The sequence below is a fragment of the Fringilla coelebs genome (assembly GCF_963513975.1).
Source record: "Fringilla coelebs genome assembly, chromosome: 2".
Taxonomy (NCBI): Eukaryota; Metazoa; Chordata; class Aves; order Passeriformes; family Fringillidae; genus Fringilla; species Fringilla coelebs.
The window spans coordinates 28288686-28432864 of NC_140029.1; the positions used below are offsets into that span (position 1 = coordinate 28288686).

The window sequence follows — 144179 nt, forward strand, 5'->3', positions numbered from 1 at the left end:
CAGAGTCTAAGCCAAAAGCAGAATGTCAAAGGCTGAAGCAAACCTTATTGGATTGCAGAATAACTCCTTCTGCCTTCTGTAGATAAATTTTACATTTAGATGCATAGGGGAGACTCCCACTGCAGTCAATAAAATTATGCTCATCCAGCGTTATTTATCACCCACCCAACTGCCCATTCTGTAAGTGCTTTGCTGAAAAATGGAAGTCTTCAGGCAACAAGCATTCCTGATACTGTGCTTAAACTATCTCAGATTCCCACATAGAATCTCTCAGCTTTACCAGCTTCCCTGAAATACTCACCTAATTTATGCTATTCATTCACATTCTATTCCAAATTGAAGTTCTATTTCACTGAGCATACTAAAGCATGGTGCATTTTAAAATAGTAACAGATGGATATGTCTGTAGAGTGTACAGATTTAGATCCCTACTTTAATTATATAATTTAAAAAAAATCGTGTAAGAAGTATCCACCTTTCACTTTGTTTCTTGAAACACGTGCTTATAGTTTATTCTATGAGCCAGCATGCAATATAATATCATTTTGTAGACAGATGCAGCAAGTGTAGAAAAAAAAATTACTGGGAAAATATCCATCCCTTAACTGCTAACTATCTTTATAAATTTAGATTTTTTAATTAATGCTATACAGCACTATTCCTCAAGCAGCACTGCTGCCCCAAAAAAACCAGTTTGTGGATATATCTACATCACAGTGTCCCTGAAGAGAATTTTTGCTGTCTTTATGTATATAGACAAACTCTCCTATCACACTGATAAACAAGGAATTTATTTTTTTTAATTAGCTCTAAGTTCGAAATTTGTTTTCAAAATGTCCTAGACTGGGGGAAAATATGATCTTTTTATTCCTTAATTGCTTTGCTATTCATGAAATTCCTCAAAATGGAATAAGTAAGTGCATGAACTTACCTTGAATTTAGAAACATTATTTGCTTTTGGCATTACGTGTTAGCATTTCAAACAATCACATTTTTTAACCTGTTAACCTACTCTTGATTGTGCTTTGCCTTTCACATCCTTGTGATGCCACCTCTTAATTTAGTAAATGGCACCTTTTTTCCTTTAGTTCTAGTGGCTTTTGCTTCGACACTTGTTTCGCAGCTTAGAAGGCGTGCCTTTTGCAGGCATGCTGCTCCGATCAGCTTACACCTTACAAATATGGGCACAAAGAAGCTTCAGTCTCAGATGCATTTACACTGATGCTTATCTTGGAGCACAGACTCGGCACAAAAAAAAGGTTGTCCGTCATTATCCTAATTATTTGTAGGTGACGACTTATTTAGACTATTTGCAAAGTAAGCTACTATTAAATTTGAACCAAAAGTTAAATATGCTTTAAGGTATTTCTAGCCTTTGAGCAAGCTGAGAAAGCACACCAAAGGCTGCTCGGAAAACATTTCCCTTTTCCTGTGCCGCTGGACAGGCGCTGGCAGTCCCAGCGGAGCGATCAGTGCCGCGTGGGTCGGGCGGCGGGAGGGCGCATTTTCCGCACTCCGGTAGCATCTCTCTGATCTCGCCTTTCCTTTGTGATCGCTGATCCAACAGCCCCGTTTCGCATTGTTTTTCTACCCGCTTTATTAGCGAGTTAATGTGTTTCTTCTCATGAGACCTTTAAGCTTAAAATATTTCTTTAATTAACGGAGCCTAATCTTAAAGAGCCAAAGCCGGCTGCGGCGCTTCCACGCCCCGCGTGAGTGCGGGAATCCCACCGCCCCGGCTCACGGGGATGCGGAGGAAAGGACCGTGCCTTCAACTTGCCAACCGGTCACGGAGAGACCCCGTGTCCCCGGCCGGCCCCCGGAGTCCCGGTGCCGGAACGCTCCGGGGCTCTCGGTGCTCGGCAGGCGGGGGTCACAGACACGAGGCGAGAAAGCTGCCGGCCCCTCGCCCGCGCCCCTCCCACCCTTCCCTGCCGCTTTGAACTTCTCCAGCACAGAGCCCCGAAGGTGCAGCGCGGCCCCAGCACGCCACGCCAGGGGAAGGTGCAGGGCCAGCGCTCCATTCCCGAGCATCTCCCCGTCCCCGCCGGCGCGGAGGAAGATGCCCCGCTGCCGCCGGCCCCACGCATTCCCCCCACGCGGCGAAGATGCAAGGCTGTCCCCAGCCCCTGCCCGTGCGGAGGAAAGCGCGGCAGTACCCCCGCCGCCGGGGTGTCCCCCTCCCGCCGCAGCTCCCGCCTCTCCCGCCGCTGCCTTTCCCGAACAATGAGCCGGGACAGCGCGGCACAGCCCCGGGGCAACCCCGGCATGTCCGCCCGGCCCCCTCCGCCCGCCAGCGAGCGCAGCCTCCCGCCCCGCCGCCGTAGCGCCCGGCTCCGCCCGCGAGGTACCGGGGGCGGGGGCACCCCCATCCCGGGAGGGGCCGGGCGGCGGCGCGGGGGGCGCTCGGCCGTGTGCGGGGGGCGGCTCCCGGGGGCGGGGGCGGTGCCGAGCCGTGCCGTGCCGTGCCGTGCCGAGCCGAGCCAGTCGAGCCGCCCGTGCCGTGCCTGTGCCGTGCCGAGCCGAGCCGCCGCGATCCGGCCGAGGCGCGGTGCCGCCCGCCCCCGGCCGCTGCCCGCGCCCTGCGCTTTGTGCGTGCGGCGGCCAGCAGCATGCGGGGGGAGAGGCTCCGCGTGGGACGCGGCGAGGCGGAGCGCCCGCGCCGCCCCGGCTGCTGCACCTCGGGGGGCAGGGCCCCCAGAGAGCCCTGAGCGCCCGGCGGTACGTGGGGGCGACCCCGGGCGGAGAGCGCTTCTCTCTTTTATTATTATTCTTTTGGGTTTTTGGGGGGTATTGTTTTGTGGTTGGGTTTTTTTGGGTTTTTTTTTTTTGTGTTTCTAGGAGGCGGGTGGTGATGATGAAGGGGAGGATTTCTACTGTGCAGCGTTTGCTGGTAGGAAAGCCCTGTAGGTGAAGCCATATGGGTTCGCAGTGGCATGGCTTAGTGCCTTCTTGGCTTAACAGTTTTCGGGCGGGGAGAGTGCAGGGTGTGTTTTAGGAGGGCTCGACTGCTCAAGAGAGCTAGAATAGATACGTTTAGAGAAGCGGCGCTTTCCAGGAATTTAAATGAGACTCTTTTTTTGTGGTTGCTTTTCGAGGCTGTTCTATTAGTTCTATATTTGCTTTTGCAGATTGCTCTTATCAATAGTTAGGCAGCTGTGGTAGCATATAAAAATCGATGTTCTCAATGGAAAAAAGAAAGTCTCGGCGAATTCACCTCTGCTAAGCAGTGTGGATCACTTCTGTGGTCTGGTTTTATAATTTATCGGGAATGTTATAGTCTCTAATGCTCAACTTCTATTTCTAGTTTATTTTGTTATGGCAATGTGTTTCTTTTGGTACTAGAAAAAAATTTGATTGGGTTACTCATTCAAGTAATTTAGTTGATAACTTGGAGGAAGGTTTAGTCATCTCATTTCGAATGTGGAGGGAAATGCTAAGAGAAAGGCAGGAGGCAGTGGCAAACCTCAAGGTTTAGGTTTTTGCACATTTTTAAATTTGATTTTCCTTTTTCAGTCTTGCAAACTTTCTGAACTTTAACCCTTTTCAATGAAACTTTCCAGGCGTGGCGTCTGCATCCAGGTAATTTTAATACATGTATATGTATGTATGTATCTTTTTCTTGTTTGGAAAACTTAGGTGAAAATAATTCAACTGGTTTGCATAGTGTGGGGCTGTTGGATATGGGGAAAGAACTACCACATTTTTTCCATTTAAAGATGGAGCTCTTGCAGTTTTTTGGTATTTTGGTTTTTTTTAAGGGGGTTTTATTATTTATGTAAATCTGTAGTATGGTTTAGAGGTATTATTCTTTCATGGGCAGTTTCTGATTAAAATACTCTTTAATGGAAATCTTGCCATAGATACCTACTAATTTTGTGTGTATCTTGCTAAGACCAACTGCAGCACTATTGGGAAAATATGTGCTATATTTGCTGAATGAGAAGCTGTGGTAAAGGGTCTGGAGCTGAGGTCCCATGCATGTACTCAAACTGATTTCTGCAGCTGACAACTTTGTGGACACCTCTGCTGTAGCAGGCAGGCTCCTCTTGCCATTTGCTGTGGAAGTGCTGGATTTGAGATCTTGTAAGTGAAGACTTTAAACTATTTGTAGGCAGAAGTCTTCTCTGATTGAGTTTAGGATGTCTAAAACTCCTGGTGTGGTAGTCAGAGAACTATTCTATTCTACACTTCATCTGGGCAGAGGACAGGATTTCCCAGCATTGTCCACACTCACTGCACATTCAGAGTTGGAGGATGTATGTGCAAGGTTACAGAGTTCTACATCTATGGTTTGTTATGTGTTTTCTACCATGGACATGAAAAGAAGGGCCAGACAATAGGGAAAACGTTACAAAAACTTTTTAAAGGGAGCTTAAAGAGATGCTAGGGTTGCATATGTAAATGTCATAGTGGAAAGGCATCGTGGATGAAGTTGTATGTTCACCTGATCTCTTGTTCTTTGGAATCTGCAAAATGATTGTTACATGCTCTCTTAGGTTAAATGCAGATTTGTGCGTAAGGAAAATCAGAAAGCATAATTTGTGCATAATTTAAAATCAAAAAAGCAAAATTTAAAAATAAATGCAATACTACAGATTTGTTTTTTTAAATTGCAGGTTAGTTAAATAAGTCAGAACAGCATCCTGGTGGTAGCATGCTAACAATTGCATTGTGAATTGATGCTGTGTGTGCTGCTTACTGCATAAACTATTGGGGCAAGCTGGCTTTTACATGAGTTGTTGAAATGCTACTGGCCCATCAGAAATAGTATGCAAATCTCTCTGCAGTAATTTTCAGATTGTGATTTGGAAACTTCTCTTTTCTTGCTAGGGAATTGGCTAGCAGTCTGCAGAGAAGTACTTGGGCATATGGCACAGGCTCATTTTCCATGCATTTAGCTACTAATGGCATTAAAATAAGCCAAAATACATTAAATACCTCTCTAATATTAATTATCTTGTTAAGAATTTGCTGAAAATACTATTAAAATCACAGATGTGTACAAGGGTGGTGTGATCAGTGTGAAGGCAAATCCAGGGAATAGGGTCAGTGGGAAATCTGTTGATCTGCAAAGGTTTTCTAAGATGCTGTTGTTGCTACAAAAAAATTGTTTGCTCCTGTGGCATTCTAACTTTGGAACAAAGGCATAGGGACTTGCTTTAAGGAATGGAAAATCTGACTTTACTGCTACTTTTGTAGTGAAGGGATCATTTTTGTTGAGTAAGGCTGTTGGCTTCCTCAGCCTAAAGGTTTACAACCCTTAAATAGCTCTTCCTGACACTAAGCAGTATCCCTTTGATGTGTTTCAAGTGTGTTAGAAAGGCTGGCTGGCAACGTTGGTACTGATGAATGAAAAAGAGAGAAATTTACAACATCAGATAGTTTCTTTAAATTATTTCCCTTGTTAGTTATTACCAAGCATTAAACTGCCACACTTGAATATAATTAATGTAGTAAATGGCTTATTAGGTGCCATCTGAACTTTTGCCTTGTTTAATTATAGAAGCTTAGTGCAGTGGTCTGTGTACAATATTCACCCCAAATAATTGCTTTCAGACTTTTATCTGACTGTGGTTATTTTTGGAGCAGCTGCATACATGGCTTTTCCCTGAACTTTGCACTTCTTAGGCTCTCTGCAGTCCTGACACTACATTTTCATGTGCTTAACTAAAAGCATTTGTGTTTTGATTTTGCTGGTAGTAATTCAGAGCAATTTTTCTGCATGCCATTCATATGTTAATGTGTTTTGAGCTTCCTTAAAATTCTCTAATTCATATTTAGGTATCAATCAATCCATGACACAAATAGGAAAGTTGTAATAATTTTTGTTAATAATTTTTAAATTGTTACTGAAGTTAAAAGCATTTCTTCTAGGGACATTGTATTTCTTGAAAATTATGTTAAAAGTGTGAAAGGAGTGGCATGGGATGAAATCAGCACCACAAAGGATTTACAATAAAGGGTTCAGATTCAGCAAGCCCGTCTTTATCTGCTTAATTATGTATATTAATTTCACAATAAATGCCATCTTCCTCTAGTAGAACTCATGGTGACCTATTTAGAATGCAAGATTATGTGAAAAGCTGAGTATGGCTACCATATTATACCTGTAAAAACCCCTGATACTTGTTACTGGGTTTGTGAACATTTTGTATTTTAGATCCAGTTTGTTCTAAGGTACAACCATAGAAAACTGATTTTCTTGATCTGTAACAAAAAATAATTCTTGTAAAGAATTCTAAAAAAAATAATCTTGTAAAAATAAAAATCTTGTAAAGAAATTCAGATTTCTTTTTATCTGGTCTGAAAATTTTACATAGACTAGTCCTTCAATAGTTGGCCTCAAGGGCAAAGCATGCCAAAATCATTCTGTTTGCTGTATGCATCTCTCAGAGATTGTCTCTTTCCAGAAGGATAAACTCTTGAAGAGTTAAATATCAGGGAGTGGTTCCCAGTGTTCTTGGTGAGGGTCCTTGACCTTGGAGCTCTCACTGGACAGATGCTCTGGCAGACCTTGTTGGTCTGCAGACCTTCAAAGCCCTCTTTGACACCAGTCACTTTGGAGAGGCCAGTTCTTCCATGCTGCTGAAGATGGCCAGAGGCTTGGAGGAGCTGAGGAGGTGGAACAGAGCTTAGCTGAGAGGTGTGGCAGCCTGGATTGCTGCTACATTCCGCTGGAGATGCAGCCCTACAGCTGGTTGTGTGTGTGTTAGCACGCTGTGCTTTCTGGAAGGTGTGCTGAAGAAATCTAAATGTAAATGAAAAGTAAATGTTATTCATTGCATGGCTCTGCCGTTGTCATCAGAGCAGGATTCACTGCGGGTTTTGTGCAGTCCCCTGTTTATTGCATTCAATTGCACCAATGCTGTCCCAGAGCAGGGTGTTACATAGCTGGGGTTGGGAAATAATTGTGAGTGCTCTGAGGTACGATCACAAAATCTTTGTAATAACCAAGTGGCTGTTAACTTTGGAAAGTTTCTTCTTCACATGTGATGTGTGTTTGTCTGGCTGGAAGATATGTGGCCAACCAGATACAGAGGGCTTAACAAGATGGGGAGATTTGTTCTGTCCCCTTCTGAATCCCTTATGTCATTGATGGAGCCAGAGGTCTGGAGGGTGTAAAATTTGATCAAGTCTCTTTATAGCATCCTCAGTTTAAAGTAACTGTGTTAAGTTCTGTATGTAATTTTGGTAGTGGAGTGGTCTTTCTGTCCTGGAAGGACTACTTTGGTCTAGTCACTTTCACATCAGGGTCTCAGCAAAAGCTCTGATCCTGTCTCTGTGAAATACCAAGTCACATCTGCCCCTGATGTTCTGAGTAAATACCTCCTGTGTATAAAAATGTGGTGATGTACTCTACAATCTACAGAAGTCCAAAATGCCCTCAAACTTTGCATAATTGAGTAGTGAAGAATTTGCCATTCTCTTCTGAGGCTGATGCCTAGATGAGAAAACGCTAGTTAAGAGTGATGTTTCAACACAATCTGGAAAATGCAGATATTTTATAATTCGCTGTACAAAGAAGGAGGTGTTTCGCTCTGGACTGACAATGGAATATCGGGCCATTCACCCTTTGGCTGTGTCAGGGAAGGGAGGTCAGTAACAAATGAAAGCTGTTACCATCTGATGGCTGTTCAGTCACCTGTGAAATGTGGTTTCTAATAGACAGGTTTCCACATCATAGGAGCAGCAACCGCAATTAGATGAGCAGGGCCAGCCCCCTTGTCAGAAGCCTCGTTCATCATGCCTCATCTTAGCCTCAAACCAATCCTGCCAGTGAGGTGTTTCCAAACACAGCCCAGGGACCTGGGGTTGCTCTGTCTGCTGGTGGAGAAAGAGCGTGTTCATTGTCGAAGCTGTTGGCCTTTCTCGCCTAGAAAGGCTTAAGCTGTGAAAGCAGAAAAAAGTGGAGCCCACAGAAGCATCCATGAGGTCCTGGCTCCATGTGAACTTTGCAAGTTGCTTGCAAAATGTTCAAAGGCTTTACTTGTTTTAGGATTCCATCCTCTGGAAGCATTATAGAGAGCACCCTGTATCTCCCAGTGAAGCTAGCTAATCATGTCCAGACGTGGTAGTAGTTAGCTGACAAATTGGCTGAGAAGTCAGTGATTAATTTTAACAAATGAGTTTTCTTTGAATGCAAGCTCATGGATGACAATTATAACAGTATGCCTATGATAAAATTAGAGATTTTTATTATTTAAGCCTCAAATCTGCTTGTGTATGATTATTTTTTCCAGTGTCTTAAAACATCTGCCTTTTGTGGGGAGTATCACTGCGGGAAGGGGACAAACACACATAGAAAAGAAGTGTTCTTTCTTTCCCTAAATACCAGTGAAACGTTCAAAGCGATTGCAAAATTCCTTTTTAGTGCTAAGGGGTATTTAATATATGGATCATACATTTTGTAAGGCCTCTGGCGTCTTCAGTGAACCACAGGTTTAATATCCACTCCACTATAAAATAGTGAAAGGTTTTGTATCACCTTTAAGTGAGCTCAGGGTCTAGACCCCAGTGAATCTTAGTTTGTGTTCTGGCTGCAGGCTCCTCTTAAGAGGACACTCTGAACTTGGATGGCAGGAAACAAAGCTGCGAGCAAACATACCTCAGTTGGGTCATATTTTGATGTATTGAGGAAGCTGCTTTTAAAATCAAGCCTGCTCAGGCTAATATATTGTGAGATGTTAGGGGGAAAGCATTAAGAATAAAAGGAGTGTAGGATTTTTTTTTTGAGTAAAGCAGTGTGCACTGTGTGGCTTTTTTTTCTCCCCCTAAAGATTGTGGTGCTAGCCCAGAAATTGCATTATAGCTGCATAGTCAAGAAGCTTTCTTTCTTAAGAACACAAATGAGTCCTATAGGAAAATCAAGCTGTGACTTATTTTTAGGCATTTAACTTGGATCCAGTCTTGCAGATGGATGGAAGTTTGTGATCAAACCACCTTGACTCCACGCTCACATCTTTGTTAGTGCAGCTGAAGGGCACAGAGTATCAAGGGTGGCTTTGCAGCAATGAGTTTGTGTGACTGTAGCAGTGTGGAGTTGACATTTTCTTCATGATATGCCACCTAATTTTTAGAATCTTATAATTCACCTATAAACCACATGTTCTGATATAAAGCATAGTTAAAAGGTCTATTTAGTGGAAAAAGTTTTACTAAGTATAAAAACGATAGCTTTGACAAAACAGAGAAGAATGTGGCATTAACAAAGAGAACTCATTTTTCCTTTTCTTGCTTTTGTTTTTTTAAACATGAATAACTCTCAAGCACCCTTGGATTTAAAAGACATTTAGAGAAGGACGTTTAGAAAAATACAAGTCTCTTTAAACATTGTTTCTTTCATTGTCTTGACAAACCTTGAAAAGTAGTTTCTGTGCCTGCACATTTCAGAAACAGTTCTTAGGGGTTTTATTATGTGCTGAAACATATGTTTATAAAAAAGACTATAACCTGGTGGAAAAAGTGTCTTATAATAATAAACCTGTCGATGGGCCATATGCTGCCATCGGTATGTTTGAAAAAAATAAATTCTTCTACAAGTGTTAAGTAAGTTTACAGCCTGAGTGTTAAGTTAGGGTCAGACTGTGACTCACCCTGTGTGGATTGAGAGGGGGAGGAAAGTGCCTGTGGATCTTCCTCGTGCTCTTTTCATTAGCTCACAGGGCGACAGGCGGGCTGGAGCTGGGAAGAACCCTTCCCAAAGGGCAGTGGAGGCTAGAGCTCTGGGAGAGTCTGCGAGAAGTTCTCCTCCTGGAGCTTTTCCTTGGTGCTCTGCAGGTTTGTGCCAGCCCAGCACAGGGCCATGTATTTTGTAAAACTTGGTTGAGTATTGTGTGGTCTCTGCTGAGAAGAGCACACCTCTGAGTTAGATGATCTGCATTTTAAAGGTGAAAGAGCAGATATTTGAAGTTGGTACAAATAAAAGAGCTCTGATAAATCTCCAACTGGATAAGAAATGTGGGGAAAAACTTCTGTTCTTGCTGTCTATTAGGTAGATAATTCTTATTTATGTGGTGTTTTTGGTGATTATTACCGGTTTAGGTTTTTAATGTAGGGGTTGTGGTCATTGCAAAGTCTTTTGTTTTTGAAGAGCAAAAGTAAGATGCAGAAGGTCAAAGGAAATGTCATTCTTAAAAGGCGCTTTCTGTGCGGGATCAGTGTTTGGTAGATGTAGACACTTTTGAGCCTATTTTGCTTTGGATTCACTCGCGTAGCTCCTGTGAATGGGAGTCACGCATGTGTGCATCTCAAAGAGAATAGGTCTCTTTGTAACACTGTTTCCATGTAGAAACATACTTCACCACCGAGTGTTTTAATAGCCTAATGTTTCCCACCACTAGTCAGCTGTGCACCGCTTGTTTTCCTGGCAAGGTGGCAGGTGATAGTCATTGTCAAAGGAAATATCAAACGCTAAGGAGAATTGTTTAAAGTAGTTGACCATGCTGAAAGCTGTGTCAAGTGATACATGTAGTTGCCATAGTATCTGTTATCAGAATCAAGATTGTGAACGGAACAGTCCCCATCAGGAGTGAATTCCTTACCCATGGTCTCCTCAGGGTTCATCAGGCAAATTAGAAGTTTGCTCGGGGGAGCAAATTTGCTTCGTGAGTGCTGAAATGTTCCCCCTGGGTGTTCCTGTCCAGGGGTCTAATGCCCCATGTTGTGTCAGTGTGTACAAGGCTCCTAGTCCAGAAGAGGGCCTTGGAGATCAGGAGAGTGGAGCAGAGAGGGGCAGTCTGCTGCAGAAGAAGCACCCAGACCCCAGCACAAATTCTGCAATCAGCATGGAAATGGAAATAGTAATCCATGGAGGAAAGGGTTGGGAACTATTGGATGTTCACTGAGAAAATTTTTTGGGTTCATCAGAGAGTAAGGCTAAGTATGGATTGCAGGAGTAGGAAGAGGACAACACTAAGTGAGGGGAGGAAACCATCTGTGTCTGCTGTTTGCTCACCTTTCCAAGAGAAGCACTTTGGTGCTGGCAAGGATGGGAAGCACCCCAGGATCATTCCTCTCCAGCTTGACAGAATGTCTCCCCATGGAATCTGTAAAGTCCAGTCGAGTTCTTACACCCAGCTGGACCTGAGGGAAGGGTCCTGGGCTGCCAGGCTGCCTCCTGAGCACAGCTGATGAGGTGATGGAGGCGCCTGCAGCGGGCCAGGCTGGCTTGCCTGCGGCGCGCACGAGCCAGCGTATTGTGTTAGCAACTGCAGCGCTCCGGGTTTGCACAAACCCACCTTCAGTAATAAAATAGCCTGCAACTAGTCAAAGGCACCAGCGGTAGCCAAGCAAATTTGGAATGTGTAAGCCAGCCATTTTTAAGTTATGGTGGGCCAAAAAAAATTAGGGAACGGTCCAAGAAATGGAGAGCACCTCACTTTTCAGGAACTCTCATATCTTCAAGATGCCTTGGCTGATCTGCCTCAAACTTTCCAGAGGAGCTTTCCTTGGCATGAGACCACGACTGAAATTTCATGTGACTGGTTTTACTTTGTTGAAGTTATGAAGGTTAAAACCAGAGTTTGTTATAAAAAGCTAATCTCTCCATTAGAAATATTTGTGCATATTTAATATTCATTCCATTGTCATTGTTCACTGCTTGTTCAGACTGATTCTATTTTTGCTATTTATTTCAGGGTTGGTTTTTTTGGGAGGAATTTTTTTCCATGGGTAAATTCAGAGCAGTGTAGATTGGAGCCAAAGTGTGCATGGCTGGCTACAGGCACGTGTGGTAAGGCAGAAGCATTAGCCCTGGAGCTGCTGGAGAAGGATTTGCACTTGGAGTCCTACTGCCACCGTACTGTCACTGAGAGATTTTTGGAGTGTCTGGTGTGAGAGATCACTATTTAGTACAGCTTTTCCCTCTCTGCTCGGTAGAAGAGAGGATCTCTGTTGGCCTAGTTATACCCTGACCTCGAGGCAAAAAATGTTTCTGATTGATGGCCAGCTTGGCATTTAGGGTTTCCCTAGTGGCAGGTCCTGCTGTGGAAAGCTGTGAGGGTGGCAATGGCCTAAGATGGGGATCAGTGTTCTCCATGTGTGCTTTTGAGCTCCTCTTCCTTGTGTCTGAAAATCTGTAGGCTGAAATGTCTAGCTTTCAAGACTGCAAGATTTCAGACAGGCGTTAGAAAACAGAGAGAAAATGTTTGTGGGCATGGAAGTGCCTTTTATTTTTCAACTTAGAGGCACCTTAGCAGTGACTTCTGTACCAGGGGTGAGACCTGTTTGTGCAGCAGCCCTTTCCTCTGCTCTGACTGCTGTTTTCTGAATGATGTGAAGACCACAGCATGCTATTGCAGATGCTTGCTATTGCTGGAGGGAGCCAAATGAGCAAAGGTCTCTAAATATGCTGTATTTCAAGACATTGAATTAGTTTGATTGAGCCACTGTGTAGACAGAGCAAGCAGGGCTGGAGCTGATGTCAGGCTGGAACGAGCCCTCACCCTGAGGCAGAGGCTCAGAGTGTTTGAAGTCACTGCTGGTCTGTATTTTTCTTTCTGGGGATGAAGTTATAAAGCTCCAGGAGAGACTTGGCAGAAGTCAGGAGGTGCTGTGCATCACTGTTTGCTAGGGCTGCCTTTTAGGCTGGGTCACTCAGCACCTGCCCAGCTCTGCAGCTGATGGAGCCAGGAGATGCTCTGTGTGTTTGTGCAAGGCCAGGCTTTGTCCTGTTTGCCATCTGTACTGTTACTGGCCAGCAGCTGTAGCAGAGGGGCATGCCTGTTTCTTGCCTAGCACCCCCCACACCCAAAATACAATTGCTCCATTAGTTTACTCTGGGTTAACTCCTGTCAAAGGGTATCTGCATAAAATAGGGATCAGTAGGTTTTCTATTTGCTCAGGCCTTTTATTATTAAGAGCACTGAAAAGACCAACAGAGTCAGCTAAAAATCACTGTGCCTCTATGTAGGCAGCCACTGAGAAGGGTGCAGGTAATGTGATCACAGCTACTTAAACCAGTGATACCAGTCAGTCTGCACAAGCTTCAAGCACGAGAGAAACCCGATGGAAAACTCCTGGACCACGGAATTAAAATAATTAAGTCTTGCAGTTTCTGAAATGTATATTGTTCTTGCAAGGTCATCATGAGATAAATAGGGGCACTAGCACTAGGTAGAGCACACTGTATACGTGGAACTTTGCTTCTGTCTTGTGTGACATCAGGCTCTTTATTTTTGTGAAACAATGACTAGTTGCAGTTGAAAGTGCCCTAAGAATTCTTCAGGTGATGATAGCACCAAAACCAGAGCCACCAGAGGGGAAATGCACAGCAAAATATGTAGATATGAGGATGCATCTTTTGGTTCCTAAGTTAGCTCAGATACATATCACTGCATGGCATTGGAGTGCCTGCACAGTGACTCTCTGCACAATTTCTTCGGTAAGCAGGACCTCGAAGGAGGAGGTCACCCCAAAGAATTTTTATCTTCTTGGTGTTTCTAGAAATAGTATATCTGCACTCTTCAGGCTGCAGAGCTGCAAAGCTTTGAGTTACTACTGGTGCTGCTCCATCCTGTGCTCCCAGATGAAAGTTTCCAAGGAGTGTCATAAACCCGTTGCACAAGCTGAGAGAAGGAACAGAAAACTGCAAAGCCTGTAATACTGCAATATTATAGTATTGTCTACTGCTGCAATAACCCTGCTGTGTTTGGAAGGTCTCAGGCATACCAGCACCGTGGTTAATCAGTCAAGCAGCCAATAGTAATTCATACCCTTGACTGCTGAGAAATTCAGCATGGCTAAGATAGACATCTGATCCAGCTCCAGAAAGTAAAGGCATCTTCCCACAGCAGCTTGCTTTTTGACTGAGCTGCTTTAACCCTGTTTTCTGAATTTTCTTACTTATTTTCTAAAGAATACTTTTCATATTTTTTTTCATTTAGAGTTCCTAAACAAAATGTTATTTGAAATGCAATATTTTTGAAAACAAAATGTTCCCCTCATTTATTTTCTGCCAATCTGAAGTGAGGTCACAAAAGAAGACAGGTGCAGGTCCCACGTAGGCAAAGTATGTACGGAAAATATCAAGTGACTTGGAAACAGGCAGGCTAAATAAGAGTGTCATCAAGAGAAAGAGAAATTGGGTCAAGACTTATAGCAATGTGACTGGTTCGTAGGTCTTGGAGCTCAGAATAGAGGTACTACTTCTGAATTTTGGAAATCAAGGTGATTATAGTGATATGGTGATGCCAGAGGAGACACACTGCTGTAATCTGGAGTTTTCAGTCACTGGCTGAAATGCTGGAGAAATAGCAGCAGTAGAGAAAGTACATAAAGTATTTATTATATTAACAATATTATTTTTCCAAGAAAGACAATGCTTTTAGAGAGCTAATGTCATATACTAATAGTCTATTTTTTTCCCTGATTCTCTGATGCCCAAGCCAAGTGATTTGATTTTAAACTGAAGTGTGCCTGATTTGTACAAGTGTGCCTGGCAGAAAAGTGATGTATTAGAGCTCACATAAACTTGGATTCTTCAGCTCCTGGAAAGGAGACTCTATATGTTACCCACCCACTGAAGGAATATGGGCTCCTCTACACTGTGCCCTTGGGCATGTTCTGCTTAAGTGTCTTGAAAATTCGTGGTTATTCCTCATGCACTTGTCCACGCTCAGTTTGTTTATGGAGACTGTGACATTTACAGTATCTGCAGTCTGGAATACTGCTTTTGCCATAGCTCTTAATGATTATCTCCTTTTACTAAATAAAACCCTAGGAGATCCAGGCAAAGCAATTGCATAGAAGACTTAGCAAATACAAATTGTTAACTGCATGTGGTGATAAAGTTAGAAAACACTTTAAAGAAATCAAACTTGCCTTTAGCCTGATCTGAACCATACAAATTCTTCTTTAATTTCTCTTCCCTCATGGTATAAAAGTCTGCTCCTTCTTTCATAAGAAATGATTCAGACCTGAGGGACACTTGTAATTTGGAAGTAATTAGTAAATAAGTCAGATAAATATTATCCATTGAGATTTGTGAAAGCACATTGCATAGGATTCTTAAAGAGCTGTATCAAATCTGAACAATTAAAGTTTAAAAAAATTATCTCTAGTCAGTATGATAAGTCCATTTCATCATAAATTAATTTACTGTTAATAGTTTCTGCTGCTTTTGGAGCAATCTGAAAGGGTTTGGAAATCTAAAAAAGTAGCTAAAATAGAATAAAATCTGTAATAGCACAGCATATTTAGACAAAATTTTGACAGTATCCAGATTCTGAGATCTTGCTTGTCTGCAAATGTTGTCAGTGGGGGTCTGGGTCCAGAGCTGAACCTTAGATCTGTGGGTGTGAGTACTCACTCCTCACTCCCCATCTAACTTCAAACAATATTTCTCTTGGTTCTTGTCGGGCATGACATATTGTCTGCCTTCTTGTTAAAGAAAAGCTCAGTGGTAATCATTTTCTTATGCTGAAGTAAAAAAAAACAGATTATGTGGCTGTTTCTGTTCTCAGCTTTGGGCTCTTTAAGTAGAAAAGCAGAATGTGAGGTACAAGAAATGCTTGAAGAAATGTGGTTGTAAGTAGACCTGCCAACACCTGCTCCTAAATTCCTCTTAAAATCTTTGTATACGTCTACCTGAATATAGCACTACCTCTACCCTCCAGAATTGTGAGGTGCTATAGAATTCTCCTGTAGCTTTGCTTCAATGCACTAGTGGGTAATGGGAACTCACAGAGTTCTGCCATTACTCCCTGGGAATAACCTGGTGTCTCTCGTGACCCTCCAGGTACGTCGAATTTATTATCAGGTTTCACATTTGGAGGGTTTATATAATAAAAGTCACTACAGTTACTGGAAGTACTGTGAAATTATGCAATGCATTAAAATGGATTAAAACATTTCTGTTCCCATATAGATTCCCTTCTGCTTTATTGGAATGGTAAATGTGATTTAATCAATTCACCAAACCAGGTTTGGTGATTGATAGTTTACTCTGGTGGCAGGTGTCCTGCCTGATTGCCAGCACCTTGCTGCACTGCTGCATGTCCAAATACTGATTCGTAAGAATTTTACTCTTTTCCTAGAGCAGAGCAAGCACAACAGACTGTTTTGCATAGATACTAAAAATTTTGGAAGAGTTTGGAGCAGCTTGAACACAGCTGAACACCAGAACAAGAGTCTTCTCACTGCTTGACATCATTTATAATTGCTACTAATATATCTATTTGCATTTTTATACTTGTCCTTAGGATGAACTTCAGTGCATTTTTCTCCAACATTTAAAAAGACCTAACAACCCAGTTTGATGAAAGGAGGAAAATTTTGCTTTGCTTGCAGTCATCCTGTGTAGTATGATCTATATCTGCTATAGTAGTTTGAACTGTTAGTAAAACATCTCTACTAACATGCTGACTTGAAGTATAGATGTAAATCAGAAAATGGAAGCAAAAATCCTGAAAATTTTAGAAATGTTAAGCATTAGATCAGACTAACCTTTTCCCCCATTTTTTAATTATCTGAATGGGATTGAAGGAAGGCTAAACTCCATTAGCAGAATATATTTGACAGGATTGGGTGCTGCTGAGGAATCAATCTATGTTAAAACAAGGATTTCTTTTTCACAAGCCTCCTTTCATGTTGGTAGAGAAAACCTTCTAGTGATTGATTTAGGGCAGTGAATTTGCTTTACTTTATTACTTACCTTATGCCTTTAGCACTTCAAAGCTGCAGGCAAGGGTTGGGGTTGTGTTATCCTCGGCAACGGTCAAAATCACATAAATGTTTCATCTCCACCATTGCAAACCTGTTCCCCAATTCTCCCAGTGGTTGGTTTGAGTGCTGCCAGTAGGTTTCCGAAATGGTGAATGGTGCCATGGTGAGGGAGAACTCCTGCTTCCTGGGAAGGGCGCTGGGCGAGAGGATGCACTTCACTGGCACCATCTCAGCAGATGCATCTACATCTTCTAAACAGAGTGTGCAAAAGGTGTTTGCATGTCTTGGCTGCTTAAAGGCAGTGTTAGAAGGAAGGCTTTTTAATGAAATTTTTAATGAAATTTCAAAGGCCTTCTTGATGGCTGAAAATCAAGAAATGCATAGCCAGTATTTGAAATACTAAGAAATATTTTAATGAAAATTTTGATTATGCCACCTGTTGAACAATCAAAGGAAGGGAATCTATTGCATATATACTGGTTAGCTTCAGGTTTTAAAGTCAGTATTAAAATTGAGACTTTACTCTAGAGATAAAGGCACCAAAAAATATTTATCAAGTATCTCGGAAACCAAAAAATATCTGCCAAGTATCTCGGAAAGTAAAGTATTTACTGTTTCACAGACTCTGTAGTAGCCTGTAGGTTTCAAAATACAAGGCTTTAGGTTTTGTTGTGTTTATGATGGTGAAAATTACCATCAAATGGTAATTCCACAGTTATATCCAGTGAGGATGGTCTCAATCTTGTCCCATCCTTCTAACTTTTATAACAAAAACAACTAATGTAAATAATCTTGGGAACTAGCCAGCTCTGTCTTGCCTCTGTGTCTCATTGTTTTAATGGTGTCAGAGCTTTCAGAGCACCTCATCCTTTTTGTGCTGCCTTCCATCTTGTAAGAGTCAGTTGTACTTGTAGGGAGTGAATGGCAAGTGCTGGGGGAAAAGGCATCTTGTGTGCTGCACATGGGCACCAGTGATTGACAAAAGGGGGTGAAGCACCCAGCCAGCAGCCTTGGTTTGTCACTATTGCTCATGCTAGTTTCATGCTGGTAGTTGTTGGAGATCCTGTTTCTCTGTTAAGTTTCCAGACAGATAGGATTCATGTTCCAGTGGTTCATGTCAGGTTAGAAACAGCTGTATCCCCCACAGAAGAGATTTCTGTTGATCTAGTCATAGTTTAAACTAATTTTGCCCACAACCATGCATAAAACAGTGCCAGAATGGAGAGAGAAAGAAAGAGGTGGGGGGGGAAATACTAATACCACTTCATTTTGTTTTAGGAAGCCAACCAAAATACCCCAGCTAGTGTAGGTTGGCTTATTATCAGCATAATCATGTTAAGTATTAAAATATACAAAAATGAGGGGAAAATGGTTTCAGTCCAGGAAATTTCATTTTTAGATTGTAATGTAACAAAGGGCTGAACTGACTTCATCCTTCAGTTTGGCAAGCCTTCTTCCAGGGTGAAATTTTTCACTGAAGCTTTTAGACCAAGGCAAATAATCACATAGAAGGCATGCTGTTTGTATGTATATATATGAATATACAGAAGTGAGATGTCAACAATGATAATTTTCTAAATATCCTCCTACAATTATTTTCCTAACATAAACAAAGGGGAACTGGCACTGAGATAGAGCTGAGAAATAGGGAACAATTTGTTTAACACTGTTCTATATTAGAGTTTTTAAACAAGGGCTGAGTTGCTTGCTTTCTGCAACAAATGTAAAAGACAAACTACAGTCCAATAAAGAAGTTGGTAATTAAAAGGAAAGCGAAACGGGTCCTACAGTGTTAGAAAAGTACAGTAAGAACATACTTGGCAGATGAAAAATACACTGCTACACAGAGATATGGATTATTAGGATATCTCAGAAGTGTTGCTTTAGAATGAAAAATCAAAATTCTCCAATCACTTCTGCCTGGAAGAGTTAGTGAATTTGGTCAAGTTTTTGTGATGGGATTGAAATAGGTCTTTTGTAACTGTACTCTCTGTTCATGTGTGTGTTATTATAAATGTTTCCTTCTTTAAGGAAGCAATTCAGATTGCCCTTTTTCAGGGCAATTACTGCTGTGTTAAGTTCAAGTAATATAGCATCTAAAAACATTTATGGAGCAAAGAAAAGAGGCCTTTTATTCTAACCTTGCCAAGAGCAGAAATAAAATGAGCTGTTGTGCTGGAAGTGTAGAACTGCATGAGGATTTGTAACGTCCTATTTCTCGTGGTTTAGTCTTGTGTGCAGCCTGAGATTTGTGTGATTTAATGAGACTGTGATTCGTTTATCCTGTCAAGCTTTAAATAAAAACCCTCAAAGCACTTCCTTCCTTATTTGAATTATGTGTTTTGCAAGTACGGTATCAAAAGCTGTCCCTTAAAAAGAGGGAGGGGAACCCAATACAGTTAGGTATGTTGGCTGGATTTTTTTTTCTTCTGTTTTATTAGACACTGAGTAGTATTATCCATTTCTCTGTGCCTCTCTGTCTTGTTTTGCTGCATTAAGAGGTTCCTGCCATCCTGTTCAGTTACACATGAAAGCAGAACATAAGCACAGGCTGCTCCTGAACTCTGCTTTTGCAGGGGGGATTGGGATTAAAACCTTACTCTGTGGGTGGGGAATAAGTCCCACAGAAGGCCAGGCTGTGCTGAAGATGGGCATAAACTCCTGCTTGTGTTGTGTGTCCTCAGGCACCAACTGTGCCCCTATGTTGGAGCATCCCTGCATGGGGTGTGAAGTGCCCTTCACAGGGGAATATGTGCAGCTCTTCTGGGTGCTGATCCATTGCAAAGCTCAGTCTGAAAATGCCCAGGTGCAAGGGTTGTGCTCCACCTGCAGGGAGCAGGGTTGGTGCCTCAGGGTCCCCTTTCCCAGTCCCAGGGGTGGCAGGAAGCAGCACATTGACCTGGGAGTGGCCATCCAGAGTAAGGGGGAAAGGCACAGCATGGGTCCTGCCACTCACCCAGGCTTCCCCTCTGCTGAAGGAACGTGGCAGCCTCTTTCCCATCTTGGGAGGAACAGGGTAGGATGCTCAAGTCCAGAGCCTTCCCTCAGCAGTAGCAAGGCTCTCATGCTGCTTCCCCAAAGGGAAGGATGTGATCATTCTGGTGGGAGGAAGTTTTCACTTCCAGTTCTCATCCCTGTGGTGCTGAGGTGTCGCTGCCTCTCTGGCAGGTGTTGTTTTGCTCCTCCACTAGCACTATGGGTCTAGTTTATTTTCAGTCTCTCTGCCTTCCTGCCCTCTCTGCTGCCCTGCAGCCAGGCTTCCTTCTTTCCTGGCCCAGTGCCACAGCCTCCCCCAGCCCCTGCTTCTTCCTCCCTGTGTTGGTGTACAACTCACTTCCTCCTCATTGGCCTCACTGCAGCAATAAAATGAAATACTTTAATAAAGTGGTTCTGTATGAGTGCAGGATGTGCAACTAAGTGATGGCCATCAGTCTGGTCACCTTGTGTCCACACCCAGCTTTTATCTCCAGCCAGCTTGGTGTTTCACTCTGCACAGCATTCAGCTTCCTGGGACCTTCATGGTGACCAGATGCCCTGGGAACAGCTGCAGTTTCTCTGCAAGCTGCAGTTTGTGAGAGGGAGGAGAGCTGCACAGAGGCAGCACAGAAGAACCACGTGCAGCTCCATGGTTTGATCTGCAGAGGAGCTACTGAGGTGGAAGAGTGGAGCCTGCTGGGATGGTGTTTGTGCAAACCCAGATCCCTCCATGGCTGTGCAGTGGCACGCTGAATTTCACTTTGGAAAAGTGACTCGCACTGTTTTGGATGCTTGCAGTGGTTTTATATTGGTGTAGGTTCAAGTGGATTTTTTCCCCTGCTGTCTGGATCAAGAGACAGTACTGTGGCAGCTGAAATATGACCAAAACTCATCCAAAACACCCAGCTGGTAGATCTGCAAGGGCAGTGAAAATATTTCATCTGCTTCTTTACTGTGTGTGAGGGCATGCTAGGGACTGTGCCCAAAGTGGTTTCTGCACCCGTGTGATGTGGTGCAACCAGCAGCAATTTAAGCAGCCTTGAACCTTTGCATCTTGCTGTGAGCAGGACCAGGACACAGCAAAGGTGTGGCAAGAGCAAAGGGCTAAAAAAGGGTTCAGAAGTAGATAAGGCTGAGTACAGGTAGTGCAGGGCTCTGTGAGACACTCCTTGAGAGGCTGTGGGGGGTGATTTGAGTTATGTTGTGAAAGCTGCTTGTCTTCACACAACTCTGTGACATGTCTGTCCCTTTGTAGTTTTGATTCAAGAGCCTGGAAGTGATTTACACTAAAGTTGTACTGAATCTCAAGTGATGTGGTATGTACTACATTTCTTTAGAAACCCCCAGTTAGAATAACAAGACTGTGCTCAGCTCATACCTCTCTGGAAAAGACAGAAGTTCAGTCGTCTCCCCTGAGCTGAAGTTTGTGGGGCAATCCTGGCCGGGCTGGTGAATCTCAGGTCATGTCAGAGTGCCAGCTCCTCTCATGGCTCCTGAAAAACGCTGCTGCAGGCTGGGTAGGTGGAGGTTGACCTGCAAGGTGCAGTCAGTCACTGGGAAACCAGATTCTCCCTGACAATTGTTGCTCTGTTAAACATTTCCACTGGTGGTGGTGGGAAGGTCTGCATGTGAAGGATCAGAGCTGCTACAGCTTTTCTATTTTTACTTCCCTCCTGTCAGCCCACCTGTCTGTGGTCTGTGGGAAAGTGATAGCTGGCTGCAATGCCAGGAAGCTTGAACTTGATGATGGAGCATGGAGACGATATCAGATGCATAGAAGATAACTTTGACCTTCCACTAAGCCCCAGAGACTGATGCATCTTAGCCTCCATGCTCCTACATCATAATCTAGGACACGTTCCTTGGCAGAAACTCCACTGAGCATTTCTCCAGCTGCCGGGTTGCCAGCTTGAGTGAGTTTTACTGTAAGTTTCACTATATTTGGCAATTTTCTTACAGCCTAAGCTCCTGGAAATGGGTCATTAGTAAAAATAAATAAAAAAGTTGCTTCACTCCCACCCCCTTTAACTTGAAATCCTAGGTTTTATCCGAGGACCTAAAAACAGGCGCGCTGCCTGCCTGCATCCTCAGAAGTAAGAAGCTGAGACTGGTCTTTCCAAACGCTCTGACTTGGGACACTTGGCTCACATTTAGTGGGTGATTCAGGTTAGCAATACCATTATTTGAATACCTCCCAAGGAATTTTCTCTAAGTAGATAATTAAATATAGGTTTAAAAGCCAATATTGGGGAAAAAAAATCCTACTTCAGATTTCTTTGGGTGCTTTTTCTTTATTTCAGAAGACAGTTTCTTAGGTTGCCACAAAAAATACTGAATGCAGCTTGACTCCTCTGAAGGAAAGAGCCAGATTTATTGGGACTAACAAGGAAGTTGTCCAAAAGAGATTCATTAATTAGGAGGCCAATAAGACAAATGCACGGGCCATCCACAGACTAATATACATCTTTTGGCAGCCACCACTCCCCACAGGCTTGCCTGTCTGTTGCTGCCTACTGTATGGCTTCCACTGCAGAAATGATGTGATAACGCTAAAACCAGTTTGGCACTTTCCACATGAGAGGACGAGTGTATTCCCCACCCTGGAAATGCAGCCTCCAGCTGTCTTGCCCTGTGCCAGAGGTTTCTTAATACTCTGGAATTAGCTGACTAAGAGATGCAGCAAACTAACAGAGCATTTGCTATCTGTTCAGGCTGCCTAAGCTTTCCATCAAATAAACTTTGGTTTGATTCTCAGCCCTTTGGGAATGCTTGCCCACAGCTAACATTTGCTACCCCAAATAACCCCGTGGTGACCTTCGCCGCAAAGCTGCAGCCAAGAAAAACCCTGTTTAACATAACAGTGCACATCTTAGCACATCAACTTGAACCATCCTGACCTCTGAGCTGCCAGGGTCTGTACAAATTAATTTTAACAATAGACAGTGTTGAAAGGAAGGAATGTTTCAAAGGAATTAAAAAAAATCTCCCTTATCCATCTCTTCTCATTTAAGAAATAGTCAGGAGGCCTACTTTAGAAGAATGAAAAGTGCTCCTCGTTGCAAAACAATGGGCTTTATAAAGGGAGGGGGAACTCTTTGGTTTCTTGCATCTTAGCTTGGCAAGATGAAATTTCCCACAAGTGGGTGCTGCTTCTGGAAAATCAGCCTTTAATTTCCACTGGGGAATTGCCTTTATTTCCTGGGATGCTGCAAAGAAACCATTGGGGTTTGCCTTTCTTTTTCATAGCTGCTGCTAATACTTCTATTAAGCAAAAAAAGAAAGTCTTCCCTTTCTGCCCACTTCACTGGTTTGTACCTTGCCTCATGTTTTCCATGGCTTTTGTGTGAATGGCCAGACTGAGAAAGGAATAAAGCCATTCTCCATATGGTAGTTGGAACTTAAATCAGTTACTGATTGAAGGAGCCCATCAGGAGGGAGATACATGGGAAAATGAGGTCTTCAGCCTCTGGGGCAAAACAGGCTTATCACTCCTGCTGAAGAGGAAGCTGGGTTGGGTTAAGTCTCCTGTGTTTCCCCAGGGGTAGACTTATTCCTCTGCTCCTCCTCTGCAGCAGCTTTGACCCCAGCAGTCTGTAAGTAGGGAGGATTATTACAGCAGGGGGGGTGAAGTTGAAGACAATAAGAAATGCTAATGATAATTTAAAAACTTGTGTAGAATTGCTTTAACAGTTTAAAAGTTGTATGTTGAGCATAGGTAAAAAAGATGGAAGCTTATCCTGAAGCATCCAGTGGGCTTCAGTAACTGCACCCATGAAACCACCTGTTTTTATTTATTTAGCCAGCGTAATTTGTTGCAATCGCCATTTCTGGTTTCCTACACAAATGCTTTTCTCTTTGCAATTGAAATGTGCTGCTGAAGGCAGCACAGGGCAGGAGTCCAAGTGCATCCCCAGATGGTGCTGAGGAAGATACCCCCTTGAGCAGCAGAGGGGTCTGCTGGAGGATGGTGGGGAGCAGCGTGGAAGGGCTGCCCTCTCCTCCCAGACATTTTCAAAGCCAGGGACTGTGAGGTGTGAGAAGCTGCAAGGGCGGAGGGGGAGAGGACTGGATGTTTAGTGTAGAGGGAGATAAGATAAACTGATATTTCTCTGAACTTCGTGCAGCTTTCGACACACAGCCTTCAAGATCCTGTGAGGTTGTAGAGGTCCTCTTGCAATTAATACAGTAGTGACCTTGAATTTGCTTCCAGCTCAGCTGTACTGCTGGAGGACAAGGCATTTCTTGTGAGCAAAAAACATTAAAGCAGCCCAGAGATTTGCCTGCATAGCTCCAGTCTTCAAGAGATTTGGGTATCCTTTCTGAGGCCCCACTTGCAACAAGGAATTGCAGATAAGCTTCTGCAGTAGTTAATGTGCAAAGTTTTTGGATTTATTCTCACTGGTGCCTCTCCTTTTGCTTGTAGTGTTGACAAATATACTGTTGGATGCTGTTTTTTTGTTTTATGTGGGTATTTTTTTGCTGCACAAAGAAGCTAATCATATGCATGCTAATATGTGCATGCTGACCAAGATGAGTGTGCTTTCATGACATAAGTGTTGTGGAGGGGTTGGGGGGGCAGATTTTTGTTACCTTTAATTTAAAAATAATTGACAATGCATCTCAGTCCTTTTTCATATTTTAGGCTGAATACTGAGTCTTGACTTATTATGCTGTGGTAGTCTGCTGTGCCAAACACATATGATCACAGACAATTAGAAATTTGTAGTTTCAAGCCTGAATTAGGGTTAAACCTTTCTATTTCTTAGCAACTTCTGGTTACAAGATGCAACAAAATTTGGGGGGGGGGGGGGGGGGGGGGGCGGAAATGAGTAAGTTGTAGGATTTATAGATTAAATTGTGTCTGGACTTGCTACGTGACTCGGTGCAAAATATTAGTGACCTCCTCCTTTATGACTTTGACTTCCTGCAAGCTTATCTGTTAAAAAGATCATGCGAGATGCTTCCATTGCAGATCTTGTAAGAAATGTATATTCAGCAGGAGAAACATCTGACTGAGCAAAGACTAACTTACAAAGTGGTTTGGAAGCCACATGTTGAAAAGTGCTGGGGAAACACATCAGGGAAAATGATAAAAAGAGATGAAAGCAGTTCAGATGGGTGAAGAATGCTGATTTTAAAATGCAAACCATCTGAACACTGATGAGTGGGCAGGTTGCAATAACTTCAGGGCAGACCTAACTGGCACAACAGCCAAATACTGTAAGGCAACTCCCACAGGACATCACCTGCAGTGATTTAAAATTGGAAGGTGTGGGAGTGTTGAGGTACTGCAGAGAGCAATCTTGCAGCAGCAGAGTGCAAGTAGGAAATGGGTCAGTTGGAGTAATAGCTTTCTTCCGTGTGGTTTCTGTGAGCTGAGCCAAGCCAAACATATGTGGAGCACTGGGTTATCACAGTCATGATTTTTTTCCCTCTGTGTATTAGAAATTGCAATGAAATTTGGTCATCCGAGCGTAACTTTATGAATCCTCCCTCTGGCTGGACACTGCCTTGAGCCCCAAAGTCAGCTGTCTTTATCGAGATCATTAAAATAGACTGTGTTTGGAAACGTAGTAGTGTGGTCTCACATTCTCAGGAGGTCAGCAGAAACACAGCCTGAAGCATCTCTGCTAAAACCACCTGCGGTTTGTTCTCGCCTCTGCATTGTGGTGGTGATTTCCCCATTTGTTCTGAAACAACTGCATGTGTGACCACACTGAAGTGGATAAAGGGGCTGACCCATAAAAAAAAAACCCACCAAAAACAAAAAACAAAACAAAAAAACAGGAAAACCCTCTAACATGTATCTCCCTACTGTGTCAGTTCCACGCACGGGGGTGTTGGCAGCAGCAGAGGCACAGTGCAGGAATGAAGGACAGAAAGAGAACGTCTTACGTTGGTGTTACTGCTGGGTCCTTTTTCATGTGAAAACACAGTCTTAGTTACAGCTTTGGTTTAAACTTTGCACTCAGCTTTGATGTACTTTAGCAGCTTGCAGAAAGGTGATAGTGTGTGGTGGCTGTGGTTTTGGTCCCTCCTGATGGCCAGGGTGAGCAGGCAGTGTGTTATCACAGGCACAAAAGCTGTTTGGACATGGTATGATGAGATGGTGGCTCCTGAGGTGCAGGCTGGTAATGAAATCCAAGCTTGCCCCTGCTCCCGTTCCCCTTTGCTGATCACAGCTGGCTGGTACAAGTGGCTCTTAAGTCCCACCATTAAGTTGCCATCCAAACAAATGGGTTAGAAAGAAAACTCCAGAAGGAGGGGTTTGGCTTATTTTTAATTTGGATCAGGTGAGTGATCTGTCACTAATTAATACACTGAGTTACACTCATGATGACTGTGGTGCAGGGAGGTGAATGGTAAGGCTTATGGGGGGGATTTGCTTCAGTCAGCCTTGTAACTGATAGTCACACCACTTGATTAAGCAAGCGAGTTCGTGTAAGGGCATAGTGTGCTCCATGGTCTAGCAATGTGGTATGTATTTTCCTTGGAACACAGCCCCCTCAGTCAAACTTTGTTTCATTTGGACCATACATCCCTCCCCTAATGCACAAGCTGTCCAAAACCCCCAGGTATTAGTAGGGCACATATTTCTAGGACTAGGTCTGACATTCTCTACCCACACCCTTTATGTAAATCTCAATCTTATCCTAAAGGAATGTATTTAGATAGTTGTGCCACCTATTCTCCTTTTTGGAAAATCCAAACCCCTGGCACCTTGATGTGCGCAACTCCTTCATGCCACTTCAGCATCCGTAGCAGAGGTACAGGAGTTATTCTTACTCTGGTCTGATACCAGGCAAGAAATGATGGAGCCACTGGGGCTGTGCCAGTTCATGCCAGCTGAGGAAGAGGTTCCCCTCTGATCCATTTGTGTGATGCTCTACCCTTCACCCCCTGATGATATGCACAGCACAGCATCCTTTCCAGGCTGTGGGCAGAGGAGGGATGCAACATAGAGCTTGTGCTCCCTGCCTGGTCCCTTTGGAGACAGGCTTGCTCACCGTTTCCCTGCGTAAGGACTTCCAGTGGTGAAGAGAAGACAGCTTCTTTTGCACCCACTGTGCATGCAGCCGGGCATGGGCTTTGCTTTTGCTCTCTTAATGCTACGCTGGGTATAGCAGAAGCAGGCAGGCACATGCTCTCCCTGAAGGCAGGATCCAGTGTTACTGTAGAAACTGGCCACCAGCTTCTTCTGTAGCTAGCAGCTGTCACGGTGTGGTTACAGCCAAAGCGTGTCACTCCTGCAGTGTCTGCGGGCTCTGGAGTTTGTTTCTGCTACTGAATCCTTTGTGCTACTGCCTGGAGATTAATTCTGCACCATCTATCAATATGTGTTAAGATATCTCTGAGTTGTTTTTGCTTTTGAACGATTTTTAATAGCATTTGATGTTCTCTACAGGTTTCATTTTCCTTCACCAATACTTCAAGGCGCAGAGGAGCTGGTAAAGGCATTGCCATGAAACCTAACTTGAAGCAATGGAAACAACTCATGCTTTTTGGTATCTTTGCATGGGGCCTGCTTTTCTTGGTGATATTCATCTATTTTACAGATAGCAACACTGCTGAACCAGTTCCAAGTTCTTTTTCTTACATAGAAACTAAGAGACTTCTGCCCCTTCAGGGCAAGCAGAGAGTCATCATGGGAGCCATCCATGACCCATCATTCTCTGAAACCATTGATGGGAATGAAGTACTTCTTAATGAAGATCTCCTAGGTACTTTTAAATCGGGGACTGGAAATTCTAAGAAATGGACTGTATTGGAAGAGGCCTTTAGAAATGAAGATGAGTTTTTTCCACCCCAGTTAGGAAGAAAATCAAAAAGTGCTTTCTACCAAGTGAATGATGATTATTTATTTGCTGCTGGTCAGCCTCAGTCGCACCACCACCTTCAAGAGATAGAAAAATTCATTTCGGTTGATGTGAATAATCCAAAAGGAAATATTTTACAGAACAGCTGGAGCCATCAGAGAAGAATGAGGAGAAGGAGCACAAAGCATAGGAGAGGCCAGATGCTTGATGAATCTGATGACTGGGATGGGCTGTATTCCACAATGTCGAAATCCTTTCTTTACAAGCTTTGGAAAGGGGATGTCTCTTCCAAGATGCTAAACCCTCGACTGCAGAAGGCGATGAAAGATTATTTGAGTACCAATAAGCACGGGGTGCGGTTCAAGGGGAAACGAAACAACAAGTTGACAGGAGACCAGCTATTCTGTGAGCTAAAAGAAAGAGTGAATGTGAAAACAATAGATGGCAAGGAGGCTCCCTTCTCCACTCTTGGATGGGAAAAGCACGTTCCCCAAATTCCACTGGTCAAATTATATACACATGGCTTTGGGAGCTGTGCAGTAGTTATGTCTGCTGGTGCAATACTGAACTCCTCTCTAGGGGATGAAATAGGTGGGTGAAATGCATCTATTTGTGTGTGTATATATATGTATATGTGTGTCTTTATGTTTAAATTTAAAAAGTTTCACGCTTCTCAAGCACAGATCTGTGAAGTCTGGTTGTTGTCTCCCACTAGAGTTGCATGAATGTAAACTAATGGACTTCAGTGAGGCTGTTCACTTTCAGAACAATATAACTGAAAGGAAAATCAGGCCTGAAGTCATAATCTAATTTAAAGAAAACAATGATGCTTTCTTATCATATTACAGCTTGTAGTAGGGAGGCAGAACTGATTTCATCAGATCTGCCATATTCAACATTTGTGTGCAACGTGCATTGATTTCTTCAGTAGATTAGGGCTATCTTCAGGTTTTATTCTGCAAAGCTGTGTTATACTGGTCTTTATTTTGCAGCAGCTCATGAGAAACTGCTGTTGTATGTCTGTCCCAGACATTTGTCTCCATGTCAAGGAGCAGTAGAGTGTCCTCTTCATCTCTTGCTAGTTTAGAGTTGACAGGGATAAAGAATTCAGACCCTCGAGTAGCTTCATGCACTGAGATCAAGTCCCCTGGCCTCTTTTCTGAGACTGAATTTAAATGAGTTCAGGTGTGTTCACCCATTGTTTTCCCATTGCTACACTGAGTCAGTGAGGTTACCGGGGTGCTGAGATGTCAGTGTCACTCAGAATCCCCCACCTCAGGGTGAGAGTTTTGTAGTAGCTATTCAGAAAAGGATGGTGGGACCATAAAACGAATCCAGGTCACTTCTATTTTTTCTTTTCAAATATTCCTACTACCTGTGTTAATGTCTCAATAGTTCTTCATTTTAGTAGTACATGTGCAGTATGCTTAGAGTGTTGAAAGAAGGATGAAAGGTTTCAGAACTTGTTTCTGAAACAAGAAGAGTTATCTCCTTCAGCTCTCTATAAAAAACCTTTTGATGTTCGCTCATTAATCCTCCCCATCTTCCAGGACCTCACATCCCAATACTTGCCTCATCACTCTGTGTCATCTCTTTGACACAGATAGGTTTTCTTTAAATCTCTGGGATATATTGGAGCTTCTAGGATTATCAAACTCCTGCAATAGGCTTCCAGCACGGCAGAGGTGCCCAGCTAGCCTGCAGCTAAATTCACACCAGGGTAACCCCTAATTCCATTGGAAGCCTCACTGATGTAGAAATCTTTGGGGTGAAAAGGCTTAGCAGTTCCTACCTTCTCCAGCATGTTATCTTTGACTGAAACAGAATCTTCTGTCAGTGTTCTCCAGTACAACCAGTTTACACCAGTATGTATTAGTGCTGTACTGTAGAGTCCATAGCACACTGTAACATATTTACATAATCACATATTACAGCATGCTTCAGGTTATATTTGCACTCAGGTGCAGCCCAGGCATGGACTTGGGTGCTTGACATGGTACCTGGGGCCTGCTTGCTCCTGTGTGTACCCATTTTCTTAGGAAGCTTCTGGGCACAGAAGCTTATGTCATTTCCTACAGAAGAACTTCAGATTTAAATGGGAAATTGTCATCTGATGCCACCTAAAGGGAGGAAGACTGGGTTTGAAAAAGTCCACATAGAATTTTCAGATCTCATACATGTCGTGCCAGGAGATTTTGGGGCACCAGGAATCACATAAGGTTTTTAATAAGACTCTCTCAGGGCAGCTACCAGTGACTGAGGAGAGGATTTGGCCCAGACTGTGGGGGCCAAGTGACTGCTTATAGCAATAGTAGACAAAGGAGAGCGATTTTAAGCTAAAAGAGAGGAGGCTTAGATTAGATGTTAGGAAGAAATTCTTTACAGTGAGGGTGGTGAAGCCCTGGAACAGATTGTCCAGAGAAATTGTGGATGCCCTATCCCTGGAAATGTTCAAGGCCAGGTTGGATGGAGCTCTGAGCAACCTGGTCCAGTGGAAATGTCCCTGCCTATGGCAGGGTGGTTGGAACTAGATGGTCTTAAAGGACCCTCCCCACCCAAACCATTCTGTGATTCTATGGTTTATTCTCCCAAGAGAGAAAAAAATATCTATGAAAGAAGCAGCGAAGGACATTTCCCTTTATAGGCCTTTAGCTCCCTCTTCTGTGTTCCTATTAGAAACACAAGCAAAAATATTAATTTATGTTCTGCCTTTTGCCCTCCTCTCCCCCACCCCTCTGACTGTTTTTAAATGAAAGTAGGCATGGAAATACTGTGCAAGTATATCAAACACTCCCATCGTGTTCATGCAATTAATTGAGAGAACCAGTTACTTTGGCATCACAGGAAGTAACAGGGATCTGTGATCAAACCTGACTTTTTTTGATCATTAAAATGCTCATCTACGAAGACATACTAAGATTAAAATAAGTTTATTTAAAACCGACTGTTTTTGGGAAAGAAGAAGTTTTTCATCTGTATATGAAGAACCAGCATGAGTGTTGTTGAAAATGCATCACACTGTCTCTCAATTAAGCTGCAAATCATACAATTCCCATTTCATAATTCAGTTCTCATTCAACAGATTGTCTAAAAGTTGTCAATCATGGGTCCAAATGTATGTTCTTAAATTCGTTACCACAAGCTTGTGTTTTTCTTTTCTTTCCCCAAATATGTGAAGTACCTGCAGATTCTATTCATTTTCTTCAGTTCCTGCACAATCAAGATGCTTGGTAGATGAAGTCTAGGTGTTGAGGCTGGGGCTGTCCCTCCATGGGGACACAGAATAAATTCCACTCCTTAGGTTCTGAAGAGCTGGGTTTGGTGGGCATCTTTTCAGACATGAGTATTAATGCTAACGTGTGTGTCTGAGATCAGACTGCTGGCTGCATGCCGCACTGTGTTTGTCTGTATGGAGTACAAGAAGTGCAGAGTAAAGGAGGGAAAAGATGAAAGATCCCAGTTTGATAGGAGCAAGCTAAGACTCCATTGAAGGATGTTGATTATCTTTGGAGACTTCTGCCTCTTCCAGTGTTTGAGCTACAGAGAACACATTTTAAATGACTACAGATGAACAGCTATACAGACTACCTGTGGGTTAAGGCATTTCATATTCTCAGCTTCCATGGATAGAAGGGATAAAAACCCACCAAATACCGGCTACAAGCAGGGGCCATTGTTTCTAGACAGTGGATAAAATGTCTTGCTCTCCTTCACACCTATTGGGCTTTGAGATCCCCTTAAAAGTAGCACTGGGAAGGTGAATATCTCTTATCCAATGGAGGCTTGCATGTGGTGTCTGCCCTTGACCCATACTTGACCTAGAGCTGCTTTCTCTTCTCCATGACTCCAAGGTCAACTGCTGGTGGAGTAACTTTGACAGTTCAACTCTGTTAGATCTCTGCTACCAAGGGATCCTGAGGTTTCTTTGTGTGAGCAGATGTGTGGGCTGGCTTCCATACAGAGGCTCTTTAACATTTGTACTGATCTTGAGAATAAGTACACAGTATGATTAATAGATTTGGGGTAGTCTGAGATTTTCAGGTATTATAAAATGCTGTGAAACACAAGCTTATTGTTAAGCATTGTTGTTCATTCAAATCTGCAATTAGATATCCTTGCAGTTTACATGCTTTTGCATGGAGTAATTCTCTGTAAATTTTATGATAGAAGTAGTGAGCAATTGCATGTAGTGGGTGTACTAATAGTTTTCCCACAGTAAGTCTATCCAATTAAGAGAAGTATTTTAGTATTGCATGCTAAATTAATAGATGAATCTGAACTTTTTCCCAGTGGGCTTTTATGTTAATAATATGTGGCAGATGCAAGAGGATTTTTGTTTGTGCATAGCAGAACATTCATCATACTTAGAATACCCAGATTAGGACAAATGTGTAAGCTTTGTATTAGTTTAGATAACTGGTTTTATCTTACTGTTCTGTATACTAAGAAAAAAGAGTTACCCCCTCATTTGTGCTTCTAGATTCTCATGATGCTGTTTTAAGATTTAATTCTGCTCCAACACGTGGCTATGAAAAAGATGTTGGCAATAAAACAACCATGCGGATCATTAATTCTCAGGTAAGATCTTCCTTTTCAGAGTTCAAGTCAATGTCTCTTCTGTACAATATGACAGCAAGTTAATAACCTCTGAAAATATGTTGGGTAGTATGGGAAGCAGGTAGTGATTCAACAGTTGTCATACAGAGAAGGTGAAAGTTTTCCCTTACAGGGATGTTTGCACTGCTGTCAGTGTAGAGTGGCTCGATAGCCTCGTTTCAGAGAACCAGTTTGTAAAGTTTCTCATGTGAACTAATCTGTAAAGGCTCTGCAGGGTGCCAGAGAGCTGTTAGTACAGAAGACCTTGACCTCCTGGAGAAGCCATTGCCTCCAGGATTTTCATGGAGCTCAGGCTGTGGTGATTCCAAAGCTGTTTTCTCATATTTTCCAGTTCCCCAATTATTTCCTTGCTGGAAGGCAAAAGAAATGGGAACTGAGTTGTGTAACACTAGGCAAGTCATCATGGTTTAAAAATTCGGAAAGAACTAGTACAAAACTTTAGTATGTACTGGGTATTATACATCAGGTGAGTTTGTCATCTGAATGGAAACAAGAGAAAATGGGATTTTCTGTGTATGGGTGTAAATAAACAATTGTGACTTGAGCTACAGTGACACCTTATGGTTGAGATTAGTTTCTCAAGTTCAAAATTGCTATTGCCTGAATTCCTGTCTTGGGCAAACCAAACCTCTTTGCTCTTTATGAAATGCAGACAAAAAATCAGCAACATAATTTCTGTGAAAATTTATGAAATACTGAAATGAGTTTACTTAGTCAACACCAGGAGTATGGGTGGCCATGTGGTATGCTCTGCACATATTGATTCTTGTTGAAGGATACCAAAATTTTCAGTTACTGTAATTTTTTTGAGTTCATTTTTTCTTTTGCTTTGACTGGCTGCCCATGCTAAGTCTGTTCTTGGTGGGTGTTTTCTTTATGTGAATAAGTTCGTGTTCTTTGCCATCAAAAAGAGGACTGTTCACTGTTGGTCTCTTCACATTCATTTTGTAGGTATTTGTGAGGCTGCAGAACAGACTAGATCTTGGAAGTGATTTGGGTTAAATATGCCCCCTTTCTTTTGTTTGCAAGAAGAAAGCAGAAATATCTTATTCTGCCTTAAGTGCTGTAATCAGTGCATCAGGGAACATGGATTTTCATGTATTTTATTTCACTTTTTTTGGTTTTGTTGGTTTTTTCCCTTTTCTTTGATGATTCTCCATTTTACTGTTAGCCACAATGTCCTGACATTGACCATGCCTGAACTCCTGAACTGGGCAAGGATAAAGGTTTAGAAACTCTTCATAGTTTACTAGATTCAGTAGACTTCCTGTAGAAGAGAGAAATATTCTCAGGGAGTGATCTGAGCTTTTTAGCTCCCCAGCAAATTCAGAGATTGTGGTTAAATTAGTTACTCCCCATGCAGGGCAGACTGGGGTCCTCTGGCTCCCAGAGCTGCTGCAAAAAATTCCCACTGGGATGGTAATGGAGGGAGGGTCCTGTGGTCTTCTCTTCTGCACTGTGTGAGGCTTGCTCCCCATAAGACCTCTCAAGAAAACAGAGAGCAAAGTTCTGGCCGGGTCAGTTCACACAGCTTCCTCACAAGTGTTGTTTGTATTCCCACCAGCTTTGTGCTCCTTTAGAGAGGTTAGAAGCCATCCATGGTGGTCTGTCCACCTGGTGAGAAATTAGCCTTGCCCTCTCTGAGGGTGAAATCTGCACAGGCCACTTGATGGAAGTTGCTTTCCCTACCTGTACTGTAGCTGGGTTGCTTGTACTGGTTTAGTGATCCCCCTCCCCTCCTCGCTGTTGGAAACTCCTGCATTCACTTAATTAAAAGGCTGCTGTGGCCCCTCCTTCCTTCATATTCTCCACTGTGAAAGCCCAAAGGACATGAAGGGAGCCTGTGCACTGACTGCAATAACAGCAATAATAGATACTCTTACTGCAGCAAAAACTCATAGGTGCGAATGCAGACTCACTGAAAGTGAAATTTGTGTGGACAGCACCTCCAGAGGACTCTTGTTTACTGAAAGGCAAGTAAGAGCTCCTTTGTGTGGTAAGTGTGGAGCCAAGCTTTTAAAATCTTGGCCTTTTGGTCAATTTGCTCTGTATACTCAAAAAGGTGTTTACATTCTGAAGTGAAAATTGTTCTGAGAAATTAAGTTGGGGATGCTGATAGCAGCATGACTAATTCTGTTCTTACTGTAGAGGGCTGATGGAAATCATTAAACTCAAAGTTTATAGTAGGAAGAATATTGCTATGGCAACAATATTATTTTTCTGAAGAAAAATATGCATAATTAAATATGGCTCATTGGATTCTAAAGGGAAATGAAAATTATTATGAATTTATTTGTCTGGATTGTTGATTATTTTAACAGCTGGAAGAAAATTCATGCTGTTTTGACCAATGCTGAACTGCCTGGCATTAGATGCACCAGGAATCAAAGAGGGTTCTGGAAGGGGTGAGCCAGCAGGAGTGAAGAGTAGACTTCCAGTGTGGTGGGATGATCAGGCAAAGTACTGGGAGATGCAGGAAGGAGAGCAGTAGATTGGAGCAAAATGACAATTCCTTCAAAAATAGCCCTGTAACATGCCTGTTGTTGGAATTGTTTCTCTAGGTATTCCAACTTGTACAGTCATGGTCTAATTTGAATTTTTTTTAATTGAAGTGACACTGACTTTCTGTTAAAATGAGAAAACCATGAAAAAGGTGGTTGGGGATGGGTGGCAGAGGAAGACATTACCCTTGGGGGCTGTAGCCCTTCAAAGAAAGCTGCTGTGTCCAAGAGGATCCCACAGGTGATCCAAAATACTGTTTCATTTTCAAGTTCCAGAGTACAGGGTAATATTGATACAGAATAACACAGCATCTCAAGTGGTACCATCACATCCCTCACAGATGGAGAGTAATTCAGCATACTGCTACTTCAGACCGTTATGAGTGCTGTTTATGGCTAAGCTTTTTTTGTATATTTTTTTTAACAAAACAAGATGCTTAAAATCAACCAGAACTGAAGCATAACAAACAGCAGCGTGGGTAGGACTGTTCACTTGAGAGAAGGATTTGCCATTTTTCTGGATCCCACTTGCTTTTAATGCTGTGGAATTCTTTGCATTTGTGTTTGCAGATTCTCACCAATCCAAACCATCACTTTGTTGACAGCTCCTTGTATAAAGATGTTATCTTAGTAGCCTGGGATCCCGCTCCCTACTCTGCAAATCTGAATGTGGTAAGATATCCACTTAGACATTTCTTCCCAACTATTTGAAAGTACTGGAGAAAATGGATTTACTGCTTTAGTCTCCTGGTTCTCCCTTTTGACCATGTGCCCCAGGTTTTGTCTGTGTCTCAGTGGAGAATGCTATGTCTATAGGAATTGATCAAAATTGGTTTATTGGTCAAAAACTTTTTAGTAGCCAGCAATTATGCTGAAAGGGACCGTTCTGAGATGCTAGGATAGATGAATGGTGGCATTTGTTTGATAACACATTGCTATTTTCACATAACAGTGAGTTTTCTGTGTGTTTGCCAAGCAGGGAACACCGCTAGATTTCAGAAGTAGGTTTCATCAGGAAAGGTGGAAAACTGCATCAATTTCTCCCCATCTTCCCCTCTGCCTTCCCAAACAAAATACAACAGTGAAAGTCTCTCTGGTGCCTTCCCCATTTCTCAGGCCTCCTCCTCAGAGTATTCCCTTTATGTCCACTGTCCCACAGCCATCTGTGCCCTGCTGTCCACCCCCTGACTGAGAGCAGCAGATGTCCATCTGCTTGTCACTGGGGGAGTCTCTACTTTGGCTGCTGCTGCAGCTCCAGCAGACAAGTTGATCTGATGGCTTTTGGCACAGGGAGCTCGGAGCTGAGCAGGCTGCAGAGTAGAAAGTAAACCTTCATCTGCTGAACTCCCTTAGCAACAGATGCCAGAGGCTGCCTGCTCCCACGCAGGCTGCCATCAGCCTGCGTCACGGCTGCTGCTGCCTCCGTCAGGGACAGGGATGCTTTCAGAGGAAGATTCACCCCCAGGCCCAGACACCATGTCAAAGCTCTTTGAAGCTCTTCCTTAATGTGGATCTGTGAGGGAAAAATGGTCTTGGCTCATCCCACAGCAGTCAATTACTTATTGGGAGTTTCTGTATGAAGAGAAGAAACAGAATAGCTCACATGGAGGAATGTCTTTCTAGCAGAAGCGTCCACCAGTGCAGGCGACTTTGCCACCTTTGCTTCTGTTCTGCAGAACTCAAATGAAGCCAGTTTATGCTATTGTACATGTAGTGTTCAAAACATGTTTCTTACTATTAAAAAACATGTGACTTTTTTCCTCCCAGTGGTATAAGAAGCCAGACTACAATCTGTTCACTCCCTACGTACAGCATCGTAGGAAGAATCCAACCCAGCCATTCTACATCCTCCATCCAAAGTTTATATGGCAGCTCTGGGACATCATTCAGGAGAACACTAAAGAGAAGATACAGCCCAACCCTCCTTCTTCAGGGTTTATTGGTAGGTGTACTGAAGATGAGTCCAGTAGACATGTTAGATTAAAAAAGAAATTTCAAATGTATACATTGCATGAGGATCAAGTCCATAAATGTGTACTGTGTGCTCTATACAGAAACAATGACTAGCAAAAACACACAGCATGAGAACTAGACAATAGCTGAGTGAATTTGATGTTCTGCTTTCTTGCCCTTCCACATCCATAGTATGTCTACCATATCTATAAAACATGCCTATATCAAAACATGAGAAACTTGTATTATTACATAATAATATATCTTTTGAGGACCTAGTCAATTCTGAAGTTCCTCATTGGGATCATAGAGGAGAGAATCCTTAGACAACAAATGAAAGCAGATGGCAGATCATGTAGATGGGATGAAATCAATGGCAGGCTGAGCTGTATTCCCTACGTAGGCCAAGGGCTTCTAGTGCTCAGTCTGAGCACTTCTCTTCTTCACTGGAAGCAATAGAGTTTCACTGTATTTTTTGGTCCTTCCTTAGTATTTTTGGGGGGATAATTTGGCACTCTGCTCACAATTCATACAGCAGAACAACTTATCTGATGTACAGCAGGTCCTGAGTGTGGACAGGATGCAGGAAGGCAGAGTGGCAAGGCTGAGTCAGGGTCATCCTGGCTCATGCTTCTAGACTCAGAGGGCAGTAGAGCTTCAAACACCATCTTCTACTTTGGAAACTCCATCCTTTCCTCACTGACATTGTGATATTGATCTAGGTATTTGCTGCAGTCAGAAAATGGTTTGGTATTTTTTCTTTGTATTGGAATCTGAAAGCAAAGACACCTGAGATTGCATCTGATATGGGAAAACCAATTTTGAGCATTTATCTTGGGTTCTGTATGCAGTAGTGGCATCCTAGGTGACCTTGGAGCACACCAAAGGCCTTAGAGAGGGTGCAGACGCTCCCAGAGGGAGAATACAAAGGTTTCTAGGAGATGCCCATCTATGCCTTGAGTGGGTTGTGCTTGCCTGGGATGTAAGTGGAAGGTAAAGGAAGCCTGGTGTGTTGTTGGAGAGGGCATTGGCAGTTGGTTACTTCTTCAAGTGAGGTTTTTTTGGAACCTGCTTGTAAAAATTCACAGGGAGAAGACAGTTCATGTGGAATGATCTCACCAGCTGCATTTTGCAAAAGTGTTTCTTGTAGCAATGAAGTTGTTGATAAAAATAGGTTAACAGCTGCTGATTGTAAGAATATTGAAGAGGATCATTGTGCTGTCAATCTGTGCTTCCACAAAAAACACTTCAAAAGCTTTCTTTGAAGAAATGGAATTAATTTCACTATGAGAATAGAACAGCAATCTTCAATCCCAAATCTAAATGTTAGTGACAAAAAAATATCCTTCAAGCAGAGAAAGCTTTGAAAATATAAACCATTAAACAAGCAAAATTTTAACAACAAAAGCTGTACAGAAAAATATACTCTGTGTACAGATGCAAACTTGCCTTCTTCTCTAGTGGGAATTTTATTTATATTGTTCTTTTCCAAGGAGCAGTGCTTTTTGGTAGGCTGTTACTAACTTTAAAGAAACAAGGTATTAGGATGAGCTTATTGGATGTCATATCCACCCTATTTCATAACTAGCTACTGTTCTGATACATGTATTTTAAATATTTTATTAGGGAGAGTCTTCCTGTTCTGATAACCTTATCAAATTAATGTCTATGCATTGAACATGTAACATAATCTAAATACAGAGGTAGCACAGAAACAGCAAATGCATATTGTCAGGGACATAAAGGGTAAGATAAAACACAAAAAATATAATGCAGCTTGGCAGAAAGCTGAAAAGTCATGTTGGTCTTCAGTTCAGGTATCTCTCAATCACTCATGCAGCAAATAATCCTGTTGGAACTGAAGCTGGCAGACACAACTAGTGTACCTGTATGAAAGAGGCATGCTGAATATTGAGCTTCTACCTGATCTTATAAAATCTATAAAATTATTTCCTATAGAATTAGTGGAAAGATTGAGTAAGTGATGGCCTTCATAAAATATGAGTGCCTTAATTTCAAGAAGAGAAAATAATTTATTAAATTACCACACTACTAAATGCCATTGTGCTTAAAACAGCTATATGAAGGAAATAGGCTGTTGTTAAATAGGAGGTATGAATTTTTACAGAGATGTACATTCCTGAATCTGAGCAATTTCTAGCAAGGACCATGATGATTCTAATCATATAGAAAAGGTTACAAAAATGGTTCTTAGTCAAGCAAGGCACTTTTGTTTCAAGCATTTTAGCTTCCATTAGACCCAATTTGCAAAATAAATTAAAACATGGCAACATCAGAATGTTACTTTTCACAAATGTCAAGAATGTTTTAGTGGTCTTACACTGTTTCTTCAGTAATTACATTTTTTTCCTGTCAATTGTATATATTCCTGCCGCTTAGCACTATTTACAAGAAACTGAATCTTGCCAAAGGGAGGATGTTGGTGGAATGTGTCCTCAAGGTGTTCTTCTGCTGCAATGAGTCAGCATCCTTCCACAGTGACTTATGTCAGGGGAATCTTTCAACATCGTTAATAACTGTATTACAGCACTTAAGTCACAATATTATTAAATCTCTCAGAAAGGGAGCCAGTGGGGAAGAGGTAGTGTCTCATGTGGTTTGACTTTAGAGGAATGAGAGAAGAGGTAGAACTTCTCCCCTGTTCCTTTCGCTGCATGGGAGCTAGGGAAAATAATGGGTTTTGCACTTCCTTTGGGGTATGGGCTGCCCTATATCTGCATAAATTCTGCCTGGACCCCCTGCCTCCTTCAAACCCTGCTACGCCAGCTCTGCACCGCTCAGTGTTCCTCGGCAGAGGCAGCAGCATTTGACAGCTGGCGGCTGGGAGAGGGAAGCACAGGGTGTGTCCCAGCTGTGGAGGGGAAATGAGAGCATGAGAAGAGCAGGATTGGCTGGGGGGGTGCAGGGTGGTTTGTGGGTAAAGGTCCAGCAGGGTAAACCAACCTTTTGATCTTAATTTGGGAGTCTCTTTTGGTTTGTTTCCTGAGACACCAGCATGGACTTTAGCTGGCTTAAAACTTTGCCTTATGTGACATGTCATAGCTTAGCTAATGTCACTCCTCACAATTAACCATTTCTTTGCCTTCCTAGTCTAATCCTTATAAGAGCTTTGAGAAGCCATTCCTTCATACTTTTGCATTGCTTTTGCAGCTGCTGCCTTCACACTTCTTAACAAATTTCTGCAGAGTATTCCCATCATCTTGCATTAGCATTAGGCAATTGTCACGGTGGCTTTTCACAGTTAAAGTTGTTGGTTCACATTTGGCTGAAAATCAGTTTGCTAAATGAGTATTGATATGTTTACATCTTGTCTTGGACTTGGATCTGTGCCATTTTTCTTGGAAGATGTATAAGCATCCAACCACCAAACCTCAGACTTGGATTCCACTGGCAAATCCTAAATTAGTACTGTTACTAGGGAAGGATTTGCCCTACCTTTTGGCAAAAGAAGTAAGTCACCTCTCACTTCCTGTTAATAAGTCTTTCACTGTGAAATGTGAACTTCTTTCTGTATATATCAAAGCTCAGTTTTTAATTGAATCTGATAGTATATAAAGTGTCAGTCTCTTCTGTTACCATTCTACTGTAAGAACTGACTGTTCCTGTACCCTCTTTGGTAGCCAATATAAACAGCCTATTCTGTCCTTAAATTTTTGTCATCTGAAGACCATGAGTAAAACTGCAGAGTTTCCCAAGAGCAGCATTCTGTGCTCATTGGATGGGATGGTACATTAGCATTCGGAAATTCTGAGAGCTTTTTAATAATGTTGAGATCATATAAAGGCTTTTCTGTGAAGATTTTGCTCCTGTCCACTGTTTACTTAGTGGATTTTCTATAAATTCCTACTTACCATAGTTCATCAGTACACTTGGCTGATTTACCTCTTCAGAGGTGACCTTAATTGAAATTCACATTTATGTACTGTTGGAGAGCAGTGACTTTTATCTTTTTAAAAGCTAGCTGAAAGCTGTGACTGCAGTATTTTTGTTTGTTTTCAATGAAAACATGACCTGTGTAGATTCTTACATTTTAGGTTGTCTGTGTAGGTGGTAGTTTTGGTATGTGCTAGAAATTTTAGCATAACATACAGTCCACTACACACAATATAATTAAGCCCAGATTACTTTATTGTTGGGAGGAGGGAAATGTTGTTTGAGGCTTTACAGTTGACATTGCAGTTTTAACAGTTATGCATCAGTAATAGTCGATAACATTATTATAATCTTCATTTGCATGCATCAAGACAATAGTACAAGCAAGGCTATCATTACACTGCAACTTTAGCAGGTTATTGTATGACTAAGAACTTAGATTTAAAACAGCTTTGGAGAGCATGTTGTATAGCAGTATACAGCTGATCTCCAGCTCTGCTATGAAAAAAATACACTTTCATGAACTGAAAGAAACAATTGGACATACTAAGAGTTGCCTTTGTTGCTGTTATTCAGTTGCTTTAACAGCAGTTGGTGCAGGAACAGAATAGTGCTCATTCTTGCCAGCTCAGTGTTGTTCAAGTATTAGCCCACAAATAAATAATACCTCCAATACATAAGCTTCAAATTATTCTTACTGTAATAAAAAGCACACTGAAATTTGAGTATCTCCCACTTCTCAAAATGGAGACATAAAAGAGCAAACTCTCCTCTTAAATCACATTTAAAAAATTATTATTCTAGTGTATCACCCAAAATTAAACAATACGTTTAGAATTACATTATATTACTGGTCAGAATTTTCCAGTCTGTGCTCGTATTACAGAATGTATTATTGTGATTAATGTAGTGCTTTTTGCATTCACCAAGTTATAAATATGTAATTTTCAAGATCTACTATGTAATGCTAGTATCTATACATCAAAGATGACAAGTATTGCACAAATTATTAAGCTTAGGCACGGGGCCATTTGGTGACAATTCTTTGATAAATAATTTGTTTTTCTTGTGGTTAATATTTTTCACATAGTTCATGAACAAAACAGCGGTAAGAGAACCCTTTTTAAGAAACAAAGTGTTTTAAAAAGCCAGAGCTACTTTTACTGCATGTACCAAAGAATAACTGAGGCACATTTGGCCCAGTTTCAAGGAGTTTCCTGTGGTATCTGCAATCCAGTCAAGAGAGACTTTAGTAGTAGACTATCATATAAAAGACTATGCCTTCTAAATGCTTTATGCTTATTTTTAATGCTTTTAAATACACAAACTTACTAGTATATTTAGCTAAATTATTTTCTGTAACTGATTCTACCATGTGTGTGAAATGATACATTATGGGAATGAATCAGATTATGTGTATTTAAATGTTTTCAGCATCTCTTGCATTATGTTATAATGATTCTGTGTTCTTAATGAATGTTTGAGTTACACTTGTAATACTAGATGCTTTCATAGAGCATCTGTTGATTCAGATATTTTATTTATTTGTAAACTAGAAAACATTCTTTTTAAAATTACAGCGCTAACCACAATGCTTAATTGTACCACACAATATTCATGTTGGAAAATCAAAACCTTTGGAATTATTCAAATTGCCAAGAACAAATAAAAAAAACATTTTCTCCTTATGATTAGAATCCACAGAACATGTTCATTTGTAAAAACCATCCATGCAAGGAATTTAATCTTCATATAATTCTGGTTTAAATGTTCTCAGTGCAGATTGTAAAAGCTAGGTTTATTTGTGTCATTTGGACTGAGTTTAAACTATACCCAACATTTCCTAACACCAAAGGTATCTGCCAAATAGGAAAAAATGAAATTACTACACTACGCTTGATGTTAACCAAAATGCCAAGAAGAGATAACACACTTTTCTAAGAATTTTGAAACACTAATATATAATATTTCAAAATACATAATACTGTTTTATCATCTACAATTGCACTGTTATAACAAAGTTGCATTTGACTGTTTCGCTGACAAACACATAATTTCTTTGGAATAATATATTTTATAGTATTTTTAGAAGAGTATTCCATGCTCACAATTCTTTTTTTTTTCCTTTCTTTTTTTTTAAATGTTCAGTTGGGTGTTCACGAATATTGCCATTCAACTATAAAACATTCACAAAGCACACCTTCTTTGAATGTTCTACCACAAAACAGGCAGAATTATTTTGCATTTTTCCATTTTTACAATTGTAATCCAAATGGGACTTTGAAAAATCAAGCAAGGGTATTAGAATTAGATTAGAGTGGCCTATGCAGAATTATCTTCAGTTGTGATTTTTGAATGTCTGGTAGCACCAGTTATGCTTGTCAAAATTAAAATCAGGCTGGATACCCTGACCTTTTCACTAATATGAAACATGGATTGGATATCTAATATCTAAAAAGCTTTTTTCTATTTAGATGCTATAGACACCCTATAGGCTTTCCCTTTCAGGTTTTATGGTTTCTCAAGTTGTGCATGTCTACTGGCCTTCCCTAAATACTTTGTAATTCTCTGTTTTTACTCCCATTCTTGTACCTTAGTATTTATGAATGCTGGGAAAAAAACCCACATCTCCCTTCAGCAAGGATTAATCCTTGCACATAAATTTGCCATATCTATATAGTCCATGTCTGGGTCAATCAGAGCAGGATTTGCGCTTCCTGACTTCAGCTGTTTCCAGTGCAGGTCTGTATTTGTGTTAGTCACCCTCAGAATTATTAGAGCAAAAAATAGGAACCTCTTAAACATTACTGTGAGCCCCAAATTGTCCTCAACATGTGAAATTTTCATCCCATACTGGGAGCACAGCTATCCATGCTGCTACTCAGGCTTCTCCTACAGCCAACAGAAAAAAAGCAGGAGCTTCTGGGGAATGGCTTGTACGATCCATTAGACATGCAGTGCTTCCTAAAAGTGCCCACTTTGTTCTGCTGACAGCAAAGGAGCCTGTGATACCTATCTCAGGTGTGGGTAACTGCACCAGGGGCACAATTGATCGTGCCTTGTTTTTATTTCTTCTCATTGTGCTTCTGAAAAAGAAGCACAAATGATTATATTATTTTTCATGATGCTCCAAAAGCTACTTACACAGGAGAGTAGAGGAGAAGGTTCTTGATAGCCAAGTGCCAGACTCTTATTTCTGGTTTGTAGTCAGTGGAGAGAAACAACACTAAAAGGACAGTTCTCTATCAGTGAACAATTCAACACACCCTGAAGGAGACACCTAAAGTAAGTCAGATGAGTTTTGCCCTAGAAATACCTGTCTCCTGCATTGTCTGTAAAGAATGTTTTAAACCAGCAAGGTCAGAGATGGGCATGAACAGTAAGATTAATTCTGTCCAGACTCTATACTGTGTTGGGACAATGATTGTCCCATCCTGTTTATTAATAGCTCCTTAGGTCACATGTGAGACAGCCTGTGCTGTTTTATATATAAAATAGTTGTGCATTGACCTGAAAATTGTTGCAAGGACTGTTACCAAAGACAAATATTGAAGTGTATCATATGGAAATTCTTCACCTTACAGGCTGTCAAACAATGAGGTTTTCATTCATACTGATAATCCTGGAGGAGTGTTGAGATAGGGAACAAAGTCGATGCAGATATGTGAATTAAGCAGTGATGTGAAAAGTACACAGACAAAAGAAATAAGTGTAAAGACATACTCAGAGGGTAGTACAGGGATAGAGCATAAACAAGGCACACTTTGGCAATACAGGTGTGGGAGAAAATGCCAAGAAATTCAGCCACAAAAGAGAAACTTAGAAAGCAGTAATACAGACAGAATGTGTAAAGATAACAATTGGGAAGCAATGCGGGACTTCTCAGAATAGACAGGCAAGCAAAATGAGTTAATGGAACCAAGATTATATCTGAAAGCAGTCAGGCACATTCCTCTTCTTTAGTTTTGAGACTGCAACCAAAACATTAAAGTTCAGACATAATGTAAAAACTATTTTGGGAGTCATGCAAGTGGCACAAAGCAATTGGTGATTTAAAAAATGTATAATATCACAGAAGCTAAATAGACAACTTGGCACACTTATATCTGCGGGATAAAGATGTCAGTAGCTCCCTGCAATGTTAAAACCAAGCAAAGAGAGGAATGGAGGTTAAAGAGTGGTATGAAAAAACATGGGATGGAATGTGAGACCTGTAGTCCAGGGAGCTTGGTTGGCAGTGCTGTTTTAGGGACTTAGGAAAAACAACCTAGACACATGGCATTAGAAAAAACATTGAATAAAACCTGAATATATCTTGGTACATGGACTGATGTAAATGTCCTAATGGTCTAAATTACTGCTATTCTTTTAAAAATGTTCAATTGACATTTTTTGTAAACGGAGTTTGCAGTAATGGCTCCATAACACTAGGACTGTTTCCTGTGGAGGGGTTTCACATACTCCAAGGCATGAGGCAGAAACGAAACCATTTCTTCTCTATTTTAGAGAGGACTGTATTTATACAAAAAAGATGGCTTCCTATCCAAAACGAACTTTTTTTTTTAATTCTTCCTCCTCCGCCCCTTGTTTTCTTGTTTTGTTTTGTTTTGTTTTGTTTTTTTAAATGCAGTGCAAAGCAGCAGATAATTTCAAGGGAGAATGTGGGGGCTCTGCCAGCTAAGTAGAGGGCCCCACCTCCTCAGGTTCATGTGTTATCCTGCATCTCACCCACAGACGGGGTGGATGGATGGAAGTCCTGGTTGTACCACGCTGTTGGTCCCATGGGCTGGAGGTCTGTAGTGTTAGAGGTGCTAAAGGAAGAACAGCCTGGCACTGACCATCATTTTTGCCCAGACTAGGGTTTGAGCATTGGACACGTACACAAGGCCTGGAAGTACCAGGAGTCCTCCTGATTCCACCAGGACAGATAAGTCTCTAGCACAGGGACGGTTCTGTGTGTGGTAATCTCTACTTGTTGTAGCTCATCTTTCAGACTTCAACACAAGAATGTGCTATAACTTAGCAGTTACCACTCAAAAAATAGTCTGCCAAGTCAATGTCTTTCCTCCTGCCAAACATCATTGGGAAAAACATAAGTAGAAGCTATGGTTATTTATGAGCAACCTAGACTGAAATCCCAAGACATGGTCTGGATGGAACCAGGCAGGAAGAGTAAGGAGCTAAATTAGATAGCCCAGCATACCTTTTTGGTTGATTCTGGAGGACACTGAACCACTGATGATTAGAAGGTTAAACTCTACCACTTCTAAGTTCTCCATTAATTAATTTACAGGAAAGTCAATGATACTGCTTAAATTTTTTTCATGGTTGAACCATATCTGGAGCTAAGTGGCTAATTTTCTGTTATTAAGGAGTCACAATGTTTGTTCTTGACAGTTTTTCAATCCCACAAACGGCAGCTTCCTTGATTACTTGTAGAGCTAGCTTGGTAATGTGGCAGTGAAATCAAACACACTTTGGTTAAGGCTTGTATTTTCCATCAGAGCCAGTTTGTCTAAGATGATGCTGGTATAGCTTTTGAAGTTGTCTCTGTGCACAGGAGAGTAGTCATTTTACCGTCTGTTTCTGGATGTGGTTCATTATTGCACACGTTTCCACCGTCCGCCCTCTGGTCCAGCTGGATAACGGTTACCTTGGAATGGTAGGTGGGCTCTCCATCAGTGGAGGAAGGAGGTTGGCAGTGGAAAAGCTGGCGAAAGCATTTGTAAAACTAAAACAACAAAAAACCAAACAATTCTAGATATAGCTGCTTGGGAAGTTACAGTTCAGAGCATCTCTATAACATCTTCAATGCAAGGAAACTTGGTTTATTAAGATTGTACTTTTTTTTTCAAATAGGGATTAAATATTTTTTCACCATGAATATGTGTTTGTGGCTGCTTAAGACTAAAGTTCACTCAAATTTGAGAACTTCAGAATAGATATGCTTTTCTAACACTGTAGATTCTGTAGAGTGTAAAGCTGTAGAACAATTATAAAATATTTTCAGAACCTTTAATTTATGATAAAATATTTAATCACAGAAATAATTGGTTTTCATTTACTTCACACATCAGGCAGGGAAAAGTCATTTTGATAATCTAATGATACACAGCAGGGAGAACATAGGGTTCTTTTCATTAGGAAGCCATTGAAATCCCTGCATTCCCAAATTGTAAAGTGAACTTCAGAAAATGGCTTTGCTTAATTAAGAAACAAAAAAGAATTTTTTATCGTAATTCGTTTCACTTCTGAGATCTACCCAAAACACCTTTGATGATGCCAAAGCTGTTGTGCAGAAAAAAGCCCCAAACAACAGTTACACTCATCTGTAAGTGCCAAGTGAGCAGAGCTACACACCTACCTCCTCTGAGAGCTGACAATCCTATTCCACAGATAGGGATACCAGTAATGCTACAAGTGCCTCAATACATTTTCTTCACAGATTTATTTTCTAAGTGAAATCTTAAAAAAATAAATGGCATCCAAAACTTATTTCATGTCACTTCCCTTTTGCATGGCTTTGTGAAACAGAAGAATCTTCCAGGAGCTGTGACTGATGTGAAACTATTGTAGTTTAGGCAATGTTGTTGACCATTATCTGGTATTAGTCCATATGAAAATGTGCAGCTGCAACAGCAATATTTCTCTTGTTTCAAGGCTATAAAGATCACAATTGATGGTGCTGATGATAGTGAGCCATTGACATGTGGCATAAAAGAATGGGTTGGCATTTTGTGAATTTCTCCTTGCTGAGCAAGGAAGTGGTGAGGGGCTTTTCCTTATGACAGCACTGCTTTAAGTAGGAATTTGTCTCTGGTGTCGTTCCATGAGACTTGTCTGAAGCTGTGGGCTTCTGTGCCACCACTTCATGGGTGATGTTTCTTTATATGCCCTTCTGCATGTGTTTGGCCTAGTCTCGCTGCTTAGAGAGAAGCAAGTGGATGGGAAAAGTGGAATTGGTTCCATTTCAGACTAAGAAAGACCAATATTGCGATAAGGTGGAGATGTTTCAAGGATTCTTGTGAGGAATGTTTTGTGGACAGCCCATAGAGTTAATGGGGGGAAGTGGGAAAGAGCAGTCTTCTCACTCAGGAGGCTGATGGTGATATGCAAGTTCTTTACAGGATTTTCACTCTTTCTTTACGACTGTTACCTACCCTGTTGACTCTACAGGGATCACAGTATCAGGGACAAGTGAAAGCTGCTCAAATAAAAGGAACAATTGCTGAACGTAATGATTTTACAGAATGCTTAAGGTGTGCGACAGCAAAGAAAAGAAGGAAACAAAAAATAGATTGGATGACTGCAGGGAAATTTCTGTGAGAAAAGTGAAAGCTGGTGCTCACTTTTGTTTTCACTTCTTGTTGCAGGTATCCTCATCATGATGTCCATGTGTAATGAAGTGCACGTGTACGAGTACATCCCTTCGGTGCGACAGACCGACCTGTGTCACTACCATGAACTCTACTACGATGCAGCTTGCACCTTAGGGGCCTACCATCCACTGCTCTACGAGAAGCTCCTGGTGCAGAGGATGAACAAAGGTTTGCAGGATGATCTGTATCGGAAGGGGAAAGTCATTTTGCCAGGGTTCAAAGCTGTCAAGTGCCCCAAACGAAATAATTTCCCACACTTGTAGAAGTAAGTCTTTCAGAAACAATGTGCAATAAGGTACTACTGTCGTACTATAAACAAGAAGAGAATACTTGAAAAAATATATCTTAGACCAATCTAGTCTTGAGTCTATAAATTGTAATTAAGTAGCAGGCATGAGGAATACTTCTTTTCTGAGCCTGAGTATTTATTACTGCTTTGCAAATAGTTACAGAAAAAAGTAAAAGCTTGGTTCATGAAGGTGCAAAGGACATACTTAGGCAGAAATATAATGTATCATTGTTGGTGTGACTGTCAGAATTTGTCAGTGGTGTCATGCCACATATGCTAGGCTGTAAGTTTTTTTTAATGAATTTATTTAACTGTCAGACCTGGCATTGTGAAACAGCCTCTGCTGTTCATGTATGTACAGAGCGGCCAGTTGAACAATGCAGCATTTCCTGTGGCTCCATGGGATTTTCACACTCTCCCAGAATGAAGTAATTGCTACTCCAAGCTGTGCAGTCATTCATTAGAACAGATTTTAATGCCTGTTCCTACATAGGCTCAGTTCCAGGCCTCCAGCTGAACAGGGGTTTAGGGCAGCCCTGAAGTGTATGCAATCAGAGATGGCTGTACACAGCTAAACCTGTTAAACTACTGGATGTGGTTTTCTATGCCAGTCTCCCATGCTCACACTGACTGAAGAGGGAAGAGAGAAACCATTTCTTTAGAGAAAAAAGTACATATTTGTAACCCAATTAGGAAGAAAAACTCTCCCTGAAAGGACTATCAGGATGGTGTGAGATGGAAAAGGTGCCTTCCCCCAGTCTGCTCAGATACAAAAGATCCAGAGAAAGCCAAGGGAGGCTGGGCAGCATTCACCCATTACACTGAAAAGCAAGCATAGAGGGGCTCACCACTTGTCAACAAAGATAGCATTCAGGAATACAGACATTATTTTTAGGTGTTTCATTGGTATCTGAATCAAAGTCACTTGCTCACAAGTTCTTGCTGTTCTGAAAGGAGAAGTTTTCTGACAAAAGAAGATGATATCAGCATTTTTTACTTAATGCTTGAAAGACTATAACCCAGAAAAGCTGTAATGCCTGCAAAAGAAACTGACAACAGATAGCATATGGAGATGGCTTGGTATTTTCATTCATAACACACAAGGACAATATTCTTTAAGGCAATTCTAAAAGTTAATGGTCTAGAGTTGTTTCATCAGTTTTTTGGTTTGTTTTTTTTTCCCACCTGACTGTACATTTTCTTTTAGAGTAAGTTCAGCAGGAATATGTGTACACAAAAGCACAGCTATATCCTACTCATGTCCATCCAGTAAAAAAGGCAGACAGCTCAAAGGGACATTGAAAAGAATAGCTGACTGGTTATGGTGGAAAGTGTTTTTTGTGTTTTGACTTAAGCAAAAAGCCTTTTGCCAGAAAGACAAAGAAAAGTAAACAACATTAATGACTATTTCACCTTCAATTTTAATGTAAGGATAATCACAAAATCCTTTTTCTCTTGCTCAGCTCTTTGGGAAGCAGTATTGGAAGGATCTTTTGGAAGGATTATTTTCCTTCCTCAAAATGAAGAACAAATGTCTTACATAGGACTTAATCTTCTTTTTTGGGCTTTATGATGATCTTAAGATTCTTCTTGTTGACAGAAATCATGTGTAGATGATCTAATAACTGTACTTCTGTGTTGTATGGATAGTTATGTCCATAACACATTTTGGTACATATCAAGATCAATAAGTTCTACTCATACTAGGCTTGGACTCTGGATGTATTACATACTGATTTCTTTTTAATGTTATGTGTGGTGGCAACTTTTATTCTTGAAGTTAATAACATTCTTATTTAAATGCATGGAGGATAGATAGCCTACACAGAACTAATCTATTTTTCCATATGTTTGGTCCCCTGTTTGCAAAACATAAGCAGTGCGATCAAGTATGTCTCTCTCTGCTGTACCCTGGGTTAGCTATGACAGAACTGTAAAGGAAGAGAGTTTAGCTTTCTAAGACTAGTGAATATGCTACTTTCCAATAAGCAGAAATTTCTAGAGTTCCAAAAAGAAAAAAAAAATCACTTTGACTGGCCTTCAACCACTAACTTTTAATTTCCATTTTCACAAAGAAAAATACTAACTGCATTGCTCAACCACCCACAGCAGGATTTTGTAGTATTATTTATTCTCTCAATATCTTTTCAGAATAATCAGCATAACTGTTGCTTATACAGAACAAGGCAAATTATAACATTTCATGTAACAAGTGCTAAATATACCTACTCAGTACATCATTTATATACCAATGCAGAACCAGGTCTGAGATGTTATATAATGAACTGTATATTTTTAATTTACTGGCCTGCACACTCAAGCCCTTGCAGCCAAAATTTTTTCTTTGCCATATCCTTCCTTATATGGCAGTCAGTCCTCCTTCCATAAGTGCAAATGCGGTTGTTGTAGCACCATCACCTCAGAAGATGCTGCAGAGCTGTGCTGCAAACGTTTGCTCACAGAGGAGGAAGACCAACCTGTGATGCCACCTTTAAAAAATGAGCCTGGAATGGCTTTTTAACACTGGTATCCACTGTGATGATTTTCTGGTCTGCCTGCTCAAACACATTGTGGTTGTTTAAAGAGCATTTTCTCTCCTACCTTGTCTTGTCCTCCTTCAGATTCTGGCACAAGTGCAAGTGTGTTCGATCTGCTATTTGAGGGCTCCCCTCCACTTGCTGCAAGGGGGGAAGGGGCAGAAATTAAGGGGAAACATAAGAGGACCTGCAGAGGTGCTACTCTGTGGCATTGGCACTCAGGCTTTATAAGAGCCCTCTGAGTGTTTTTGAATTCATGGGCATTTGCCTGTCCCTTGTGAGGGCAGAGAAATGTTTGAAAAGAACCACATTCAGTAAATTTAAAACAGTCAACGTGTAACAACACTTGAACCACAGCTCTTCTAAAAATAATGGGTGAGAGTGCTGGGTTTAGATGCATGTTAAATGGAGCTATGTGAAAGGAAGTGTGTTTTTTCACCAAGATCATGGGACTTTTTGGGGAAAAGATACAGGCATGGCTTCATAGCACTCTCATGTGGCTGCCCCACACTGAGTGGGACAGCACCTAGACAAGAGAGGTTTGCACAAACCTGGTGCATCTCAAGGTGCATCATCAGCCAAGCAATTGCCTCTGCTATTGGGTCCCTGAGCTCCCTTTGCACTTGTAGGCTTTAAATTTATGGAATTTTACTGACAAGTAGGAACAAGTTGCCTTCAAACACTATTGAGCCTCATTTCTGTGCCCTGGTGCTGTGGACAACAGTTAAAGTTAACTGGAACAAACCAGAAACACAGCAGCAGTTTAAGGAAGTGCACTGAGTTTATGCTGAATTTAATTATGCTCTTCTTTCCCCACTGTGAATTCTGTAACTTTTCTGACTTGTGGTGCTCTATTATTTTATGCATTCAGTTTTGGATGGTTAAATCAAGGTATTCTTTTGTTTAATCAAGAAAAAATTATGGAGTATTTTGCCTCATTTTGAGCCAAAATCTTTTTACTATAAAAAAATCATTATTTTGTTCCATTCCTCTACAGTTTTAAAGGTTACCTCAGCATAAACTCATAGCTCAGTCTGTCCTTGGATTAAACTACTCCATCTTTTTTTACCTTGTTGTGCAATTTTATGCTGTAGAAACTCTGGTAAATTCAGTGAAATTACCATGCTGTACCTTTGGAGAGAGAGAGAGGGGTGATATAAACATTCTAATATACTCTGTACAAATTTAATTTAAGCAATTTTCTTGTCTTTGGTAAAGACATTTTCTTTGGTGAAGACATCCGAATTCTGAACTTGTTGCTGTAGATCTCTTGCCAAAGTCAGATAAACCAAAAGAGTTTTTTTTTTAAAATGAAGACAAGTGTCTACACTCACTGGTTGCACAGACTGAGCAGTCATTTTAGAGACTGATTGAATTAAACAGGAGTTCAAAACACATGTGGAGCAATCCTTAGTGGGGTTTTTTATTTCTTTTTTCTTCAGAAGTTTTTAAGTATGGAAAATGCCATTTGGACAGTGACACAGATGTATTATGAAAGGAGTATTAAATGCATTGACTGCAACAATAAATGGTTACTATTTTTCCCTTCATGCTTTTTAAAGTTGATGCATATTTAAATGAAATCCTGCTTTGAAGTAGGTAATTCAGAAGCCTGCTGTTAAAATGATTTGAATCTTTCCCAGCATCTGTCCTCTCACACACAAGGACCATACCTGATTTAACTGTTTGAAATTAAAGTAGCCCATGTCAGGGGTACGTGAATCACTTAATGAAATTTGACAGTGCAGATGTCTTCTCTCTGGCTTAGCAATCAGATTCAGAATTTTGTTCTTGAAATAAGAGTTGTGTGTAAAAGCCTTACTTTTTTTCATATCATCTCATCACTCTTAAAATATGTAGTCATTGAACTATTCAAATATAGACTGTGTACCTTTTTAATAGCTTTGAGAATTATTTTGTATGATGATTTTTTTAAATGAATGTGTACTCTAATAACAAACCTTAAGATTTTACAGGAGTCACATTTTTAAGCAGTGTTTGTATACATTTTAACACTTTTTATATTTTCTATTATGATTTTGTATATTTTTATGTATACACAGTGTACAGATTTTTTCCTGTAAATAAAACATTTGTTTTCATTTGTTTAGGGGTGCTGGTCTTTTCATATTGCCTTAAATGAATGACACTGAAATACAGGTGGAACAAAAGAGGGAAAGCGCCTGTCAGTTCTGCCCACAATTTCAATGAAATCTCAAATGGAAATGGACAGCTAATCAGACAAGGAGGTATCATGGTAAAACTACAGAAAAGAGGCAAATATTGTAAAGACAGTTTTATTCTAAAGTGAACATGTGTACCCGAGCAGATGTGTTAGGATTCCCTGGGAGAATATATTCACCATACTGCTCAGTCAATTTCTGAGCAGTAAATTTCTGGTGATTGTCAAGCAAGGAGGTCATGCTCTGATGACTTGGGGATGTACTTCTATGACACTGATAGACTTCAGCTAAATGGCTGGGCTACCTATTCAAGGAATCCAGTGTTGTGTTTAAGGGAGAAGAACAGGCCTTTTAATAAATTATTGATTAAAATTAAAAACAGCTCACCAAAGGGAAAATGTAACTTGCCCTTCAGTCTGTGATAAGTACTGTATAATTCAACCACAACAAGCCTGCTCACATCCATTAAATGTGGGGCATACTGCTGCTTTTTGGTAGCACTTGAGCTACACAGGGGCCTGAGTTGGGCCAGTGGAGGTGCTAATCAGTGTTTTCATCCCAGGGACTCATCTTGAGTCCATGCCAACAAGACAGCTGGTTACACATTATGGAATGATAACAGTTGGATGGCCATCATGTACTCTCCTGGCAGACTATAATCACACAGCTCATCCTGTGTATTGTACCAGCTCCTGACAGACAGTGTTGAGAGGCTAGTTACTGCCATGATATGCCAGTTACACCTCTCAGAAAACTCACATCAGTGAGATACTCTAGAGGATAAACTAAATGCTGGGACCTATGCATGAAGAAACTAATTGATACCTTTTAAATCCAGCAACTTCCCTTTTTTCATTTAAAAAGCTAGCAAGAAAATATGATCGCTGTGTTCCTGTCTGTTAAATGCTCAGTCACCTTCACTGTCTGTGACATCAGAGAGGACATTCTTGTCTCACTGCCCTCAAACTCCACCTCAGTAGGAGGTGTAAATCCATTAACTCTATTGTGTGGGGTACACATCTTGCTTACACACTATTCTTCAGCAGGGACAGCTAGAGGAGGTGTGACATTACCTTTCTGATAGTATCTCAGGGAGCCTTGGAGGCAACTCATTTTCAGGTTTATTCCCAGAGTTGCACTGCCCTTTTTTGAACAACGTGCCTTTGTTGGAAGTACTTTTTATTGTTTTACTCATAGAAGCCAGCTGTGTTTCACTTGAGTTGTTCTTAGGGACATAGTTCTATGGACAGGTGAAACTTCACACAGACGTTTTGGTCTGCCTGTATATCTGTATGTCTACCTGCTGTGATCTGGCTGAAAGACATATCTCAGGATTTTTAATTCAGCTTGCTGTCTTGAACTTGTCGAAGAGATTCTCCCCCTCCCCTCTGCTCTGGTGAGACCCCAGCTAGAGTACTGCATCCAGACCTGGGACCTCCAGCATAAGGAGGACATGGACTTGTTGGAGCAAATCCAGAGGAGGCCCACAAGGAGGTCAGAGGGCTTGAGTGCCTCTCTGATGAGGAAAGGCTGAGACAGTTGGGGTTGTTCAGCCTGGAGAAGGCTCTGGGAAGACTTTATTGTGGCCTTTCAGTATTTAAAGTGGACTTATAAGAGAGATGGGACTGGCTTTTTAGTAGGGCCTGTAGCAATAGGACAAGGAGTAATGGTTTTAATCTAAAATAGTGTAGATTTTGATTAGATACAAGAAAGAAATTTCTTATGATGAGCACGGGGGAACACTGGAACAGGTTGTCCAGAGAGGTGGTAGTTGTCCCATCCCTGGAAATATTCAAGGTCAGGTTGGATGGTACTTTGAACAACCTGTCTGAGTTGAAGAAGTTCCTGATCATTGCAGGGGGGTAGGACTGGATGAGCTTTAAAAGTGACCTTCCAAACCAAACTATTCTGTGTACTGTGATAAGAACAGCTAGTCAAGCAAGGGAGGAGTCAGTCTTTTATTATAATCACATCCACCATCTTCTGCAGGTAACTACACCTGCAGGAGTGATTAAAGAGTATCTTACTGTGTGAACAGTACACTACCACCTGTGGTTTGTTTTCCAGGATTTCTGTTCTAGCTTTTCTGGTATCTTGGTCTTTACAGGGTGACAAATGTGATTACTTCATCAGAATAGCATGGATTTATCTGCTGCACCCCAAAATTTACCAGTGTCTACTCCATATAGATATCCTTTCTTGTTTTTTTAGATTCTACTTTCCTACACAGTAAGTTACTCCAAAGACTGCACTTCAAAAAATGGCAGTACTGTTATGGAAGTATAGTCTCACCCCAAATCTTCATGCCTTAACCAAGGCAAGGAAGCACTGTTATTTCTTTTTCCAAAAAGTAAGCTAAGTAAATGCTTATTTAATTTGATGAAAATATTAACTGATTATATTAAGCTGACTGAGAAGTATTATAATGCAGTAATATAGTGGGCTTTTTTAAACTGGAGGCAGAATAGCCACCAGAAGACTGGCAGCACAAGTAGGTTGTGACAGATCATAGGGGGAATCACTGCTAGTGTGATTGCTGGATTCTTAGAAATTATAAAAGTAAAGAAGGAGGAGTGAAAGGAAGGGGGAGAGACAAGGAATTATGAAAGGCACCAAGAAAACAGAAAGAAACAGCTAGAAGATGTACCACAACAGATAGGCAGGACTGTTGCTTTTTCCTAATAGTCACTTGGGTTTGGCATTTTGTTTTCTAAAGTTTTTTTCTGCACATCTGAAAGAAACCCAACTCATCTGTTGGTGCTCGTATTGCTGCTGTCAGGTTTAGTGTGCTGGGATGTGATCTTAAAATGAAGAACTATAGTAGACCTAACAACAGGCTTCTGCTGGAGCTCAGCTTCTTTGTAAACAAATTAATTCCACAAATTTAACTGAGAAAAGACTATCAGGGTTACAGTCCTACATTCCGAACAACTGCCTCCCTGTGCTTATAGTCATCTCTACGATAATTGAAATAAGACAACTAATTTCCTCTGGTGACCTGTGTCTGCACATAGAAAAATACAAATCAAATTTCTACTTGGTTCCAAGATGCTGACAGGTAGGGGATAATTACTGTAGCAATAATTCCTTATAAGCTTGTGAGAACCCTGAGGGTTATGGAGGGCAGGCAATAGGCATCACAGGTGCCTTGGTTTTATGGAAGTAGCCAGAGGGGAAAACTACTGCCAGAGCTGACTCCAGGCTGTGTCAGCTGCTGTTAATTACCTGGCTCCCAGACAGTTGTCTGCCTGCAACTGAGCTGCCTGATTAAAATATTTTACTGCCCCACCTTCTAAACAGTAGTTGTTTTCCACCCCCATTCCTGGAGCACTGGTGGATAGGTTGTACTGGCTGCATCCTGCACTGCTGCTGCCATGTGCAGCAGGTATGCATCCTGTGGTAGTGAGGCCCTTGGGGTGCTGGGGGTGGGAGTGTTGGTAATGGAAGAGGTTTGGGCAATTCTGGGTTGTTTTGGTTTGCATAAATCTAAAAGGCTTTGTTTTATTTTTTAAGATAAAAAATGTTATCTTTATTTTCTTGTTTGGTGATAGCAGTTATAGGAAGCATAACATGAAAGTGCCTCAAGAAGTTAGAGTTCATTACTTGTAAGTTGTCTGATGTTCTGTACACTAGGCAGCATTCTCAGTCTAAAGTATCTACACTTTGGACTAAGATAAGCAAAATGTCAATTTTTCATTTGCCAAATGAAAAATTTTTGGCAGATTAAGGCAAGAAACATGCAGCATGTGTCTTGGGCAAGCTAAAAGTGCCACAGGTCTGCCCCTAGGCCCAGCCCTACTGCCCATGAGGCACATGAGCCAGGAGGTTTAAATAAAGTGCTGTATCCTGGGCATGAAGAAGACAGTTGACCAGAAAGGAAAAGTGGGTAAGGTTTGGTTCTGGACCTGTTTCTGAGCCTGCTGTTTCAGTAGAGGGGATAGGAGTCTTAGCTCATGCTTCCAACTGGAACAAGTACCATTACTTTTCTCCCCTAGCAGTATTCCTCTTTGGAAGTGTTGGATTGATTTTCAGTTATTTCTAGTGCTTGCTTTTATCTATACAAATAAAATTATAAGCTATCTGATGAGCCTAATTTAGACTTTACAAATGAATGGGGCTGAATGTAGCTGTTAGGACATTAGGCATTTTAATGAGCAGTTGTAGCATCCCAAGAAGTAGAGACAAGAAGAAAATGTGTAAGCTGTTACCAAAATAATATTAACAAAGTTGTTCCATGGCAGAAAAGCAAGGAAGGCAGAAACAACAGAGCATATAACAAGTCTGAGAAATATTGCCTTATTTTCATGGTTATAACATGCTACTCAGATAATTATCTTAAAATACTCCTTTTAGATAAGTCCCCATGAAACATGTGCTCTCATATAAAGTTAGCAAAGTGAGAGATCAAAGCTGAAGGGATCATAAAGTGAGGATAGTTATTCTGTCAGAGGAAACAGGGAGAAACTCTTCTTTGCCCATACTTCAGTGCAATCAGCATGACTGCTGAACTTCAAAGGGATTGATTATGCACATGAAAGCAAATATTAACAATACTACTGTGTCTTCAATGCACACTGGTTTAAGACAGCACATGGTTGCTTTCAATGGGTTTATCACTGCAGGAAAAATGGATCAGTTGTCAAATTTATCTCATAAATGCTCTTCCCTGGCCTTAAACAGAGTTACTAAACCCCATACAGTATACAATACAAGCAGCATGTGAAGTTAATTCCTCCTACCTAAAAGAAACTTAAGAGTTTCCTAAAGCAAGATGAGGAACTTCAGTGAATAGCAGAAAAAAAAAGCATCCTCCCTCTGTTTCCTATTCCCATTCCATAAGTTAGAATTGTTTAGGGTTTTGCAGTGTGATTGATGGATCCTGACTAACAGAGGCAGCAGTAAATTTACCAGTCCCTACAGTAACATTCTACTTTGTAAGGAGAAATGAAGGGTCTATTACCACCATAATATGGGATGAATGATTCCCAGATCATTTTAAAATAGCCCTCATTTTGCTGAAAGTTGAAAGCATAACAATGAGAAGTATTTTGACACTTGAAAAATCTATGTGTTTGCTTAGTTACAGTTAATATGCTGTTCTGCTGACCCAGTTTTTTCTTGTATTTTCAATTCTTCAGCCATGGACTCTAGATCAGCCCAAATGGATTAAAATGAAGACTGCAGCTGACTGTGATGGGTTTATGTTGGTGTACTCCTGCCCCAATCTTGCTATGAATATAGTACATTACTAAATATTTACAGAAATGTGATCTTATTGTGTTGGGGGGGGGTGGGGTGGGGGTGGTGGTGTTTGTGATTGGGTGGTTTTCTTTTTGGGGGAGTAGTTTATGAACTGTCTTTGGCTATGTAACACATTTAGGGAAAGCAGATCTTCCAGATGTTCCTTACAGAGTTTCATTATGGCTGAGACCCCGAACACTGCACAAGGAAATCCAAACTGTTCTTTCCATGAGGTTATTTTTGTAGTAAAATACTAATGACTATCTTCCCTTGTGAATTTCTCAAGGTCTTTTTGTTTGAGTGTTGGTCACTCTTGCATTCTTTTAAGTCACATGCACACAGAAACTTCAGCAGCTCTTAGACATTTTACCTACTGATTCTTCTTCCTTGGCACTTGTTAATTCTACCTCTGGTAGAACATAGGTCCTTACAAGCCTCCTTCTCCCCTAGATTTCCTGACTACCTGCCCTGTTGATTCTGTTGCCCAAAATTGTATTTCCATCAATTGCTATGAATGAGATACAGGAAGTTCTGTGATATGGGAATGCTGGAAGAACCTTTTAATTGCCAGATAAGCATTCTACTGCTGGACGAGGGCACTTAACACTTTATCAAGAAATGAGAGCCTCAGTACAGTAAGTGGTGGGTATAAAGGATGAGGACTAAGTCTTCCATGGGTTTTACTTTTATCTTGGTTTGCAGGCAAGTAAGTATTGATTTTACCCAAGGCAGAATTAGAAATTACTGAGAGGGGGTTGATTTGTGACTGTGTTTTTGTGGCAGTCATTTGGTTTTATGTGTGAGTAATGGAATAACAGAACCCATTGGGCTGAGAAATGAGAATTCTGTTCTGACAGAATTTTTAATTCTTCTATAATTTCTTTCTCGTGTTGAACAAAAACAAAACAAATTATCAAAACATTCCAGACAAACCCAGGACTGTCAAAATATCCAGTTACATGCAGATGTTTTTATGGATCTATAGTTCAACTTCATTCTGACTGTTCCCCTATAGATTAGATCGCTGGGCTGGGCTACATTTCCCTGCATTTCCTCTCCTGACTGAGCCACTGCTGAGCCACATAAGGGATACAGTCTGGTCAGAGAGCTTGATCTGCTGGGTGAAGGGTAGTGTTCTTCTTGAAAAGCAGATACTTTTGACAAGATCCAAGGTGTAGAAGCTTAAGCATGGAGGTCTGGGCTGAAATATCCTTTTTTTTTTCCCACTGAAAATAAAATTGGCCAAATTAACAGCTTCTCTAATATTGAAAAAGCCACATTTCACACTGAAAAAATGCTTTACTAGGAAATTGACTAACAAGTGACAAACATGCCTGGGTTTTGTTTTCTAACTCACATAGAAATTCCTTGATTTTGTAGCTGGTGCTTGCTGTGAGAGAGGTGAAGAGTAGTGAAGGTGAAAAGGAAGACAAGTGATACAAGTTTTTGGGTGACCTTTGAATCCTGCTTGTAGTGAATTTCTATTGGCCTAAATCCAGCAAACACAGAAGTCCTGTAAAGCCTTGGGTGAGTTGTAAGGTCTTGAGTAAGTGTTTTCCCTGCAGGGTTTGAACATTACATCTGAAGCAAGGTCATCCATAAAGTACTCAGCATGCAATGGTTGTTCCTTATGTAGCAGACCTCTTGCACATATTTCTATATACCCATTTCTGAAAATCTGATTCTAATTTAGATAAAGGGATTTAAGAGGCCACTGTAGCGCTGATGTTCTTGTTTTCAGCTCAGATTCTGAAGATAATAATAATCAAGAGAGTTAGACACTGCAAACAAGACAGAAACAAGAAATAACTCCAACTACATTGGTTGGTTCTCTATTAACATCAAGTGCCTAAAAAGATTCCCAAATTAAATACCCAGTTCCAAGCATGAGTACCAAAATGATAATTTGAATATTTATTTTGAACATGAAATTATGAAAAGAACTAAACTAGTTCACACTAGCAATGTGGGGGTAGAAAGTGATCTGTTTATGGTATCCCAGTATGAGGAAAAGACAACTACCAAAGAAGAAGGGCTTTTTGAGGAATACAGGTTTATGAACTAGATACAAATACATTTAGTTTGAGAGCAGTTATTATACTAAACATCAGGGGAGCAAAGCTCTGTAACAGCTTCTACTTCAAAAGACAATGATCCTTCAAATTTATTTTCATTTGGACACAGTCAGATTTCTGAATTGCATTAAATGATGCCATTTATAATGAGAAGGGGGTTATTCTAATGAATTACAGGCCCAGTACACTTTTATATTGTATTTTCCATACTGTAGCAATTGAGTACAGCAGATCTTTTGCCCTGGAGGAAGAAGGACATCAGGATAAAATCATAAAATAAAGTTTACAGATTTGAATTAGAATTGTCAAGCAAGTTCATGAGGGTCTGAGCAGTAATCCAAGTCTTTAATCCTCAAATTTCTCCTGCTGTAAGATTAGGATGATGATAATCATATGCTTCAAAGGATGCCAAGGATTAACTCAATTAAAAATATTTATTTAGTGGAGGTATATAGATGCTGAAAAATATTCTCTGTCTAGGAAAACTCATTTTGGTTTTTTTTCTCCATCCATCTAATCTGAAACAATTCTTGCTTCAATTTGTAGTAAGATACATGACTGCAAAAATACACCTGGTACACACAGTAGAACTCTGACAAGTAATCTCAATTGACACAATATGTAGAAAAATTGTCCTGCTCTGAATAAAATTTTAGTATTATGCCACTATCATATGACAAAAGATTACTCAGTTATTGAACAGGAGAGGAAAATTAGAGGCTCTGTCACCACTAGGGTTGCGCTTACTTGTTCAATACTTTTTCATCTGTTGAATTTGATTCTCCTCATAAAGCAACTAAAATCTTTGTTTATCTAATATGCTGTATTGCACTGCATTACAGAATGTTGTATTCTGTTTTCTTCTCCTGACCTGTGCTTGTATTCAGCTGTGAAGTGCTAAGTAGTACCAAATGCTTAACTGGAGTCCTACTTATAAAACATAACTTCAGACATAGAAAAACAGGAATATTAGAATTGAAACGGGAAATTCTGAGGCTAAATAAATGTTTGACCTTAATCAAACCAAGGTGTGGGCTAAAATTGATTCTGATCCTTGACTTGCCATTGCAGTTTAGACCACTGCAACAGAAGACACTGTGACATCCATTCAGTGGGGCTTGGCAATGCCATTTTGAAGAGTAGCTCAAGTTTAGATTCCCTGTGGATCACATATGCCTTTGTAGGACTTTAACTGTCTGCACCAAACTTGGAAATCAGTTCAGAAAAGAAACTTAACTGCCAAGTGCTTTCACACAACTTCTAGATCATACTGAAATAATGGAAAGTGAGAAAGAGCACAATTGCTCATATTTCATCCTTTCCCCCCCCTGTATTTCTCTTAGGACTGGATGAGCTCTTGACCCTCTAGACTCTCCCTTGAGGATGTACCTGTGAAGCCAGCAAAGAAACACCACTTTGTCTGAGCTTCCTGTGATGTCCACTTGCAAAAGCAATGGACTACCAAGGGACCTTGCTTACAAAAATCCTAACACCTTTCTTTTAGCTGTGAACATACCACATTTCTTGCTCTACAGTAAGCTCTGAATACTGGAAATTTCCATTTATCTATCAACCTATCCTGCAGGTTTAATGTTATAGGTGGAAGTGTATGAGAAACAGCTGGTTGTAAATGAAGTTCTGAAACTGCCAGCACAACTGGAGGCTAATCATGGTAGGCAAGGGCAAACTATTTGACTGAAGCTGTTTTTCCTGTTCAGGAGAAAATTTTAGATGTGTAACCCTACAATTTATCTGAATCCTTAAACAGTTTGTTGTTTTGCTGCTTTTTAGGTAGTGACAATGATTCTAGAGGTCAAGTCTTCCCCTACAGCTAGTTCCTTGCTAGCCCTCAAACAGGCAGCAAGGTAAATCTCCTGTCATCCAACCATTGCAGTTTATGCTGATTTATTTCCCTGTCTCCATTAGGGTTAGTGTGACTCTGATCCCTTCTATTGACCAGCGTGGCCTACAAGGTTGTCAGGAAGCAGTTGAGGCAAAGTTCACACTTCTCTAAGCTAATAGCAATGAAGATGCAGTAGAGTGGACATGACCTCTTAAACTGAGATACAGCTATGCTTTTGTTTTGAAATTTGGCTGGTCCAAATATAACAAAAGGCTTACCTGCATCATGCCTAGGGGGCTTATTCTAAATTACATTGATCACTTAAACGTTTGAAGAAATAGGTTAGTCCATTCAGGTTTAGAGAATAAGTGGAAGAGACAAGAAAAGACCTATTCATATGTTATATGAAAAGATTACTTCCTGTATCATAGACTGTTATCATGGGTTGGGTTGGGTTGGGTTGGGTTGGAAGGGACCTTTAAAGATCATCTAGTTCCAACCACCATGCCATGGGCAGGGACATCTTTCACAGGATTGTGCTTTTCAAAGCCCAGTCCAGCCTGGCCTTGAACAATTCAGGGTATCTGCAGGGTTTCCACACTTATCTGGACAACCTGTCTTTTTATCCTCTTTGTTAAAAAAAAGTAAATATATATATATATATATATATATATTCAGTATAAATCTGCCTTCTTTTCATTTAAAAGCATTGCCCCTTTCCCTGTCACTACAGACCCAAGTGAAAAGTCTCTATCTGTCTTCCTTATAAGCCCCCTCTATGTACTGAAAAACACAAGATTTCCTCCAAGCCTTCTCTACTCCATGCTGAGCGACACAAACTCAAGCCTTTCTTCCCTGGAGAAGACTTTCAGCTCTCTGACTGTTATTATGACCTTATTCTGGACTTGCTCCAACAGGTCTTTCCTGTGCTGGGAGCCCAGAGCTGGATGCAGTACCAAAGGTGCAGCCCCAGCAGAGCAGGGTAGAGGGCTCTGCTGGCCATGCTGCTTTGGATGCAGCCCAAGGTACAATTGGCTTTCTGGGCTGTAAGCTCACATTGACTGGTCATGTGCAGCTTTTCACTCCCCAGTACTGCCAAGTCCTTCTCCATGGGGCTGCTCTCAGTTTCCCATTCTGTATAGATACTGGGGGTTGCCCTGAAAAAGTGCAGGACCTTGCACTTGACGTCGCTGAACTTCATAGCATTTGCTCAGGCTCACTCCTCAAGCCTGTAAAGGTCCCCATGAATGGCATCTCTTCCCTCAGGCACATAAAGGGTATCACTTAGTTTGGTGTCATCTGAGGGTACATGCAATCCTCTTATGTCCATGATGAGGAGGCCAAACAATATTGGGCCCTTCTTCTCTCTTTTTGCTGAGGTAGTCAATTCAAATTCAACACTGCAGCTTCACCCTCTTTGGAGTCTCCTCTCTTCTCCTTTCAGAAATGCCCGTTTTCTTTTGCAGAGTGGATATGGACTACAAAAAGATCCCATCATCTTTGCTACAAACCCTGCTCACTGCATTTTCCCCTTGATTTCCGACCCATTTATTTCCCTTGTCTAATATGGAGGTCTCTTCCCACTTCTGTGAAGCCTCATGTTTCTCTGTTGCTATGAAAGGAGCAATGCAGGAAGAAATATTAACATATTAGGTCCTGTTTAAAATAAGATTAAAAGAGATATTGCTGCCATTCACTTTCTGTGCCTTCCAGAAGAGGGGTCTTTTAACTGGATTTCATTTCCATTGATGTATTCCCTGGCCAGAAAACAAAAATCTGGCTTTATAACTATTATACAGTTTAAAACATGTGCTTATCCTGTATTTCTCTTCATCATTCCCCTGCATTAGTTTTCAACTTTATTCAGCATTTTGCTTGCCTAAGAGGTGGTCTGGCTTCCTGCTCCTAGTTTTGCCCTGGGTCTAAAAGAAGTAAGTTCTAAACCCTTTTGTGATATTGAAGCCAGTCCAGGACAGGCAGAACATGTCAACATAGACAAGATGTATCAAAGGATATAGCCTGGGGCAGCATGAAGTCTGGCTGGGGTTGCTTGGAGCCCTGGTTAAATGCCCAAGTTATTTACCTGAACTGATCTTTTTGTCATGAGCTGCAAGAGAAATTCATAAAGTAATTCAAAACTTACTGTGTGAAATGCAATTATACCTTATGACAGCAGCAAAGGTGCCCTTGAGACCTTTTTTCTCTTTGCCCCTCTGCTTTAGAAAGTCATAACACTATATGTTGGCAGAGAAATAAAGTCAAAACATTTCTGAGCTGTACTATAGTAGGGTATTCTGCAGTAAGAGATCATTTTGACTTGACCTATTTTCAACTGAAGAGCTTGGGTGTGCCATTCTATTTTGACTATTAATTACTCAAAGACAGCTAAGCTACCAGACAAAGAGGGGGGAAAAAAAGCAGAACATGAGTATTGAAAGCTAAGTGAATTTTAATGAAAAATTATAACAAGATAATAAATTCTATGGTAACTCCACAAGCCTCTCAAGGGTATGAACTAAGCAAACAAGGACTCTTTTCAGGACTTAATAGAAGTGTCCCAGTTTATGTATAAAATGAAATTTGGCACAATTGTGTCTGAATTGCATACTGTCTTTCTGGATCTGTAGTTCTGTGTTCTCACACAGCTAAAATATTTTATCATTCCAAATGTGAAAATGAGCAACTTATAAAATACACTGTTAACTTACACACATATTCCTCCAGCTTTAAAACTTAGCCATTACCTTTTGTTGGAAATACTGAAAACTGCAAAATATCCCATGAGAAATGACTGAAAATATTGCTGTTATAACAGCCAGTGGAGGAATATTAAGGTTATTTTTTTTTAATCACCATCACGTGTCTCTCCCTTTCCCAAAGTTCATCTGCATTTCTCCCTGTTCAGTGCAAAAGGTAAGATCAAGAAGGATTGAAAAGGGGTGCTAGAAAACTGCATATATAGAGAACAAATAGAATTATTATTATTATGGACAGAAAAACTCTTTATTATTCATCTGGCAGCTGGGAAGTTCCACAAAGGCCCTGGAGGAGGCAGGCCTGAGCAACAAGGCAGTCATTAGCTAAGAGGAGGTGGTTTCGCTTCCTGGGGACTGTCAGAGCCACAGCAGAGGCACCTGGGAGGTGTCTGATGTGGGATGTTGAGCTTGGGTCCCATTGAGGAACACTCCCTAAGTACATCATTATCATTATTATTCAAATCTCTTCAGAAAAAAAAAAAAAAAGATGTCTTAGTTTATCATTATTTCTCCTTAATTTCTCCCTTACCCATCATGTTCCATTACATGATAAAATTGGAAAGGTCATAGTAGTAAAGACTTTCAAGTAAGTGTGTATATTCTTTTGAGCATCATTTCTCAAGATCCTTGGGGAAAATGAAAGGGTCACCTATTTTTTAAAAGTGCAATGATTTTAATACAAGAAGACAGACAGTAGAAATCAAATCACTAATCAGGGACTTGTATTCACATTTAATACATCCCTTTCCTCACACTGTCCCTCCTTATTTTGCTCAGAGGCACTTTCTGACACCAGAAATAGCACATTACTGATCACATGGTGTGAGTGGACCTTTTATCCAATTGTAATATGCAACAGAGTATTAGAGGTGCTAGCCTGAGTTTCAGTAGTCCAGGGAGACTTAGATGCACTATCTGAGCAACAAAAAATGTGAAAGAAATTAATGTAAAGCTCATGAGCTGCAGGGGAGCAAGGCTATTTTGCTTCAGCAAAGATTGTGACTTGTAATCTCACCTGTAGTTTTCAAACAATTGGTTCTCTAGATCTGTAAGTGATAAAGGTCTAAACTTGACTTAAATTTGGCAGTCAGTAGGAATGCAGCAAATTTCTATTTTCTCTGAGTGCCATCTTCAGATTTTGTGAAATGAGTGGAGATTCACTCAATCTCACTGTGATCTCATCCATAACCACACCTTCTTGAACACTTGTTATTAGTATCTTGACTTCTGTGTCAATAAAAAATAAATTTCTGGTACGTGAAAACAAGGTAAACCTCTGAAGCTGCCACACCATTAGGCTATCCAGCTAATAATCCCTGTTTCTTAGTGCAGTATGTCCTCATGCACAGTTATAGCAGCCAGAAAGCACTTCCATGTTGAATTCCCATGCTGTTCATGTGGAACACACAACAACAGGATTCTCCCAGTGATCACCTCCTCAACAGCAAACCCATGGCTACAGAGAAACTCCATATCTCCTGAGTGAATGCTTAATACTTGCTTACATGTAACATGTGAAAGAGCAGGGTTCTGTCAGCACCATCATGGTGAAAGGAAGGTAGTCAGAGCTGTCATTAAAAATCTGTTTGGGGTGGCTGCATGGGTGGAAGTTTGAACAATGGGAACTTGACAGGGATATGTAAGGGGAATAAAATACACTGAGAGAGGAAGGAGAAGATGAAACAAAACATGCATAACTACATTAACTATATAATTATAAAGGACTGATGCACTGAAAGTGCATGCTGACCTTGCCCAGCTGCTTGGCTGTGTGCTGCCTTTTTGGGACCTGACCCTTGGGTAAGCTGCCCCAGGCACAAACAGTCATATTGCCAAGGGCCAAAAGAGCCTTCCATAAAGAGAGAACAGGGAAAATGGGATCTCCTCTACTGTCTCCTCCAGCTTCACCCCAGCATCATTTGGTCTCAGGCAATTTAGTGCTTCAGTTTTGTCAGTGAATCTTGATGTCTGCCTGGCATGTTATAAGCCCAGTAACACTCCAGCTTAAACAGCACATCTCTCTCCTCCTGGAGGACAGCACAGGAAGAAGGACAGCAGCGTACCTCATGCCATCCCATCTGAGGGAGTTCCTGCAGCTGGAAAGAAGTTCACTATTTTCCTCAGCGATTTACCACCTCAGGTCAGTGCAGTAGGCAATGCCAAAGACAAAACTGTTTTTCTAGATTTCCAGGACCATGAAAGTGACTCAGGGACTGCTTGAGAGTTAATTTAAAGATGTGCTTTGTAGGATGAGTTTTAAAGCTGACTCAGGCTGATGCTTCCATGATACTCTGCAGAGATTTATGACAGCTGGAAGCTAACACCACAACTGCAGTCAACCAACACCACTTCCCAATCTTTGGGGCATTTCCCAGAACAAAAAGACTTATACGTAGAGAGCTAACAATTCTGGCATATGTTCTGTGTAATTTTAAGGGGCAGGAATAAATACCCCTCTGTGGTACCTCACATCTGCAAACAGAGAACTGTGAAAAATGCAGTCCAGATAATTTCTGCAGACCAGATAGTTTCTGTGCTGGGAGGCACCAGCCTTCCGTGACAATTCTCAGCTAAGCATGAAGACCAGGAAAGATGAGTGCCAGGAAGATGAACAACTTCTTTTCCTGAGGTGTTAAATTTACAAGAAAGTGTGAGAACAACTACAGAGGTGCCAAGAACACCAGTGACACATTGTATGGGGGTGTTACTATTGTTCCTGTTCTGAAAGGAGGAGGAACAGACAAAGGGATGGCTTTCACCTTCTTGAGTAAAGCACATTTCTCAGTGTCAGTTAAAACCAATTATTTTCACTGCTAATGCACAGTAGCACAGCAGAGGAGAGCTGCAGGTTAATGCTGCACATTAGCTATCATTTTGGTTTGATTAGTAAAAAGTATCTATCCCAAATCTGACCAAGCACCTCCCCTTCAGGGTGGCTCATCACATCTCCATGTGTAAAGACAATGCCAAAATGTATCTGTTATCAATATTATATTACCTGCTCCAGTGATCACAGCACAATCAGACTATCTCTCAGTCAAGGACCTCAGTCAATGTGTTCAGAGAATAAAGAAGTAAGACAGATGCTGCTGTTGAGAAGTTTTCATAAGAATTGTAAAAGGTAAGGAAGAAAAGTTACTGGTTTTCTTCAGCATTAACACTTTTCAAATGGACTGTTCTCTCTGCTTCAATGTCACCTCAAACTAGGTGAAATGAAGCCCTGGTCTTGGGAAGGGAATAGAACTTTTTCCTTCTGATTTCAAGGAGGTTTCACAGCTTGCTTGAGATTTCCCCCTCAAATTCCAAGAGTAGATTCTTTGTTGTTTAAGAAATTTAGGTTAGATGAAGCAGGCCAAGAATGATCTCAGGCTGTGGCAAAACTTGAATATATTTGGCTGTTACCTTTAACTCTTCCCTTGTCTCAGCTCCATAATAATATATTGCTGCTGTTGATAAATACTAAGGGTGGGCTCCAGCATACACTGAGCCAGAAAAGATGAAGGGTGTTTCTTTGCTTTGTAATGGACACGATGAGGAAAGAAAACAGAACAATATCCAACACATATTCTAATAAAAAAAAAGTTTTCATAAACTATGCATATTTTTTTAGATTTTTTACTGCAAAACAATTCAAAACTTCCAGATCTGCCATTATCAAACTTTAGAGTCAGAATTGTCAACACAGAAATATTAGGAGGCTCAATTTTGAGTACTGACAATGGCATTTACAGGAATGAGAGACCTGAACTGGATGTAGGAATTTTAGAATATGCCTTGGTGCTCTTGAGACAAAATTCATTATGTATTTTGGCATGTAGCTGAACTGTGAATTTAACAGTAAGGATGTAGATGTCCATAAAACACCAACTGCAATGTTATTTAGTTTCAAGGGGATCTATCATGAAAATGGTATTTGCAAATGGTCTCCTTTATTTTGTTTTCAAGGTCATGAAATCCCCTTGTCGCCTTGTCCATTTTTGCCCCCACTCCTTAACCTCACCAAATGTTTGAGTATTCCTTTTGTAAATGCTTTTTGCAACTAACTCTGAAGGATACAAACTAATACCCAGTGTGCCCTCAGAAGAACACAAGCAATTTCAGTAAGCAAACATTTTAACATTTTTCTGTTCTTCCTATCCAGCAATATGCTGTTGTTTGCAAACAGTAGTATTGTTTGGATAAGCTTTCAATGTCCTTAAAGATACATCTGTAAGACAGGTAGTCACAATGGTCAAGAATATCTGATAGACCCTGAAGAAAATACACTTTAAAAATAATGCATGTCTTACCTGTTTATTCATAAGTATGTAGATAATGGGATTACAAACAGTGCTGCTTTTTGCTAGGATGGAAGGTATGATGCTTGTAACTGGAGTAACAGTACCTGGCTTGCCAAATGTTGCAAGTAATGCTATAACCCCATATGGAATCCAGCACAGCAGGTAACAGATAACTGTAGTGATCACCATGAACAGGACGTGGTATTCTCTTTTGCGGGCAGCATTCTTGTGGATTTTTCCAACCTAAGGAGAGGTTTAAGAAGAGATAAAATTTAACCAGCAGAGAGCTGTTGGATTGACTGCATGAGCAACCTGGGACTATTGGTCTTGGATCAGCAATAACAATCAACACTGTAGTTCCAGAAAATGCAAACCCAAAAGTGACTGAATGCAGTGAAAAGACTTTCATCATCTCCATCAGGCACTAGGGGAAGCTTTGCAGAGACCACACTGCATGCCAGCATAAACCAGAGTCCCAGTGGAGGTTGGAGCAAATATAGAAAGGTGTCAAAGCATCTAGTCCTAAACAGATGTTAAGTCATCTGCAGTTGCTTTTAAGGTATGGAATTTTGTGTAAATGTACCATGCTTCCATTCAAATTATGCCGGTACACAGAACTTGCCTGAGATGAAGATTTACATAGCACATCTGAACCACCAGAAGTATTTTCTGTCAAGGCTGTGGAAACAGCAGAGCAGCACTGGGACTGTGCTTAGTATCTCTGTCCTTGGATCTTTTCAACACTAGATAAAGCCTCAGCTGGCCTGGCACAGTGTTAGCCATGGTCATACTTGGAGTGGGAGATCAGAGAAGCCTTGCTGAATCACTTGATGAAGATTTAAGTGGTAGGATTCATTCCTTCTAAACTCTTTCTTCCAGGTACTTAACCATTTTGGTAAAAGGGCTTCGCTCCTGATAATGATCAGAAACAGGTTTTTGTGCTCTTAAAAAAAGTGTGCTGAATGCTGATTCATTGTGCTTCATTGTTTTTTCCGGGGGGGAAATGGAACAGAATTGGCTAAACAGGAAAAGCAGATGCAAATGGGCAGTTGCAAAGTGATGGTACAAGAATCTACCTTGTAACCATGAATTTGCTGGTAGTTACAGTGTGTGGGCAAATCAGCTGTGGAAGTATTTATAATCTGTGCTTCAAAATTTATTCTTCTTTAACCTATTCTGGATTGAAGCATCATGCCCTTTGGGAGTCTAGAGCTCTAAGATAAAGCTTTAACATTAAAATAACAGCCAACTTTTATTTTTAAGCCTTGGTGTGAATACATTTTTCTGCAGACAGCTACAGAATGCTCTTCCACTGTCTGGGCAGCTGAGTGCATTGGTGGTAACAATAAGGAATGCTCTAAATTCCCTAAAAAAATCAAAAGCAAACTCTGCAAGGAGGTTAATTTTGGAGACTCTCTCCACTGACTCTAGATGGAAACTCAGCTCACTGGTCTCCTGAGGTTATAGTTGATTCCTCAGCTTTACCCCAGTGTGTGTTTAGCAAACCCAGATGTGCCAGCAGGACTTCAGGTACTATTCAAATGTTAAAACTATATCGATTGAGCATTATACTCAGCCAAACCTAATTTATGTCCACTTTAAGGTCTTTTTGCCTCTTGAATGCAGCACTTGAGAGTAAATTGCACCCAGGGGAATTAAGCCCATGTAAAACTACAAACACAAATAAGCAAAAAAGCTGCTCTGTGTAATGGAACACATCCAAACTTTACTTAAGCTAATAATTAAAAAAAAAAAAAAGTTTTAAATCAATAGGTTTAAACTGATTCAGTTAAATGAACAGAACACAGTTAAAGGTGGAAGTCACCAACCATCCCAGTTAAATGTCATTTGCTGTTGCCTGACACATCCTTGTGCATGCCAAGGAAATAGAGCTTTTTCTACCTCTTTTTAGTGTGGGTCTTTTTGCATAATGTATGTGTTTATATATCAGATTGTGAGTTAAACACATATATAGTGCCTGTATAAGGCAAAGTAATATGGTTACAGTTTCTTTTTAGTTTATTATGACTCCAGGCTTCTAGAGTGCTTGGTTCTATCTGGAGTTTCAGTGGAAATGTTCCTGTAAATGAAACACACACTAACTTTGCCCGCCCAAAACTAATAAGTATTTTTCCTGACTCTTTTTAAATGATTTTCCACAAAAAGGCAATAACAAAAGAAAGTCTCTCCTTTCTGAGAAGACTTGGGACTACTTTTTTTATAAGACTGCAACCTATTTATTTTATAATTACTTTAGCTTGAAAAAAGGATTAATAATAATGGTCCAATCCTGTATTGCTTATTTGAACTAAATTTTTAATGACTAATGGGAAATTTCTCTGACTGATGAATCCAGGTTCACATGTGAGCTGCAGCTATGCTGCAAATTAAATATTAACCCAGGAATGCAAAGCCCCAGTTAGCCATAGCATCCACAGCTGAAGATCTTCAATAAACATAGAAGGATCAGACACACATTTTTGCTGTGTTTAGACACGTACCTTGAAGAATTTGCAAGAGTTTACCGTCTGCACAGACAAAATAGAGACCATAAATGAAGGAAGGAAAGATGTCTAAAAGTAGAGTGGCTATGGATGTGATTTTTGGCATGTATCGTCCCACTTCCACATCTTTAGATCATTTCCATAGGAAGGGAAGTTTTGAAATCATGTACCATATTTGTCCTCAAACTTTTGGTTTTCGTTGTCTTTGCAGCTTACCTTTAAAAGGTGTTACCTTTAAAATTTGTCTGTTTACAGGTACTGGAAGGCCTCCAGCAAAATATAACTCGGATTCATGTAACCTACAGAAGGATTACACTTCTGCAGGTGAAAAAGACATTTTAACATTAAAATAATTCTATTTGTTATTTTAAAACTACTGGACAATTTATGCAATTGCCACACTGCAATTTCAGTAGTCAAATGGAAATGCCTCCCTGGATATCCAGCTGGTAGAAGAGCATCAGATAGTGATGACAAAAAATAGATTAGAATAATATTCTAGAATAGCTGAGCTTGTGAATCTCTGTCTAAATGTGAACATACAGAGTATATATAATATGAATTTAAAATACTTAGAAAATCTAAACCACATTTTAAAGTGGCACAAGAAATACTTGGGATCAGATTGTACTTATGTAGGATTTGCTGTAAATTCAGCTGTTTTCTCTGGAACAAAGATCATCTCCTGCCAAATTTAGCAATATAAAGGCTGGGAAACCACAATATTTAAAGAAAAGAAGATTGGGGGATTGGTTGTTGAGGGGTTTTTAATGAGAAAATTGTGTTTCTCCCCTACTTCATCCTGGGAAGTAGCAGAAATGTTTTGGTTTTTCAGAACTCAGCTGGAGGCAGTGAGAGGCAATCCTGTCTAATCTCAGGCACTGAGCGTAACAGTGGCACAATTAGCTCTGGTCTGGATTTGCCCTGCAGCCATGCTGCATCTCACATATACCCAACACTTTTTTCAAGTCAATCTGACACAAAAAATACCACTACTTGGGTCACTGGGGCAGCATGCTGAGCACATACATTAGCTGTGACATTAGATGTGACAGAGTGTAGGAAAAGCCAGGGTGGCATCAGTGAGGAGGCTGGCATGGTAGAAGTGTCCTCAGAAGGAGTCCAAGTGACACATTGATTGGTTGGCCTCAAAAGCTGCAGCTGCAGCTGACAAGACATAGCAGATACATTACTCACTAAGTGATTGCTGCATTGCTATTCCATGTTTTGGAAAAGATGAAACTGGGGAGCTCTGAGCAGAGCATAGAAAATTTCAACAGCACTGGTGAATGTCTGGAGAGGTCATAAACCAAAGACAAGGGGACCTTACAATGTAGATATAGAGGGGGTTAGTAAAAGGAGATGCAAAAAGAGATGTTAGGTTGGAGATTAAAGAAAAGGATTCAAAATATCTGTTGTGACAGGTACTTTGCCAGGAGAGAGAAAAGCCTTTAAACTGGATGCAGGCAAATGTGTGGGCCTTTCACCACAGGGACCCACAGAAAAGGTATGACCTAGATGAATCTTGACTTCCTCTAAGGAGAACAAGTCTGTCTTTTCCTTAAACAGAAAAGAGAATGGGTCTGTCCTTGCAGAAAACAAGTAAACCTTCCAAACACAGAAACACTGTTGCACAGTGGTATGGGAGATAATAATAGGACTGTAGGTCATAGGAAATGATTTTAAGGTAAGAGGTTCTGATTACCCAATTTAGACATTGTGGCTGTCAGTCGGGACCTCATCACTGTCCAAGTCAATGGGTTCAGTCAGCCTGTTCCTGGAGGGAGCAGCCATTTGACAGCCACAGCTGAGTCCATGGGTTTTTGTCAGGCCAAACACTGCAGCTTTCATGCCCTGACAAAAGCAGACATCAGCTACCTGCCTCTGCTAGGGGATTTTCTGCTTTAAATAATATTTTAAGCCATCAAATGGCTTCATATGGAGAAGAGCCCTGAGCAGCTCCTTACCCAAGGGAACAGCCTGCCCCCTCCTGTGCTCCAGAGCCAAAAGTTTGACCTACTGCAGCCCCTTGCTCCTCCCTCTCTGGATTTATCTGGGTGTGACTTACGGGGCCAAGGGAATGCTGGTCACACTTACACCCACTCAGAAGAAGGGGCCAGGAAAGATCTGAATGGTTGTTCACAGAGATTGGAGGCAGCTGCAAGGCCCACAGTGCCAGAGGCTCATGTCCAGTCAGTCCATTGTACTCCCATCACCCATAGGCAAGCTGGGGTTTTTTACATATGTAAGGCAAGGGAACTGGGCCAAAGTTAGCTGTTAAGAAGGGGAAGGTTCAATGATGGAGATCTAACCTGACTGGTTTTAATTCCCTTGTGTTTTCTTTGTCACATTTACCCCAGTCTCTCCTCCTTACTTAATGCAGCTATGTGTTTTTTCTCATAAAGCATTTCCTTCATATTTTAACTGCACTCATTTTCAGCTGTAAACATCTTGAAAGGTTATGAAGAATATATGGCACCCCATCCATCTAACCACTAGATTGAGAGAATATGCACCATTCAGAGCCACTTCAAGCAGGGGACATGTACATCATAACATCTTAGAAATCAGGGATCCTGTTTGTATGTTTTGTTCTTCAAGTCACTTTCTTTTTTTCCAGCTATTTATTAAGACAGAAGATAGTATCAGTTACTATACTCTGTGTACCTAAATAGTGGGTGCTGTAAACATCCTCTGTGTAGCTCACTCTAAACAAGCAATATGGCAACAGGGAACAAAGTGCTTTTTTCATCACGGCTGGCACATTATTCCTCGATCTGTATTTGTGCATCTTACAGTCATATTTACTTCTTGTTTACTTCACTACTTCAGAACTGCACCGTGAAGAAAAGGCTATTTATGAGCAGCAGTGTTTGTTGCCACCAGCATGCTTGTTTTGACATGATCAAGGATTCGACAGTACGATATTCATTACCCTCTGAGGGAAGTCTGCCAATCTTTGAACATTTAGTCTGCTATGGCTTCTTGAAATGAACAGAATTTTATGCAAAAGCTGCACTAGAGGAAAAATCTGGAAAAAGATCTTCAGATCTGGTTCATTCTTCCATCATGAACCAGTCAAGTAAGACAACAAAAAGAAAAAAAAAATCAGATAAGGCCTCCATTTATTGGTATGAACAAACCTCTACTAAACCTTGCAGTCAAACTAAGCAGTGACTGAAACCTCAGTTGTGATGAGCTTTCTCCTCTCCCTTCTCTGTGAATTCTGTCCTCAGGCAAAACAAGGAAAAAAGGAGAAAAAAAACCAACCACATCTCCAAAGCATGTAAAGCTCTAAATAGCTGTAGGAAATATACTCTCCAAGTAATCTGTTTCTCAGTGTGAGCTACCCCAGATCCAGTACTGTACAGATTAATAATAAGGGGGATTAAATACTTTGTTGTTTAAAATAGGCAATCCTGGAAAAAGAGGGTTCACTGGCTTAAAAAATAAATGCCTCCTTTGTTAGCAGTTAGGTGGCTCAGTTCAAAATAAGTGAACACTGAAGAGATGTATTGTCCTGTGGAAATGGAGAGTGAACAGAAACATCTGTTTTGGGTCATCTTAGAATTCAATGGGCCTTGACTCTACAAAGCATTTACACTTATATATTCAGTGAGATTTAAACTGAGATTTAAACATGCACATGAGCATTTTGCTCAGCTGGGGCCACATAATGAGGTAATAGCAACAAATACAGAAGGCAGAAGCCATAAAACCACACAAGGGGCCATATAGCTAATTATTTTATGTCACTGTAAAGTGTAGGAATTTAGGTCCACAGGAAGGATATTTTATCAGCTGAAAACTGGTTTTATTGTAAATTTTTGTTATTGAAATGGGAATTAGCTGCCTTAATGCCTCAAGGTGAAGTGATGCTTTAAATACAAAATTCACAGCTTTGTACAGTGCCCTTAAAGCATAACTGCTATTGATGCTAAAATCAGCCAAGTTCTATGGCAGACTTAAGGAACACCATAATCCTCTTAGATGCAGGATTTTTTTCTACTGTGAAAGGGCTTTTAGCAGCAATTTGACTAACCCAGTGAACAAATTCCCATATATTAAACAAGGAGTTCATGGTGTCGCTCTCATCATTGATAATTCATGTTTTATCCAGACCTTCTTTATTCATTTTGTATTTTCTAGCATCAGTGTGCATGACAAGATTAAAGGTGTAAATGCTTGCTATCATTTGGGTTGCATTAACAGTTTGGTTTTAGAAAGAGAAGTCCATTAGATACTCTTAGAAGGATCATCAAAGTCCAACTCCTGCCCTTGCACAGGGCAGCTCCAATAATCACACCATATGACTGATAACACTAAATTTTGGAAATTCAACAAGTCCAAGTGCCAGGTGCTGCACATGGGTTGGGGAAATCACAAAAATGACTGCAGACTGAGAAAAGTCCTTAAGACCATCCCTGCCGAAAAGGAATTTAGGGTTCTCATTGATGAAAATCTGGATGTAAGCTGGCAATGTGCACTCTCAGCCCAGAAGGCCAAATACATCCTGGGCTGCATCAAAAGAGGACTGGACAGCAGGTTGGGGGAGGTGATTTTCCTCCTCTACTCTGCCCCCATGAGAGCCCGCCTGGAGTGCTGCATCCCACCCTGGAGTCCTTAACACAAGGAAGATGTGAATCTATATTATAACATTCCTACATGTGTTGCTGCTCTGCAACACAACTTGCTATTATAAAGGTGGAAGGTGCTGAGGTTGCTGTCAGAAAATCAAGGCAGTAATTTTAGTTTAATATTATTCTTCTTGAAAAGCTTGCCAACAAATGATATTTTTAACCAATAATTTAATAACCAGCTTCTGGTTTGGGTTAGGGTTTTTGTTGTTGTTGTTTTAAAAATGTTTGTGATGGCTTTGACTGACTGACTGAACAGCCCAGCTGACAATGAAGGAAAGCAAAAATGAAAAGAAAATTAAAGCTGACTTTGATGTATTTTGCATTGAAGAATTTCTGAAGCAGGAAGGGAAAATGTCAGACTTTAATTCCTTCTTGGTTTCTGTGTTCTTTCTTCCAGGGACAGCAAAATGTAGAATGTGTGCACACAAGATCACTAATAAAGTTGAACTCTTCAAAACCAGATGAACAGACAGGTGTAAAATTTCTTTCCAGGTTTCTTTCTAGGCTACTTTATGCTAAACAACAATATGCTACCATTTACAAAGAAAATGGACTGTGCACTTTCCTGCAGCTAAAGGAAAAATGTTTTCAATCAATGACAAAAAATAACATTTTGAAATATGTATACATGTATTTGTATTTATGCAAAAATGTATACATACCACACACTATGTATCTTACAAATATATATACACACATTCTATACACACACACCCACATACCTATTTCCATAATTATGTGAAAATTTTTACATCAGAATCACCCAAGTTTGGAGAAGAAAGTTAGGAAAAAGCAAGTTGTGATGCAAGTATTACTCACTGCCCTCTTTACCTCATGAATTAAATTAACCACAACCTTTTCTACTCTAAATATCAATACTTTCTTTGAATCTGGGGCGTGAAATTAAAAAAAAGGTGTCAGAGTAAAGTTTTCCCTGAAAAAGGATCTTGGCTATTCCCCTAGGTCCATTTTTGCAGGTATGTAAGCTCCCACTCACATTTAATGCTGCTTTTCACCAGGCCAGCATATGTGGGTGGGAACTTGAGCTTTGCTTTCCTCTGGATTGGTAGCTGCACTCCTAATTGTAACCACAGTTACCCTTTCTCCTGGGAAGAGGGTGGACTTTCCCACTTTACTGAGGGATCTCCTCCCACTCTCCGGAAATTTTCTGCTGACATAAAGCAAAGAATCATTAAGGACATGTGGGTATGCTTTTAACATGTAGCTATTTATATTTAAATAAGCCTAATAGATGGGCTTGGATCTGCTTGTCAAATCCTATAGACCCTACAAAGAATATAAATACAAAGTGTTTTCAAAGCTCTCATCTAATTGGCATCTTGAAAAATGCAGGAATCATGCCAAAAATACCCTGAAAATGTTCTCCTTCAGATGCTTTTCCTCAAATTCTAATACACTTACTATGGCCCAGGTGTATTCAGAAAAAAACAAAACAAAACAAAACCAACCAGACTCTGAGAAGCCTGTAAGTCTTCAATTCTTCTCCTCTCACCAGGACCCTTGGTACCCTCCTGATTTTAAATCCCACTCTGCAGTGTATCATCCTTTTTTCAACACAGAATGACAAAATGGACATAGAAATTAATGTAAACAGCTGACTTAGACAAATTAAATTTAATCAGTAAGACAGAAGCTCAGGTGTACACACTTTTTTTCCTTGGGAGATGTGTACTCAGGACTGTGTTGCACCTGAGGAAGTTAGGTGCCTCTAGCCCTCACTCTGATAGGTGAGAGGGTAAGCAAGGAAAGTTGTCTTAGTGAGTTGTACCTAGACTGATGTTCATAAACATTTATTTATCTTCATACACAGAAAAGGAAGAGAAATTCCTTTTCTGTAGCTTGTGGATTACTGGCAGTCCTTTATAAATTATGTAAAATCAGTAGCTACTGGAAATAACCAGAGCATGAAGTACTTTGGCTTCTTTTTACATCTACCTAGAGTCAGTACAGTTAATAAAAAACAAACCAAAAACTACCCAACAACAAAATTCCTTTTTTTTTTTTTTGTTGAAAGTTTCATTCCTCCTCCCACAAAACAAATTTTTTTAAAAAATCTATTGGAGCTGGGGTATTCATAGCATTAGGCCAAAATTTGACATTACAAGATAAAGATAGCATAAAAGAGTCTAAGCAAAAGATCAGGAAATAGATAAGGAAAGAATAAATAATTAGACATGGAGTAAGTAACATCCACTCTCTAGCATATATGTGGCCCTTTCTAGTAATTTGTCCACAGAAGTTTTTCTGGTCTGGCTCTACAGGCTCTGCCTTTTGTGATGCTGCCTTTCCCACTGGCACTTGCAGCCTTTTGGGGGAACCATCATGCTTCAGTCTGGGAACACCTACTCTGTCTACCCAGCTAATGGTACCTTGAGGATCACTTCAAAGCAGCATTCCTCTTTGTATCAGGGTCCACCAAGAAAGGGAAGGTAGTGGGCTTGTTCAGCCTCTCCCTTCTGACATTTCCCTATCAGAAATGTTCTCTAAAAAGAGGGGTATCATGTTCACTGTGAGCAGCCAGACATTGCTTCACTGGAAACAAGGTGTAGAAAAATGCGTGGGAGTGACTCCTCCAAGCCTGCAGCACTCGGAATCATCATGCCTGCGGAAACCCAATATGGATCTATTTGCAGAGATCCATTTTTAGGAACCTCATAAAGGAATTTAAGACATGTCATACCCAAAAGGGACAGAAGAAAAAACAGTGTAAATAATGGGAAAGACATTGAAAGTGTCAGATGTAGCATAAGGCAGCTGGTGGGCAGCAATATGACATGGAAAGAAATGGACTAGAGAAACAAGTCCCAGAGTGCCCAGTCTAAAAGAATTAACTGGTTTATCCATGCCCAATACTCTGAGGCATGCAAGATCCAGCATTTGTATGTTCTGACCATAGCTTTGTGATATGCAGCATGACATGTAAAAACATACTATGACTCCTACATAATACAGAAGAGATGGGCAGTTGTGTTTTACATACTATTCCTTGTTAGAATTTTGAACAAAACTAACAAAAATAAGATGCTTTCTTGTATAGCTCAAACATTCTATTTTTCCACATGCTTAGAAATGCTCAAATGGATAAGCTTGTTGAGAGACTTCCAATTTCTACCCCCTGTATTCTCTCTGATTGAAGACTGTGGATCTGTGGAAGCAATGATGCTTGAAAACTTGTAAGTTTTAGATACATATGGCAGAGGGAGGGATATAAATGCCGTTTTTTCTTTATTTCAGTTTTACACCAAATTATGGCCTAAAGTAGAGCCAACTAGATGTCTTCCCTGCAGAGTCAGCATCATCATTAGAAAATAGAGCAAAGGAGTATAAAAAACCAGATATATGATGGGGCTTTTTAGTAAAATGTCTCTGAATTATATGTTTACCAGCATACACGATTGTTCAACTTCAAATTAAATAATTTTTTTCCCTTTGTCTATCTTCTGAAGTTGGACATAATATTTGAAAAGAAAAGGAAGTACGTGTTTTCTAATGCAAGAGAAACACTGAAATATACATCCCAAAGTACAATAAACATGCTGTAAAATATTCTCTAAGTGAAAACAAACACCAAACATGACAGAGTCAGCAAAGTTTTGGGTTATAGCTGTTGTTACATATTCACAAATCTGGCATTCTGAAAGTTTATATTACTTTGTCAGATGCACATTAAAATAAATAGCAGCTGGTGGAGACAAAGGACTGAATTTCTCTGCTTTCCTACCATTTCATTTCCATGTTGTCATAAACTGCTCTAGTACCATACATTTCCTGCTACTGTGATGAAGTGGGTTTACTATCTTTGCAAATAAATATGAGGAATTCCATGAATTTTAATGCACTTAAAATCTTACAGCCAGAGGGCTGGAAGGATTCTCAAGGGATTTGGTGTTGTCCTTCATTCCCCCTTCCCCCACATGCACTAAATGCAGGACAAACACTCCTCAATCAGCCTAAGATTTGCTGTCTAATAGAAAGATATTTCATATCCCTGAACAACCTTCTCCATGATTTCAATACCTATATCCTTACAAACCTTTTAGTAACATCTGATCTAGACTTTAATTTCTAGAAAATGTTTCTTTGTGTCTTTCCATTAGTGAAAGGGTATGCAAGCAGGAGTCACAACTGCTTCTCTTTAGTAGCAGTGTTTTTACATTTGAAAACTGTTCACATATCTGTTCTCAAAATGTGCATATCTTGGTTTAACAAAACCAAGGAGACAGAAGAGAGCACAACCAAGATCAGGTGTTCCATACCTCTGCTCACCTGTCCTACAATTCTGTTTGCAAAGGTATCATGTTCCCAAAACCACACATTGTTTGGGACTCACTATCCAAATTAGATCCTTTAGCCTGTGTTTTTTCATCTTGTATGATTTCTCGTTTGGCAAAACCCTGCACTTGCATTGACCAATCCTGATGTTTACTCAGTTTTAATTATAGGCCAATACCATTAATAGAAGTGCTGAAAGTACTTGACAGATCTCTGTGAAATGGGCACCTTAAAGGGAGTCCCCCAGCACAGTATTTACCTAGTTGCTAAGGGCATGTCATGTGCAAAGAGCTAGAATTGTATCACATCTAGCTTCCCTTTTATCCTCTAGACCAGGTTACCTGTCAAAATGTGTGTGCAGTTCATTCTGGCCAACTTTTGAGCGACTCATGTTGGCAGCTCCAATTCAGAATATTCCTTTACGAAGACTTCAAAGCCTATTTAAAGTAGTGAGAGGAAGAAAAAACTTTTAAAAACACCTTTTACCTCCTGTTAGGTGTTGCCAAACTGTGACTTAATGGGGTATCCATAGAAAGGAGGTAATTGGAAATGTCCAGGTAGTGGATCATTGGGAAACAAAACTCCCTGGCTGATGTTTCTGTAGTAAATGGCCAGACGGATGGATAGAAAAGAAGGTTTTTCTCTTATGAATCCTTCTAAGGATTAGCCTGTTAATACTGAGTAAATGTTAAAATTGCCCATAGCACAGAGCATTCATCTGAGAAGTGGGGATCTACTGAGTATTTCCTGCTGACTTTACAACAGGCTACCAATGGTCCTCACTGAAATGAAGTTCACCAAGCTTCCTTAAATGCAGGTCAGTGATTTTTATAGTCACCACCATCACTTAAGGAAGAAGTGGCAGTTTTATAGCACTAATGGCCCAGCTGGCTTCTTACTGGCATTTCTAGGAGAAAGCCAGGCATTTGTAAAAGTGATGATCTGTGTTAACTTTACCAGACTTAGACAAATCCCTGTCATTTCTCTGTAGAAAGAGCACAATACAGATAGTGCTGACACACAATTGCAAAGTATACTGATGCTGAATTGTACTGTTGATAGGGAAGAGAAATAGATTACACATTAAAAATAAAATGTGCAGCTTTGCAGAACTTGGTTAGTTGGCAAGCTCCATTTCATTTTTATATGTGAACTGTAATCCTGTAGAAAGTAAAACACATCTTCCTGATAGGCATACTTACTTTGGAAGAAAACAGTGAAAAACGTCAGCAGCCCATCAGGTTATATTCGCTTTGATACTACAAATTCTTTGGTCTGAGCCTGCAAAAGAGTATTATTCTAGCAAAGAAACAATTTCAGTAAGAAAAAGACCAAAATAACCTCTTAGAAGATGTCTGGGATTCAAGAGACCTTGGATTTGGGACTTTACTTCTAAATAATATTGGTTTTCCCTGAAATTTCTTTCTCATTTATTGATGGAGAGCAGAATAGCAAACACAACTATATTGTTGTTACTCTGCTGCTTTACAAAAGGTAGCATTTTTATAAATTATCTCTTCAGGTAGCACAGATTTCTGGGTTATAGGAGAACACAATGAATAACACCATACTGATGACAACTGAAAACAATCAATACAGATTCCACATTCCGTATCCAAGCAGAATCATCGCTATGACTCTGTAATGGTTCATTTGAGCTACTTGCCATGCATTCTCACATACTCCAAGGGGACAGACAAAGGAGCAGTAGAAGAATGTTATGAATTATGAATTATGGTGGCTATTCTTTAGTATGTTTTGATTATTTTTTTTTTTGGTGGTGATTATAATCCTGAAGGAGTAAAGTGGCAGTTGAACAGATAGCAAACTGGTCTTTTGCTAGTGAGACCACTGACTGTGTCCATCAGTTCATACAGCTGCAGGATTTTTCAGGACCAATCTGAGTGATCTAATATAGGGGTTCCATTAGAATGGTTCAGTCAGCAAACATGATCAGGTAGCTATACCTTAATGTGTGCTTTAATTTAGATGAAAACAATTGTTATCAGCAAGCTTCTTGCTTAGACTAACAGGAATGAGAAGGAGTTAAAAGGACAGGAGAGGTTGGGAGGGAAAAATGGTAGAGGGGGGAGGGAAAGGAGGAGCAAAGGAAAGGAAAATGGTAAGGGAAGGGGAAGGAATGAATTGGTGTGATACTGTCAACTCTTGCACGCTTATGGAGTTGTACTTGGAAATTCAGAGCTCATGTTCTGCTTCTGAAACACTAGCTATGTACACAGGGTTCTCAGTGGTGCTCTATGTGGACCAGGATGCTTTCCAGCTTGGATCATATTATATTAATCATATTATATTAATCTTGGATTCTGGGAATTCAGCTTGAGTGTCTGAAATGTAGCACCATACTTGAAAGACAATATCGGAATGTTGTTTGCTGAGGATATTTCTCTCATTTTTAATCTCTCTTTGAACACTACTTCTGTGGCTCTGATAGCATTTGTTAGCCTTTTTGCACCTTTTCTGTTTTTCTTATATTCTTTTCAAATGGATGACCAGTATTCCTTGCAATATGCAAGTCTATACAATGGTAAAACAACACTGGGGATGTTTCTTTCATTCCCTTTCCTAGCAATTTCTAACATCTTATTTAGTTTGATTTTCCTGAATAGAGAACTGATTTTTTCATTAAATTACTTAAACCAACTCTGCCATGTCTTTGAAGGACGGTAACCAAGAGTCCTTTATCATATATGTATATATATATATGATGTATGATAGAGTCACTTTGCAGAAATAACCGTACCTCAGGTGCTGCTGCCACCTGGTATTGCCCACCTCACCCCTGATCTGTGACATTGCTGACAAAGCTACTCACATGTCTTGTTCTCAGCTTCCCTGCTTCAGACAATTGTTGCTGGCCATTGTCCCTTGCTTTCCTAATCAACTGAACTCACTTCCCAGCTGATGATCTCCGTGGATATTTACTGCGAGTCTACTAAAGGAGGCTGTAACTACTGAGGATGTCACACATTAAGGATGGACATTCTGCACGTGGCAAGCAGTCAGATCCGTGTTTCACTCTCTCAATCTGCAAACTAATACTACTTTCAATTGTGTGATATGTCCTTTATTTTGCAAGGAAGAGATTGGCACTAGAACAATTTTTTTTTACTGCTTAATTTTGTTTTGGATATGCCTTTTTTTTTTTTTTTTTAATTACGGCCAGGAAAAATCAACACAGATATTTTTAATAATTCTCTAGAATTCCTTCTAATTCTAATTTCAATAGGGTCAATACATCTGGGACAATTAGTGCCCAGATATATATACTATTTTAGCAATGGTTCACTAACAAGTCCAGCCCTCTTCAAGTCAGTATTTATTAAATATGGATATTGCAAGTCCAGCTCACTTGTGAGCAACACTTTCATTTCTGAGTTTTGGGACAGAAGAATTCTTCACAGTGCAATGAGTAAGTAGGGATAGATATAGTTAGAGCCAGCAAAAACCTGTCCAGTGTGAATTTAATGACCTCAGAGATGGTGTAGTCATATAAAATTCTGCTATTCGTCTGGAAAGGCTGGAACTAATCGAGCAATACCTGTACCTCCCTAAGGAAAGGTCAAAGTAAAAAGAAGAATGAGTTAACAAGATGATTCAGCAGGCTGGAATTGTATTACTTTTAACTTGACATTTAGACTGAATTAACATCCTGAACTTACTCTGCAAGCAATGGAGACCAAAGCAAATCCATTTAATTATATATTGAGAAAATCCAAAATGTTCCAGACTGACATGGCTAAGCACCTACTGAGCCTTGACCATCCTGGAACACAGACGCATAAGCAGGGCAGAAGAGCATTTACACTGCTGAATAGGGAAAGAAAGCATACTAAAAGAAAATTTTCCCAGGAGTAGCATGCAATTAACAAAAGGCCAAGGCCAGATTACCAACCACAGTTACAAATTTTCTTCAGAAAAGATTAAAGATTGCAGAAAGGCCAGGTCAGAGCAATGTGAAAGTCAATTCTTTCAACCTGACATTTTAACTGAACTGAACATTTATCCTGAAGTTGCTCAGGGAGTGAGAGAGAGAAAAGTATCAGGTAAGGCCTTTAAGGATTTTTATTGAGCTCTGGCAAGCCATAACAATAGAAAAAGTACAAAAAATATTCAAGGTGAATTTGTTAAATGTACTTTCCCAGAGATAGGTGTTTTTAAATGCCCAGCTGCATGTTGAGGGCATCAGAGCAGAGCAGAGCAGAGTGCTACTGGTATTTAACCAGGGACAGCTGCAATCAGGAACTAGTGGCAATATTCATTCTATTTTCTGTGCAAGGCAATAGCTTGTATGCAGTGTTTTACAGACATATAACCGTTTTTTTAAGTATGTTTAATGGGAATTAAAAAATGTGTATACTTCAATGTGCTCCAGGTAAGGGAAGTTCCATTCTTTGTGGGAATGTTTGCACGTTTTTTGTTTGTCTGATTGTTTTTAATTTAGTCTCAGAATATTTATTAATTTCTTCCTTTTTAATTTCTATGCAGGTTGGTTTTATTCAAACTTTGTTTTTATTTAATCTTTAATAGGCCAGATATAAGTAGCAAGATTTCAGGTAAATGGAAATCTATCTTGCCATGTTTGGGGCAGTTTCAAGTGAAGTGTTATTTTACCAGATAAAATTGATATTACAGCCTTCCGAAACTGCAATGTTGTGCTTCTTCTGCCATGTAAGTGACCAGAAACAAAACAAATATTGCTAAGATTCCCCTTAGAAAATACCACACATGCTTTTTATTACCTTGGAAGCTTTTTAGTTGACAGGTCTCCTATTTAAATTCAGGTTGCCACTCCCAAGTACAGGAGGTCTGGAATATACCCTAAGGCAATCCTACCACCTACTCATCTGTGATTAATTTAGCTACTTAGCAGATGTCAGTTGTGCTACTAAAAGTCAAATAATCACCCATTCATTGTAAGCCCTGGTGACTCCACTCAAGCCAGAGACCACTGTTTTTTGTTTTAAGATGCATATGGTGTAGACATTTTAAAAGAAGAACCATTGAAAAAAAAAATGCTTAATTAACAGGGCCCCAATCTCAGGACCCTAAACACTATAAATTAAGAGTGAATGTTCACGCTCCTTAGTTTGATACATTGAAATAACAAGGGAATAATTAATTAGGACCACAAAGGGGACAGTGTTTAACTTGCAATGAAAACTGTATGAAATAAAAAAGTTGAAGAATCAGCAGATCAAAAATAACTTGAGCAGTAGAGTAAAAGACCTTATACATATTTCTCTGAAGTATACATTGGCTAATTAAGATCTTATCTTTTTCTTTCCTATCCTTTACTTGTGCACAGGGATATTGATTTACTGCACAAGGATTCCTGAGCTTTTAAATATGAAGATCTTTATAATTCAGCAGCTGAAGAGTTCATCTAACAGCTGCATTACCAATGAAGTGAAATTAAAATAACACATCTGCCTAATAAGAAGAAATGTAAAACTGTCTACATATTGTTATAGATGGGTATCAGTTCTCCTGAGAAGCTTTGGACACACACTCCTTAACTAAAGGAAGCTCCCCATAAAGCAAGTTTTAGGGCAAACTGGAAAGTGCCTCAATTGTATCTCTTCTCTTCCAGCAGGAGCAGAAGTTTTGAAAAGCTATATGTCAGTACTTAATTTTAAAAAGCCTCAGAAACCTCTACACTACATAGTTCTCAAGGATGAGTTTCACTCTGCTGGAAGCTGCAGTGCGTTTTCCCAGACCTGCCCAGGAGCAGCCACCCAGCCCACATAAACTGCACCAATTCTCTGCTGTGGCCAAGGCAGTGGCCTTGGTCTGCAGAGAGACCTTCAGAAAGGTTTCTCTGGGGGACAATACCACATTGCTGCTACACGTTGGACAATTAATTTTCCTCCAAGTCTTCAGTCAGGGAGTTTGCCTGAGGTCACAAGTTAGTCTCTGAAGTGGAGTTAAACTACAGAAGAATAAGTAAGTGTAGCTAAGTTCTTGCATGCCAAAATGTAAGTACAAAACTCTGCATGTTTTACAATGCAAAACACCCTTCTGTACATTTAACCTTTCCAGTTTTATAAGTGGTGAGCAAAAAAGAAAAAACCAACAAAAGATCCCCCACCAAACAAAAAAAAAAAAAAAAAAAACCAAACCAAAAAAACCCACAAAAAACCAAAAAAAACCTCATGCTTTTTATTATCAGGAAAAAGCTTTACTAAATCATACCCTGAACTGAGTAGTTGTTATGAGTGCTTGGTATTGATATACATCATTTGTGTAAACTGAAAGACTCATGAAACCACAGGCTATTTTTTGTGGACATAATGCATCCAGAGATTAATGGATCAGGTGTTAAATTTCTATTAGCTTGTTATTAAAGATTATGACAGACTTATTTTCTCCCTAGTTTATCTAAAGTATGAAAAGTGGCAAACATAATGAATTCCTATTTTCTGATCAGCCATTAATTTGATTTACGATGAATTTGTACAATGAATTTGCCTGATTTACACTAAAGTTTTATCACTGCTTCTCTGCAAAATGCAGACAATTAACTAATGATTTATACTCCTGCAAGCACAGGGGAAAGAAGATCATAAACTTTTCTCATGTCTGCTTCCCTTCCAGCATGATCAGACCTCAAAGACGAATCTGATGATATGCTATAACATTTGGTCAACACCTTTTAATCAGAAATGCTGAGAACAGCCCTGAGTGAGTATACCTGTCACTCATAAGCTATAAGTGTCTGTGCAAGCACAGCTGTTGATGTCCTTAAAGACTTTGAAAGGTATTTTATGTAGGATTGATTCACCATACCTTTACTCTCTTAAAAGCTAAGATGGTGAACTTATAAGCCTTGCAGCTATACACGAAGAAAATAAAATGTGAGCTTTCTCCTTTATTTCTCAGGATTTGACATTTTTCACCACTGTTACAGAAAACACTGAACTTTATTCCCTTGAGACAGCATCCTTTAATAAAACTGGTATAAATGTAGAGAACAAAACTGAAATATTTTTTGCAGTTGAAAGCAGAAAACTCCAAAAATCAATATTATATTTATGGTGTTTTCATGATAGCTACCTAATAATCACTTTGACTCCTGGGAAAACCCTAATAGTTATGAAAGAGTACGAGACTAATTAATCCCTTTAAAAATTAGAAGTGCTGGTAAATCTTCTTCATAGCTAATGAAAGCAACTTTTTATTCAAACAGATTTCCCGTTAAAAGAAAATGAAAAAAATACCAGCTAGCAGGAATAATCAGCACTTTCTTCACCAAAATATTCTTGAACAAAATTGTAAGGGTATAACTGTCTGAAACCTTAAATACTGGCATCTGAAAATTGCTGTTTATAAAAGTATGAATGTCAGAAATTAGTGTCAGAATGCTACAGATTTTGCTTCAAAAGTTATGCTGTATTTGTACTTTATGTTATGACCTGGAATTAAATATCAATGACATGATGGCATAATAATTTAACTATTTTAGCATTTTTTTTGAAAATAATTTAAAACATGTACCATTAAAAATATAATAATTATTGATAAGCCATATCCTCTTTTCAAGGTGAAACTATTTCCTTGTTTTCCTATAATATAATTTGCTTCTTTTAATGCTACTCATTTTATGTACCCGATGCTGAAAAAAAAATTTGCTGGTTTTGAGAATAATCTCCTTGGTATGATTTTCTTTCTCTACTGAGTACAGAGGAAACATAGAGGAAAAAAAAATAGGATAGATAGATTCTTAAAATGCCTTGAATTCTCACAGGTAATTTCTCAAAACCATGTGCTTTCCTTCAGTACAATATGAATAGTACTATCAGCTTTGCAAAGCCTTGGAAAATCAGTGTATATTCACAGCATCTTCAAACCATGAAAGGAAAAAATGTATGGGAATAAAGGAAGGAGGGAGGGAAGGAGGGAGGGAAGGAGGGAGGGAGGGAGGGAGGGAGGAAGGAAGGAAGGAAGGAAGGAAGGAAGGAAGGAAGGAAGGAAGGAAGGAAGGAAGGAAGGAAGGAAGGAAGGAAGGAAGGAAGGAAGGAAGGAAGGAAGGAAGGAAGGAAGGAAGGAAGGAAGGAAGGAAGGAAGGAAGGAAGGAAGGAAGGAAGGAAGGAAGGAAGGAAGGAAGGAAGGAAGGAAGGAAGGAAGGAAGGAAGGAAGGAAGGAAGGAAGGAAGGAAGGAAGGAAGGAAGGAAGGAAGGAAGGAAGGAAGGAAGGAAGGAAGGAAGGAAAAGATCTAGCTATGTAAAGAACGGTGTGAGGGTAAAGGAGAAAAGAAGCAATGGGACTCATGGGCTGTGAAGATGACAGTGCTTCCAGAAATTATAAAAAAATTTTTAAACAGGAAGAGTTGATATGCAAGGATTTCTTATGTATGTAATACCATCTACAGGTTGCAATCTGACTAAATAAATTACATATTCAACAGAATCTAATAACTTACTAAGAAATAGTGAGGTATGGCTTCCCCCCCCAACCCCCCCAAGTATTCCATGGCTTTTTTATTCCAGATATCAGTTCCCTGACAGAATTCTAATAATTTTGATCATGTTTAGAAGCCAAGACTTGAAGATAATCAGAACTTCACCGATCACAAATACATACTACATGCAGTCTAATGTGTAATGTCTTTCAGTGCTCCTCTACTTTGAAACAACAAAAAGCAGCCAGCTTTTCTACTGGAGATATGATCTAGAAATTCTGAAAAAATTACAGTGTTACACAGGAATGCAAATTGCTCTCTTAAAGCCCATTCTTATGGCAAATACCATAGAATCAAACAATAAAAAAACAGTGACTGTTATCACAAAATATTCCTGTTATCACAGAATCCGAAAAATGGTCTGTTTCCAGCTTTGAGTTCTGGCTGTAGAGTGGCTTGCACATGAAGAATTTGGCAAAAGTCAAACAACCACTTGGTAAGCAGATGCTGAAAATTTACTGCTAGGTACTTGCTGAATGCTGTACAGAAAATTTGGAATTTTTTTTTTTTTTTTTTTTTTTTTTTTTTTTGTAATGGGCTGTATATTACTTTACAGCAGATGATAATCCAGCCAATGCTTTTCATTATATTTTGTAAATTTATTACAATTCTCTCAGTCTGAGACTTCTATTTTAATAAGTTCCCTTTTCTTCATGATGATGTGACACAAAACATCTATTAACTAATTTGCCAACTAAATCTCTTTTTTATTTGAATGAGATGTAACTACTATATATTTATGGCAAGGTTTAAAAATAAAACACAGAATTATTTATAATTTTTCTTCTATGCCACCAGAAACTAGGAGGGAAAGGGTATATGAAGATCCAAAGGAAAGAAATAAAATTTATGAGTATGTGGTTAAAAAACCAAGATATGGCTTTCTAATGAGTATATCTGTCTGTTTAGGCTTAGATGAAGCAAAGGTCAAACCTGAAATCAAGTCAAATCCCAAACGTACTTAATCACATTTGAAAGGGATGATCTACAGGAACTAAACAACCAGGTCTACATCATCTTCACCTGAATTACTTTTCTTAGGACTTACTTTTTTAATTTAAAAACTAGAAATTTTTTGAATTTTGCTTCTATGACTATGAATCTGGTTTTATTTAGGGTTTAAGAAGTTAAGATTTAATGGTGTCTAATTGCTTTATCAGCTTTCTCAACATAAATCATAACTTCAGTGCCATGAAATATGAACTTTCAGAAAATCAAGTTTCTCTACAGATAGGTATATGGAGCACACGAAGTAATGATGGAACAATAATTACATTCCCACCCTATTCTTTGTATTATGGGAAGATTTTTTTTCAGTTTAAATCACTAAGCATTCTGCCCTAATGTGCTCTCTTTCTCCAAAAGAGATGGAAAACTGGAAACATTCACAGGCATGGTCCTTCCACTTTGTTGTCCTTTCCTGACTACTTTAATGAATAATGATACAATAAATGCTTTTATAGATATTGTTTAAGTGTTCCAAATAGTACAGATATAAAACAAGATTAAGGAATCAGAAATTATAAAAAATTACCTCCCTTCATTCCTTTTTCTCTTAGATTTCCTGTGTGGGCACAGGAGACTTCAAAACCACCACTGCTGTTTATACCCAAATCTTTAAAAAATAAGCTAGAGTCAAAATCTCATCACACAGATTTAAAAATTAGTTTCCTTTATAACCAAGTGACAATTTCACTCTGGGGCATTACTTTTGACATTAGAGATGGCAGCACTTTTCCTCTGCTAAATCTAGGACTTTGAAATCTGGAAGAGGAGAAAGAAAAAGGAATATACAGCTCTCTACTGTTTAACTGTGACTTTCCCAGTTCCCCAACAAGACAACAAGACTCATAAAAGTTAGGAGATGGGACAATAAAAAGTTATCTGAGTCTCCTATGATATCTGGAAGTCAAAAATCGTGTGGCACTTTTCAAAAGAAACAAAAAAAATTGGCTTAAAGAGAAGTACTTGGGTAATTCCACTACCTGGACTCACATTTTGGTAACTAGTTAAAACTTGATGTTTTTGAGGAATTAAGCAAGAACAGGTGCATCACAGGATGGACTACCAGACATACTGGTAAGGCCAACTTCTGCCTCATATAGTCTTAAAATTTTCCCTAAATATTTTTTATGTTTTCTTTTTTTTTTCCAAAGACAATTTCAAACTAGAACTGGAATAATGACAGAAAAAATAAGCAAAACAAAACCCATCACACGATAGGACTATCAGGTCATGTTGTAAGTCCTTCTTCTCCAGAACTCCATAAAACATTGGCTCTTTGCTCACTTCAACACACACAGTCTCTTGCAGAGTAAGAATTGCACATTTAAGTCTTTGTGCTATGCTTCCAGTCCTTTTTCTTGTTTTCCATGTCCTAGCTACGTTTCACAAAGAGTTCCAAACTTTGTTTAAGCATGGCTTTCAATGAAAGAAGACTGACAATGAGATGAGAGTCTTTTATAAAACCAAACTGAAAATTTTTCTTGCAACATCCTTCTGGGACTCTTCTTGTCCTTTGGCAGGATTTTTGCATGTAAGTAGGAGATAATGCAGGCTGAAGAGATGTCTTTTTAAAAAAGTTTTCCTAATTTTCATTAGGCTGGTTCACATGAGTTCTCTGGGCCCCTCAGTGGAGGATTTTAATCACATTGTGTCTTTTGTGCTACAGTGATCACAATGCTAATCTCTGTAATTCCACATTTGGGAGCCCACTTTTCAAAGTGTAAACAACTGACAGTGACTTCAGAAAGAACATTTTTCCAGAGGGAATGAAAGAGTAGAGTCACAGAGAAGCATCATAAGCCAAAAAGTAAAAAAAAAAAATCCCATGACTGTACAAGGAAAAGTAAACCATCCTCAATTTCCTTCCCTTGTGCTGTAAAATGTGCATGAATAAAATACATATGAATAAATTTTGTGAAGGAGAAAACTTTGCCCCTTTGATCAGACTCAACCATCCAGATAAAGCCAGCCTGGAAAAAAAACCCCATAACTTTAAAGAAAAATGTAATTCCTATGGATCTTCAAGCGTGATAATGGCAAGAGCTCTGAGATAGTGGAGTTGTGTTTTAATGCTGTTTAATAGCGTTTGCTATTAACATAATTTATACAAGGATGTTATTGACTTTTGATTCCTTGAAAAGATGATCTTTCATAAAACCTGTATTAATGAAATCCTTTATACCATTATGTCAGCTTGCAGCTGGCTTCATGGGATCTATTGATGCTTCAAGTGACAAAATGCTACAGCACCTGACTAAATTTAGGAAGAAAAAGAGAAAGGCAGACCTATAATCATTGTCCACACAAAGAAAAAATGAAGGAACCATGCCAGTTTTTGCATTAGCTATCCCAAATATCTTAAGATATTTCTCCCACCTCAATAAATTTACACTGCACTATTAACAATGGCATAATTCGTGCACTCTTGATTTCAGGGTGCAATACCATTATTGCTTCAATACTCTAACATAGAAAACTTCTATAGATCTGGCAAAATTATGAAATTCAATCAGAAAATGTAGCAAGGAGATGAATTTGGGACAATACATCTACTATGTTTGCCATGCTCCCATATTTCTTCAAATACTACAGAGGGTCACAGAAGGATTTTAATCTACAAGGCCAGAAAATGGCAAGATAATTCTTTTTTTTTTTGTCCACACCAGAAAGTTACAGCATTACAATGAATGTAACTTTGTGAACCTATTTAAAATTATCCTACCTACTCGTTGTACTTTCATATAAGAACTACTATATGTTCATTTGCATATTGCTCATCTCTTCCTCTAGTTTGAAACGTGACATACTTTAGCATTTCATGAACTATCCCCGTTATTACAGAACAGTTAAAGGACCTCAGACCAAAAGGAAAGTACTGTCCTTCAGTGACTGTGTCATGGTATGTTCATTAGAAATTTATATATATGTCAGAAAAAATTTATGAAATGTAAGGTTTTAGGATTATGGTGGTGAGAATAGTTCCTGGTACACCACAGAAAGCTAAGGACAGGTAAATTTTCTGATTGAAATTTTCTTTGGTGAACATAACTTATCAAAAAATCTTTTATAAGCACTAGAAAAGCATTAGACATTTTGTGTAAAAACTTCTTAGGGTTTAGCTATTCAAGACTTCACAAATACTCAGGCATTTCTTAGGGCCCCTAGTCATAACACTTTAAAGATATGATCTAATCCTCACTGAAGTGCCTTTGCATTTAACAAGTATTGGTTCCTGAAGGCCTGTTCCTCCAACCCAATGCAAGATTGGGTTCAATTTTCTTTCACTTCCACCATTTACAAAATTTCTCAGGATTCTCTAACCTCAACACCCCACAGGCTTGTGGATCACTCTAGAAGGCATGAAGAGAATGAAGGAGAGAGGATTGTGGAAAATGCTCTTCTTCCCCTCTTTTTTTTTCCTCTGGACAGTTGATTCATAAATCAACCTGATCTTCCACACAGTATACCCAGTCTTCATGACCAAATACAAAATGGCTATAGAGTGCACATAGCATTTCTATTATACTTTGTTCCCTCAGTATGTTTACCATGACTTCTTGACACCAATCAGTCAGATCAGTGAGATTATTAATGCCTTTGATATAACTGAATTTATAAAAAATAATAAAGTTAATAGGAAAGCACACATCTACATTTAGCAACAGAGGCTAAAGTATGTGCTACAGAAGCTTCATCCATGCAGGTATCTGCACATTGTGGATGACAACTCTTGTCAGCAAAGGTAGTGAGGACTGAAGGAAAGAGAAGCCAAAATTTTAAGAAATGTATCTTCCGCATGTTTTTAGTATCACATATTCCAAGATCCTGCTTCTTATTTTTAGGTGATGGCAAAAGAAACTGTTGTCCAGAGGTCAGATATGGACTGATACTTCACTTGAATGGTTTACAATCACAGAAATTTTTTTCCATATTAATATTTCACAACTTTGAAGAAGAGTACTAATGTGTGACTCATAAAAGGGATTTTACTGGCCCACTCAGTACGCAAAGAGGAGAAGATTTCCCATTTGGGCTTTAAATGTTCTCAAAGTTTTGACAAATTGTGTAAAACAATCAAACTTAATTCCTTATGACTAATCAAAGCAAACTACATTCACTTTAATTCTGTAGGAGAGCCTCAATTCAGGGATTTACTGCTTTTTTTTCCTTTTAACACCCTTAGTTAATTCATATGAACATTTTAGAGAATTGCTTTATTGAGAACACCTATACATTAATTCCTCTCTCATTATTCATCATTAAACCATTTAATTAGTGTCCCAAGAGTATTCAAACTTCACCATACCACACCCTTTTCAGGGTCTTTTGTTTCATCGTGGAATATCTGCAGTGCACCTTAAACTACTGAGAGAAGTATCATTGTAGTAGTAGTAGTAGTAGTAGTACTAGTAGCAGTAGTAGTAATGGTGGTCGTAGTTGGAAGGAATATTTAAATGTGGTCTAGAATTACAAGGAGAAGATGATCCTTGGGATAACTCAAAAAATCACAGTAGAATTACATTACTGCAGAGTTTAGATTCCAGAGATTAAGGAGCAGAAATTATTAGATGTTACACTCCAAAACCAGGAAGAAATATTTGCATAGATGTCTAATTCATAAACAGGTAAACTTGTATTTTTACTTCATTTTACAAATGCAAGCTTCGCTCTGATATGCTGGTTTTCCCATATACTGTTTTCCACAGTATTACAAATCACAAAATCACTGTCCATATGTTATCTCTTTGTTTTGACTGGAGCTTCAGGAGAATTAAGATTGTTGAGGACCTCATGCTCCTTCCTTGAGGACTTCTGAGGTTTTTTCAATTTCATTTTGGCTTGCTGATTTGCTCTCTACCATCAGAACTTCCAAACTGGATAAAACAGAAATGCAGAACATGCCAGAGAGCAGTCTGCCCTATGAGAGCAGGCAGCAGCTTACCTGTTTGACCGCGTACAGGAGGCGCCCATAGCAGTACACCATGACCATCACGGGGACGGCCAAGCAGAAGATGAAGAGACAGATGATGTAGGACGTGGACTCAACCGACTCTGAGGACCAGCGTACTGAACAGCTCGTGCCTGCACCTTCTACCCCATAACTGCTCCAACCAAGCAGAGGTGGCACGGTCCAGACCAAGGAATAAATCCAAGAGCCACCAACTGCCAGCAGAGCCTTGCGGAAATCATCGCTGCGCTTGTGGCACAGTGTGAGAGTGCTGTAGCGCTCGTAGGACAGCACAGCCAGGGAGATCAGCGACACGACACCTGCAATGAACCAAGAAATAAAAATGCTTACTTCCATTTTTTTGCATGTATCCATTCCAAATCCCAAGAAAGCAGATGATTTTTTTTTTTTTGGTTGTTATATATTTAAAGCAACAGTGAAAACTATTTCCATTATTCTCTATGTGTTAATCCTCACTGCTCCTGGTTGCTCTGTCCATCCTGTAAAATTTTGTTTAACTCAGATTTGTCTTACATGGGAAGATTTTTATACTTGACAGATATTCATCTTCTAGTCAGGTTTTCAGCTTTATCTGTTTTAGCATTACTCAGGGGAAATCCATTTTCTATCTGAGCTAATAAAATGGTGAAAGATTCCCTTGATAAGAACTATTCAGCTTTTTAAATCCATGAGCATTTTCAAATAGGTATTGACTTTTACGGGATAAAAAAAAAAAAAAGCCATAAATTTAAGACTGGGAACCCCAAAGTGAAAGAAGCTTTTGCTTCTTTTGCTCTCCCCATCAGCTAGATGAATCTTCAGTACTGACCACTCATATATGGAAAAAACAGACAAGCACATCATGACTGGGATATGGCAAGTTGCAACTTTATTTACATACATATTACACAATCAGGTTTAAAAGTGATTTAGGTTAATATTAAGCCCTAGGTGTCATAAACCCATTATATCTTGCAGAGGAAGGCTTTAACATTCTGATTGCAGAGTATTTCCATTCTCTTTTTCAAGGTTTGGGACCCAGCCCCCTCTTCAAAACTGTATGGTTTTCCATGGTAGGTTCTTAGTCATGACACAATGGGGACGGTTTTGTTATTTCCTATGGGTTTGTTATTTCCTATGGCTTTGTTCTCCTTGCAGTTTCCTTGGAATTCTTGGTGACACAACACTGGATACCGCTTCCAGGATTTATGATAGAAGAAACTTGTTTGAAGAGCTTTAAAACAATATTTTTAAACCATATTTTCCAATATGCTTTCCAGTCCCCTTCCTTTTGCTCCTGTAAGAAGAAAAACCTGAATAGATCAATGTCAGTCCTGCTCTTTCCATGAGTTTTTTCTTGTTCTTTGCTATTAGCAACGGCCAACTATATAGCAGCACTGAGATATATAGCCTGCCAAAATTCTCTGCTTTTGAGTGGTACCTATTCCCAGCAAATGGGTTAAAAGAAAAGGTATTCTTCAGGGGAATCCATAGCTGTAATCCATTTTCCCCATTTAGCTGTCAGTTTTTCCTATAGCTCCTTCCCAGGCATGGAATAGAGGTGAGTCAGAGACTTACCTTAAGAACAGCACTACTCTATCCTTTATCTGGGGAAAAAACCCACGCACACAGACCCACACAGGGAACAGTGGGATATTTTCCCCAGGCACAGCATTTTGCACCACTTTTCCTTACAATTCAGTGACTCATTTCTGAGTTAACTGGATGCAGGCACAGCTATTTCTGTCATCCTGACTACAATGTGCAGTTACTTAATGCAGAGCTGGGTAGGCAAAGGACCCAAGGGAAATGCAAGCACTTCTTTCTGCAATGGGATGCCTTATTTCTCAGGGGGAAAGAAAGCAAAGTGGTGTGAGGAGAAGGCAACTTTTGAAGAAAATATCTTTCTTGTTACAAGAGTCTACTAAATTATTTTACGTACATTACTGGGAAGTCAGTCCTAAAGAGTAGATACATTTACAGCTGTAATAGCTCCACTAAATTTAAACTTGCTTTAAGGCTAGGCTACTTTAGAGACAAGGGAGACCTTCTCATCATCCCTCACCTAATCTGATTTCCTATATAACACCACTCTTGAAAGCCCGTGGACTCGAAAGCAAAGAATCTACTACTCTCTTCATGCTCCCAGCCCACACTTCATTATCTTCACTTTCTTAGCACTGCTGCTTTCCTTGTTTTTATCTGCTTGACTAAGGATCTCCTCTCTATCAAAAACATTTAGCTCATGTAGGCACCTAAGGCAAAAATCCAGATTTTATATATGAAACTTAGGCCTCTGTCAGGTGTTACAGATCTATTTCTGTTCTTTAGATTAGACAATCATGGACTAACAGAAAACTGTCTCAGGAACAAGAAATCTCTCTCTTCCCAGCTGGGTGCTGTACAGCAAGGACCTATTGTTCTCACTGTACCTCTGATGGAAATTGAGACTGCATTTTCCCTACTTTGATGAGCTAGCAAGTGAGCTGTACTTTTGTTGAGCATATCCTACATTCCTGCATGTGTGGGGCTGCCTAGAAAGCCCAGACAGGATGTTCAGATTTCCCTAGCTCCGGGCCCTGCTTCCTGGATTTCTGCTTTCACCACTGGGCTCTCAGGTTCAGCCTGGCTGCCTGCTCTGCCTGCTCATCCCTGTGTCTATGCAATTTCCCAGCAGTTTCTTCTGGTGTGTATTGTCATGATTTATGGCATCATTTACACTTCCTCTTATCTTCGCCTTTTGCCAAAGGAAGATGCTCAGCTTTTCTCACACTGGTATTTAGGATGGATGGCCCTACAGCGTGGCTCTGAAGACAACTGACCATGAATGGAGGATTACTTGTTTTCAGACGCAGAAAAGTTCTGTCTTACACTGGCATAGAATTAATGTTCAGATATTAAATTAGGATCATGGCGATGTCAGTCAAGGATAAATCAAATATTAGCAATCACACAAACTCACAAAAGTTGCCTTTAAATTCCAGAAAACAATTTTCTTCTCTATAAAGAAGAAAATTCATGACATTTAATTGCACATCTTGGCAGGAGCCAATTCATCCTTGCTCACCTTATTATTGAGTCCCACTGACATGACACAAACTACAGTTTTCTCTGGAGGACAAAAGTTGTAATTTATGGAATCCCAGACCACAAAAGTTCAGGAAAAAATTTCATTAGTCTTGAGCTCTGCACAATAAGACTTCAAGGTCTGAACTTTTTAATAGCACCCCAATTAATACCACTACACACTGACTTCTACTTCTTCTTAGACAAGGAAAAATGAGGAGTACACTGAAGAGGTAGTTCATAAGAGATAAAAGAATTCAACATTCTTTATGTGCTTCAAACTCAGCAAGTCCAACTAACTTTTCAGAAAAAATAGAATTACTTAGAAAGAACTGGTACTTTGAAAGACAAAAATATAAATTCAAATCCAAAATCCAAATAAAAAATTAACAAGTACAAGTAGCTTTTTCCAGCAGTGAGATACATTTGATTGAATTGTCTGAGAGTAATTAAAACACCTATTACCCAGGTGAGGAAGAAACAGGAACAACAGAGGCCACTGTAAGCCTCTCTGTTTACTTTGTGTGACATTGGGCAGTGAACACAAAGTCACGAGATGTGCCCCAACATGGTAGCTGCATCCAGCCTTGCTGATAGAGGGCATTTCATCCTAATGCAGAAGCCAAGACTGATCAAAAGTAAACTACATCAAGAGTAACCTTGTTGCAATGTTAGCAGAGAGCAGCTCCAGTGTCCCTGGTTGCTAAGATTATTCTCAGCTTTTTAATTAAAAAAAACCCGAACCAAACAGTTTTTTTTTTTAATCTCACTCTTTTATTAGTTCAATAACTGAATCCTAGAAATACACCACGATTCTTTCATCAATTATAACAAATACTCATGGGTTGGACTGAAACAACATTATTTCATTAAAAAGGCAAAACCAGGTTTCATGTCCAGCACTTAATTTAACAATGGCTGGACATAAAATATGAGGATCAAGTGTACATGACCTGTCAGCTTGCAGTGAATGAGCTGCCAGCAAAAAACTGATGATTGCCTTGTCCTTTAAATGCCTTTCTTTAGCACCCAGTGTCATCCTCTCCATAATTTTTCCAGGTACTGATTTTAGACTAACAGGCTTGTAGTTTCCTCAGCCCGTCCTCACGCCCTTCTTGTAATCTGTTTTGGCTAAAGTGGAATAAAGCCTCCCAGTTTTCATTATACCTCCTAGCTTTGCATACAGAGTTTTCTTAATGCCAGGTGCATTTAACTGTTGTGACCTTTGTTGGAAATCCTGCAGCTACCTAGTATTCTATTTTATGCACTATCTGCTGCAGTCGGAGGAACTAGTTAGAATCTCAGCTTAAAAACAATTAAATACTTTAGTATTGTCTCTACTTGAGTGCAATCTCCACGGCCTTAATAACCAAAACACAAATTTAAAAAATTAATGTAAGCTATAAACAGAAGAAAATAATTGTAATTCTTTATGCCAATGTTTCATTTATTGAGTAGTAACATTTATGACTGTGTAGACTGTGTATATTAATTTCAAACAAATAATTTTTTCTAGAACTGCAACAAAATTAGGTTCACAAATTGCAAATCTAAATGGAATTTGCTTCCAACAAATATTTAGAGCCTCAAGCTGATACCTAGACAAATAACTCCACAGGAGTCAATCATATTGAGAAAAGTAATTTGCTTCCCCAATATTTCATGTACATATAGGAACAAAAATGAGATTCTCACTGAACAGTACTGAAAAACACCAAAAGTTCCTGTATGCAGATTGCATTACAGGAATAGACAATTATTCAAAAGTTAACCATGGAAAAAAGTGACTTTGAGACTAGGTGGGTGTGGAACATAAACTTTGCTACATGGCAATTAGGTGCAGTGAGTAGAGTGCAAGAAATTAAATTTCAAGTCATAAACCAGGACAGATATCTATTTATAGGGCTATCATCTGAGACATTATCTATTATTTACTTTTATTTAAGGATCTGTGCATTTTTCCCTGGCAGCACAGCAGACAGTACGCTGTGAAAGGCACAGCAAATCATTACACTTTGTTCCCATGGGTTCTAGCTAAAAGTGTTACATTTTCTTATTCATTTTTGATGGCTTATGCTGCTCACTGATGTAGTAATTGGAAAGGGGATGCAGCTCACCCATGATCTGGAGGCTATGAAAAATGAGAATCCCAGGAACTCAGCCTACACTGGATCAACGTTTTGACTACTAACTTACACATATTTGCCCTCTAAAATGGCCTGTAGGTAATTAGACTACATCATGGTTAGAGTCCTGGGGCTTCCTGGAGCAATCCTGATTGAATGTTGAAAGGGATATCCTGCACTATGTTGCAGTTATCAAGGACCAGGGGCAATGAAAAGAAAACACAGGTAACCTCAGGCAGACTGAGAATGGAGGGGTACACTAGCACCTTCTTCAGCAAAAAATTAATGGATGAACACCAAATCCAAGTGCTTGCAAAAACCCAAGTCAGATTTCCCACTCCGAGCCTCCATGAAGGTTGATTTTACCCACTCACAGGCATTGTCTCATAGTTTTCATTCACTCACACTCTCACACCCACAGGGTCTGTGCTTAAGAGGTCCTGTCTAGAATTTCTTTTGTGCAACAGAGAGAACAAGAGACTCCAGCTATCAGAAATCCTTCATTGCTTACAAATCCTGCTCATACAAGTCTTGTATGTCTGAGGCGAGACTGCTGCTCCCTGTTGGCATTTCCTTGAGGTCATGCTCCTCTCAGTGGGAGCAGGATCCTCCTCCCATGAGTAATAATACTCTGTTATTATCAGCACACAATCCTTCAGGTTTGGCTGAGTCAATACCTTTCACAGCTGGAAACAGCATTCTCTGTTACCTGCACAAGCTGTTTTCACTCTTCTGCTGTGCTGTCTTCGGGCCTTTACAACCCCTTTCCCTCCCTGCATCCTCTGTACCGACTTCAGTAACTATCTCGGTTTAACAAAGTCTGGTTTTCAGTCGGAGGGTGAAACTCCATGGGTTGTGGGGGTGGTTCCCTGTGGGGATCTGGCAGAGCCGATCAGCGGGCTAGTTTTGAAAACTGACTCCTGGTTAAATCACTTTAAAGAGCTGAACACGCCTCTATGGAAAAGCACATTTAAGAGTGAACAAAGCCTGGGAAAAAGCTTCCTGGCCTCCAGCCTTTGAACAGCTAACGGGGCACTGGCCTGGCCGGGCCTGGCCGGGCTCTGCTGCGGCACTGCCCGGCCCGGCCCCGCACAGCCTGGTCGGTGCGGGGCTCAGCTGGGATTTCTGCTGCTGCCGTGCCGGGCCATGCCCCCGGGACTATCCCAATGCCACGAGGAGCCATGTGGCCAGGACCAATGGAGTGGCCCTATGGCCGGTGCTGAGGGTGGCCCCAAGACTGGGAGCAGCCATGCGGCTGGGATTGCTCGGCTGAAATCCGCACGGCCGCGGCAGCGGCGCGCAGCCGCAGCTCTCTCAGCATGGCTCGCAAATGAACTTTCTTTATTCCGGTACCAGCGCCAGGAGCGGTCCTGCAGCCAGCGCTGGGGGCGGCCCTGAGGCCAGGAGCAGACTGGGGTTGAGAGTGGCTGCCGCTGGCCCAGCGCAGCAGTGGCCACCTGGCCGAAATCGCCACAAGTGCAGCAGCGCTGCACAGCTGCAGCAATCTCATCATGACTCGCAATGGACTTTGTTTAGCCGCTTTTAGCCAGCTATGCTGCGGACAGAAAGAAAAACAGCAGCAGAAGTTTTTTTTTTCTTTTTTCCCAGCGCCTCACACGAAGGAAAAGTGCAGGGTGATGTCGGGAGCCAGCGTGGCTTGCGTAGTGCCAGCAGAGACTGTAGGATTGGCAGCGAAAGACACAGCGATACCTTGACTGCAGAGCCTGGATGAGATCAACATTTCAGCACTGCAGAACTCTATAAAAATTGTTTCAATTGATAAAGCTTGAGAACAAACAAACCTACGAACACCAGTTCTCTCCCAAATCAGTAAAAGGAAAGGGTGAAGACAGAGGAAACAACATGGGACATTGAGGACAGTGAAGAATGAGAAGACACTGAGGACAGTCAAATGCTAGATGGGAGGGGATTGAGGCGATGCCTTAGTCTTGGGCTGAAATTCTTTTGAAAGGCTGTGATGAAGATATATTTAATATATCAGACTTTTTTTTCCCCCAGTAATTCATGGAATGCATTGGGGGGAAATGTAGTGTTCTAACTACAGCTGTGAGCAGAAGAACCAGTGTTGAAATAAGCAGATGTTGCAGTAGCTGTGATTTCAATGAGAAGCTTGAACAGAGAAAGATGAGAGAGATGAGAAACAGTGCCCCAGGGATAGAAGAAGAAATCCTGTGTTCTCAGAGATAAAAGAAGAGAACTTTTGTTTTTATGCTAGAACAGCATATTCTTAAAATAGCACCCCAATAAGTTGACATGGCCCATGCAAGCAGCTGTGGGAAAGCTGCAAGATATGGGAGGGACTTTAACACTGGGAACAGATTTTCCTTTCCCGGGGAGTAATTCACTGTTACATTGAAGCCACGACTGATTTTTTTCTGGTGGAGAAGTCTCCCTGGTACGGCAAGAGAGACTCCTGTCCCTAAGTGAAGTGAAGAAAGACTACCCTAGAGGCAGTAAACTGACTGAAAGTTCTAGGTATTGTCTCTTTAGGCTGTCAGTGGGAAAGAAAAGAGGGTTTGGGGGAGGAGAAGTGCTCTGAAGGTTTATTCTGATTTCTTATTATCTTTTTCTTTTAGTTCTGTTAATGAGGTTTTCTTTATACCCTTTAAAGTTTTTAGCCTGTTCTGCCCTCCTCCTAATCCATATCTCACACAGGAAATGAGTATATAATTCTAGTGGGTCCACTGGCATTTTGGCCAGCACTAAACCCACTACAACTAATTGGTGCAATGTCCAGAAAACTCAGATTGGTGAACCAAAAACCACTACAGTAACCCCACAGCAAATCCTCACATGCCCCAGTACCTCTGCAGCCCACATCCAGCCCAAACTCAGCTGCTGAGACAGAGATGGCAAAATGCAGCTGAGAGCCTGGTACAAGGATGGGACCAGGGTGTACCTGGCTGTTCTACTGCTGAGCCCCACTGCAGGATGGTGCAAGCTGAGCACCCCTGGGGTGCATCTGACCATCTGCCAGCCACGTACAAAATGCAGAGGGGAAATCGAGGGGATAGTAAGAGATACTGAGTTCCCACATGACATCAACATGACCCTCTAATTACTACAGAGAGGCCTGCCAGTGGCAGAGGTTAACCAGCTGCTTCTCCCACCATTGCTGCTTAAATGTGTTGCTGAATGAAGAGAAAATGATGATGCTTCACACACTCACAAGACTCCATTTATATGTATGTGTGCATGTAATACCCACTCCTGGTGTGAGAGTTTCACATAATATCCTGGTGTGGTGATTTAACACCAGCTAGAAATGAATCTCTAAAAAAGCCACTCCTCTTCCCCCCACCCTTCTGGCAAGAGAGGGACAAAGGCAGAGACTACAGGTTGAAATAATAATTTATTGAAAGCAAACAGCAATGGAATAAGAAAAGCACAGTAAGAGCAGTTTTAATAACAAAAAATAGCAATATTAATAACAAAAGTGTATGAAACACACAAGGAGTTTGTTACACACAAGGAGTTGTTCATTACAAGGAGTTACAAGGAGTTAGTTACACACAAGGAGTTGTTCATCACCTCAGCTTAGTTCTGTGTGGAAAAAGTCAGGGTGGCGGCCGTTCCCATGCCCAGCACCACGTGGTTTCTCCAGATGAAGAAAAGATGTTGGGCACTTCCTGCAGTCAACACTCCTGTTCCCAAGCCTGAGAAAATGAAAACCATGATGGATAAATCCCCTAAAAGCTGGATAATCTGTGCTGTGTTGTCTGTTTTTTCCCCAGATTGCTGTGTGCCACTGGTTCAATTCCATGAGGCATGGCCACTTTGAACTGTTCCACCCTCCTCCACCTGGCTCCACTCTGCTCCTTTTGGTTCAGCTTGGCTGGGCCAGGCTCCCCTACACCTCTCTGTTTTCGCAGACTTAAACAAAGAACAGAAGCAAGAAACAGCTCTCTTCAAATGAAGCCTCTTAATACCTCAAATTTCAAGTTTTGATCTTAATTACAAGTTGTGCTACTGAATGGTATTACATAAATATGTTATTGAGTTATCCAAAACTAATTTGGTCAGTGACTCAGTACTGTTTTCAAGGGAAATAACTTTCCTGAATATAAATGAAAGCATTTCTGATAGTTCTCTCCAGAAATAAAATACTCCACACATGAAAATGAAACATAAAAAATTTAAGCAACTTAAAAGTCATGACATTTCCAATATATTTGTACTTCTGTATCTCCTTAGAAGTCTTTCTGAAAACATATCTTGGTATCATCTGCCAGGTACTATGCATGAAATACGATTTGTAGGTCTAGTATTCACAAGAGAGATTGACAAGGAGCAAGATATAAAAAAAATAAAGTGTTTTTCTAATGGTTGCTTATTCTTCAGGAGCAATTTTGTTGCTCTGGGCCAAAGTATCTTACCTAAAAACTGCCACAATATCAGAGACTTTATAAGAGCATTCCATTCTATCCATCACCCTTGTTTCCATTTTTATATACCACTTAACGCTAATATTTATAAGTAAAACTCTCGGGCTCTGCTTCCATCAAAATCAATACATTTCTTCCACAAAAATACAGCGGTACTCACTCCAGTAGCTGCTGCCATCAAAGATTTCTTTGCAAGTGAGGAGGCAAGAATATTATAATGATAAAAGCAGAAACTTTCAAAAGCTGACTCACTGATTGACTTGGTTTTCTCGTAGCATATTGTCCTGGTGTGACTTCAAGATGCTGAATTGCATGCCCATTCGTCTGTTTAGCCCAGTAAAAAGTTCTGCAACTTTAAAACTAGATCTGAGAGCAAAGGAGGGGAGAAAGAAAAGCGGTGGAATTTTTTTTCACAGCTGCATTCAAAACATAGAGATAAGCAGTGCTCTCAGAGTTCTCTGCTCTGCAGACAGACAGGGAGTTTTCCCTTGCTGTTTTCACTGGTTTTTCTCTCATTAGCTGAGGCCAGAAGGTTTTTTTGGACTGTTCAGCCATTGTTCACACCAGGATCATGTCTGGGGGCCCCCCAAGCTGTAGTGCAGCTGGGACACTGGACCCAAGCTCCAAAGAGAGAGACCTGAGCCCCAGAGAGACTGAGAGAAAGCCAAGGACACACACACAACAAGGACTCTGAACTACAAAAGTACTATCTTTGAATTTGCCATCTCTTCAAAACAATGAGAGGTTCCATTATTTAATATTATTCATTTTCTCATGTTTGTGAATACTTTGTTTGTTAAATCAATGTTTTTTTCCACTTTTCTTGAAGGAGATTTATGTCTCCCAAACCAGCGTGGGGAGGGGTCCCCTGAATTTGTTTTCTAGAGGGACCCCTTTGGAGGTTTCCTCCCAAATTAGGCCTAAACCAGAACACATATGCACTTTAGTAAAATATGAAAAACTCCTAAGTCACAGCATCACAGAGGAAAAAAAGGAACAAAACATTTAAATTAATAAACAAAAATTAAAATTCCATTTTGCCTTCTAGCTCTGAGTCTCATAACAGACATTTCATTGCTAGGGAAAAATCTATGTCGTATACAGTCTCCAGTGAGATTCTGCAAGTTACATCTCTTTTTCCATTATACTTTTGCCAAAAAGTGGCAGTGAGAATGTTGATTGGTCTGCAAAATCTGGGATAGGCAGCCCGGAAAGAAACAAATTCAGTTAAATTGATAGATCACAGTTAAGTTAGATAGCAACTTTCATCACCAGTAGGGCTAGTGGGAAGGTACCATAAAATGAGCAAATCTGAGAGAGAAACATGTGAGAGATTGTCAACATGGGATTTCACAAAATATTATTATCAAAGGTTCTGGGTTTTGTTGTGGGGGGCTTGGTGTTTGGGGCATTTTAAAATTTTTTTAGATGAGAAATACAATTCAATATTCAGAGGGGTTCAAACAAGTCTGGAGAGTGGCAGACATATATGGCTACTGCTCCTTCTTCACTAAACCTCCAGAATTTTGTCCATTTCTTCCTTTTCTGTCCCAAAAAAAAAAAAAGAGATACGTATTTTATGAGCCCACATCCAACTGATTTTGGCAGACAATCCCAAACCTTTCCAGAGCTAAAAAGAAAGCCCACTGAACCTAGAATATATTTCAGAGAAGATGAATGGACTCAAAGTGAGGTCTGGTCTTGGTGGACAACCAGCCAGTAGTAGTCTGAATTGTCTGAAGTTCACAGAATAAAGAAATCACAGCAGAACTTTTATGATATAGCAAAACCACAATGTGAATATAGAAACGGATAAGTTCAGGGCTCATATAAAGGATATCAACTGCAGAGGAGTGGATGGGTGCCTCAAAAACGGACAGAAGCAGCTGAGAATGGGGTGTGCTTCAAAACACTATTGGCTTTATTTGGACGTGCCTATTAAATATTTATATGATAAACATAGAATAAATGGTAAAAAAATTAAATATTCTTTAATAGACTCTTATTCTAGTTGCTGCCATATTAGTCATCAGAGCACAATTTGCGTTTGATTTTTAATGCATCAAAAGCATTTCCTCTTATTTGAAATTGAGAAAATATTTCCCACAATCATTTGTTGAATGTTAGCAGTTACAACCACTTTCCAAATACAGGCTACCTCAGATATTACCCATTCACTTTGAATAGAAATAAATCCACCAATTGCCATTTATCTAATGCCTGCAATTATCTGTTCTCTTTTGCTAAGATGATGTGGAATCATGAGTCCATTAGAACAGGCAATCATTCCCTTCTCCAAAGAAGTATCTGTCTGCTTAACTCTAATGGGAGTAACAATTTAGCATTTCACTTGAAAGAAATTACTGAAAAATCTCTGTTGGATCCAATCCTTCTGGGAGAAATATGACAACGAGCATTACTGGTCCTGTTCAATAAATCTTGCTCTTTTCTCAATGGTCATTTCTGTGTTTCATCCTTTGTACAACATACCCTTTCCTTTGGGTTTGGTGGTATCTTCAATACAGACAGCATGTATTAATTTTAATAGGAAATAATATCTTGGGTTTTTCCTCTTTCTTCCCCCCCCCTTTCTGAATTTTTAAAGGTGTTTATTTTGTGCTTTAAAGGTGGTCTTAATTCCTAGCTGTATCTGGTGACTTAATGTGCATCACTGAGTAGTAATATATTTTTCTGCAATGTTATTAATATGCCTATCCATCCAAACAACAAACTCCCAGTGGCATAAACAGTGCAAAGAATTCCCTTTTGCATCTCAATGATACCACCATAGTACAAAAACATCCCTGAACGTTCACTTCTGTCTCACTTTCCATATGTTATGCAGGACCTCTGCATTCTGGAAAGCAGACTGGCCATGGCAAATTCAGTTTCCTGACTTGGCTGCCTCCATATCAGTATATTTATTCTGCTGCCTTAAGGAATCAGAATAAGAATTGTCAGCACTAGATGGAGCTCCTGTACAGCAACATCTCGGGAAAAATCTTTGGGGCTCCCGTGAGAAAAGCAGAAAGGGATGTGCAGCCCTGGTGTAGCAGGAGGACACTCTCAGGGCAGTCAGGTTCACTGCTGCATCCCCATGCCCATGCTACCCTGCAGGCCCCCCATCTCCTGCCAGGACTGCTCCTTTTGAAACGTGGGAGCATCCCCAGGACCTTCCTTCATGCTGAGGATGCGCACAACTGTAATACAGAACATGCAGCCTCAGGGGGTTTCTGTATGTGGGACAAGGCACCAAATCAGCTAAGAGGTGAAATGACAGTGTTAGCATCTGCTAACCAATGAGCCAAGCATCCACAGAGTACACAACCAACGTCCTTCCAATGAGCTTCTCCTTTTTCACTGAACCCAGCTGCTTATTTTTAATAATAAGAGTATACTTCTAATGATTTTCTATAATCTGGGGGGTTTCTTCAGCAATTACCAATCCTAGGGGTGGAACACACTACAAATACTAATTCTTCTGAGTCAAGTTTTTCATAATGTCTAGTGGTCAAACTGGTTTTTATTCTAATTAGATATTAACTGGTCAATAAATAGTCATATCTGATACTATTAGTGCAGTCTCAAAATATGATGATCAGGCTTTGAATCACTGTCTTTGAATCAGGAGTTTCTTGTGCAGTTTTACAACCCCACAATCTCACATGGTGTAGAAGTGAGCTGAAACATCAGAGAAGGCTGCTCCTGTCTCTATCCAAGATCACTGTGATGGCTGAAGGATGTGCAAACAGGAAAAGCAGTATTCCCCATTCCTAAACCCCCTCCAAAGGACCTCAAAGTGGAGATCCGTCGCTACATCCATTAAAAAATTAAATATAACCAATACAGACAGAAATCCTTTGCAGTACATTTTCACCCAACCAATAAGTCTAATCTTCAACACTGGGTAGAAGGGTGGAAATTGCACTAGAAAGTGTAGTATTGGAGGTGTGACATACTGGGGCAAGTGTGGCTATCGTGGAGAAAAGCCAAATCTTACTTAATTCATCAGAGGTCCTTGACAGCACCATACAGACAGGGCTGATGCCCACTTGGGTAAAACCTACTTGGACTTTCAGACAAGTTTGACTAGCCCAAAGGCTTTGAAGGATAGTAAGCTGCCAAGCAATAACAGAACTCTTCATGTGAATGAATAATTAAATAGAGGTAGGAAATAAAAGACAGGAGAAAAAAATTTGTTTTCTTAGAGGAAACTGTGGACAGCAATCTGTGGACAGGGATCTGTCCTAGGCCCTGGGCTATTCATCACATTAATAAATGATCTGAAGAAGATAGGAAAAACTGACAAGTTTTCTGACCATACTACACAGAATAACTCAAAATCAACAAAAAGAGCCTGTGAAGTACTGCAGCACAGCCACATAAAATGGAGCCATGGAGCAGATGAGATGCAGTACTGATGGTAACTGCCCTATGTGGAAGAGAACAGACCTGGCTTTAAATACACAGCAATTGTTTCTGACTACTGTTCTGCAAAGAGAGTGATGATAGAGAACTTTACGCAAACCACTTCTACTAAGCAGTAATGCTCAGCAACATTTAGAAAAGCAAACATCAGGACTTATTAGAACAGGAAAACAGAGAAAAGAAAGAGAAAAGATGGACAGGGAAAGATTATTTAGTGTTTCCTAAAATAAGTAGGTTTTCAAATTAAATCATCAGGTTGCAGACTCAGAATAAACAAACTGGAGAAGGTAATTCTCTTTGCATAGTACATAGTTAATAAGTAGAATTACTTTATATATTATGTTGTGCATACCAAAATTTTGCAGGTTTCATGAGAGCAAGTGGAATGGGAGATAAACATAGGAAGACCAGTTAGATTCAAAACTACTGCTTCAGGGAAGATAGGTGTCCCTACAACACAAATCACAGGCTGTGGTACTACATATTAGAAAAATATATTTGGATGCTGAAAACTATCCCAGCTTTAAGTTTAGTATTCTAGAAGAATAGCTAGGCAAAATACTTTGACTGGCATATACTTGATATCTATACAAAAAACACTTTGCAAGGCATAACTTATTGAAATGATAAGAAAAAACAATTACAGCGCAGTAAGAGGCTAATACCTGCTTGTATCTGATATCAGTATTTCTTTTCCAAAGGTCTGAGTGCCACAACCCTAGAAAAGATATTAACTTGTAAAATTCTTACTCATTCTCAAATTCCCCATTCAACACCACTTGGTGCACTGACCTAGAGAGAAAAACTGCTCCATGAAGCAAACCAGATGGTGATATGCTACTATCTACTTCTCTTATCTCAATGTATATTAAGCTAAGGCTTTATCTTGCCTCGTAACCTGCTTTCTATCCATTAGAAAAAGTCTATTTAAATTCTGACTGGCATATTTATCTGGCAGCCTTTCATCCTACTCCTGTGATGTGGTCTTTGCCTCTCTCAAGGATATTAAATAGAAATACATTTTCAATTTTGAGAAGTACACACAGTAAAGCAATCCTCAGCAAAATCATACAGCCCCTGCTGGACCTTGTCCCTCTTGCACTGCCACATGTTTTTTCTCTGAAAATTGAGCCGTTTAAAAACAGTGCAAAATTTCAAAGTTTGGTTAAATTAGGGCAAACTGCTGTGATTTGTTACAAAGAATTACATGGAGAAGAGTTACTTGGTGCACCATAGTCAGTGTACAGAACATATTGAAAATATATACACAAATGCCACGTACATACTCCATTTTCACTGGGAGGCAGAATTTGTAACTTGTCCTTGCTACCTTATTAACTCTTACCCGAGAACTGTCTCTAATTAACTCCTGCTGAACTCACACTGAGGCAGACAGGGATGGCCATCAGCCTCCCATGCAGTGCTTGCTCTGCTGCCAGCAGTGGAAGGGAGAGCAGTGCCTGCCCTGCTCTGCCTTGGGCTGCCTGCTCTGCAGTGCCCAAACAGCTTAACAGCTTGACTAATTTCATTAGGGTGATTAAACAATCACTCTAAGAGGACCCCAGGTAACTCCACAAACAGCTTGAATGCAGAACAAAAATAACCCCCAAACTGTAAATCAGGCAAACAATAATGCTTCAGTGTGCACAAGCACATAAGGATGAAGTCTAACCGTTGTTTGTCCTAAAATTCTCATAAGGTCAAGTAAAACAGGATTATCTATGGTTTTGTAAAATTCACACCATTTCTTAGCTGAAAGCAAATCTTGCCAGAAGTTAATGTGTTACTCCAGTATTCAGAGGTCTGTATTAGACTCAGACAACTCTTTGATATTAAGCAACAAAATGCCATATAAGGGAATTAACTAATGGTTTTGAATTTTAGAAATTACCAAAGTCCTAATCTAAGCAAAGTTTTACATTGCTTTTGATTTGTAAAGATGATCTATTCCTTATGAAATTTTTTACAATCAAGTCTTCTTTTTGTTACCTTGTTTTCTGATAGTCAGTTGGTCCTGAACGAATTTCTACTGTTATAAATCTCTACAAAAACAATTCAACATAAAGAAATTTCCTTTTTTTGATTCATCTGAAGCCTGTTGACTTTGATTCTTGCTTGCCATAGTTCTCTACTATTTCTGCTCTTAATTGCATTAGTGAAACCAATAGAAACAAAGAATAGGAGCAGAGGAAAGAAACAATAGAAGATATAATTGAAAAACAACACTAGAAAATTAGAATGTCTGCCTCTAATTAAACATTGAAAAATAGATGTAAAGATTTCCAGCTTAGCCCAGTGAGTCCCTAGTCTTCTGCTTTGTGGCTGCTATACTTTCTTAAGGAACAGCAGAAGTTTGTATCTGACCACAGGATGAGATTGTACTTCATCATATTGGAATCTTTGAAATAAGCTTGAGAAACTACAAATAGGAGAAGTAACATAATTTTAGAACATGCTGGGAAGACTTGTTGGCAGAAATAGCCCAGAGCAATTGAGTCTGATGCTGATAGCTGGCACAAGAAACCTTCAGCTGAAGCAGGTGAAGTCTGGTATAAAAGATGTACCCAGGTGACCTTGATTAAAGGCATAACCATCCAGACCGCAGAGAGATGCCTGGGGAGTCAAGCAGCCCCAGGAATTTGAGGTTTCACCCTTGCATGGGGTGATCCCCTGATTGCATCCGCTGATCCTTGCTGGGACAGCACAGCATGGTGGGGAGAGAGGGGCAAACAGGTCCCATGCTGCTCAGGAGGGAAAGCACAGGGACATCTCACAGAAATGGGATGGGGACTTGTCATGGGGGTGAAATGCCTACTCAGAGTGGTACTCTTTGCATTTGCTGTCTGCAGATTCCAAATGTTTCTCCTGCCTGCATCAATTATGGGAATGTCTATAGCAGACAGAGGTAATTTTGAGTTAGTTTTTAAAAAACCCAAACCCATAACAAAACCAAATCCACACATCTCCCAGTATTGGGAGGCATTTAGATTATTTAAGAAGTGAATTATGTTAACTGAGAAATCCACAGAAGCTATTAAGTGGCCTACGACTCAGTAGAGACTGCAGTTTATTGACATTACTGAATCCTCAATTTCAGAAGCAGTTTCTCAGCTAGTGTTGATATGTAGAAAATCACAAACATAAACAGAATAGTTTCAGCTTTCAAATAAACTAATTTTTCTTTTTTAGCGTCAGCACACTAATTTAATAAAATTATTTTCTCACTTAATATACTTTTAAAATTAGAAACATAGCAGAAACACTAATATAAAACATCCCCAAGCATGAGGAAAAAGAATGCAAACCCTAATAATTACTTTTAAGTATGAAGTATTTGCCACAGCTGAGGGGAAAAAAAGAACTCTATAGTTATCACCTATTATTGTGTCATTATTTGGAACTATGCCAATTGTTCTGTAGCCTTTTTATCACTGTAAGAAAAGACTGTAAGTTTCATTTGCTTACTAGATTGGAAGACTCAGCTTAAATGCTTCCTAAAAAGAAAAAGATATAGAAAATTAATGTCTTGAGTTAAGAAATAGTCATTAGATATATAACTTGAATGTGAACAGCCAAAGATAATACTCTCTCTCTGGCATACTTCAGGGGCTACAAAGAAAGCTTAAAAGTTTTCCAAAAAATACCGAATTCTGTTCAGATGTGTCAGCATGTGGATGGGCTTAACAGTTCCTAGATATTATTAAACACATAGTTAAAAATATTATTTAATAGCCCTTCATGAGCAAAGTCCATTGCTCTCTAATGTGGTTTTATTTTGACTGAATATTGCTTATTTGGCCTCTATTTTATTTCATTATACCCACTGAGGAACCAGAAAGCCAGCTACATTTTTATGACATATTTTTTCACATGTATGTGACCTGACTAGCAAAAGAGCTGGTTTCTACTTTTTCCTAAATTAAAAGAAAGCCAACATCAGGCACAGCCTTGTCTGGGTTAATGCCATGACCCAGGATTAGGGAAAAGGGCCTGGAAATATCAACGATTAAACTTGAACTCTGATAGAAATGCTGTTTCATCATCTCCAGCAGAGCTTACAGCCATGACCTTTTAGACTCAATTCACCATCAGGATAATTCTGCAAGAAATCCAACATGGTCTTTGCCTTTAAACTCCTGTTTGAGGTGTCCATGTGAACTGAAGCTGTTTGTATATTTCTTTGCATAAAGTCTCCACCATTCTGCAATGAGTCCATAACAAAGAACCAAAATTATGCAACTGTGCTGCAGGATGACTGCCAATTGGAAAGGATCAAACACTGGCAGAAATGTGTAGTCACTTGCACATGCACAGAAACAGACCTTGGGCATGAGCAGAACACTTTTTTGCATTGACAGCTGACATCTGTACACAAAAAATGCCAAAGGGGTGATCAATTTCCTTACAGAATTCTTTTGTTCTTCTGTCCCTATTTTCAGGGATGGACACACACACAAACTGTTGTCCATCCTTTACTGTTATTATTCCTGCATCTTTTTTGCTGTTACCTTTTGTACAGGCATTAGGAAAACAGACTCTAGATTCCAGATCATACAACAAAACATATCAGAAAACATTAAGGGTGGCAGCTAGGGGAGAAAATGTTTCCATCTACATGTGGCTGCTGGCGCAAACTGAAGGTACCTGAGGATGTGTTCAGAGCACTCTCCAGCTCCTGTTTGAGTCATTGCTTGAATTTCTGCAGTGATGGAAGATGAGAGAGGGGAGGAGGAGGGAAGTGTGGGGGTTCTTAGCCGCAGGATCTTAACACCCTTAGCATCAACAGCTATAGTCTGTAACACCTTGGGTAAATTCAATGGGTAAATGGAATGGCACTGTCCTGCTTTTCAGCTAGGGCAGAGTTAATTTCTTCTCAGTAGCTCTCATAGTACTGTGTTTTCTGTTCCGAATGAGAATGGTGTTGATAACACACTGATATTTTGGGGTTTTTTGCTAAATCATGTTTATCCTAGGTCAAGGACTTTTTTTTTTTCCTTGTCTTTTGGTCTGCCAGTGAGGAGGTACACAAATGAAACTGTGAGGGAGCATAGCTGGAACAAGTGACTTAACCAAAGGGATATTCCAGACCACAGAAAAACATGCCCAATATATAAGCTGAGAGGAGTTGCCCAGAAAGGCAGCTGGTAAGTGTCTGACATTGATCAGCAGGTGGTGAGAAACCACACTGTGCACCAATTTTTTCCCCTCTTATATTGTCATCATTGTTATTGTTTACCATTATTATTGCATTTCACTTTATCTTCAATTATTAAACTGTTCTTATCTCAACAAATAAATTTGCTTTTATTCTCCTCCCCATTCCACAGGGAGAAGAGAGGAGGGCTTGAGCAAGGGGCTGCACAGTGCTTCACCTCCAGCCCAGTACACATCTTGGGTAATACTCTGCTATAACCAAGGCAAAACTTTCTCTTATGTCAAGAAGGTGTTAAAATGCCTACCAGAGTGAAGTCTCTGATTTCAGGAATAACATTCAAAGTAGGAATTTAGGCCTTCCATTTTCACTTTCTTTTTCAAGGCATGATTCCTTCTTTGTCATGTTTTCCAAAATTTTTGCCCAAGTTGTGTCCCTTCTTTAAGGGACACAATGTAAATTGAATGAAGTCCAGTACTCATGGTCAACAAATTACCTGCAGAAAGAGCTGACAACATTTTCCCTACATTATGAATTTGGGTTTGTAAAATTGGTAAGAGGACTAAGACACCTCTTCATGGAAACACAGCAGACATCTTAAAAATGCTCACTCTTTCACAACTATTCTAGGTGATTTCAACTTTGTACAGTGTTTAATGCACATAGGAAATAGAAATCCCTGGAAACATCCTGAAAGAGGATACTGAAGTGGGGAGGGAACTATAAGCAAAAGCAAGAATATTGGAGAAAGAAAAAAAAAGTAATAAACACTAATTTATTAGTGTTTATTACTAATAAATAAGCAATAAAAGAAGTAATAAACCCCATTTTTGAGGGTCCTCCTATGACTTCGTAGAGGTACAGAGCAGGGATCTACCCCTTGAGTTTGGGTTCCTTTCATAGTCCATGGAGATAGAGGGGTGCATGGAGGACATATATATCTCTCTGAAGAGAATGTCTCAGATGTGTTGAACAGTGTGCATGCTGGCAGTACAGATTTGGTTTTCTATTGATTATAAAAAGCCTTGGGGATTGGAAAATGTCTGGTTTTAGTCAGACAATTCCCATCTGTCTCTAAGGGGTTGAGCATTTTGTTTTTTCCGAGTAAGTATGGCCCTGAGAAGTGTATTTAATGATATACACTTACCTCATTGATTAGTTATTTAAATAAAGAAGTACAGCAGGCAAACTTCCATTTCTCTAAAGAAGAGATGCCAAAAGAGGAATTCGGATGACATATCTTCTTAATAACTACTTTTGTATCTTCGTTTACTATAAAAATCTAATACATACCAGATGCTGGAAATTACAAATTACATAGAAAAACTCAGGATAAACTGTCAATTGTTACCCTGTATTAAAATAACTGAATCCCACTAGGTCATGACAGCATTTCTCTTTTTTTTTTTTTTTTTTTTTTTTTTTAGATAAAGGGACTGCAAACATTTTTGATTTATTCCCATGAGTCAGGCACTGGTTTTCTCCCTCTCTGAGTCAGTGGATTATTTCTGAATAAATGGAATGGCACTGTCCTGACCAGCTACTGAGGAAAGCAATCACAATAACTGCAGGCATAACAGAGTCTGTGCACCTAAAACAGAGAATGTTTTCAGGATCTGTTGCAGAACTATGTTTTCCTAACCAACACTGATTAGTTGTGTTTGCTACTAACTTTATTTATAGAAGTATCACCTTTAATGTCACTGGAGAAGTAGCAATCAATGACAAGTGGGCAGGAAAGGAGCTGCTAGGAGTGGTTTTACAGTGGGAGATGAGTACTTGCTGCATCAAAGCTCAGAAAACATCAGATGGCCCCTTGCAGGATCAAGCCCAGTGAGATGGTATCTTTTTTGTGGAAAAAAAGGTATCTTTTCACAGAAGAGTTTTTTATTACATCTGAGATCTCAACTGCATCCCATAAACAGAGAGTTTCCAGTGTGTCGGAAGTTTATGCTCTAAATGCAAGTACCTTAGTTTAAGGCAGTGAGTCTAAGACAAGGTAAAATACTAAGAAAATTTATTTAAGGTCACGAGGTAGCTGAACTTTAAAGCAAAATCATGAGCAGCTCCATTTCTCATTCATTGTGCTCTCTGGCAGTTTACAAGGGAATAAATCGATAACTGCTTTAATATGACTGAAAATATTATCTACCCATCGAGTTGAGTACAGCATTTCTAAAAAGATTAAATTCCTCATTTAGGAATGACCTTGAGTCATCAATGGACATTAGGACACATCTACATGCCTTACTTCAGGTCAAATAGGACTGTAGCCTTCTGCTGCACCCAGGACTGACAGGATGCTGTGTGGGAAGACGCAGACATCAAGTCACACAACTTTTGTATGACATAGGCATCTCTGGCTCCTCTAGAATAGTGATGTTCTTCTACACAACACTGATCAGAATTCATTTTTTACAATGAAATATTGGAAAAAACTTCTCGACCAAGCTGCCAGGTATTTTAACCACCATGAAGATTAACAAAAACAACCAGTTGAAAACAAGAGCTAAGAGTTCAACAGGCACAAAAATTTCCCTGCTAGTAATGTGCCTTGGAACTTTTCCAGCATTAGAATCTAGTGTTGGATTTCTGTAGCCAGAGACAGCTTTGTCTTTCTCATATCTATCAATCTACTTAATATTTAATCCTGATATGACATGGCACAGAGTAGTGGTTCTAAAAATGAACTCCAGAAGTCATCTGAGCTCACATTCTGCCTGTCCTGGGTGTTTGGGAAGTTTACATTAGTGCAAGTATCTTGAGAAAAGACAAATATTTTCTGAAACTTTGCATCTGTCCAGAGATTTGAAACATTTAATAAGGCACTGTGCAGAGATTACATGTGAGATGGTCAAAACTGCAAAACAAACCTAATCTTAGGATGGCATATCACTTCCTGTGCACATGGTCTCTATGGGAGTGCCTTAAAAATAATACATTTTTCCTAAATTAAAATCTAATGCTTGCTCATTTCATGATATATTTAACAACCCTTTTTTCACCTTGCCTGCAAAGTTTACTGAGAGTTCAGCTGTGAAAATAGATCCTGTCCCTGTGTCACTTTCCATGTTTGCTTAAATGTATAACCGTGAGCCTGTCGAACCGTGATGAAGTGGTAATGGCAGCAAATTTCAAAGTGTAATGGCAGCAAATTTTAAAAATCCATCCATTTTCCCAACTCAGTGATGAGTGCAATTTCCACTGCAGTGACCTACTTAACAGAGCTGCAATCAAGGACGAGCACCAGGGTAAAATCATTTACTCTGGAAACAGACCATGCTGTTTCTCCGTTAGCTCCATTCCTGGTGCTTCCCCAATTTAAGACCCAACAGCTTATACTTCCATAGCAGATCTCACAGTATTTAATTTTCTCCTTAAATTCCCCATTACATGCTTATTGATCAGCATCTGCACTTTCCATTTGCTTCCAAACCTTGTGCTTTCCACATATGGTTTGAAATCACAAAGCAGATATAGGGATAGCAGCAAGTAATTAAACCAAAAACCTACACTTTGCCCATGATTTTTCTCCACTGTGCCCATGGCAACCCCCTGGTGGTTATTCTTGGGTCATGGTTTTTCAGTGCCTGGGGTAGGCAATGGATTGCCTGGTAAACAGCTTACTCAATTTCCCACCAAGTGACATCAACTACATGGCACTGTCAATACTGCCGGGAGGGGAATCAGAGCTGCTTTCCAGATCACCTCCCAGGCATGTGATTTTTAAAAAAAGTGATCTCTCACCTTGCATTCACATTTGAAACAAATCTCAGCTTTCTACTTTCACTCTCTCAGGTTTCATCCAAGCCACAGACCCGAAGGATAACACCTTCACTCTCCATTTGGTTTAAAACACAAAAGAGGCTTTCACTGTATCATAAAACAAGTGAGAGAGGGGTAAATGACCTTAAATTTCAGTCCAGCTAGAAGATTTGCAAGAATGAATTGCATTTATAAATATTTTCAGTATGAATTTGTCTTAGGTGTATCTTACACATCACAAAATAATCACCAAGTCATGAAGATTAGTTGCCCACTTAAAGTTTCTTTAAGATTTAGAAAAACATTGCAGTTAGAAAAAAAAAGGCATGTACCTACATTTAGTACAAGAAAGTGCAATTCTAGTGGGGCCACTGAACTTGGAGCATCAAGGTTGTAAGAGACCTTCAAAATTATCTAGTCCAACAAGCAACCCAGCACCATAATTACCCCAAAACCACATCCCTAAACACTTAACATCATTAATACTTAACATCATTAACAGTATGTTCCTATACTGTTGTTCATCCTAGAAGGATCATCTACCCCATTACAAAAATAACCACAACAGATAAGAATATTGAAGCATTTATTCTTACCAACTTTGATGTTGAACTTCAGTTCATCTTAATTACCTTTCCTATTACACATCTCTATTCTGGATCTTGAGCATTAGTGCCCTTTCTCTTCTCTTTGATGGGCCAAAATCAGTCATGAGGTACCAAGGAGGCAAAGCTAATTTTTTAGCTAATAAATGTATAAGATTTTTTTTTTTAGGAATAGCTAAAGAATGAATAATGATATTTATCAGCAGATAAAATTTGTTTGTAAAGACACAAAAATATGAGGCAACCTTCTATTGTTATTTGCTTTTATTCATGCTATATCCTAATCAACATTTTTTAATTATAACTCTGCAAGCAAACTTCTTCATTATGCCCTTTATACACACTAATGAAAGAACACATGTGAGTGCTGCAAGACTTTCACATGAACTATGCACATTTTAATAACTACCTGCATTTAGGCTGCCTCAGCTTCCCAGGATACCCCACTGACAGCACCAACATCACTCAGGGGAGCTGAGGTCACTTTTAGCATTCCGGGTTTTGCTGTTTTGTTTGCTTGTGTACTCCTTGATGTTCTAAACAATTTTAAGAACTATAGCAGAAACTATCACATGAAAACGGGTATCACAATAGCACAGAAATGTGCACTCCTGCCACGCATCCAATTCATATAGATCTGACTCTGAAGAAATGTTCCACAAACAGAACACCCTGGGAGAAACTCACCCATTTGCAGGTTTAGCTCCACAGTCAGTAGGATGGTAACTCATATATATTCAGACAGAAGCCAGTAGGCTCAAAAGGGCATCTTTAACATACCTTTTTTTCTAAGCCCTTGAACACCCACCTCTTTCCCCTCCCCCCTCTTCAAATGTTGTTCCCCCCTCCCACTGGTAAATAATAAAAAGAAAGCTCAAAGTATGGAGAAAAAAAACAGTCCTGGCTTCTTTCTGCCTGAGAAAACTACCTACAGAAATACTGGTATATAAAACGCACAAAAATGGAAATGAAACCTGGAAGAAGACATGTCATTCTGCTCAGCACAGACCAAACTGAAAACAACTTACCAAAACAAGCCAAGGTACTCTTGACCATAAAGTCTATTTTTGGATGGCCAAAGTGCTCTTATATTACACAGCATTCCTAACTCCTGAGACTTCACATTGGGCAAAGCAGCAGTTTCCCAGAGGAAGCTGCCAGGATGAGTTAATGGTCATGAGTGGAACACACTCATGAGGAAGGGACAGGTACCAAAGACCACACCACTGGAAGTAGCAAAGAGTTTATAACTCAGGGTAGAGAACGTGTGTTTGAATTCACAACCTGATTTTACATCAAGAGCTCTGGGAGCACTTCTTGGGTCAAAGGGCCCATGCAAGACCTTCTGCATTCCAGGGTGGGAGAAGAGTCAGGAATGCGTTTGTCCTGTCCTCGTGGCCTGGAGGCACCAAAGCAAGGATGCAGAGCAGGAGGGAGCTGTGCCAAGTCCCCTGGTCTGGGTCAGATAAGGATCACATCTAGACATGCCCCCACAGGCCAGTTCATGCTTTAGAGGATCTTTTCATGAATGGAGGATAGGGTCACTGCTTGGTGATGCAGCAGGCATCTTCAGGCAACAGACCTCATCCTGGGAGGGATGAAGGCTGTCCTCTGACTGTTCATTGCCCTTTACATTCTTTTAATAATAAAAGAAGTCGAGTTACAGCACTTACATCTAGCAGTGCAAAAGATGGTTGCAAAAACATTTTGTCTGGACAGGAGAACAACACCAAATAATTTTCCCCTCACTTCTGACAAATCTATTCCCGCAACCTAATTTTCAACTGAAGCTGCAAGCCTGCAAGTCTAAAAGAAATATTTTGCTTTACCGAACAGAAATAATGTGATGATAAGAACTCACTATCTGGGACATGAGTAATTCATACTATAGACTGAGAGATAATTAAAAATGGTAAATATAGTACTTTCAGAAGGCTTTGTTCATGACAGAAACTGCACTCAGGGACCTGCAGTTCAGCAATGGCGCAGATTTTCCAGAAAAAGAGGGAAGTATTTACATGTTCATACACTCAATCAAACTCTATCCAGTGGCTGATTTTTTTAGATTTCATTTTCAGCTCTTAAGAAATAAGTAATTTTGAAGAACGAGATATGTTAGGAAATATTTATTAGATCTATGTTACTCTTTCATAAAGTCTTTTTTTTTTTGAATGTTATAAACTATGCAGGTCACTTGTGCTTGACCATAATGAGGCAATAAAAGTATCCTTCTGTTCACCACAGAAGAGCATTTAGTTCCCTAATCACATTGCTTAGTACACCAGTGCTAAAAAGAAGAATAGTAAAGAATCATCATTGAACTCTTACCGAAGCAGGAATTGACAAAGCCATACCAGCTACAAGCGTGGTCCCCTCCAATCCACTTCCCACGGATGTTGGATGCAAAGCTGAGGGTGGTGCCCGAGATGCACACTAACATGTCACTGACACTGATGTTCAGGAGAAGCATGTTGACTGGGTTACGCAGGGTTTTAAACTTGCAGAAGAGGATGAGGACAATCAAGTTATTCAAGAAACCAAAAAACAAGATTAATCCAAGAAAAACAGCCACTACTGTGTGCCCACTTCGTGAGAGTCCAGCCCTTGGCTCAACAGGATGTGCAGGTGCACCAAAGCTCAGGTTATACATCCAAGTGTGGTTCATTTCGGACTTTGTCATGGATCAGTGAGGGCAGAGAGGCTGGGTGCCCTTTGCTGAAGCAGTTTCCCAGAAGTCATTCCATCACAGATGAAATTATCTCAGGAGCCTTGTGATCTTTGCTCAGATGAGATGGTTATGCAGGTATGAAACTGTATCACAGCACAGGACTATTTTCCTGCACTGTATCTTTCCAGGGATTTGCTCTGCAGTAACTTCAAGGCAACAGAACCAAGTGAACAATCACCTCAAATTCATCTTTCTTGTGTAAAGCTAGGATAATATTAGATGGTCTTTTCTGATGTTCAGAATGATGGAAGGTATCTTAAAAAGATGCTTCAGCATGGTCTCCTCCTTCAGAGCAGATGGACAGCCCTATCAATGGCAGCTACCCTCCTTTCCTCTGACAATGGGTGTCTTTCTGAAAATACAGAAAAAAACCAATGGTTAAAACCAAACAACTCTTTCCACACAAAAACCAAAAAATAGGTACATCATTTACTATCAGTTCCTCCTGTTTTGAACTGTAACAAATATCTCTTATTCTTTTCAGTTTTTACTCTGATTTTTAAGAGAAACATCAGTTTGTTTACTTTTCCTTGGATGTTTTAAGCAATTTTTCCCTAGCTCACAGTTTAGCATGGAGAAGGTCGTTTGCCCCTCCCTAGCAAAGTTCCTCATGTGAGAAAATGCATGCTGAAACATATCATTTGCATCAGCTTCCCAGAGGAAGAGCTCTTTCTTCCTCCACATTAAGTCAATCTACACCAAGTGAAGTTTCATTCTTGGCTTAGCTTTAATTAAAATGATGACAAATTTAGGAGGAGAAGGTATTTCTTTACCCAGAAAGAAAAATATCAAATGCTGTCCCTCAAGTTCTGATGTGCCCACAAAGGTTTGCAGATCTGTGATAACAATATCTCTCCTCCCACATTTACCAGTGAACAGATGTCTTCCTTTATAATTTACAAAGCAGCCAGACACCCAAAGCCCCACATCTCTCCTATCACAGGCATAAATTTTACCCACATGGAGTGAATACACTGCTTGTTTGTTTTGTGAAACAATAGTGTTTACTATATATATATATATATATATGAATTTCCACTCCTCAGTGCAAAATGCATGATACCCACAGCTTGCTGGACTAAAAAAACTTGAAAGCTTCTCTTTCATGTGTCATGTACTCCTAGAATGATTGCACACATGTCAAAATGGAGCATCTCCTATATTACTCCTAATTGTTGTTTTCTGGAAATTGTCTTGTAGAAAAACATGTATTTAGCAACTACAAAATTGTGAGTTCAGTTTACTGAAGAGTCAGAGCTTGTTTTGTGTCATTATAAGAATTTAGAATAAGTATTTTGTCTTTCTCTACTTTCACAAATTCACTGTGCTAAATGTTACAGTGATTTTAAAGTCTAACATATACAGACTGTCTTAAGGTTTTTTTCACAGGCGTTCTACTGCTTGGTCATTGAGAATCTGAAACACTGATGCTTTCTAATTTTTTTCCTCCCCCTTTAGGAGGTACATGATAATTTATGTTGGAAAGGGCCCCAGGTAGCATATCTAAGAGAAAGAACTTTTTAAGTCCTCTTCCTACAATTTTGAAAAAAAAAAATCTCCTACCCAATTCTGGTTGCAGGTTATAGAGGGAAACTAACTGGGTCTAACCATCAATATACTCTAAATTGTATATAGTGTTTAAAAGAACAGTGTGAAAATTTAGTGGCACAAAAACCAAATCTTAAAAATACTCTTCTGATCATTTTTCCTATGCAAACAGACTGGGAGAGTTGGGGCTGTTCAGCCTGGAGAAGAGAAAGCTCTGGATAGAGCTTGTTACAGCCTTTCAGTACTTAAAGGGGATTTTAGAAAAATGGGGAGAAACTTCTTAGCAAACCCTGTAGCAAAGGGATAAAGGTTTAAAACTAAAGGATGGTCAATTTAGGGTCAATAATGAAGAAGTTTTTTATGACAAGGTGGGGTGAAACACTGGAACAGGTTGCCCAGAGAGGTGTTAGATGCTCATCCCTGGAAGTGTTCAAGGTGAGGTTGGACAGGGCTCTGAACAACCTGACTGAGTTGAAGATGTCCTTGCTTATTGCAGGAGGGTTATATTTGATGACCTTTAAATGTCTGTTCCAACACAAATCATCCCATGATTAAAAATTTAGCTCAAAATATAAATAATAAACTGTAGGTCTATTATACAGTCATCCTGCATTCTTAAAAACATATCATATTTATAGTGCTTATAAAAGGACATTTACTCCCTGGATGGGACTCAGCTACCTAAAATTAGCAGTGTGACACCAGGTGTGATGGTGTCAGATCAGGTGTGCAGGCACAGCCTGGTGTCCAGGTCATTTCTCCACTGACCACTGCTCACAGAGCTTTAGCTGGGCAAGTTCTGCCCTGGTGTGTTGGGAAATTATACTTTAATGCACAGGCAAGATGAGCAGGTCCTGAAAGTTCAGTGTAAAACACATTTTTAAATTATATTACTCAATATCAAAAGATGACAAACATGATGCACAAAGATGAGCTCCAAAAAGTTTTGGGTGAATTTAAGAGACAGAGGTATGCAGAGGAGAACATCTGAAGATCGGAGCTATGTGGCAGTGTCTTTTTAGGAGCTCATGTACAAAGTGCTAAGTTTTTTACACTTATGGATGAGGTAAAACCTAAATTCAGATTTCAAAAAGGCTTATAAACCCCCATACTAATCCCTTGAAGAATGGGTCCAAGTTTACCTAATGTTAACATTTAACTGAATAATGCACATTATTGTTGAAAAACACTTGTAGATGAGTTTTCTGCTCAAAGCTTTTGTGTCCATTTGATTTCCTTTTCTCTTTTTTCCTCCAGAGAGATAGCTTGGTTTAATAGAGGTTTCTCTGGAACTCTATAAACCCTGTCTTACAGGTGACACCCTGCACCCCACAGGGCTCCATGACTTAGAAGGACAGCCTGAACCCTCCCAACTCCTAGCAGGAAGCTAGGAGCTTGCAGAATTGCCAATTCTGCTTCTCAAACGATGTTTAAAAACCCCAAAACAATAAAACCTACGGTTCCATCCAAGGCAAGTAAATAAGCATCCAGTTTGTCCCCTTGAATTTGTCAGAGCTGACAGGGAATGGAAAAAATACCCAAAGTGATACAAAACATATGGCCAGGTGAAATGGGACAAAAGTTTGTTTAATGTCACCACCGATTAAATCCTGCATCTGTTAACTGGTTCTGACAGTAAAAGTCTAAAGACACAGCAAAACAGACACCCATCACTGCTTGTATTTTCTCTGAAGTAGTCTGTTGGAAAAAAAAAATAAGGTTTCAGAAGATGTTAGATCAGGTTCTGGGAGCACAGGCTTTAATACTGAGAATGAGAGGCTTCTTTTCACACTTGACACCATGCATTAGTTTGAGCAGTGAAGCTGGTTTGTTTCCTTTCTCACTTTTCTACAGAATAATCTACTGAACACATTAGCTTCACAGGGTTTCCAGCTGGGAGATTCTTTACCATCTTCTCTTGCAACATTGTGCAACATGCCAAAGTTGATGCCTAATTCACTTTAAATATTTTAAATCTGAAGAAAATAAATAAAATCAAACTTCATATTACTAAAAAAAAAACCTTCTCCTTTTCCATCATGTCTACATTGTCCTCTTGGGATATAAAGGAGCTACAAAAAACCCTCTCATATTTACATATCCACACAACCTAAATCAACTCATTTCTCACTTCATACAAAAATCAATTTTAAAATAGTTGTTTTCCTTCATTTAAGAACTTGTATTTCTAATGAAAAGTTAAATTAAAAAATAAACGAACAAAAAAATCCAATCAAACCCCCCCTACATAACATTTCAAAGACAATCCCAGATGAAATTTTATGAAGGAAGAATCACTTTTTTGACCTGCTAATAGAATTATGACAGCAATAGTGTATTTTTAAGTTGACATACATTTAACTTCATCTTCCAGATGAGAAACTGAATTGTTTTTAACAGAAAACATCCCAAACCAGAGGTATCATCTGAAACAATTCTTTTAAAACACAGATGGGGATCTTCATGGGACTTCACAACACTGAAGTCAGAATTCCCATCTGTTCTGGACTATTTTTCCATGCTCCAAGCCACACTGCAAGATTTCAAGAGATCCAGGGAGATCTTTAGAGCTAAGCTAGAAGACTGAGAGGAGGTTCTATGGTTCAGAAGTTTGGGTATCTTCCAGCTCCCAAAACCTCCTGTTTGTGCAAGAATCTCTTGTATGCAGATCAGCAGAGTTACTTTCAGCAGTTGACGTTCACGACAGGGACAGACATGGAAATAAGGACAACGTAAGTACAGAACACATGTGATGAAGTTCACACGTTTGAATGCCATACTGTTTACTCAGGGAGAAAATCTAAGTGTGGCAAACCCATGCTTTTGGGGAAAAAAAACTACTTTCATTTAGTACATTGAAAGTTAAGGCAACCCCTCTTAGGTACAAAGAGGAAGTTTATGCACAGAAATGTCTATGGCACGAGTAGATGAGACAGACCCACTCCTGAGCTGGGCTAAAGCCATCAGAAGCGTCCCGGAGCCGGAGCCGGGACGGCGGCGGCAGCGGGGACTGAATGCCCGGGCTCATCCCAGGCTTCTAAACACTGCACCAAGCAAAAGCCTCTCCAGCCAGCCTCCACTTCCTTACAAACTTTTTTACACTTCTTTGGAGGGGAGGGTGGCACAGTACCCTGAAAGAAAAACCCACCTGTATCTTTCATCCACGGCAAACCAAAGGGAAACAGGCACCCAAGTCTGCGGCAAACACGTCCTGAGCGGCGGCACCGGGAGCCCCGATACCCGGGTTGCCCTCTCGGGCGGTGGTGGCCGGCTGCCGGGAGCGGACCGCCCGCTCCCCGCGCCCGCCGAGCCGCTGGGCGCTCACGCTGCGCGGGATGGAGGCGGCGGGCTCGCCCTGCCCGCACACGGCATTCTCCCCTCCCCGGTGAGCTGCGAGGACATCCAGCTTCGAGAGGGCGGGGGAGAGTGAACAGATGGTTTTGCTGAATTAAAGAATAGGAACAAGGAGTATCTCGTCCCGCTCCCGCCCGCGGCTCCCGGCGCAGCCTCCCAAGCTCCGCCCGCTCCGGGGCGGTGCCGCAGCCCGAGCGCCCGGCACGGCGGGCACCCAGCGCCCCGCCATCGGCACCCAGCGCCCGGCACGGCGGGCACCCAGCGCCCAACCATCTGCACCCAGCGCCCTGTTATCCGCACCCAGCGCCCGGCACGGCGGGCACCCAGCGCCCCGCCATCCGCACCCAGCGCCCGGCACGGCGGGCACCCAGCACCCAGCCATCCGCACCCAGCGCCCGGCACGGCGGGCACCCAGCGCCCCGCCATCCGCACCCAGCGCCCGGCACGGCGGGCACCCAGCGCCCAGCCATCCGCACCCAGCGCCCAGCCATCCGCACCCAGCGCCCGGCACGGCGGGCACCCAGCGCCCCGCCATCCGCACCCAGCGATCCGCACCCAGCGCCCGGCACGGCGGGCACCCAGCACCCCGCCATCCGCACCCAGCGCCCCGCCATCCGCACCCAGCGCCCGGCACGGCGGGCACCCAGCGCCCCGCCATCCGCACCCCTGGGCATCCCTGGTGGTGCCGCATGGCTGCGCAGCGAGCTTGGACTGGGCGCTCTTTTCACGCTTACTGCTGGGAAACACTTTTTCTGGTTCTGTTAAACAAGCAGGTATAAACACCTGCTCGGCAGCAGTCAGGAACGCAGTTTAAACACGTGTCAAAATGTGGCGGTTTTGCCTTTACAAAACTAAAACCAGATATATCTTAAGTGTAACTTATCAGTCATCTGCTTTGTCTGTGTTTTCCAGAAATCTTTACCTTTTAAGCATTTACAGACTGAACCAGCACTATGGTTGCTCTGTGCTGAAACCAATGTTTTCAGAAATGTCTATCACAGAAATAGCACATGGCTTAAAAAGCTATGTAGTACTGTGTCTTCCTGTCACTACTACTGCCTACTACTATATTGCTCTTGGAGACATACTGCTCTGGTCTTTCTACAGGGGAAAAAATGTGCCCAAAGGGAATGAATTGGATAAAACCACTGAGAGAAAAACATTCTAGAGTATACTTTGCTTTGTTGAACGTGTCTTAGCTCTGGTTCTTGCTGAATTTCTAATGAGTCTTTTAAATTTCTAGATCACAGTTAAAGCCTGTAAAGTGAACATCATAGTCACATTAGTCCACCTAGATTGAACCTCTTAATCTGATCACACTTGCAGCTTTTTCACCACCTCTGCCTTCAAGACCGACCAGCCAATGCACTTATTGTTATAGAAAAAGAGTCCAGCAAAAAAAGGGTGCTGTGAAGTTTACTCATATAATCTTTCCCAGTGAAGTCTAAGCAGGCCTCTCAAGTTGTACTAATAACAATATTTTGTTCTACACTTCAGCCTAAGGAAAACTATTTCATTAAATAAAATAAGAACTTTCTGAAGAAATAGATCAGGAAAATACTTAATGCCATCATTTTCAGAAAACACACTGTATCACAATTTTGCTCATTAGAATTCTACTGTAAACTAAGAACTGCTTCTCCCACAAGAAAAACAACAACAACAAAAAAGTCCAAAATATTGTGCAAATGTCACATTCAGAGATTCAGAGAGAGAGCAGGAGTGTACCTCCTTTAGAGATGCTTACTTAAAATTAAGAGCGTTCATTTTTTGAAATATCACTTGTAAAATGTCTACCTCTGAAATTCTCCATTATGGTATCTATTTACAAAAACAACCACAGTCACTAGTTGTACGTATTTATAATAACTTTTTAACAGCAGGAAGTTATGTGGTGTTAAAGTGAACTTCATAAACTGGTGCAAAGTCAAACAAAACTGCTTACTAAAAATACTATAAAAACTAATTTGAAATTCACTTACCTGCTATGAACTTGGAAGAGTTTAAAAAGTGGATTGTAGCAGCAAAAAAAACCCTTGTCAATACAAAAAAGTCACCAGACAGGTTACATTCATTGAATCTCCTCTTGTTTCAGAGATTCAGAGCAGTTTGGCAGCATTATGAATCGCCAGGGTGTGTCAGTGAAGAGTTGCCATGCTCTGGATGGTGTCCATTTGGGTTGTAATTCTGATGGTGTCTATTTGGCTTGTAATTCTGACATCCTGGTGGTGCTTCAGAAATTAAGCATGAGCATTTGATTTTAATTTCTGGTTTGGTTTAATTTAAAAAAAAATAGCAAATTCCAGCATCTTCCATGAATTTCCTGCTTACCTCTTGCTTTCAAATAAATTTTGTGACTTTTAGTGAAGTCTCAAATATCATACAGAAGAAGGGACAGCAAATTAATCAAGTGGGGAGCAGTACTGAGTTGTTGTGTTCACCTACATCTGTACACCATGTGGGAAGTTGAGATTGTGTCCAGATACCAGCTGCCTGAAAGCATGCAAGAGTTCTTGAAGTTACTTTCTTATGTTACTATGGAAACTGCTTTTAGCATCCTCATTTATAATCTCTCTAACTTTGCTCTTTGAGAAAGACCCAGTTAGTCCAGCTTAGCACTAGGGGTAACATCTGTTCTGGTGTCCTAAAAAGAAAAAAAAGTTTCCCGACTCTTTCCTTACTTTTACAAAAGAGACATCAGCCATCATGGTTTCATTGGCTCAGTATATGATGTAGGGCAGTCCCTGGGCTCAGAGACATGCTGTGCACACCCAAGATACTAAAGAGTGGGGGTGCATTCCATGGTTTTGTCAAATAGCTACTGTGATAACACTGAAATAATTTTGTTTTGCATGACAGTAATAAAATAAGGAGAAAGCATAGGGAAAGGGAGGGAAACTCTTCCGCCTGTTCACAGCTGCAAGCACTGATAATTCTCAAAATCCTTACTGTGATGGCGCTTGACAATGAAGCAAAACCAAAGTATCCTCAGATTTATCACAGTATCCCACAGCCTATGCCTAGGAAATCAACTCATTGATTGCTTATAAAGAATGGCAGCAGATGACAAATGCATTGGCCTGGATTACATATTTAGATGTTTTGGATGGCACAGATTCCACAGTTTGTGAATTTGGAGAGAGAACACTAGATGTGAGTCCAAGATTGAAATTGCTCATAATCTCCTTATTCTGCAGAAATCATATGAAGGCAAGATTGAAAGCAGCTACTAAAATTTAGGATTATATATAAAAATACAATCATTCCTATTTTGGAATTAAGAACATGTTACATCATATTAAAACCACTATTAAAAGATTTTGAAATGCCTTCCGAACAGTGTGGAAGATGATAATTTTAATTTCTTATAAACTAAGGAAGAATTTGTCAGTCAAAGCCAAGTTTCTTCGTCTTAAAACAATTTTTAGGTTCAGTTACCTAAACAGAGGTATCTAATGTGTTTGAGACATCCTTGAAAATCCCATCCAACTCTTTTCTAAGAGGAGATAAGCCAGAGGAGTGTGGGTCTCCAAAAAGCAGTCTAATAGAGGATATTATTTGTAATAGAGGCTAGAAGCTGTATACAACTCAATTATTTTAAAGACATAGCTGGCTCCAGATTCAGCTTCCCCTATATTGAAAGCAGTAATTTTTTAACATACTCTGCATTAAACATAAGGCTTATCTACTTTTTCAAGTATGTTATCTGGCCTAATAAAAGATACTAGAAATTTTGTATAGAAACTTTGCCTTACCTGCCTTTTGACTATTACAGCAGGAGCAATGTGACCATTCAGTGAAGCAGTTCTTTCAGTTCGTGTCTTATTTCTGGGGGATGATTTTTCCTAGGCTTCTGTGAGGCTCTGAAATGCCTACGTGAGGTTCTTTCTTGTTTTTGGACTTCCTCTGAGTTTCTAAATCATGATCAGCTTGTATTTAATTTACCTAAAGGTTCCAAAGAGACATCTAATTTGTGAGACAGAGAAGTATTTTGCAGAGTCTGGATCCAGACAATAGATCCACGCTTCTCCCTGACTCCACAGTGTGTGAACAATAGTTGTGGTCATGTCCCCTCCTCTTTCTCTAACCAATTCCATTGCTCTCACTCTCTGTGGCTGAGAGTTACCCCAAAGTCCAGGTAGCACACAGCATATCTAGGTAGGACTAGGTTTATCTTGATGTTAGCTTTCTTTCTGAGGGTTATAGGAAATGTAAACCACTCTTTCTGTAGCTTTGCTTTGCCAACTTCCTGGACAACAGCCAGATGAGTGTGAGTTGGCAGAGTTCTCAGCCAAAAAATCCAATGACATCCTGGTTGGGACCAGCAATAGATCAGCAGGAGCAGGGCGGGGATTGTCCCCCTGTACTCAGCACTGGTGAGGCCACACCTCAAATCCTGTGCTGAGTTTTGGGGCCCTCACTACAAGAACGACCTTGAGGTGCTGGAGTGTGTCCAGAGAAGGGCAGTGGGGCTGGGGAAGGGTCTGGAGCACAAGTCCTCTGAGGAGTGGCTGAGGGAACTGGGAGTGTTTGCCTGGAGAAATGGAGGCTCAAGGGTGACCTTATCACTCTCTTCAACCACCTGAAAGGAGGCTCTTGCCAGGTTGGGGGTTGGCCTCTTCTCTCAGGCAGTCAACGATAGGACAAGAGAAAATGGTCTCAGGTTGTGCCAGGGGAGGTTTAAATTGGATGCTAGAAAAAATTCCTTCACTGAAAAGGTGAAAGGCATTGGAATAGGCTGCTCAGGGAACTACCATCCCTGGGAGCATTCAAAAGGTGTGTGAATATGGCACCTGGGGACATAGTTTTGTGGTGGATGTGGCAGTGCTGGGTTGGCAGTTGGATTTGATTATCTTAGAGGTCTTTTCCAACCTTAATGATTCTACAATTCTATGAATAAATGCATATGAATTCTATGAATGAATGCGTAGTAGAGATTATTTTGAAGTTGCCAAAGAAGATTCTGTGCTTTTCTATTCACAACTCATGCCCAGAGTCTTCTGCCATCAGCACATAAGGCCACAGGAAAGCTCTCAGAAATCCAGACAAAGTTAGAAATTACCCCAGAAGGCAAGAGACTCCAGGTAGCAGAGGTGTGCCTCACTTCACTAGTGTAATGGAAGGTGTATAAGGAACAGCATTCTTCACTGCAGCAAAGGGGAAACTGAGGCAGCAAAGGGAACTTGTTCAGAAAGAGTGGGAGCTATGGAGGAAGCTCAGTTTGCTATTAGGGCTTTACCCAATGTACCTTACAAAAAATTTTATGCAAGATGGAAGCAAGCTCACATTATTGTTCCCTCCGGAGATCCTGTGTTTCTCTGACCTACTGTCATCCAGAAAGAACAGGGCTGACCAGAGCCAGACCAGGGATGGGAAAGCTTCACAGCCTGGTGTATAACACAGGTTTCATCCTCCAAACCACTTCTGGCATCTCTCATGCTTTCCCATGGAAGCCAAGAGAAGGCACAGCCTACATTGCTGACATTGTTCCTCAGAATACAAATATTCAGTGCAGATGCTGATTGAAAATAACAGAGCAGAGGAAAAAAGCTCAAAGGACTACAGAAGACAGGTCTGGCATTCCACATGTTTACACTCCTCATAATTGGATTTGTCTGGGACAGCCCTTCCCCAGCAGAAGTCCCCCACAGATCTTCTCCATCCTGACCCATTGCCTGCACATACCCTAGAAAAACAGATTACAGGCACTTCTCTCTCCACTCTGTCAGCACCCCCATTCCCATACTAACACTGGAAAACAGGTTGGCCACAGCCTTGCCCAGAGGCACCTTCTGTTTCCTTCGTTGCCTGGCCACAATAAAGGTGGCTCAGAGACAAGAAAGATTTTGGAATATTATTTTGCAGTATGCCAAATAATAAAGACTAAAAATCATCAAGCCTTCCTCTGACAAAATGGACTTTTTAAAGGTCTGGTATTTAAGCCAGGTTTCAGTTTGCACTGCCCTGCTGGGATACCACACCTTCAGGTGGGTGTCTGAGTAACCATGTGAGTGACAGAAACAGAGAGGACTATTTGTGATGCTTGCCATTGCATATTTAACTCTTGCAAACACATCTGTTCACTGTGTACCCAGGAATTAATGCCAAACAGTATACAGCCTCCTTAACAGCCTCTACTACATCTGCTTTTTTATAGTCATGCTATAACCCAACAGTTGTTTTCATCAACCCTGTCTACTTCCCAAATTCTTGTGTCAGTCCCTCTTACACCTTGAGGAATTATGCATCCATCTCATCAAAGCCCAAGGGGCTGCAGAAGCCTAAGACACCGATCTAGAGCTCTTCACCCCTGAAACATTTTCTGATCTGATTTTTCTTTGGGCAAGGGTTTTCTCCTGGGCAAGGTAACAAAACTTGTGAGTTTCCTGATTCTTATTCAGAAACCACTGCTTGAGATGAGGAAGGCAAAGCTTTGTTCTGTCCAGCCATCCTGCCCTCCACCAGTGATTGAGACAACTAGGTACCAGTCAGAGCTTGTCAGTAATTCGGTAGCTGAGGCAGTTTGCTTTCTAGCATTATCTCCAGCTCAGCTGAAATCTGTTATCTCCCTACTTATGACACAAGCCAGCAGGAATGTTAATGGAAAATACTGAGCAATTTGTCAGTTCAAGCTAGCAATGCACACAAATGTCAGATCTGCCACAGGGAGAAGGTAGGGCCCTGAGCTGTTTTGTATTTCTGAACATGCTCTTGCCACAGTGCTATATCTTAGTTTTCTTAGCAACTGCTTAGCTGTTCCTTTGAAGATGAATTTTTATACAGTAGATCCATTTCATACTGAATGTGAGACTTGCTTCCTTCAACTGGCAGACTGTTTTCAGCAAAAGGAAGGAGGCAGGTGTAGAGCCCACCAAGACCAGATGCACAGAAAAATAGACTAAGGTGCAGAAAAGGATGAGGGGTCACCACAGAGGAGGATGAAATTACATCAATTGAAAGATTGGCAAGAGTCTTCAATTTGTTTCACAGTATGGAGGTTATCTGGTAGCTGGAAAGTAGTGTTTGTATTAGAGTGGGAAACTCACTTGTACCCTGTGGGTAATTCCTCTTGTTCCTGGACATTCTTGGTAGCAGCTTTTTGTAAGAGACACTGATTTGGGCACCAACCATTTGAGCCATGCTGGTTCTGTACGACCCTGAAATATCTGATGCCCTGTTTTCACTGCTGAAGGTACCTGTGCCATGCACTTAAAGCCACTTCTGTTATTTCTCAACACTGATAAGGTACATTTTAGAGCAGACAGCTGCTCTGTTCAACTTCAGTAGGTTTTCTCACGTGTATAGGACATTGGCTTTGTCTAAACTACAGACCCATAGACACCTTCCATGCTGTCAGGTCCAAGAGTATAAACCTTGCTTAATATCCACACAAGATCTTAGCTCACAATTCCTGCCTTCTCCTGTGCCTTGGTTTGGAAGGAGAACTAAGCATAAAAATCAGCTGCTTGTCTTGAATTACCCTGTCCATATTCCTGGCTGGACATCCAGAAGCCACAAGGCGAGCAGTGATCGGCTGAGATATGGACTGAGGCAGGTCAATAGCGTGACTGAGTAGTAACAGGGATGGGGAGATAAAGGGCACTCAGGTTTTGGGATCTGTCCCTTAGAACTTATCAGCAGCTGTTACTGCTTGTGCTCTGGTTGATATAAAGGGTCATGTCCCTGTTCAGGATGTAAATTGGTGTAGATGTATTGCCCTTATGTTGCTTGTGTTCTTGATGATGAGTACTGTAGTCTTTTATCACTATTTCCTTAGTAAGAGGAAATTCTTTTTGTTAGGCTTTTTTCTTCCTTTCTTTTTTTATTACCCAAATCTCTAGTGTCCAGCTTAATTCATTATGTGACAATCAAAAATTTCATTTATAAAAGCTTTTAAATATTTGAAGATGCTTCAAGCATGACACCAGTTAAAACTGACATGAAAAGTTCAGAAAAAGAGCTTCAAAATTACTGGTTTTGTATAATATGCTTTTTTTTTTTTAAGCTAAGTGAAGAGAAAGTCAAATTATGTAAATCTGGAAGCCTCAGAAGTTAAATGAATTTTAAGTAACTTTAGGTTTTAAAATGGAACAATGTGCAACAAGCCCAACAGTGGAAATACACATTGTATTATACAATATAAAAAGACACATTTTGTGTCATTCTGAGAATTTAATTGATATTTAAAAATCTGGCTAGGGACTCAAAATTCCCAGCTAGTAAATTTTCCTATATAAGTCAGGAACGAAAAACATTTTTTCTAAAGGGCTGTCCCATTCTTGCCTCTTTCTTAGCAATTGGTCCTGAAGGGGAAGTTTTTCCATCAACACATTCTGCTTTCTGGAGGATGAAAATTATTTCCATCCATTTTCAAGCAAAGCACAGTCTGTCAAAGCATAGTAATAAGATTTCCAGTGCAACACAAACTGAACCCCTTATGACCTGGTATCTCAAAGAGTTTAAAAATAATATTTTCAGCTCCATAATTGTAATTACTCTGATCACTTCCAATTCATGTACTTAGCACTCCAGTCTATCCTTATGGAAAAAAAAAAGGAACTCCTTATGGAAATCTTCCTCCCTTGCTTACAATTCCCTGCAGCAAAATGCTTTTTTGCTAGAAAAATATGTCCTAGCTGGACCAAGGTTTCATTCTTGTCAAAAGTATAAGTGGAATTCGAAAATGCATCTCTCATTTGTCTTTTGGTTGCTTTACCACTGCCTTTTTTTTTTTCTCCTAGGGTCTCTCCCAAACGTTCTTTTCCTTATTCTTTCTGTGTTACCCTTCTTCAGGTAAAATCTAAAATCTTATAAGCGTGTCATGATGGAGTGGGACTAAACCTTGACTTTCAATTTTCAGGATAAAATTTTAGTTTAGCTTAATAAAAAGATTTTTTTTTCTCTGAAAGTTTAATGGTAAAAATATAAAGTTGGTGCAAATGGAGGACAAAGATGGTTTCATTCTCAGAATGTTTTTGTCAGAAAAATTGTCTCAGATTATGTTCTACAAAATCATCAATTCCATAACATTTTCTACCACTCAAGAAAAGCAATGGTTGTCTTATTTCTGAATCACTGGTTTGTGAAGCTGTAGTAGGTGATAGCTTTGCAGCTGGTCTGTGAAGACATGATGAGCAGTGAAATGAATGGTCTCTGGTCTCTTTATTTTTATTAAATTAAAACAGTTTTAATTGGTCAATGCATTTTGTTCTATGAGAAATTGAGAGAGCTGCTATTTCTTTGATTCCAAAATTAGAAATCTACAGTCTCTCACAATTTCATTAAATACCTATAAAACTAGAACTAGCTTCCATTCTTCATGAAAAATATATCTATGCATCAAGTTCATCTTTTGACATAAAATTGTCTATCAGCATTTACCCACACAGTTCACATCTATATCTCAGATGTAGCCAAGGCATAATTTGTGCTTAATTTACAGAAAAAAAAAAAACAAAAACATGTTACAGGCATTTCAGAGTGTTACACATCCAGAAGCATGTTTTAAGCAGACATAATTTGTAAAATATTTATTTGCTTCCATTTCCCTTTAGATCTAATTGTAGAACAAGATTTTGCAGCAGATGTAACACTCACTGCCAACAGGAGCAGCCATGTTACGTAAGGCAAAGGTTTCTTACGAAATTCAGTAGATTTTTTAGCAAGATGACAGCTGTTTTTTCTTGGCATTAGTGATCACAAATCCCTAAGAGAATACTTAGGAGGCTTTATGACAATCCTGGCCAAAAACATAATTGAATGAGATCGACATTCACATTTTGCCAAAACCAATTTGCTGAATACTTGTCATGTTCCATCGTTAGCATTGCCGCTTTCTGAAAACAAGAACAGACATCTCTGTCAAATGTCTGCCAAGCCTGTGTCATAACTTTAACAATAACCAGCAATCCACAGTAGAAACAGCTGGTAACCAGCCAGGTGATCACCTGCATGGCAAACATCATGTGAAATGCCCAATGTTTCCCTGCTTGTCTCCTCAGTGTCCCAGTGGAAGGCCAAGACACACATCCCTTGCACTGGGATCTGCTGCAAGGGGGGATGGCAGGTTTGCCCTGATGTTTCAGGATGTGTCCTCAGACAAAAATTCCTCTCCTAACCCAGAGTAATGACCCAGATTGCAAGTTAATGGGTACTGCAGTGTGGAGGGATAGAATGTAAGGAGATAAAGATAGTGCAGAAGGTAATCTCACACCTGAGGAGATGCAGCTGTACTAATCACCAAAGATTAGGAACAGCCCTGCCCTTAATAGGCCACAGCTGTGTCCAGTTAGAAGAAGAGCGCTACAAAAGAGTGGGTTAGCTGCCTGGGGAGAGTTGGAGTTTGTTGGTTGTGCTGTGAAGAGAGATGGAGTTTGTTTGCAGTGCTGAGAAGAAGGAGTTAGTGCTGTGAGGAGCTGCCCATGGAAAATCACCCAGAAGGTATGGGAACTTTGTAATATGATGACAACACTCCAGCACCTGGACTGGGACTCTGAGGTTTCTGAAATTCAGCTCTGCTTATGTTGCTTTCTTTATTTCTACCAGTGATGGAGCTCAGCTCCTGTCACCTGATGGGCTGTTGAGACTTGAGGGAGCAGGACTGTGCCAGAGGCAGGTATTGTTACTGTGCAACCACCACAGCTTCTGCCATTCATCTCAATTCCATGACTTGAGTGCAGCAGAGCAGTGTTGGTGTCTTTGGAACTTCAAACATCAAAGAGAGTGGATTTCTTTGGGGTTTGATTTACACTTATTCTATTGAAAGAGGAGTTTATCTCCTTTTTGTGGTTATCCTAGAAACTGAGCTGTGCTGGGGGAGGAAGTGGGATTGGGCTCTGGGGCTGGAAGGAAGAGCATCTTCTCTCTGCCAGGTTTCTGCCAGGAGTATGGAAGCACAGCACAATATCTATTCCCTCCTGGAACAGAGTGCTCCTTGGATATGGCTACTTGTATGGGATGAGAGGGAACATCTCTTGCTGACATAGATTCAGTGGTAGAAAAGGTAGACTTTAGCCTTTATGACCAAGATTAGGCTATATTTGGTAAAACTATGAACAAGACCAATATATACCTGTGGAATAATACCTGTATAAATCTGAGCTATATATATTTAAAAGGAATATATTTTCTAGATGAGTGTTATTCTCAGTCTGTCTCAAAATATATCAACTTACCTTATAGGGTCCCTAAATGCTTGCAGGATCAGTGATAATTTGCCAAAGCCCGATGCATTCAACCCAACCACTAGCAAAGTAAATTCTACAAAACCCTCAATTACAGGTATATGCATGTGGAAGAATCCTTAACCTAATGAGCAATAATCCTTGCAAAGCATAGGCTTTAGTTTTTCTGACAGAGTGAGTCCCTTGACAGTATTGGAATGTAAAAGCAGAGTTGGGAAATATTTATGTGCTGGGCAGGTGTTAATTGCTGCTGAGTTTACAAATGACAATTACATTTTAACAAAATGTGGAAAATTCAATTTTTTTCCATCCGCCCCTTAGAAAAAGGATAACAAATATTCGAATGGTAGTGCTTAAATATCCCCTGAATTTATAGATTATTGTGTTCTGAAAACACAATTTTTCTGTAGCATGTTGCAGATCTCTGAGAGAGAGAAGTGACATAACATGCAGTAGAAAAGCCTTAGTTAATATAAAAGAAATAGATGTTGGATTCCAGAATATAAGGAGAGGAAAGACAGCCTTGCATTTTTCCTTATATCCTCGGGTTTTCTGCCATTGGACAAATTCTCCCATGAATCCATCCTCCTTGCCCTCATTATTTGGTTTTGTTGATGGGGATTTTCTTTTGGGTTGTTTCTTCAGGTTTTTTTCATTATCTGGGAAAAGGGACACTTTTTGTTCACCACCCAAGAAGTTCCAGACCATGACAGTGACCATGAACAATACCCTTGGGGGCTGCAGAAGTAGCAATGGTTTCTTGTGTTTCTGAAGGTAAAATCTTGTAGCAATTTTCCTACCTGTTCCTGTCGAGTGCAGCCAAAAGATGGCAGCATTTTACTCAGCATGGGGGTGTAGCCTTGGGATTAATCACAGGCTCCAATTCAACACCCTTTCTGAGAGGAAGCAAAAAAAAAACTTCTAATGGAGTAGACAGAATTTCGTTTTAATCCTTGCTGAATATTAATTGTACCAAAATGTGCTTATACCATAAGTAAGAATAATTGCTATTGTTTTTTTTCAGTAGTTTAACTTAAAATTGTTGGACTATTATTTGAAGAGATTAGAATTAGATTTATTTTCTGCATACTTTTGTGTCTCACAGCTGTAGTCAGTCCTGAAATTTCATCTGATAATTTTGGACATGTGAAAGGAGAGATGTGGAAAATTTTGATAACTCCATAGGATTTTTCTGTGCAGTGAAACCTATATAGATTTTTTGTTTGTTTGTTTAATAGTCAGTTGCAGCAATCTTTCCATTCCCATGTGATGCAGATCAGCATTATTTCAGTCACAGAAATGTAGAAAGTGAGGCCAATTTTTGGAACTGTGGATGCTGAGAATTTTAAACTTCCTGTGCTTAAAGGTACAGACCCACAAGAGAACACTACAATTGACCTGAGGCTGTGGAGAAGGCTTCCAAAATTGATTAATAGCACTGAGGTTATGGGTGTGTAGTTGGTTAGAAGTGTGTAATATCACAAGATGGAAAACTTAAAGTTTGGGGGTTTAGAATATAGAAATAAATATCAAGCAAGGCGGAGGTTTTAGGGTGGAGGCAGGTTGTTCTTCTTTACCTTCTTCCTTCTTCATGGGTTTGGGTGATGTTTTGTAACTGGACAGAAAAGTCCACATTCTGGGCTTCAAGGGATAGAAGTTACATTGTCCACATGTTACAAGTCCACATTGTGGGCTTTGAGTTATTGGGTTAAAAGGAAAAATAATCTAGATGTCATTTCTTAATTGGATAGTTTAGTCTTAAAAGACCTTGTGACAAGAGATAGTTAGCTATTTTGTGCCTTGCTAATGAAAGGCTGCAGAACTCATGGTTGTGAGGCTGTTTCACTGATAAGAAATAATAAAAACCTGAGTCCAAACATGAACTATCATGTTTGGACTCATCTCAAGTGCCTTCAATCCCAACCTTGAGCGCCCACAGAGTTACCCAGCTTCTTAACTAGTGCCCTCTTGGCATCCTTTATTGGATATCTGCATACATTTTTCCAAATGCCACAAAGCATTCCTGCAGGTGTGAAACACATTTGAAACCCCAGCCTGAAGTGACTCATGGTGTACTAGAACTTTCTGTACATAATTGCCTTTGACTCTGGACCACATTATAAAGGGAGCTCAAACCCTTGCAACTAGCTTTACAAAGCAGGTAGCTCAGCTGGCACTATAAAACACATCAGGTTGTTTACATCTTAATTAGTAAAAAAAAAATGAAATATTTTCTTTTTCCTCAAGGGTTTTGTTTTTTTCACCCACAAGTTTATCAACACTAATGGTTTTGCTGAAGTCCTTGCAGTTACTTTCCAGATGACATCTTGCAGCCTCATGTAGGTAAACCAGCTAATCAATGCCTGGAATACATGCACTTCATTAGAGTACTTAGATTTAAGGGTATTAGTGTGCAACAGCTTGTCTGGCTTTGTCTCAAACCCTTTCAGAGTTGCTTGGCTAATTCAGATGAAGAAAACATTCTTCTCAGGTCTGCTCTCTCTTTGCCTTGAGGCTCCAAAAGCCTCCTGGATACTGATTGACATTTTGAGGCCTATCAGAGTAATTAAGAGGGCTGAAATTTTAATTTGTAAATGCAGCCCTGGTGTTGTGTGCTGAATACTTCATCTGTGAGGCTGGTAGATGTCTGCACTTGTAGATATTGGATCAATACACCAGTGCACATGCTGCAATGACACAGATGAAAACTGTTCAAGCAGTCTGGAACTCATAGGTTGTCCATTACCATCACTACAGAGTCACCACAGGGGCTGTGGGCAGCAGGCTGTCACCAGCACCATGCAGAAAATCTTTTTGTTTGCTGGTTTTCATCATCTTTTAAGACAAGGGAAAAAAGGCTTTCTGCTTAAAACAAATGGCAGGCTGTTTTGCACTGGAGAAAAAAAAATGATTGCATGGGAATGTAAAGATCTTCAGCTGATCCAGACAGTGTGTGAGAGACCAGCCAAAATTGCTTCTACTAACAAGCAATGGGTTTCAAACTTTTCAGGAATTCATTTTATAATATGCTACAAAAAAGGTCACTCTATTGAAAAGGTTCTTCATACTTTATTGATGGCAGAACTTTATTCAATATGATCACTGCGTGAAAAAAGACTCCTCAACCCCTATTATCTGTAAAACTTGTTCAAGTTTACATGACCATTATATCTGGGCTATAGAGAAACTGAAAATAATCAAGGCAGAGGGGACCAATGGTGTGAACAGTCACTGTCCTGAGGAGCAGAAGAAGTTAAGGGGTCCTGTAAATCCTCATCCCTTACCTGTGACCTGGCCAAGATGATATAATCATCTGCTTTTTACTCCTGGAGGGGTCTGGCTGCAACCCTTTTTCTTTGAGGCAGAAGAGAATAATATCACTCATGCACAGGGCTTTGGCCCTGTGAGGTTAAGCAGTCCAACCCTGGGCTGCTGAGGGGATGTTAGAAAGTTTTCTATGCCATCCAAGGCTTTTAATTTGATTCTTTTTAACCATCAAAGCAAATCTGAGAGTAGCTGTGACTGTTAGTGACACTGAAATAACAGTCTCAGTGGAAATACAGTCTTAGCACATGGAATGAGTCAATCCACTTGAACGTAATTCTAAACACAGAAAATATTGTCTAGATATTTATGGGCAGTGAGCCTAAAGAGTCTGTCCATTTGGCCAGCCAGAGCCTCCAGGGGGAATGGAAGTGAAGTTGAATATTAGGGTCCTCCCATCTCCAGCCACTAACAAAGGCTTTCCTTTCAGAAAGAAAGCAAAGCTCTGGACCCCCCTCTTTCTGACAAATGAAAGAAACACATTACTCTTTCTGCAGACTGGAGAACTGTTTTTCTTCAGTGTGGTTTTTCTTCTACTTGTAACCTAATTCCACCCTGTCCTGAATATGAATCACACCAGAGTTGATGGAGAACACATACACACTTGATGCAATTTAACCCAAGTTTCTACACACATAATTATTGGGAGTCTTCCCCTGGGATCCACTGGCATGGCAGCAACCTGAGAAGGCAAAAAAACTGGAAATAAAATTATTCTGAAACATTTTTCTATGTCACAGTTTTGTGTTCCTATGTGTATACATATATCTCCTGAGTGCTATCATTTTGATTTGGACACAAAGTCCTAAAAAATGCCACTTAGGAAAAAATCCTTGGTATGTTTAGTTGCAATTTCAAGCCTGACACCAAAGCAACTGGACAGAAAACTGAAGGAACTAACTTCTTCTTTCCAAGTTTTCATGTCACTCAGGTGTTGATTTAAGAACCTAATTTTCTTTTGTCTAGAAAAAATAAACTAGCTTGATGCACTTTTTCTCATTCCCAAAGTTTTGTAGCGCATGTTTCAATGGGTTATTTTGTGACAAGCACTTCAATTTTACACATTTCTCAGAACTACTGGAGAAAACTGATGGGCATCTCTGAACATTCATGAAAGCCAGTAGATTTAATCCAAGATTTTCAATGATTACAAAGTCTGTTCCTCATTTGCGGGCATTTGCACCTAGAGTGTTTTCCTCACTGGAACAGAAAGGCAAGCCACCTTTTATTTGTGTGAAATCTGAGTGCAGGGTGTCATAAGCATTACAAAATTTCAGTGTTGGTTCTTGTTTCTCCATTACTTCACCCCCAATTATATTAGACTATCAAAGAAAGAGGTGCTACACTTCCACCTCAAAGTTCTACCGACTTCATTAGCAGCCTGAATATCCATCAAGGACAAGGTTTCCAGGATTTCCATTTATCATGAAGAATAATAGCTGCTTTCTCTTGGTCCTCTCAAGAGGACTGTCAGAACATCTGCAGTTTCTAATAAAAAGTGAAAGAGTACTGCTCCAGTTAAGTTGAGAAATAAAAGCTAGTAAAAACCTACTACAGATTGCTAAATTCCATCTGATTAGCAAGAGATTACATTTTCTTTTGCTGTCTCTCTGCATTTAGCTTTCTTCACAGTATTTGCATTAGCAGTACAGCTAAAATGGGCACTTAACCAAATAACATGGTTTCAGTCATGCATTTCTATTAAGAGGAACGTTCTAAAAGTTAGTCTGCTGTACTCTTGATGATTTTGTGTGACTCCAGCTGCTAATTAGAAGTGGTGGTGGCCAGCAGAGCAGGGTGAGATCATGTCTCCTGTAACAATTGATATTCTCCTCCAGAAGCACTTTATCTCTCCAAGCCTCTGCTGGAGTCATTGCTACCACTTCCATTGAACTGGATGGGGCCATTGAGTATGCTTTAAGAAAATAGAGTTTACATCCAAAGAAAGGCTTGACAGGGCTTGGGCTGCAACAGCCAGATGTGTGAATCTGAGACCTTCGCTCCATATCCACCAAAACCAGACGGGCTCCAAACTTTTGTTTGATGGGAAGTTCCTCACGCCCTCTCTGGCTCTGTTTCTGCCTGCACCCAGAGCAGTGCCTGTCAAGCAGTGAGTGGCTGACATTGGCCAGTGTCTCAGAAGAGTGCAGAGATAGTGGGCAGGGATACTGAGCTGCTCATGGCACCAGCTGCACTATCACACCTGGTTAGCATCACTGAGCCATGGAGACATTCACACAGAAGTCCCTTTTGGGACAAGATAGCTGTTCTCACCTGAACAAATCAGCTGGAGGAGACTTCATCCAAGCTGGAACTGTCCTTGGATTCCTGGATTCATCTCGTGGGCTTGTTTTCCTTTTACGTTGAAGGGAGCACAAAATCAGAATCTCAAGACACTCCTCCATGAAATCTGCACTCTTCAAGCACTTTCTCTTCACATGTCCTTGTATCTGCTCCTTGCATCCCCTCTGCACTGGGGCAGAGTTCCAGTGGGAAGGGGGAGGTGCCTGGTGTGGTACTTGTTGCCACTTTCCTTGGCAGTAGAGGGCTTTTTACACCATCCTTCCTTGTGATTCCTTTTTTTGGATAAATAAGTACCATTGAATGAGGTCATGCCAGAGCAGGTGAAAAATGTTCCTAGACCTGTATTTCCCCTTTTTCTTGCATGAGCTATAGCTGCTGAGTCTGCCAGAGGCACACACTGGCCTGCTTTCATCTCATTTTGTGCCCTGCTGGCAGTGTCACCTATTTGGCAGCATCCTGCCACCGTGAAAAAGCAGGTAATGCCAGCTGCTCTCCTGAATGCTTGGTGCTCACTCCAAGGCACAGCACAGAAACATGTGCTGCTGCTCCCAAACCTCCACACCTCGGGCATCACATGGGCATTCAAAATATGGATAACTCACAGAATACAGGACAAGGAGAAAAAGAATACCAACACTTTCTCTTTTCTAAATTTGAAAAGAAAACTTTAGACGTTCCTCAGTTCCTACAAATGACAGCAATGCATGCAGGAGGTCTGTGTTTGTGCTCCATTTCACACCAGGGGTGTGCTTTTGGAGGAATTATCCCAACTGTCACTATTTAACTGGCTTCAGTTTACATTTTAGAGGGATCTCTCCTGCAGATGACTAGCATATCTAGCATGCCTAGACCTCAATAGCCCCCCAAAATGCAAATGGTGTGTAAATGAGATATTCAAATCCAGCTGTTTCATTCTACAGGAATCTTTTCTTTGCCCTCATTAACGCAAAGCCAAAGCTGACTGCTCCCAGCCCTGACTGGGCACCTCGAGTGTCTTCAGCCACACCAGTGCTCAGCCTTTCCCACCATGCAGCTCTGTCCCTTTCTGGGGGCGAAAAAAGTACTGGGCAGTGACTGCACACCTGGATTCTGCTGGAGCCAACCCTGCATAAGGAGCATTTATAGCCTTTAAAAAATAAAATAAATGTCAAAAATGCCTTCATGCTGAAAAATTGCAAAATTCTCAAATCAAGAAGATGCTCTGTATGGAAAACAATCTTTGTAGGAACCGGTCATCTGATGCACACTGCACTTTAGCAGCCAAAGCCTTGCCCATAAACTAAGTTTTGGGATTTTTCATGATGAAACAGAAGAA

The 144179-nt window shown here is 40.2% G+C and overlaps 2 protein-coding genes across 3 annotated transcripts; one reads left to right on the plus strand and one right to left on the minus strand.

Annotated features, from left to right (window-relative positions):
- Nucleotides 1-2284: 2284 nt before the first annotated feature.
- On the plus strand, nt 2285-48065 carry ST6GAL2 (ST6 beta-galactoside alpha-2,6-sialyltransferase 2; the record flags this gene model as incomplete). Of its 2 annotated transcripts, none has more annotated exons than XM_084201333.1 (6): nt 2285-2347; nt 27047-28049; nt 31939-32036; nt 35147-35248; nt 36344-36518; nt 47797-48065. In XM_084201333.1, the coding sequence occupies 5 exons, from the start codon at nt 27104-27106 to the stop codon at nt 48063-48065; spliced, it is 1590 nt and encodes a 529-aa protein (XP_084057459.1). The 2 variants fall into 2 exon arrangements, with proteins under 2 accessions (XP_084057459.1, XP_084057458.1); XM_084201332.1 differs by lacking the exon at nt 2285-2347 and adding an exon at nt 3550-3582.
- LOC311151129 (pinopsin-like) lies at nt 45939-121088 on the minus strand (the record flags this gene model as incomplete). Its single annotated transcript, XM_084201334.1, has 4 exons — nt 45939-46154; nt 69016-69249; nt 94870-95195; nt 120752-121088. 4 exons carry the CDS (start codon nt 121086-121088, stop codon nt 45939-45941), a joined length of 1113 nt encoding a protein of 370 aa, XP_084057460.1.
- Between the last annotated feature and the right edge of the window lie 23091 nt (nt 121089-144179).